At 46.6% G+C, this 143,232-nt stretch overlaps 2 protein-coding genes, 1 long non-coding RNA gene and 1 other non-coding gene across 8 annotated transcripts; 2 read left to right on the top strand and 2 right to left on the bottom strand.

The window, feature by feature from the left end:
* The first annotated feature begins 31,349 nt into the window (after positions 1-31,349).
* Positions 31,350-31,456, top strand: LOC113831679. The gene has a single exon (XR_003485088.1). It is a non-coding gene; the product is annotated as a U6 spliceosomal RNA (small nuclear RNA).
* A 6,361-nt stretch (positions 31,457-37,817) lies between these two features.
* On the bottom strand, positions 37,818-40,924 carry Ran (RAN, member RAS oncogene family). 2 transcript variants are annotated; one of them, XM_027413843.2, is made up of 7 exons: positions 40,806-40,924; positions 40,527-40,572; positions 40,309-40,393; positions 40,102-40,227; positions 38,804-38,991; positions 38,468-38,638; positions 37,818-38,225 (listed from the first exon to the last, which is right to left on the bottom strand). In XM_027413843.2, exons 2-7 carry the CDS (start codon positions 40,560-40,562, stop codon positions 38,181-38,183), a joined length of 651 nt encoding a protein of 216 aa, XP_027269644.1. In that variant the 5' UTR covers positions 40,563-40,572; positions 40,806-40,924; the 3' UTR covers positions 37,818-38,180. The 2 variants fall into 2 exon arrangements, with proteins under 2 accessions (XP_027269644.1, XP_027269643.1); XM_027413842.2 differs by having other exon boundaries at positions 40,527-40,588; positions 40,806-40,890.
* A 4,332-nt stretch (positions 40,925-45,256) lies between these two features.
* On the bottom strand, positions 45,257-52,301 carry LOC107977442. The gene is made up of 4 exons (XR_003485051.2): positions 52,005-52,301; positions 51,219-51,368; positions 46,241-46,371; positions 45,257-45,567 (listed from the first exon to the last, which is right to left on the bottom strand). It is a non-coding gene; the product is annotated as an uncharacterized LOC107977442 (long non-coding RNA).
* A 143-nt stretch (positions 52,302-52,444) lies between these two features.
* On the top strand, positions 52,445-77,934 carry Stx2 (syntaxin 2). Of its 4 annotated transcripts, none has more exons than XM_027413844.2 (11): positions 52,445-52,613; positions 62,037-62,114; positions 66,365-66,464; positions 67,798-67,872; positions 69,622-69,695; positions 70,434-70,542; positions 71,106-71,179; positions 71,273-71,410; positions 73,566-73,676; positions 74,711-74,835; positions 76,096-77,934. In XM_027413844.2, the coding sequence occupies exons 1-10, from the start codon at positions 52,584-52,586 to the stop codon at positions 74,789-74,791; spliced, it is 870 nt and encodes a 289-aa protein (XP_027269645.1). In that variant the 5' UTR covers positions 52,445-52,583; the 3' UTR covers positions 74,792-74,835; positions 76,096-77,934. The 4 variants fall into 4 exon arrangements, with proteins under 4 accessions (XP_027269645.1, XP_027269646.1, XP_027269649.1 ...); XM_027413848.2 differs by having other exon boundaries at positions 52,471-52,613; positions 62,042-62,114; XM_027413846.2 differs by lacking the exon at positions 52,445-52,613 and adding an exon at positions 61,562-61,836.
* The last annotated feature ends 65,298 nt before the right edge of the window (positions 77,935-143,232 follow it).

Raw genomic sequence — 143,232 nt, 5'->3', positions numbered from 1 at the left:
TAAGGCAGTAGACTAAAAACTGTGACTCTTTTGAGAGTTTGAATGGCAAGCCTGTCTTCAGGTGGCTCTGGGATGTTTCATCTGTGGAGTCATGAGTAGCAGATGCTCAGTCACGAACACTGGACAGTCGAGTGGAGTTTCCACAGAGGAGAAAGAAACTGTGTCCCTCCCATGCCATCATGTCATTTGAGACAAAGCATCCTCCTCTTTAATCTCCCTGCCGTCCTAGTCATCACCTTCATCTTCATTGCTAAGACCAAAGATCATGTGGTGGGGTGTGTACTGTTGTAACAAACATATTTACAGGAAGGGAAGAAGGAGATAAGGGCAGCTAGTGAGTACAATAGCAAAATTCAAGCTCAGTCTTGAGGGTTGGTTGTTTGTTTGTTTGTTTTCAGGGCATTGGTAGGTTTGGTTCAGTTGGGGTGTGGCCTTTTTACTTTTTATGTTGAGACAGAGTGTTGTAGAAGGCTGTCTTTGTAGCAAAACACCCACCACGTCCATCAGATCAGTGGTGCCAGCTTCCAAGAGACCATCACAACAGGTCTTGCTAACTGTTATTGTTTCCTCAGAGAAGGTTCCAGGGTCACTGAACCTCCCCCTGAAGCCACTGCTTCTTTTGGCCTTTGCATGTAATTCTTCCCTAATTGCATGTGGCCTGGGGTAGTGGGCTAAAAAGGGCAATAGGAGGGGTCTCAGTCCTTGTGGCTCTCAGGAAGCCATTTTCTATGCTGGTTGAAGATTTTCCAGTGTGGTTGTTTGGGGCCACCATGATCTCACTAGTAAGCACTCACTCCTGTTCTGTGAGTAAGCCCAATAAACCCATTGGCCCCCAGGGGTGAACTTTGGTGGAACCACACTTTGGTTTGTTATCAGGACCTTTGGAGTAAGAAGCAGACATTGTTTCTGCCCCACCCACACCCCAGGAAGAATTCTGAAAGAATAGGGTCTCACTAAGTGGCCCAGACAGGCCTTGAATTTATTATCTTCCTACCTTGGCCACCACCCCCACATAGCTGGGATTATGGGTCAGTGTCCCCAGGCCTAGCCTCCAAGTCAAGTTCTTGACCAAACACACCACATATTCAAACATAACCACACACACAAAAAAAAAAAAACAAAAAACAAATTACAAAAAGAAATATGCAGTTGCAAAGTTTTCTGTTACCCTGATATTGAAGCCTAGCATGCCAAGCACACAAAGCCACATGCAGCCTGGGTTCCCCTTCCACTCTGTTCCCACAGATGTGTCCCAGAGGGACATACTCTGGCTACATTCTCGTGGATTATTTTTTTAAGTTTTTGCAAAGTGTTTTCGTATGCAACAATTTGAAGACATTGGAAACCTTCCCAGGCTCATAGCATCCTCCTCTCAAGGGAAAGATTGGTTATTTAACCCCACATATTCCACCCTGCCAAGTGCTCCTATACAATATCCCTGCACCCAGGCCACAATCACAAGGCATGGAAGTCTGTGACTGATGCACCCAGCAGTATGTTCATTAATCAAGAAAGATCGTGACTCCCATTTGCTTCACTGATAAAATTCTGAGGTGCTTTACAAAGAATTTCAAAATGACAGTCTGGATGGAATGAAGCAACAGAATCAATGCACAGTGGGCGTCCAAAGGGTTTGCAGGATTTTTGGCCTCTTCTCTCTCTGAGGGGAGACTATGATGAGGTAGGGCAGCTAGCTGCAAACTCCTGGCAGGAATTCAAGGGCGATGAGCACAGACAAGGAAACATAGATGCATGGAGGAGGCAGCCAAACATCTCCCATATGTCACTTTTCCAGTACATTTGAGTTAAAATGGCTGTGGCGTACACGGCCAAGTAGGTTATGCTAGGGCTGCACAGAAAAGAGGGAGGTTGTTTTCTTGCACGTGACCAAAGCCAGACGTGGACCAACACATGTGTACAGGTAAGTGAGCACAGTGCAAACACCTAACCATTTAAACCACCGGTGGAGTGTGAGTGGTTTGGATGTTTTGCACAGCTAGAATAAATAGTGACAAGAAGCATAGCTGGGTAACAAGGAAAAAGAGAAGATGCTGAAGCAAGAAAGAAAGGTGGCAGCAACTAACGATGAGGTTCTGTGGCTGTGACCCTCTAGGACAGCAGCTCTCAACCTGTGGGCCATGACCTCTTTGGGAGTAGAACAACCCTTTCATAGGTGTCGTTCAAGACCATCCTGCATATCATATATTTGCATTACAATTCATAACAGTTATGAACTAGCAACGAAAATAATTTTATGGTTGGGAGTCACCACAACATGAGGAGCCGTATTAAAGGGACACAGCAGTAGGCAGGTTAAGAACCTCTGATGTAAAAGCAAAGGGAGATGGATAGGTCCCTGAAAGGAAAGACCATTAATAACCAACTGGAGGTTTGACTGGATCCATGGACTTGGCGGCTCAGTCTTGTGAGGAAAAAGGTGTCTGAAGCCCCAGGTCCCGCCCTCTTCTCTGACTGCCTACAATGATGTCATTAAGACGTCTTCTGATAACTCCAGAGAAATTGAGATCATTTTTCACTTTGCTTATCAAGAAATGGGATAGAGAATAGCAATCGATGAATTCAAGCAAATGAATATGCAGGAGGGCCAGCCATGCACAGCCGAGGCCATCATTTTCCCAGAAGGGAGCCTTGACTTGTCACAGAGAGGCAGGAAGCAGGCTTCAGGACCATGGGGACTTTAGGGGTCCTCAAGGTACTCTAGGTACTAATGGAAAGCTCTCGTAGGTGTGAGACCTGAAAAACAGCCACCATCGTGATGGAGTGCTCTTTAGGCAAAGCACACTCTATTCGCTGTATGCATTTTACCTATGTGGAGGGTCAGAGAAGATACAAGGAGATGAATGCCAAGAAAACATTACTCTAGAGAGCTGAGGGAGTGATGACATCCGTGACCTCTAGCCTCATGTATAAGTTATGACCTACAGGTGTCCACACAATGCTTGGGTTGCAAAGGTCACTCTTGCACAGCTCTGAGGCACAAATGAAGACTTATGGCTTTCAGGATGTTTGCTTGTGTGTTTATTTGTTTTTACTGTATGATCTCCACCCATAAGTTTGTTTTCAAACCTAGTGCTTCAGAATTTGAGCAAAAGCTACCTGTGTGTGTGTGTGTGTGTGTGTGTGTGTGTGTGCGTGTGTATGTGTGTCAGGGAGAGGGGGGATTGCCTATCCTCTCTGTGCCTCCTCAAGAGCTAACATCTCCTCAGTATTGACAGAACCGAAAATAAGGTTCTTTCTGACCAGCTTTGAGTTGGGGAGATAGCAGCTAAGGAGCCCAGAGCTCTACTCTCCTGTGTTTGATATGAGGCTTCTGGATTCTATGACTATCTCCTGTCTGGCAGGCAAGCTGCCCTCCAGAAGCATCTACCATCCTATTGAAGAAGAAATTAGTGGAGCTGGAGAGATGTCTCAATGGTTAAGAATACAGACTGCTAATCCAGAGGACCTGTGTTTGATTCCCAGCACCTACATGGAGATTCACAACCATCTCTAACTCCAGCTGCAGAGGGTCAAATGTCCTCTTCTGGCTTCCATGGGTACTGCATGCATGCATATATACAGTATACAGACATACATGCAGACAAAGTAAATATGCACATAAAAAGAGATGACTTTTTAAAAGTAAAGAAGAAATGAGCCCAGTAGCCCACGTACCATGCATTTTGTTCTGCACAGCTGTCCCTAGTTAGAATCGGCCACTAGCCAGCAAGGAGCACCAGATGATGGAGGTTCTGCATGATACTGCAAGGGACAGAGAGAAGTGTGATGACCTTATGCCCAGAGACTTCACAGACTCTCAAGAAACATGGAGTGGTGGATAGAAGCAGAGGAAAAGACACAGAGAGACATGTGAGCTACACAGCCTAGGACCCCAGCAGAGATCTGAGCTCAGACCAGCTCTGTAAGTCAGTCAGCTATGGAGGGAGAACTGAGCAATGGTTGAGGAGACACTGGACCCTTGTGTGGGGGCACTGGGTATTCACGTGAGGACTCCACATGTATACTCTATTCCTCTCTCTCCTTCCCCCTCCTTTCCTGCCTCCCTCCTCTTCTCCTTCTCCTTCCCTCTCTCCCATGTTCTCTCCCTTCCTCTCTCTGTCTCTGGCCTCCCCTCCCTTCCCTTTTTCTCTTACTCCCTATCTCTCTCGTCCAGCCTTCTGCCCAGGAGAACTGGTGACTATTTCACAAGAATTTTGGGTTTGTGGAGATGCTGTGAGATTCTAATCTTGTGTAAAATGTTTGGTTTTACAACGTTGCAAATTCAAACGTGCAGAAAATATGTAAGCAGAAAAAAAAAAATAAGACCCCAGGGTCCAGTTTTTAATTCCTGTAAATATGCTGGTATCAAATGATTTGAAAACACGATAACAAGTGGGTTTGGTTAAAAATTGCCTTAGTCCTTTGGGGGATGTGAGCACAAAATACCCTGGCCTGGCTAGCTTATGAACTATAGAGAGTCATTGCTCACCGTCCTGGGGCTGGAAGTTCAAGAGCAAAGCTCTGACAAACCTGGCACTTGCTTCTCAACTGGTAAGATTTGCTTGAGGACTACTTCATGAGCTCATGTGTTTGCACACTAATTTCACCTACTTAATGCATTGCTTTAGAAGGCTGTGGAAACTCTGGGACTTGGGGCCTACTTGGCAGATATGGACTACTGAGTGCCCTGGAGGCTAGAACCCAGCCATGCTTCCCAAGATCTAAACAAGTTTGATCACAAGCTCCAGCTGCCATGCTTGCTCCACCATAGAGGACTGAACCCACAAAACTGAGCCAACATAAGCAGTGCCTCCCTGGAGCAGCTTCTGCCAGGGATTTGCCAGGGCAATAGGGGAAGTCACTAACATACCAGTTCAAAGATGGCGAGATCTCATGGGTCCTATTGGGGAGGCAGGCTGCTTGCTCCCTTTGTAATCCCAGTTACCAGGGCTCCACCCTCATGACCTAATCACCTCCTGGTACCATTGTCCTGGGAGCAAGGATTTCAATCTAAATTAAGGGGAAGAACGTTCAGACTGCAGCAAAGATCCCCACTGATATTTAAATACATATAGCAAAGAAGCAGCAACAGGGCAGCATCACCCCTGCCTCTCCTTGGTAGATAATGCTTGTCTACAGTGAATTCGGTTGGGCATCCCTGCCGGCTAACACAAGACCCACCACCCCAAAGGGATCTGGAGACTGTGTTATCCACAACCCATAATCTTGCTAGGAGACACAAAATGGTGTTCTATTAAACCCCCCAAAACACTTGTTTTCAACAAGGAAAACAAAACTTAGCAAAAGAACCTTTCTCCATTTAGCATTCCTGATAATTTTGCATTCCTGGGTGGTGTTAAACGTTGCTTAGATTTATAATAGGAAGCAATTACCAGACAAATTCACCACCTTCAGCTAATACGACTCCCTTCAAAATGTGATGTTTCTGAAGAAACAGATAAAAGCCAGGCTGAAGTGATCACATTTGGGGAGGCAATTCCTTTTATATCTTTGTAAAAGTGATTACAGACAAATTTCCCTTGCCAAAAAAGCCAACGCCTAGTGCATATGTACTTTATTTTTTTGGCATCCCTCAGCCCCTTAATTTTTTTGCAATTAGAGAAAATATTTGATGATAATAACATCTCTCACTTGAGTCAGATAAATTCCCTTCCCCTCCTCTCTCCCTCCCAGCTTCTCCCACCCAGCTCCCCCACCCCAAATCCATTTTCCACAGAAGAAATGTAGTTTACTTCTCTGGGCTCATGGGTCACCTCCACCAAATGGTATAGCTTTCACTCCACCCACCCCCTTGCCCACGCACATCAGTCTGTTTCCACTCTGGGCCAGAACCCAGTGGTCCTTACCCTGGGTGGTAAATGGAATGTGGAATGTACTTGGGGACAGACAAGATTGATGGGCTGGGGCTCGGCTCAGCAGGGAAGCTTTTCTAGGGTGTATGAGGAGGCCCTGTGCTCCAACCTGGCCCTGCATGGAGAGTAGGGGGAAGTGGAGAAAGGTAAAGAAAGGAAGGGGAGGAGAGAGAGAAGTGGGAAGCAAGCAACCTTTGGAAGCCCATTGATTGAGCTTGGTCTTGGAAATGGAAAGAGCACACTTACTAATCAGGGTGCTGTTGCAATTCCATGGGGTGCTTTTGCAAAAGGTCTGACATGGGACAGCTGCCTGCCCTCCTCTCCTCCACACTTAGGAGACGACCATACTTCCAGGTCCCACCCCTCCATGTCAGCCCTCAGAGTAGATAGATGCTGAAGAATTTTTACCAGCCCCTTGAAAGGCCACTCTCACCATATCATCATATGTTGTCCCTCCCTCTCTCCCTCCCTCTGTCCCTCTGCATGAGTCTCCTATAGCAAAAGCACCAGGCACTCACTCACCAGTTCCTCCCACTTCTCACACCTCCCAGCGTCCCTCGTGGTGACATGGTATTTCTGGGAATGTGAGTAAACGTGATGTGGATTGCCCACCCCACCCACCCGATGTAGTTGGGGCCAGCCAGGGATTTTACAGCCCTTGAGATCATTTTATTCCTTCTCCCCTGCCTGAAGGCAAGAGGACTCAGGTTCAATGGTTAAGCTGTCCTGAGTCCCCAAATGACCACACACAGGAGATTCTTCACTCTCTGGGATCACCTTAGTTGAAAGGGGCATAAAATTGTACAGTGAGCATAGTTCCCCATCATCCCTGGCTTCTTTGTCATTGTGTCAGGCGTGGTGAGAGACAATAGATTGTCCTGAGCCAAACGAGGCAGATCCTCACTTCACCACCCGGAGTGTCATGATAAAACCTTGACACAGCCTCTTTAGCTTCTGCCCTCTTCCCTGGGACTGTGACCCAAATGAGCAGTAGACAGTGTCTTTTCATGGAGTCAGAGCAGGACCTCCATGGTCTAGCCTGTCCCTGCTCCTCAGTTGGCTCTATTACCCAAGCCTGACCCTCTAGCCCTCTGGATTCTACAGACCCCCAACATCCTTCTGGAGACTCCCTTTTGGCCTGAGGGAGCCAGGCTCTGTCTTGCACTTGCAGCATAGAACCCTGAGTAATACAGCTGATATCAGGGCAAAAAAATGTTTACACATGCTTGGGTGTTCTCAGCCAAGCCGGCCACCCCCACCTCCCCAGCCAGATCTGATGCAACAGCCAGGCAGCCACACCCTTGGCTCCAGCTCTGTGGACACGTCTCATGAACAATGCTAAAACCACCAGTCTCTGTCCGTCCTCTAAATTCTGAGGGCTGAGCAATACTACAAGAAGTGTCTCTGTTTCCCAAGCTATGTGATAAAACCTGACTCTTCCCAGAATGTGGGCGGGTGACTTTCAGCAAAGACTAAAGGGATGTGACTTTGTTACCACTCCTTGGCCCTGGTGTGATACCACCAACACCAAAATACACAGCATTTTGGATACATTCCAACCTTAGGTTGCTATGTCTGTGGATCACAGGGAATCTAGCTCTGTAAAGTAGGGAGGTCAGGGCCACCTGCTGTGACAAGTGATCCATGCTTATCCATCATATGCAGGGATACAGGGTCCCCAAGTGGCCACAGCACTCCTCACGTGTGACTCAGAACAAGTTCCTCCAGCTATGTCTTATCATGTAGCATTGATACCCTGCACCAAGCCAGAAGAAAGGAGAAAGCATGGCAAAGATGACTCACTTGGTAGAGCGCTAGCTGTGCAAGCCTGAGGATCTGAGTTCAGATCCCCAACACCCCTGTACAAGGCTAAGAATGGCAACACACACCTGTCATTCCAGCTCTGGGGAGGTAGAGGCAGAGGAAATCCCTGCAGCTTCCTGATCAGCAGGTCCAACCAACCAGCAAGCTCCAGGTTCAGCAAGAGAACATATCTTGGGGCTGGAGAGATGGCTCAAGAGCACTGACTTCTCTTCCAGAGGACCTGGGTTCAATTTCCAGCACCCACCTGGTAGCTCACACCTGTCTGTAACCTCATTTTCAGGGGACCTGACACCCTCACAAGGACATATATTAGACAAAACACCAATGCTCATAAAGTAAAAGTTTGAAAAATAAAGAAAAATGTTAAAAGAGAGAGAGAGCCTATCTCAAAAAGTGGGCAGGCTGGAGAGATGGCTCAGTGGTTAAGAGCACTTACTGCTCTTCCAGAGGACCTGAGTTGAGTCTCAGCACCCATGTTAGGAGGCACACAACTCCCTGTGACTCCAGATCCAAGGGAATCTACACCTCTGGTCTCTGCAGGCACCTGCACATATGTAAGTACACAGACCCGCATACAAACCCATAATTAAAAATAATAAAATAAAAAGTTAAACTCCTTAAAAAGTCATAGTATTAGTAATAAATACAATAATAATGATAACAATAATAATAATCTGGAGTTCAATAAGGAAAGAAACCCAACGTTGACCTCTAGACTATACACACACACGCACACACACACAGAGCAAGGCAAAACTGGGTAACCAGTCATGTGGGGGAAGCATTTACAGGTCAGGACATGTCTCCCCAATACCTCTTCTAGTCACCTCCCATTCACCACATAATACCACTGGGACACTAGATCACGGGCCACATGGTTACACGTGTGCTGAAAATGAAAAAGGAAGTCAGAACGAAACTGCTGTCTGTCACCCGCAGAGAGCTTCACACATAGGCCACGGGGCTGAGAGCCACAGACACCCACAAACATCATCAATCATGGGCCTGTTGAAAGGGCTCGGCAACCTGATAGGTTGGCATTTCTGGCGGTTCCGGGGCTGCTCCTGGGAGCTAAAGTCCATGACAGCAGAGGGAAGTGTGGCCTCCTTTGGTCATTGCAGTTGCTGCCCAGGGTCACATAAGATTTGTTTTCAGGTGCCAAGATCCTACTGAGCGAAGACCTCGGTGTGGCAGTGTGCATACTGAGTCACGGGACTTCTGTGGACTTCGGCGGACCCTTGGTGCATATGCAGGTTGCTGGAGTCTCGGCTCCTTTTCCCCACCCTCTTCCCATCTAAACAAACGGAGGGGAAATGAACAAAGGAACGAGCTGCTGCTGTGTCCTCATTCGCCCTTAACGATCACAAACCCGACTGTTGGCGTAGTCTCCCCACACCTGAGAATGCCTCCTACACGCTCTACCGTGAGCCTTCTTCTCTGAATGCCAAGAGGGCGGGAGGTCCACAGAGCCTGCACGCTGATAACGTTCCCTGGGTGGGACCAACCATAGCACACTGAATAAATTTGTCCACCTGTGCTACGGACCACTCCACCACCTCTTCTCAAGCTGATTCAGGGACTAATCACTTCTGCCATCTGGAAAATCTCCAATGCATCTGTCGGACCCTTCAACAGTGCATGAGGGGAATTGCTACCTGGAACTGCTATGCAGAAGTCCCAAGGATGAGGCCGAGTGAGCATGTCTCTCAGGACCGCAGTGTCCTGGGAACTTGCCATCCCAAAGGAGTAACAGAGGACAATTGAGACAAACAGGAGATTGTGGACTGCCTGCTAGGTCTCTGGCCTCTCTGTCTGGCTGTCGAAAGTCCGCAGGCCTCCCTCAGTTCTAGAATTCTGTGGCCGAACCTCTGAGCCCTCTGCTCTGCTGCCTCCTGGTGGAAGTTCTCTGTAGATTCACACTCATTGCCTGGCTCCCCAGGTACAAGCTGTTTCCGGTAGAGAAAGAGCCTTGGTTCCCGCCTCCCCCCCCCCCCTTCTTAACAGCCCGATAAGGGGGGACGCCCGTTAGCGTCAAACCACCCTCATCCTTGTCCCAGATGCACCTCCTTATTCTTTGCTCTCCTCAGTGACCCAGCCCCCCAGCTGCCAAAGATGTCCCTCTTTGAAGTTCCCTCCCCTCCAGTTGACCCATACATTCTGAAAGCCTCCTTCGTGCGCAATTTCAACCCTAACTTCCAGAGCTGACTGTCATCCAGCCCTGTGCTGTGCTTCATATCCACATGGCATTTAGCATCGGACGGGCAGGCTGTGTGTGATTATCTCCCAAACTACGGTGACAGACTGTGACAACACGGGGCCATGCTATTTTCTTCATCCCTCACCCTCAGCCAATAGCAGAGGTCATTTAGTGGGTGACTTAGAGGAATATGCAGGCTACCAGGCTGTGGGCACCTGGTTTCCTGAACCAGTGATGGGGAGAAAAACCCAAGGGGAGAAAAACCCAAAGGGAGAACGGGCTTTACAAGCCCTTGGAGGCCTCCATTTGGGACACACCTTGCACTGAGATTTTGAACAGAAATGTGACCCGAGGACCACAACATTGGTATCATGTGAGTGCTGGCAATACACCCAGGCTCACCCAGATTCACCAAGTCACGTCTTCACTGCTCTGGGACAAGATCTTGGGGACTCGGACGCACATGCATGAGCATTTGGAGGCAGCTACAGTTCCCCTGCATAAACCAAGAAAACAGCAGCCACAGCTGTGCCTTGGTTCTGTACCAGCATCTTGCCCCCCAAAGACCTGCTAAGCATCCCTAAGATCTTAGAACCCCCCACAGCAGCCTCATTTAGCCAGACTCTGACGTTCGAAAGCTACGTTGGTCCCCCAGACAATATCCCAGCTTGCCCGACATATCTGCTGCCTAGCATCAACGGAGATGCTGTAGTGGATGTGGGACTTGGGTACCACTGCAAGGTCTCCCAATTTCGTTTGAGCTTCCTTTTGCACTTCTCCCAACAGAGCCTCTGTAGAATCCATTCACTGAAGCTTAGCATATCATTTCGGGATGTAGCTTTAAACAGAAATACCAGCATAGATGGTGAGTGAGTGGCTTGGTCCACTCCAAGTGGGAAACGTGGCCACCCCTGCCCAGCCCCAATGACGTCATTTTAGTTTCTTCCTCAGGGGTTGATACCTACATATCTGGGGCTTTGGATGCCTATCTTTTGGGTAGAAATCCCTGAAGTTACATGGCAAATGTGTCCCTAGTTTTCCTCCTCTCGCTGGCACTAAGAGATACCTCAGACCCCTTCTCCCAAGGTTAAAATGCTCCAAAGAATGTGAGGGTCTCAAGGACAGTAATTCTGCAAGACCTGGAAGGAAAAGGATGTGTCTACAGCCCTGCATACAGCACTGTCCAAGCCAAGACCTGTGGAGTAGCTTTTCTTCATAACCATTGGCAAACCTGTGTGTTGTAAAGGACTGTCTTGCCTATGACCCTTCCAACCTTGAGGTTCAGGGGTCACTACATTTATATACATATATGTATAAAATATATAAATGTATAATATATATGAAATGAATGTAGGTAACAAATGTGGACCTTTTGAACAAATCCCCTTGTAGGCTTGTGATCACAGTATGGAGCATGGGCTCCCCCAAATGGCTAATAGGGGAAATGTCCAGGGGTGTTGGCCTCTGAAGCCCAGCAGTTCAGAAGCATCTGAGACACTAGGGACTTCCAGGTGAGATGAAAATGACAAATGGGTTCTTTCACTGGGGAGCACGCACTCTAGCAGGATGGATCATGTCTGCAGTTAGCAGAGGGCACAGCTCACTCATGTAGTCTAGGACCAGATCTCTGTCTGTTAGCCAGCCGGTCAGCACCAAGCATAAGGGAAGGAAGGACCTGGCAGGCACCTATTTGATGGATCAGGAGGATAGATGAACAATAGCAAACAGATGATGAGGACTCAGAAACATCTGAAAGATTCCCGAGAGCATGCAGAGGATCAATCTGTCTCTTCCTCCATCCACATCTGTCTCCTTTTCTTCTTCTCTCCATCTCTGTCTCCATCACTCTGTCTGTCTCTATATCTCTCAGATGATGCCTGAATCAAGGGATGGTGAACAATAAAGATGGAAGTAAGGGCTCTTGCCAGACAGAGGTGCTCTGTCATCAGCACTGGCCACACAGAGCAAGTCTGTGGAATGCCAGGCCGTGACAGTTGAGAAACAACCTACTAAGTCACTGCACAGGGTGTGAGGGACTCTGCAGATGGCCTGGCTAAGAAGCCTGAAATGAGAGGTCCTCCCGATTATCAGGGAGGTGTTGCAATTATCAGACATATGACAAGGCATCTAAGGTTTGGGGGGAGGGCGGAGGCAGGCAGGATGAAGGAGGAAAGGAGGGGGGACACACTGATGTGGGAGAGCCTCACATTAGGCAGGATCGTGGTGCCTCCCACAGTTGAAAAAGACATGAAGAATTCTCCCAGAAGCCTCTGGAAGGCAGCCCTGGAAACACCCTGGCTTTTCCCTTCTGGCTTTTAGAAATATAAGAAAATAAATTTAAGTCACAGAAAATAGAGGAGACAAAAGTGACTGGGGAGGAAGGGATGAGATAGGGGAGGAGGTACATGGGCTTGCAGGAGGCTGGCACCTCCCAGAGCAGGGCAAGGCAGCAAGGTCCATGGGATGCCTGGCTGCTTTGGCTGTGGGGAGTGGGTACCATCCTCAGAGGGCTTTAAATGGTGTCCTTTGATGAATAGCGAGGGCTCTTAAATGATCCCCTGCCAAGCCATATTTTCTATGCCTAGGGAGGATTCATTGGTAATGATGAAAAAGGACCAGGAGCCACACTCAGCATGGCACCGGAAGTGAGTCCTCTGGAGATGTTGCAGGCTGCCCTGTTGCCACATTTAGAGAGGAAAAACATATCTGTGGGTTTCACCCCTGGACTCATGGTAAGGCTGCCCCATGAGTGTTCAGAACAGGTGTCCCGACACATCTCCGAAGAACCCCGTAGAGAGGGACCCCTTAGGCTGGACCTGTGAGTCTCCATGTTCTGGTGATTTAGATCAAACAATTGTCCCTGGTAACCAGCTCCACCCTGCTTAGAAAGCCCAAGAACAGGGCCCAAGACTCAGTAACAGTAACTTCAGAATAAAACAGGCATGTGAAGGAAATAGAGACTGTAGCTGACCATGAATAGCACAGCTGCTGTGGAGCCATGCTGATCCAGAGCCACCACTTGACCTATAAACCCACTCCTGGCTGCGTATAGAAAGGAAGTAAAAACAGGTGTTCAAATCTGCCACACACAAAGACTGCTTACAATAGCCAACGAGTAAGCACCGAATGCTCGCTGGCGATAAGTGGCTATGCAAATGTGGTCCATGCACACAGCTCTCAGAGCTCAGCTACAGAGAGAAATGAGGTTCTGCCACATGCTACCACATGGGTCAGTTTTAAAACATGAGCCGAATGAGAAGCTAGGCAGAAGGCCACATTTAAATGAGCTTTCCAGAAGAGGAGAATGCATGAATGCAGATAGAGAACAGATTCATGGTTGCAGAGGCTGGTGTTCTGGTTTGCTTTTTCAATTCCTGGGATAAACGGCATACCCCAAAACAACTTGGGGAGGAAGGAGTTTATTTGGCTTATGCTTCTAGGTCACAGTCCATCATGGAGGGAAGTCAGGGCAGGAACTCAAGCAGGAGCCAAGGCAGAAACTATTGGGGGAAAAAAAAATGCTTACTGCCTTGTTCTCTGGGGCTTATTCAGCTGGTTTTCTTATACAACACAGAATCACCTAGGCCCACAGTGGGCTGGGCATATCAAGAAAATGTCCCATAGACATATCCACAGATCAGTCTGATGGAGGCAACCCTTCAATTGAGATTTATTCTTCCCAGGTGATGAGGTTTATGTCAAGTTGACACAGCTGGGAAGGCAGAGTGGGAGCAGTTGTTAAAGTTAAAACCTTTCTTTTAGCCAAGCGTTGGTGGCGCATGCCTTTAATCCTAGCACTCAGGAGGCTCTAGAGGCAGGCGGATCTCTGTAACTTCAGGGTCAGCCTGGTCAACCAAGCGAGTTCCAGGATAGGCTCCAAAACAACACAGAGAAACCCTGTCTCGAAAACAACAACAAAACATTTTCTTTTTATTTAGATGGAAAAGAGGAGATGATGGGGGCCGGATATTGGTGGCACACGCCTTTAATCCCAGCACTTGGGAAGCAGAGGCAGGTGGATCTCTTGTGAGTTCAAGGCCAGCCTGGTCTATAAAGTGAGTTCCAGGATAGCCAGGGTTACACAGAGAAAGCCTGTCTTGAAAAACTGAAAGGAAGGAAGGGAGAGAGGGGGGAGGGGGAGGGAGAAAGAAAGAAGGAAGGAAGGAAGGAAGGAAGGAAGGAAGGAAGGAAGGAAGGAACTGCTCAAAAACCTGGAGGAGATGGCCCTTCCTCCCATGAAGCTGTTGAGTGTGGCACCTCCAAGCACCAAGCAGAGAGGCAAGACTGGAACAATTCAGGCTCATACTGCATAAGAAGACATGAAAATGTTGCAGTAAGACATTCATATTGGGTCCAGGGAGCCGTTGGCTGCCCAGGGAGTGATCAGTCAGGTGGCTTGGCCTGCTATAACTCTAAGGTTGTCACCTCCTTGGCCAGATATTCACAGTTGCACAGGAACCTGACTCTCTGCTTGCAGTCCCCCACTTACATATGACCTTTCTATTGAGGCTGTCGCCCTATGAGACTTCACTATAGAAGCATGAGTCTACTTCTGCATTGGAGAGCCCTCAGAGATTGAAAAGGGAAAATCACTCTTGTCCGCCTGGCGTCTATTGTCACTTAAAGGTCTGCTGAAGAAAGGTCCAACATGGGGTTTCAAACACTGAAAGCCCAGAGTGCCTTCAGTGTATTTCAAGACTCAGAGCTCCTCCAGGGGAGAAAGTGAAGCCGCATCAAGGAGCAGGGTGAGCCGCACGCTCTTTCTGTCGTGGCTTTCTAGAAGACACAGCTTGAGTGTAGCATCTGAACTTCATAGTCAGGGGGATTTCTGGGCCTATTTGAAAAGGTCACAAGGCAGCCAGCCAGTTTTCTTCTCTAAAAATACTTTCAGTTCAGCTCTTTGCTTCCCACTTTGCTGTCCCCAGTATTTCAGGACCACTCAGAGCAAGTGCTTTGGGTCCAGATTGAAGTCAAGATATAAATTCGTTAATAACTCCAGACAGAAAATAAAGAGTGGGGCTGAGGGGTATGTGCATAGCATTTATGAGGCCTGAGGGTTCAATGATTCCAGGAAGGGGTGAGGCAAAAGGGGGAGGGAAGTACAAGAGAGAAAGAAAAGAAAGTCCCTCCTCTCCTTTTCTTAAGATTTATTTTTTATTTTATGTATATATATATATATATGAGACATATATGTACATGTGTGCGTGTCAATCAGCTAAAAGAACAAAACTAACAGTTACACAAACATACTGAAAAGATAGTTGAAAAACTGTGATGACCATTCTAATCCTATCTCTCTAAATAAATGTGGTTAAAAATCATTTAACAGAAAGTAAGAATAGAGATCCTTGAGGCAACAAATGCTATTGCTTTTTCCATTAAGGCCAGGGAAGGGACACTGGCATCCAGAGTAGCACTATTACTCCATGTGAATTAGCAGTCTCTGTAGATTTAAAAATAAAAGCATCAGTATAAACATCTGGGATGGGAGTGAGCAGCTTCTTTTTTTCTGAATTGACTGCATACCCTCCAAAAATAAAAACTAGTAAAATAAATTAATGATACAAGTAAATACAGCAGTACATAAAGGCAGACAGATTGATGATAAATCTTCTAAGTTATTTTCTGTATATTAGCCCTAGACAACTAATATAAAGTGAAGAAAAATCCCATTTATCAAGTGATAGGAGCCAAATGGTATCTAAATACAAGTATACAATGAAGTTTAATGGTATCTTATTGGAAGCCATAAAAGAAGATGTACACAAATGGGAAAATACACACTGAGTCAGAGAGAGGAGTTCTAAAGCCATCACCATTAAAATCTCGTGTCACTGATACATAAGTGGATTGTGACTACAAAACAACTATAGAATGGGCCCAGATGTCCGGCTACAACAGAGCTGTGATGGTTAACATAATACAGAGTCACCTAGAAGACAGGCTTCCAGCTGCAGCCATGAGGGATTATCTGGATTGGGTTAACTAAAAGGGGAATACACTCTCTGTAGGTAGGCGGCACCATTCCCTAGGCTGAGGTCCTGGACTGAATAAAAAGGAGAAAGTGAGCTGAGCACCAGCATCCATCTCTCTCTGCTTCCTGACTGTGGATGCCACTTGACCAGCTGCCTCACGTTCTACTGCCAGGCCTTCTGCTATGATGGACTGTGCACCCTCAAACCGCGATCCAGAATGAATGCTTAGGTTGTTTTTCAGGGTGTTTACTGCAGAAACAGAAAAAATAATAAAGACAGGAGGCAAGGGGGCATCTCGATATATGGAGCATCTTCAGTGACTGCATGATGACATATGCATGACAAGAATAATTAAATCACACAGAACAATGCCTCTGATTGGGGATCCATCTCAGTGACCAAAAAAAAAAAAAAAAAAAAAATACCATAAGTACTAAAACCTGCAATTGCCAAGTCAGTAAATAAACATTGTTATCACCATGAAAGTTGAAAAATCATCTTACTAATTCTGGCTCAAAATCCAGAAGCCATTTTTTAATTGATAAATTCATAGGCTAAAAAGATGGTTCAGTGGTTAAAAGCTCCACTGCTTTTGTAGAGTTCTGTTTCCAGCACACAAGTGGCCACCCCAGTTCCAAGAAAAACAGTTCCATCTTTTGACCTTTGAGAGCACTGTGCTAATGAGGTACCCACACAAGCATGCAAACACTCATACACGTAAAATAAATAAATCATATCTTAATGTGTTAAAAAAGTAAAAACTGATGAATCTGGCTATATTTTAGAATGCAAAAACCAAGATGGGTGTAGTGGCTCATGCCTTTTATCCCAGCACTTGGGAGGCAGAGGCAGATCTCTGTGAGTTCAGGATTAGCCTGATCTACAGAGCTGGTTCCAGGCCAGCCAGGGCTACAATGTGAGGATGGGAGCAGAGGCAAGAATACTTCCAACCTTCTAGGCTAGCCTGATCTACTTAGAGTTCCAGGCCAGCCAGGAATACATAGTGAGAATGGGAAGACAATATCACCAACGCTCCATCAACAGTATTTTCCACAATAAAGGGATTCTAAAAATTAATGAAATAGAGCTTTGGGGGAATGCAGTAGGGGATAGAATCTGGAAGCCACAAAGAAAGGTCCGGCACCCAGCATGGATGATGAGGCATCGACTCACATCGAAGGGAGATGCGAAATTTCAAGCCACACTGAGTTACCAAGACACCAGTCAGAACGATGAGATTTGGAAACCTCAGCTCTCCCTGAACTTCAGAGAGGGTCCAGGGCATGGAAAGGCGATTAGTTAACAAACAGCTAACAGAGGAGAGTAGGGACCCAGCGATGCTCCTCCTGGGAACTTCTGTGCTGATGAGAAGTCTGCCCACACGTGGTGAATGACAAGCACGCACCGATTATGTTTGCAGCTGTGTCCTTAATAATGAAACATTATCAGCAACCCAGGGAGAAAGCCAGCTCAATATACATAATGTGGAGCATTCTCCCAGAGACTCTGTGTGTGGAAAAAAAGTCAGACACCAATAGTGTCTTTGAGTAGAGAGAAAGTAAGGGCCTACATCCTAATTGTTTGTTTCTGCATATTCAAATCATGGCAGGACACACTGAGAAATAAAAACACACCCAGAGCTTCAGTGGTAAGAGAGCCACTGCCCAGCCAGGTGCCTCCAGCACTCCTGCTTTGGGCCATTTGAATGTCTAAGCATCCCTTGTTCAAATAATTTAGAGTATTAAAACCTCACTAAATTCAGGCACACTCAGCATGACAAAAGACCACACTATGGAAGGATAACCCAGCAGGCTGTTGCCAGTGGTTACATAGATGGGCAGAGGATTGGGATGGGGAATGTACTTTCAAAAAATGCTTGAGAATTACATTACCTATGATGAGAAATGGCTATGTTTGTGATGAGGCTCCTGCCCCAAGGCACATTTGCAAATCGCATCTACAGTTTTTATAATTAACATACTCTTGTCTAACTGAAACCAGTAATTTTTATTTTCTTTTAAGTTGTTCCAATAAAGGGCCAGTAAGGCTGCATGGTGGGTAATGGGACTTAGTACCAAGCCTGACAACTTGTCTTCCATCCCTGGGACCAACATGGTGGATAGAGAAAGCCAACGATACATAAAAAAATAACCATAATTTTAAAAATCCCAGAAAATAAAAGTGTCATTTTTAAAAATCCAAATGAACAGATTTTTACCAAGGAAAACACTTAGCCCTCTTTTAGCAGATGGAAAACAAAAGCCAGAGAAGAGCAGTTATTATCTATAAGAAAGAGATTTTTTTTTCTTATTGAAACATCTTAATGTTTTACGTCATAGTAGAAGCATGGAATTCAGAATTCAACCTCATTTTTTATCTTAACCTGTATTTTCATTTGTTTATTTATTTTGCTTTCTTAAGAACATTATAGCCGGGTGGTGCACACCTTTAATCCCAGCACTTGGAAGGCAGAGGCAGGTGGATCTCTGTGAGTTCACGGCCAACCTAATCTACAGAGTGAGTTCCAGGACAGCCAGGACTGTTTCACAGAGAAACCCTGTCTCAAAACACCAGAAGGAAGGAAGGAAGGAAGGAAGGAAGGAAGGAAGGAAGAAAGGAAGGAAGGAGAGAGGGGGAGGGAGGGAGAAAAGGAAGGGAAGGGAAGAGAAAGGAAGGGAAAGAAAAGGACTAAGCGTGGGTCAGCAAGATAGTCCAAGGGTGAAGGTCCTACTGCCAAGCTTGATGATCTGAATTGGATCTCCAGGACCTGACAGAGAACCAGCTTCCACAAGCTGTCCTCTGACCTCCGTGTATATGCTGTGGCACACATGCCACACACATGCACACAAAATAAAAGTTTAATAAAAATTTGCTAGGAGGTGTTGCACACCTTTAATTCCAGCACTTGGTAGGCAGAGGCAGGAGGATCTCTGTGAGTTTGAGGCCAGCCTGGTCTACAGATAGAGTGCCAGGACAAGTTCCAAAGCTACACATGGAAACCATGTCTTGAAAAAAAAAGGTTGGGCGGCTGGAGAGATGGCTCAGCAGTTAAGAACACTTGCTCCTCTTCTAGAGATCCTGAGTTCAATTCCTAGCAACCACATAGTGGCTCACAACCATCTGTACTGGGGATCTGATGCCCTCTGCTGGCATAAAGTTGTACATGCAGACAGAGCACTCATACATAGATAAATAAATCTTTAAGAAAAGCAATAAAAATGTGTCCTATAAAACAGGGTTATCTGGGCATCGTGGTGGTACAGGCCTTTATTCCCAGCACCCCAGAAGGCAGAAGCAGCTGAATGTCTGTGAGTTTGAGGTTAGCCTGGTCAAACAGCAAGTTCCAGGTCAGCCATAGTTAGACTACTTTTTTTAAAAAAATAGCATCAGTCAACAAAATGACCCAGAAGAGAAGCTTTTTCTGTTTGATTTGGGAATCAGGAACACTGTTCATCATCCTTTTAGCACGGCAGCTGTTTTTCTTAATATGAGTTCTGATATTCCTTCGAGAAATCTATAGAATTGGTGTCACTGTGCCCAGGGCTCTACATTCCCACAGGAGAGGGTGATGAGTTACAGCATTACTCTTCATCTTATCTGGATGTCTGCCTTAAGGTAACCGTAGCAACAGGATGCTTGGCGACTACTAAAGGAACAGATCGATGCTCACAGATGGGAGGACTCAGGCTGAGGAATTTCACTTTGCTTTCAATCTGCCTTGCTGTATGTAAAGTACTAGTGTTGATTCTGAGTCCTCAAATCACCTTTGTACAAAACCATTTAGTATGAACTGGGCAGAGCTCCTGGGGGAAGTCAAGATGATGATTGCGGAGTAAAAGCCAGCAGATACCTCAGTTAATATTTACTGCCCTGGCACTGGCTATGCTGTGTAGATACTGGGCAAAGAGCTCAGAATCTACCGGCTAAAACTCTAAAATTGAGAAAAAGATAATATATATTATAATATGCATAGTAGTTTTATCTGGGGCTAAATGAGATACTGGTAAAGCATTTGACATTGTAGCTGGTACATATACTATAAAAAACTAATTTGTAGCTGGGCTGTGGTGGCACATGCCTTTAATCCCAGCACTCAGGAGGCAGAGGCAGATGGATCTCTGAGTTCAAGGCCAACCTGGTCTACAGAGTGAGTTTCAGGACAGTCAAGGCTACAGAGAAACCCTGTCTTGAAAAACTAACAAAAAATAAATTAAATATGCTAATAAAACAAGGGAGAAGGAATGAAAGCCCTTTGAAATAGATCACACACTGGAGACTATATGTTTGTGTATGCTATATGCACATATGTGTCATATGGCACATCTATGTTAAATATGCATGTGGATGTGTTTGTATGCTGTATGCACATGTGGGTTATACATGCATATGTTTGTATGTATATGTGTGTATGCTATTTGCATATGTGTGTTATATATGGTATATGTATATGTATTGTGTATAAGCTACATACACAAGTATATTATTTATGCATTGTATATATGTATATGTATGTATGCTATATGCACATGTGTGTTATATATGCATGTATATATGTATAGTGTGTCCTATGTGGATGTGTGTGTTATATATGTATGTATATGTCTGTGTTATATATGCATGTGTGTATGTATGAGTGTTATATGTGCATGTGTATGTGTCTTAGGTAGGTAAGTGTGTGTGTGTGTGTGTGTGTGTGTGTGTGTGTGTGTGTGTGTATGCGCATGCCTGTGTGCCAGAGGATCCTGACTGTCCTACTCTTTTACTCTTCACCTTATTCCCTTACAACAGGATCTCTCTCCATGAACTTTGGAGCTAGGCTGTCAGCCAGTAATCCCAGTTATCCCTTGTCTCTGCTCTGCACAATGTTGGGGCCACAGACCCACGGCCACACCCAGCTCTTTGTGTGGGTTCCTGGTATTCAAATTTGAATCCTAATGTCATACAAGTGCTTTGCCATGCCGCCAGCCTCATGATGGAGACTCTTTTTGTTTAATAATTTATTTTTATAAGCCGGGTGGTGGTGGCGCATGCCTTTAATCCCAGCATTCAGGAGGCAGAGGCAGGAGGATCTCTGTGAGTTCGAGACTTGCCTGGTCTACAAGAACTAGTTCCAGGATAGCCTCCAATGCCACAGAGAAACCCTGTCTTGAAAAAAAAAAATTAGTTTTATTTTATGTGCATTGATGTTTTGTCTGCATGTATGTCTGCTTGTCTATCTGTGTGTAGGTGTCAGATCCCCTGAAACAGGAGTTACAGACAGTTGTGAGCTGAAATGTGGGAGCTGAGAATTGAACCCAGGTCCTTTGGAAGAGCAGTCAGTGATCATAACCACTAAACCATTTCTCCAGCCCCATTGGAGACTCTTTAGTGTGTGTGTGTGTGTGTGTGTGTGTGTGTGTGTGTGTGTGTGTGTGTGTGTGTTAGCATTACTGGCAGATCTGAAGCCCAGGCTTTCACAGCACAGTGCTGGATCTCAATGCAAGAGAGACTCAAGGGGATAGACGATGGATGGCCCCGAGTATCCTGGCTGAGAGGCTATGGCTGACTCATATGCTTAGTATGCTCCAACCCTTTTTATCTTTTTTAAGACAGGGTCTCGATGTGTATGTAGCTCTAGCTGTCCTGGAACTTGCTACCAGGCCGACCTGAAACTTGAACTCACAGGGATCCACCTACCTCTGTCTCCTGAGTGCTGGAATTAAAGGTATGTAGCACCATACCAAGTTCCCTGTCTTCCTCCTTTTTCTTTTCTTTCTCCCTGCCCCCTCCTCACCATGGTTCTGAGGATATAAACCTAGGGATCTCACAGGCTTGACATGTGCCCTAGGAGTGACCCAAGTCCCCAAGAACGAAACTCAAGGTCAAAAGGCTGGAAGTGGTAATGTGCTTATTAGCATTCACAAGGCCCTACATTTAATCCCCAACAACAAATGTGTGTGTGTGTGGCCAGGGGTGGGGGGATGGTGGTGGTGAATATTTCTTACTGGGGCTACAACAGGAGGCAAAAATCACCAAGAGTAAGTGAGAAGACTGACATCCCTCCAAATCCCTCTTGCTCCTTATGCCTGTCCCACACAAACCATAGTTGGGAATCTCAGGGCTTACTCCTCCTGGTCTCCCTGACAGACTGTAAAGAGCAGGGACATTGCAAACTGAAAAAAAAAAAAACCAGCAGCAATATTTGATAACTGGGGTGGACAGTCAGGCCAAAGAACTCTCCCAGACCCATAAAGCCATCGAGAAGTTGAGGTCCACAGAACTAGACCAGCGGCAACTGGAGATGGAAACCATCACTATAGTCGGTGAACAGAGACTAATTCGAGCACTTCAGATACTGGAAGGCCCTCTGGGAGATTGATGAGGCTTGCAAATATTTCTACTCTAATCTCTTCTGATGATTGTGCTGTGGAAATCAAGTGTGTGTTGAAGAATAAGCTGTAGTTCTTCCGAATGAGGGACCAGCCTCCCTGATTCATGCAGTTCGCTTTGGGTCATTTCCAAATCTGCACGTCATTTCAGTTAGTAGCTCAATGGCAATCGATGCAAAACTTGTCACATCTGCACTCTGAAATGCCAGTCCTTGTTTAAGTAGATTCCAGTGACTAGCCTAAACCCAATTACCCTCACTTAACGAGGCACTCCTGTAACAGACTGAAGAGCTTCTCACACTGGAATTTTATTAGCTTTGAATATTACCAAATATTGGCTGATTTCCTGTTAAAAGGACCATGAGCAGAAAAAAACCTCTATCTCTGGCAACACAGTAGGGCTGGTATTGACGCTGCACCCTCCTGCTAAGTCTGCCCTCATCAGGCAGAGATCCAGTGTGCATGGGAAAATGAAAACGCACACCCTGACAAGATACCTTCCCTCTCCTGTGCCCCCCCACCAACAATGTTAAGATTAAGGCCTTTCTCAGGCAAAGCTGTCCCATCACTGCACTGCTGACATAAGTGAAAGAAAAGAGAGACGGCTCAGTGGTTGGAAATACTAGCTAGCCTGGAATGGTGGCATTCAGAAGGCACACCAATCTGGCCTCATAGCAAACTCCAGGCTAGCCAGGGTTACATAGCATGACCTTGTCTCAAAAAAAAGAAAAAAGTGCTGGCACTGGCTGCTCTTCCAGAGGACCCAGATTCAGTTCCCAGAACCCCCATGGTAGTTTAAGTCTGTAACTCTAGTCCAGGGGGATCTGACAACCTTTTCTGGACTGTGTGGGTACTGCATACACATGGTAGACGTACAAACACTCAGGTCCATACACATGTACATCCAGTAAATAAACATTTTGAAAATAGTAATAAGAGGCTGGAAAGATGGCTCAGAGGTTAAGAGCACTGACTGCTCTTCCAGAGGACCTGGGCTCAATTCTCCACACCCACATGGCAGCTCACAACTGTCTGTAATTCCAGAATCCACCACCCTCACACAGACATACATGCAGACAAAAGTATCAATAAAAAATAAAAAGAAAACAGTAATAAATACAAAAGTCCTGGAGAATTACACATGAAACAGGAGGTTAGTTTCTATATTATGTAAGAACTTGTAAGCCAAGCTGAGCCCTTGGCACATACACACACACATTTACACACAGGCTGACACTCAGAGGGATTCACACTCATAGTCAAACACACATTCACCCTCCTCCAAACACAAGCACACTCAGAGTAAAGGCCTGTTCTGCCTCAGTCACTAATAGCACATGTCTGAAAGTACAATGTACGACCCCAGGTAGATTCTAGATTCTAGTGCCTGTGATAAGGCAAGGCCTGGCTGGGCACACATGAGCAGCAGCCACCATATCCCAGAGGCAGGAACAAAACAGCCCAGAGAACCATTCCAATAACAGGGAGCAGGGGAGGTATTGTCATAGCTTCACATTCTTTAAGAAAGTATATGTTGTTGTGGGAAATGTTTAAGTGTGTGTGTGTGTGTGTGTGTGTGTGTGTGTGTGTGTGTGTGTGTATTTTGTTTTGTTGAGGCGGATCTCATTCTGTAGCTTGGGCTGACCTGGAGTTTGATATTTAGCCCATGCCTATCACAAACTCACAGCAGTCCTCCTGCCTCAGACTCTTGACCACTGAGATTAAAGCCATGAGTCATTGGGACTAGTTAGAATTGTATGCATTTTTTAAACTTGTTATAGCCCAAACAGAATGCATTGCTAGTGAGAATGGAAGTTGACAGGATCCTAAATGGAGGAATCAGGAAGTAATTACCAAAACTAGGTCTTAGCCTATGGTGAGATTGGACACATTCAGGGTAATATGGCAGTAGACAGGCCTTAGCCCATTGAATTCTTGCCCCCAGCATACACTCACATATTTGGAGTTTTTAATCAAAGAAAAATTAGATCAACAGGTAAGAATGCTACATACCCACTAGACCCTTACCACTGAATCCTGGAAATAGCCCCATTCACGTTGGGCCCTGAGTGTTACATATTGACCCTAGGAGGTTATGCAAATGAGTTTGAAGGTCCTCAGATGACTATGATGTATCAAAGATTGAATATCTCAAGAAGTGTGCAGAGTGATGCCTACCTTATAAGAAATGGGAGATATAGCCAGGTGGTAGTGGCATTCGCCTTTAAATCCAGCACTCGGGAGTCAGAGGCCAGCTTGGTCTACAGAGTGAGTTCCAGGATAGTCAGGGCTACACAGAGAAACTGTCTCAAAAAAAGAAAGAAAGAAAGAAAGAAAGAAAGAAAGAAAGAAAGAAAGAAGGAAGGAAGGAAGGAAGGAAGATATTCGATATACATACATTTTCTACATATCTGTGCACAAATATGTGTGTTTACATTTCCCTTTTTCCCCTTCTCCCTTCTCTTCTTCCTCTGAATGGTGGAAGGAAAAACTGACTCCCACAGTTGTCCTCTTCACATATGCACCCCCCTACACACATCATATACACACAAAGTAACAAATACATGTAAAAAAGTGTAAAGATGTAAACATAGCCTCAGAAACATTAAGTAAAACCCATACATTCTTAGTTTTTAGTTGGAAATTGAGAATTAATTTCCCCTTTCAGAAAATAATACCTACTTCTTATGTCTGTCAATCAAGCAAGCCGGTGGCAATGACAGACCAGGAACAAACAGCCTAGCACCACAGGCTTCCTCCTCCATTTAAGCTGACACCAACTGCAGAAGTCTTTAATGAGATCTGGAGCCAGAGATGAAGATGATGCTCTGTCATGCCTGGAAGCAAAAGAATATATATTAAAGGGAGAAAAGGCCAGAGCAAAACAGCGTAGAAACCAATTTGACCAGTCCCCAGTGACCCAAGAGAGAGCGTTCGGCCATGGAAGAAGAAAATAATGACTTCACCATATTAAAAAAAAAAAATGCAAGAATCTATGCACCTCTAATGATGCCACAATGGAAAATGCTCACTGGCCATCCTGGAAACTGAGTACCAAGTCATTCTTCTCAAAGTTGATTATATTAGTGACCTCTCATTGTGGAGACAAAATACCTAACGAAGGTAACTTAAGAAAGGCAGGGTTTATTTTAGTCATGGTCTGAGTATATAGCCCATCATGGTGGAGAAGGCATGGTGGTAGAAACATGAGGTGCCTGGTCCCATGGCATCCACAGTCAGGAAGCAGAGAGAGATGGCTGCTGGGGCTCAGCTCATTTTCTCCTTTTATTCAGTCGAATCTATGGAATGATGCTAACTACATCCCTGGTGGTCTTCTCTCCTTAGTCAAACCTCTCTGGAGACACCCTCACAGACACACTGTCTCCTAGGTGACTCCAAATCTGGTCAAGCTGACAGTGAAGATTATACATCACTACTGGTAAGGAAGTACAGGTATTAACTATGCCTGTCCTATATGGGTTTGTGTCTGGGTTACCAACTGGTTAATGAAGAATCACAGTTAACAAGCTCAAGAACCATAGAATCAAGAAATTACCACTGTGACATCGGGATTGGAGTACTGCATCTATCAATCATCTATGACCATGAAAGCTGTCAGGAAAGATGGATGAGGGAACAAACACATTTCTTACTTCAATGTTCATACTTAAGAAAAGCAGACTTCAAAAATCTGTCACACGGAAGAGTGTAAATCCTGAGACCCATTAGTCAAATGCCCATTTTTTAAAAACTATGTAGCAAATATTTCCCTTAGTTTGTTAAAACCAGGATGCTCTGCACCGCTTCCAAGTGTGTAAGCTCTAAAGTCTCCTTGTCCTTCCTTGTTTTGCTCCAGGCTGTTCTGTTGTGCTTCCTGGATTCTGGGCTTGGCTGATGCAATTCAGCCAAGTCCTCTGACCCCACATTGTCTGTGAAGTGGGAGTTAAATGTGGGGGTTACTTAGAATCCGATTCCGCTTTCTGGCCAACATCAGACCCCTGAACAATAGCAGGTGTTGCCTAGAAGAGCGTTGACAGAGAAGAGGTCAAGAAAACTGGAAAGGAGCCTGGTGGAGCGCTGAAACCAACAACTGTGGAAGACTGAATGTCTATCTATGCCTGCCACCTCTATATGCCAAAGTTCTAGCACACAGTGAGGCTGTGTTTGGAGCAAGGGGGTCACTAAAGTAAAATAAAGGTGGTCACAAGGACATGACCGAATCAGCAAGTTCACAAAAGAGAAACTTGAATGCTTAGCTTCTCAAACACCAAGGAATAAGCCATGTAAATCAGAGGTGCTGGGGCATCAGTGTCAGGTGATCCGAAGAACATCAACACAGAATCGATGAGTCCCACAGTGACCTTTGTGGATTTTTGTCACTGGATTTTTGTCGAGATGTCAAGGTAATACAGCGCACAAAAGAACTTATTTTCGCTGGGCGGTGGTGGTGCATGCCTTTAGTCCCAGCACTCAGGAGGCAGAGGCAGGTGGATCTCTGTGAGTTCGAGACCAGCCTGGTCTACAAGAGCTAGTTCCAGGACAGCCTCCAAAGCCACAGAGAAACCCTGTCTCGAAAAGACCAAAAAAAAAAAAAAAACTTTATTTTCAACAAGTTGATCGACAGGCTGTCTACACACACACACACAAAAAAGGTTCTTGCACTTGACCCCGTATACATTTAATTCAAATTATATCACAAAGGGGCTGTATGAAGTCCAAAGTCCTCTAGAACAACCAAAAAATAAATAAATAAAATTTTTTTAAAAGCCCACTGGAAGGCTTGAAGGCTGAACCCTAAAAGACAAGAAGTTAGCTGGTCTTTAGATGAAAATAGCTTCTAATAGGTTTTCTCTCCCCCGCCCCATTAAGTTTCTCCCCCAATGCAGTAAGTCAGATCAAGCTGAATTGAAAAAACTTAACAACAGGTATATTGAGCAAAGCAACTTCCTGGCAAGTTCTCTGGTCCCAGAGATCAAGGTCAGAAAAGTCTCATGCCAAGCCAGGGCAGAAAAATTTTATAGACTGTAGGTGAGGGGTGAACATGTGTCTGCCACAATAATTTGTACCAAATTATTGTCAAAAGCTGAGTGCTTAGGTGGGTACTTGGGCAGCTAGCAACTTCAGGGGAGCAAGCTGCAACAGCCACCAAGAATAAGGAACTGGGCTTTTTGGCCACTTTCCTTTGTCCAGAGATTCTCTGAGAGGGTGGGTTTGGAGAGAGACAAGAAAGGGGCTTCCTATACCATGCAGGGGCAAGCCAAAGTCTCCAAATAAATAAATATTTTGAAAATAGTAATGAGGCTGAAAAGATGGCTCAGTGATTAAGAGCACTGACTGCTCTTCCAGAGGACCCAGCTTCAATTCCCAGCACCAACATAGCAGCTCACAACTGTCTGTAACTCCAGGTCCAGAAGAACTGACACCCATGGTAAAATACTAATGCACATAAAACAAAAAATGTTGTCAGTGTTCTGTGCTCACACCACTCCAGTAAGCATGTAGACAGGTCTCTTTAACTTACTTTATGTGTATGTGTGACTGTATGTGGATGCCAATGAATGCAGTACCTATAGTGGCCAGAAGAGGGCGTGGGATCCTTTAGAACTGGAGTTAGAGATGATTGAGAGCCATCATGAGTGCTGGGAACCAAACCCAGGTTCTCTGCAAGAGCAAAAAATGCTCTTACTACCGAGTCATTTCTCCAGGCCCCTAATAGTCCCAGGTGAAGCATGTTAACAGGAGTAGACCATCCTCTGGCCTAACCATGGGCAGAGGGCAAAGATGAATGAACTTGAAATTGTCTCAAACCTGCCCCAAGTAAGCAAGTGGCCCCTGAAGAAAATTTCCAAAAGTTTTTTTTTATTATTATTATTTTATTTATTATATATACATAGTTCTGCCTGCATGTCTGCCTGCAGGCCAGAAGAGGGCACCAGATCTCATTACAAATGGTTGTGAGGCACCATTTGGTTGCTGGGACCTCTGGAAGAGCAGCCAGTGCTCTTAACCACTGAGCCATCTCTCCAGTCCCCCAAAATATAATTACCTGATTCATTTTATTTTTTAATTTAGACAGGGGCTGGAGAGATGCCTCAGCACTTACTAATAATACTTGCTGCCATTGCAAAGGACCTGGTGGTTCACAAGCACTCGTAACTCCAGCTCCAGGAGATCCAATGTCTTCTTCCGGCTTCTGTGGGCATTGCATTCACATGGCACGCGCCCAAGTAAAATAATCTTAAAAACAAACGATGGACTGGAGAGATGGGTCAGCACTTAATAGCATTGGCTGCTCTTCGGAAGTCCTGAGTTCAATTCTCAGCAACCACATGGTGACTCACAAGCATATGTAATGAGATCTGGAGCCCTTTCCTGGTGTACAGGCAGAACACTGTATACATAATAAATAAATAAATAAATAAATAAATAAATAAATAAATAAATAAAACCCAAAAAACAAAAAACAAAAAACAAGGGCTGGAGAGATGGCTCAGTAGTTAAGAGCACTGGGGCTGTTCTTCCAGAGGTCCTGAGTTCAGTTCCTAGCAACCACATGGTGACTCACAACCACTTCTAGTCAGATGTGATGTCCTTTTTGGCATAAAAGCAAATATGCAGATAAAGCATAAAGCACTCATATACATAAAATAAGTAAATAAATCTTTTTTTTTTAAATGAAGACTTTAAAAACAAACAAACAGCCAGGCAGTGATGGCACACGCTTTCAATCCCAGCACTTGGGAGGCAGAGGCAGGCAGTCTGTGAGTTGGAGGCCAGCCTAGTCTACAAAGCTACACAGATAAACCCTGTCTCAAAAAAACCAAATACAAACAAAAAAAAAAAAACCAAATGAACAAAAAACAGACACAACCATGGGGCTGAGAGATAGCTCAGAGGTTAAGAGCATTGGTTGTTCTTCCAGAGGTCCTGAGTTCCATTCCCAGCAACTACATGGTGGCTCACAACAATCTGATCTGGTGCCCTCTTCTGGCATGCAGGCAGAATTTATAATAAATAAATCTAAAAAAACAAAAACAAAAACAAAACAGACACAACCAAGGGTTAGGAGACACAAGTGTTGTCTTTGGGAATACTTTGACACCTTCTTATGAAATTCAAGTGTTCTTCATCTAGCCATTCAGCTCTACAGGTGTGTGTGTGTGTGTGTGTGTGTGTGTGTGTGTGTGTGTGTGTGTGTGTGTGTGTGTGTGTGTGTGTGTGTGTGTGTGTGTGTGTGTTTCTATCCAAAAGAGACCCTAGCTCAGGCACAAGTCACGAAGGACAATGTTGATAGTGAGGCACTTGCAGAGACCTTCTGGTTACTGGCAGGAGATTACTGTGAGCTGACCCATATCACACAAGACATGCTTAGTCTAGCCAATTTAATTTCAGAATGTATGACCCATTTAGAAATGGGGTACCTACAGGTGCATTTGTTGAAGTCATATTGAGACAGTCAGTGTGACACCTGTCCTTGTTGGAAGAGCAGAGGCAGAGACAGACATGAGCAGAGGGAGGTGACCTTATGAGGTGGAGGATAGGTAGGAGGGACATCTCCAAGTCTGGAACCATTGTGGTGGTTTGAATGAAAATGGCCTCCAGAGACTCATATATTTTTATGCTTAGTCCACAGTTAATGAACTATCTGTAAGAATTAGTAAGTGTGGCCTTGTTGGAGTAGGGCATGTTACTGGGGGTGGGCTTTGAGGTTTTGATTTTGGTTTTTTGAGACAGGGAAGGTTTCTAGCTGTCCTAGAAACTCATTCTGTAGATCAGGCTGGCCTTGAACTCAGAGATCCACCTGCCTCTGCTCCCAGGAATGCTGGGATTAAAGGCATGGGCTATCAATACCTAGTGGGGTTTGAGATTTTATTTTTCTTTTTATTTATTTAACTTATTTATTTTATGTGCATTAGTGTGAAGGTGTCAAATCTCCTTCAAAAGTGAAGCTCATGGAACTGGAGTTACAGACAGTTGTGAGCTTCCATTTGGGGACTGGGTATCAAACCCTGGTCCTCTGGAAGAGCAGCCAGTGCTCTTAACCACTGAGCCATCTCTCCAGGCCCGGGTTTGAGATTTTAAAAGTCTGTGCCAGGTCCAGTATCTCTTTGCCTACTGTTGGTGGATCAGGATGTAAAGCTCTTGACTACTGCTCCAGTGCAGTGCCTGTCTGCTTCCCACCATGATGATAAAGGGTTAAACATCTGAAACTGTAAGCAAGCCCCCAGTTGAATGCTTTCTTTGATAAGAGTTGCCTTGGTCATGGTGTCTCTTCACAGCAATAGAACAATAACTAAGACATTCACCAAGGATTGTGGAGAGCCACCAGAAACTGAGATGAGCATGGGACAGAGCCTCCCCAAAGACTAAGAGGGAGCCCCTCCCTACCCAGCCCTGTTTTTCCTTGGATCCCAGCTGTCAGGCTTCTAGACTAGAGAGTATCTGTGTGATGTTTTGGGGTGACTGTTTCTGTAGGAACCTGTCACAGCAGCCAGCAAGCTGCAAGAAACTAACAGAGTAAACACTAGTGCACTTGTGTAATGATGTACCAGAGAGAAAGACAAGGTGGATGACTCCCAGTAGCACACATATCTACCAATAGCCAGAGCACCGTCACCAAGGTAGTCCTGGCTTTTCTTCAGAGTGCTGGCTTCCTGGCTCCAGTCACCCTATTAAACATTAGTGCATTATAACTGGGTCATTCTTATGAAACCAGTCCAGGTTCCAAAAGGATCATTTGACAATGTCTTTTATTTTTATTCTATTTACTGGCTTTTTGAGACAGGTTTTCTCTGTGTAGTCCTGGCTGGCCTGGAACTCACTCTGTAGACCAGGCTGGCCTGGAACTCAGAGATCTGCCTACCTTTGCCTTCAGAGTGCTGGGATTAAAGGCATGTGCCACCACCACCCGTTGACAATGTTTTTTTAAAGCACAGTGGTTTTCCTAAATTCTGGCCAACCAGTCTCACTGCTACTGGTAAAGGTAAACCAAACAGGGCTGGGTGCAGCTGAAGGCAGAGCACATGTTCAGTGTACAAGAGACTCCAGATGCCATTTCTACCAAAAAGGGGGAGAAAACATTCAAATTGTATATACAAAAATGTTCATTGAAGTGCTTACTTTGGCAGCACATATACTAAAATTGGAATGATACAAAGAAGATTAGCATGGCCTCTGAACAAGGATGACATTCAAATTTGTGAAGCGTTCCATATTTGCTGGGCAGTGGTGGCTCATGCCTTTAATCCCAGCACTCAGGAGGCAGAGGAGGCAGATCTCTGTGAGTTCGAGACCAGCCTGGTCTACAGAGTGAGTTCCAGGACAGCCTCCCAAGCCACAGAGAACCCCGTTTCCAAAAAAAAAAAAAAAAAAAAAAAAAAAGTGAAGCTCATGGTCTAAATGGTTAAAAAAAAAAAAAACAGCCAATCAAAGCAGCCATACGGCTCCTTGTGTGAACCCCTCTGCATTTGGAGCTCCTGAGGTCTGCCCTACTATGTGCTTTCTTTGCAATTAAGCCTTCAATTAATTTCTTGCTTTCCTGCTTATATTTTGAGCTACCTTATCTTTTTTGCTTTGTTTTTTTTGTTTTTTCAAGACAGGGTTTCTCTGTGTAGCCTTGGACGTCTGGAACTTGCTCTGTAGACCAGGCTGGACTTCAAATCAGAGATCCCCTGCCTCTGCCTCCTGTGTGCTGGGATTAAAGGAGTGTGCCACCACACCTGGCTAGAGCCACCTATCTTTTCCCTTAAAATCCTTGGTGGTGGCACACACCTTTAAACCCGGCAAATCTCTGTTAGTTCGAAACTAGTTTGGTCTACAAATCAAGTTCTAGGACAACTAGAAGTACACAAAGAAACCCTGTCTCAAAAAACAAAACAAAACAAACTCTGTGCCTACAATCCACTGCCAGTATCACCAGCCACTGTTTTCTGAGCCCTAATGGTAGGGACTAAGAGCACACACCTTGCCTTGTGCAAGTCTGAGAATACAAACAGGAATTGTGAAATGACCAAGGGAGAGTAGAACTCCATGTGTTTGACTCAGCCTGCCTAGGGACCCTGAAAGCTGGTGGTGACATGGTGACATCACACACATAGACTTTTAGTTGGGCATGGCGGTGCACATCTGTAATCACAGCAGGATTCAGGAGGATTGTGAGTTTGAGGCCAGCTTGAAGATACATGGTGAGACTGTCTCAAAGGGAAACAAAAAGGATGGGCCATCGAGATGACTCATCTGAGAAAGGAACTTGGCATGCAAGTTACAACCTGAGTTTGATCCCTGGAGAGAGCCTGATCTTACAAGTCTCCATCTGACCTCTACTCATGCACTATGTTTGCACCCACACACAATAACAACCAGATTCAAACAAACAAACAAACAAAAGAACAAAGAAAATTTCAGCTGAGACTATAGCTCAGTGGTGGGTGGGACACTTGCCTCACATGTTTTAATCCCCATGGCTGAATTTTTTACTTTTTTATTTTTGGATGTAGGGGTGCCCATCTGTAATCCCAGCACTTGGGAGGTAGAGGCAGTAAGTTAGTTCAAGGTAAGCCTTGACTATACAGCAAGCTAGGGGCCAGAGTGGGCTACGGGAAATCTTACCTCAAAATAGTAATTTTAGTGTTTCTATTTCATTAGGCAATGTGTACTTTTAGGAAGTAAGACCACTGACATTTTGAGTGTTCCACAAAAGTAAAACATAGAAACTGTAAAACACTTAAGAGATCATAGCCAGTCCAGTCAGGACTGGATTTGAGTCCTGTGGTAAAGCATTAGCATAGCTCAGTGGTTCTTTTTATTTTTTTTAATTTTTTTAAAATTTATTTTTATTTTGTGTGCATTGGTGGTTTGCCTGCATGCATGTCTGTTTGAGGGTGGTGGATCCTGGAATTACAGACAGTTGTGAGCTGCCATGTGGGTACTGGGAATTGAACCCGGGTCCTCGGGAAGTCAGTACTCTTAGCCACTGAGCCATGTCTCCAGCCCCACTCAGTGGTTCTTCCTTCCAAATGCTGCTAACTTTTAATATAGTTCCTCATGTTGTGACTCTCAACCATAACATTTTCATTACTTCATAACTAACTTTGCTACTGTTAGGAATTGTATTATAAATATCTGTGTTTTCTGTCTTAGGCAACTCCTGTGAAAGGGTGGTTTGAGAAACACTGGCCTAGCCCAACCAAGGCCCTTCTTCATCAGAAGAGGTGAGCTACTGTGAAAGTTGCCCATGACAAAGCAGAGCACAAACTTGGCCAGATCTACAGAACTGGTCAAACTGTTCTATGATCCATCCATACTGTGGATGACTAGTTTAATAGATATGTAAGAGTAAAAATGAATGAAGCAGAATTATAGTAAAATTTCATCTCACCTCTCTCCTTTGTTTTGTTTTGAAGACAGGGTTTCTCTGTGTAGCCTTGGCTGTCCTGGAACTCACTCTATAGACCAGATTGGCCTTGAATACACAGAGATCAGCCTGCCCTGCCTTCCAAATGCTGGGATTATAAGGCATGCACTACCACCGCCTGGTTGGTTTCATCTCTTTTAAAAGCAGTTTTATTATTACATTTATCTGAATATGTGTGTGCTGGGGTACACATGCTAGAACATGCTTGTAGAGGTCTGGGGACAGCTTTCAGGAGTTGGTTCTCTTTCCGTTTGTGGGTTCTGAGGATTGAACTCAGGTCCTCAGACTTGGTGGTAAACACTTCTATCTGCCAAGCCTCTTGCTGGTCCCTTGTCTTTTGAAAAAACATTTGAAGGATAACAACAAAATATCAGCAAGTTATTCTTCACTGGTCAGCAAGCGTGGGGGAGGGGCTTAGACATGTCAGGGGCAGAAAAAAAGCAAATGTTACTCACAAACTGGCTACTGGTTTACTGGTCCAGGCTGACTCGAGGATCCTGCTGCAAGCACCCTTTCCTAGAAGTCTGGAGGCCCATTTTCTGTGCCAGCGGGTCCTGGTCACCTCCACATGACCACCTTACTTGGTGCAGCCTGTTACGTTTCCTGGGAGATATAACACACACATCTATTCACCCCAGATACAGACCCAACAACAGATCAAATTTTACAGATACTACCAAAGTCCAACTTAGCGAACCAATGAGTTGTATCGTGGTTACTTATAGGAATATGGGTGGAATTGCTTCTAAGAGTTCGAATTAGACAGTTCAGCACCAAAGCCCACTCCCAGCATGGAACAGCTCACAGCTGGGAACCTGGAGCTCAGTGAATAGCCACTAAGTGTCCTTTACTGGTGCCTCAGTTGGTCTAAACCTCTTCCAAGCAGCTTGGCTGGTTTCTGCTTCCTCCTGGCAGCTGGTGTGGTCTGAGTCTTTACAGCTAAACTTCCGTCCCTCTAAAGGGCTTTTACTGCTTACTGTGGCCTAGTGAATCTGATCAGTTTCAGGGCCTTCCTGAAGCTATTTCCAGTTGTTCACTTTCCTGCTTAAGGAGCTTCCTGAAAGATGAAATGTTTTAATGTCAGAGGAAACTGTTACATGAGACCCAGTCTGCACCTGCACCAAGTACACCAGGACCCTACCTTTACCCCTAGGGGAAACCCTGCCTTTATTACCTTGGTGTTAGAAACAAACTCCTGGTTTGAGACAGTATAGCATACATTGGAGTCTTTATGTCTCCCCAGGAGGTCAAAGTTTCCTGTCATGGCTTATCCAATATTCCCACCAATGGACTGCATAAAACAGGCTGATTCACAGGCTGCAGACAGCCTACTGGCTGTCATACCTATAGCCAGCCATTCAAGTCTCCAGTGGCTTCTAGGTGCCACATCTATACATCCCTTAAAGTTAGCATTTGGCCTATCTGCCCCAGAACTCCTGCTCCAATCCTCTTCCCAGACCAGTGACACTTTGCGTGGGACTAGATTCCAGGGATGTCTTCAGAGCACCCTGCCTTCTAACCCAAACACACCACAGGTGACACTCAGGCTGCTGGAGCAAAGCCACTGCTCCTCAGGACACCAAGCACTGCTTAGTGCTGAGGACAAACTGTCCATGCCTTACCCAAGGTTCCTGGCCCAGTTCCTAAAGCTTGAGGTCCCTATCTACCTAGACAGCACCATTCCCACTTTGAAGTTTATGTGGCCAGTACCCTGACTGGCCACTCATCTCCCTGCTGCCTAAAGCTGGGCCAAATGAACCAAACCAGATTATGAACCCATAGTGTACCAATGGTGTATCAAAATTATGTTCTCAGGGTGGTGGCGCTTGCCTTTAATCCCAGCACTTGGGAGACAGAGGCAGGCAGATCTGAGTTCAAGGCCAGCCTGGTCTACAAAGCAAATTCCAGGACAACCAGGGCTGTTACATTGAGAACATGTCTCAAAACAAAAATTCTGTTCTCTATCCTGTCTCTGGTTCTGTAGTTCTCTTTTCTCTGGGCCCTCAAAGAGCACTAATAAACAATGGGATATCAGTGATCCAAGACCTTTGCTTTCATGGCACACTGGACTCACAACTATAAATTCACCATAGACTAGGGCTGAGAGGGAAGATCCAGTGACAAGTCTATGTCAGGGACATTAGCACAAACAGGCTGAGATGCTTAACAGGCAGACCTCAGGATGAAGAGAAGAGGGTACATAGCAGCTACAGGTACCTCAGGTATCCTGAGCTCTGCAATGTGGGCCTACTAGCTGTGAATGATGACAGCCACATCTAGAAGGCAAGGAGCTCTCATCACCCAGCTCCAACTCAAGCTTCATGAGTAAAAGGTTCCGAGACAATTCAAGACTGACAGTATTGCTTCCAGCAGAGGGTTTGACACAGTACACTTTTAGCTGGGTAGAGCAACTGCACTCCTGATGGCTGACAGTTATCACACTGCATCACAGCCACAAGCCCAAAGCAGGCTTCTATCCAGTTCTTACCTTCCATCTACCAGAAAAAAAGCAAGCAGTTCTGGGCAGGTACAGGTTGCAGTTTTTTTTTTTCCATGTAGATTTAGGAAAACCTCCCAAACCTGGGTATGACAGAGCACACCTTTAATCCCAGTACTCAGGAGGCAAAGGCAGGTAGATCTGAGTTCGAGACCAGCCTGGTCTACAAAGTGAGTTTAAAAAACAGCAAGGCTATCAGAGAAACCCTGTCAAAAGCCCCAAACAAACAAAAAAAACCTCCCAAAGCCCCCAAATACCTGACTTTCCACCTTCTCCTCAGTGACCTTGCTTCAGCCAGCTCTGCTATACAGTAACTGATTTAGTCAGGAATGTTTTATCATAGGGGAGAACTTTCCCCACATGGAAAGACTGAATAGACAGTGGTGGCACATGTTTTAAAGCCAGCACTTGGAAGGGAGAGGTAGGCAGTTGAGGCCAGCCTGGCCTACGGAGTTCAGGACAGCCAGGGCCACACAGAGAAACTCTATCTGGAAAAGCCAAAAATAAAACAAAAAAGCAACTGGATAAAATCATACCCCTAAAATAAGGTGATCTCTGCTATTTGGCAGATCAAACCTAAAAAATAAAATGAAGCCATTCACTTACTCCTACAGCAAATACCAGAGATGACTCAGAAAACTTATGCAAAGCAGAAGCAATATATATTTTGAAGTTCTTCCAATAAATAATGCAAATCCTCTATACTCTAGTTAAACACACATTAAGTAGTTCCTAAATTTAACTGTTACAAAAATCAAGAGTCATAAGGTATTTGCATTCTACATTAGCTTTACACACATTTTATTAATTCAATAGATCTAAATGAAGTTTCATCCCAGTTGGGGGAGAGAATCTTCACCTGGTTGTAGTATAGCATATACATCTAATTGCATATTGAAATCAGTAAAAGTTCACAGTACACCTTCCTTTCACTCTCCCTGTTTTAAGTAACTCAACCTTTGGAGAGAAACAAAGTAACCATCTAAAGTGTTCCACCCTTTAAGAACTTTGGTAGGCTCAACTAGCAGAACCCACAGAATGGCTTAAATACATCTTTATCACAACATAGCTGACAGGATCACACACTTAATAAAAAGGCTCAACTGACAGTCCTGCATCAGACACCCACCCTACTCTCCAGTTGTGTACTCCTTCCTATTCTAGCATTTCCTTTCCTGTGCTGTCTATAAACGATCTCTGGGAAAATAATCACCAGATGCTATGCCACAGCCTACCAACCATGAACACTTTTACTAAGAGATTCTGTCTCTGCCTTTGAGACTACCACTCAAAAGCAGAGAACATTAGACATGGAAACCAAGAAATGTACATCTCAGAAAACCCTCAAGTTTCCACCAATTGCAGTTCTAACTTCTGAAATCTATCAACTATACTCCTAGATGAAATATCTGATGCATACATGCTTACAACTTACAAACTCTTTTCTTAGGTGAAACTACCTAGCAAAATGCAGGTAGGGCAGATATCCTAGCTGAATCAGTGCTTACACCTATAACATAAAGAGTTAGGTTAGGTTTGTGAAGGTAGGCACAAGGAGAACATAACTGAATTGACCTCAGGTAATAAGCAAAGGCATTGTTAACTATAATATGGCACAAGCTTCCTTATGTTGGTTTTAAAATGCTTATAAACAAGGGATGATTCACTTATTTAGATTATTTGAAATACAACTTTATTCTGATTCTAAACAAAAAGAATGGGAATGACAGTAACAAACAAGATTTCACCACTGACTGAATAGTGTGAGGTGACTGTAGCAGTCTTATTTTTGAAATTCAGGAAGGAAACAACTGTGTTCCAAACAGCTAAATATGCAAGTCCAAAAAAAAAAAAAAAATGAAGGTATGTTTTAACTGCCACATTCACTCCGAAGCCCATTCATCTCCTTCAGCATCCAATGAAGTACACGATCTGCTTAGCTAAATAAGGTGGCACACACGCTGCACCGCTGACATCACAGGACAGTTGCCTATAAAACTAGACTTCTGACGCAGGGCTCCAGCTTCACTGTCTCACAGGTCATCATCCTCATCCGGGAGGGCAGTCGTTTGAGCAACCTGGAGCAAGAAACAAAAGGAAACACTAAACATCAAAATTGCCATGACCAAGTCAAACAGGCACTAACTGTAAGAACAGATAAAGAGCACTGCCAGCTCTTGATGACCATGGTTTGAGTCCAAGCATCTACGGCGCTGGGAAGATCCAACGCCAGGCTTCTGACCTCTGCAGGCACCAGGCAAACGCAGACACATAAATTAAGACACCCATACATATGAGAAAAATTCAAAAGGACAATTACCTCTAAATCATGCTCGTACTGTGCTGCCAAAGCTGGGTCCATGACCACCTCAGGTGGGGCAAGAGCAGGCATGGCAACAAACTCCAAGTTAGGGTCTCCAATGAGCTTTCTGGCAAGCCAGAGGAAAGGCTTTTCAAAGTTGTAGTTACTTTTGGCAGAAATGTCATAGTACTGTTTAAAACAAAAAGAAATTTATGTTTAAAGAGTTCTATTAGTGATTACCATTCCAAGACACTTTAAACTAAATGACTTTTGTATCATACATTGGTCCTACATGACCTAAGTGTACCTTACATCAATATTCTCTAAGAATGACCCGATAAATTATGAACATACCTGAAGATTCTTCTTTCGGTGGAAGACAATAGATTTTGCCTTCACTTTTCTGTCCTTAATATCCACTTTATTGCCACACAATACAATGGGGATGTTTTCACACACCCGTACCAGATCTCTATGCCAGTTAGGTACATTCTTGTAGGTGACTCTTGATGTTACATCAAACATTATAATGGCACATTGGGCTGAAAAACATTCAAGGAATTGAAATGTTTCTCAGTCTATTGAAGAATTTATCATCTTTGGACAGACTCTTATGATCAACGCACTCTATCTGAAGGTCTTCCCCCCACAACACTCAAAAGTTAGATGTAATATCCACAGCACTGATTCCAATTCCTCTTCCCATGAAAATTTAAATGTCAAGACGTACTTATTCTACCAACTACCTTCTCCCTCTGGACAACTAATCACCACCACCACCCCACCCTCCAAGTTTGTCAAATAGTACATCAGCATTCTAAAGGCCCCATCTCCTTTATAGTGAGTACGACCCACACATAGTCTTTAAATGGCCAGTGAGTGTTATGCCTTTAAGAAAATCTGAAGTGAGGGTTCCATAGCCTGACCTACAGGGATAGTGAGGATACAGTTAAAGAGGCAGCAAAAGTACAGTCCAATTTTCTGGTTAAGAAGTTTCAATTAAAAAAAAAAGTTTCAACTCAGGGATAAACCCTTTGTGTCTTTATATTCTAAAAGACAACAGGAAACCAAAGAATTTCCAATGATTTTCTCATTTGGTTAAATAAGACTACAAGAATACTTTTTCATTCATTTGTCCTTAACCACCCAGCAGGCACCTTTCCTTAAAATGTTTGAATCACTTTCAAGGAGAAAAGAAAGTAAAAGTTGGTACAATTTACATGACATATAGCATGTCTCTCAACGAGAGAGGGCCTGGCTCCTGTGGCTGGGTTTCAGCAAGTGGCCCAAGCGCTCACTATCTTTATTTTAAATGATGGGGATATTCACGGATAACCACGGCACACATACCCGAATACAAGTTTTGAAAATCAAAAAGTGATCCTACAGCTTCCCTGCCTCCTACTAATAAGTTGTAAAGACACACAGTCTGCCCTAAACCATGCCTAGCATGACACAGCATGTGATCGAATGACACCACGGACGACTTGGATAAAAATCATCTCCTATTCGCTCAAACGAGGTCGCCTCCCTGGAAGCGATGTGTCTCTGTCTCTCATCTTTCTCCCTTCTTAGTCACCAGGCAACGGTTGGATCCTGGGCTCACCCCAAGCACATGTCCCAGGGCCAGGCCCATTTCCGCAGGCCCTCACCTTGGATGTAGTAGCCATCGCGCAGGCCCCCAAACTTCTCCTGGCCGGCTGTGTCCCACACGTTGAATTTAATGGGTCCTCTGTTGGTATGGAAGACGAGCGGGTGCACCTCCACGCCCAGGGTGGCTGCAGGGACAGGGCGGCAGGGTCAGCCATGCACTGTCGGCCACTTCCCCGCCCGTAGCCGCGCAGCCCCGCCGCACCTACCTACATACTTCTTCTCGAACTCGCCCGTCAAGTGGCGCTTCACGAACGTCGTCTTCCCGGTGCCACCGTCGCCCACCAGGACGAGCTAAGGAGAAGGCAGCGTGAGCGGCCCGGTCCCCTCCCGCCATGCCATCCTCCCGACCTCCCCTCTCCCTCGCTCGTTCGCTCGTTCGCTCGCCCGCCCGCCAGTCGATCCGCCCGTCCGTCCGCGCACGCACCTTGAATTGGACCTGCGGCTCTCCCTGGGCGGCCATCGCGGCGATCCTGCGGGAAAGAGCGGCTGCGGCACGTGCGCCCCACAAAGGCCGCGGCCGGGAAGAGCGCGCGGGAAGGCGGGGACGCGGCGTGAGACGGTGGGGGGAAGGGAAGCTGGCTGAGAAGCCCAGGGCGCAGCCCGTTCGCTCTCTCCGCACCGCCGCCGCCCCGCCCCACCCGAAGGGCACCCCCTCCCCCGCCGCCGCCCGCGCCCGGCCCGATGCTCCCGGCCCCGCCGCTACCTTCCAGAAGACTCTCCGCGCCCGTCCGACTGAAGCTGGAAAGATGGCGGAAGCGGGATTCAAATGCCGGAGACGCAGCGGACGCCGGCGCGCGGAGGGGGGTGGAGCCTAAAGGGGCGGAGCAACGGCGCCGCGCCCAACCACGCGGCGCACGCGCGCGCGCACGCCTGCACGGCCCGTCTGACTCCAGCCGGTCAGTCGGAGCGCAGAAGGGAGCGGGAGAGGCGCGACGGGTCACGTGGTGCGGGCGCGCGGGAACGCGCACGCACGCATAGCAGGAGGTCTTAGTGAGCCGGCTCAGAGCGCGGGCTCCCGCGCGCATGCGCTCACTGCGGGAGGCCGCGCGTCACGTGGGCGGTGGCCTAGCCCGGGCCTCGTGGGCGGGAAAGGCGGGTACGTTCTCCCTGTCGCTTGCCGCTGATCAGCGGGCACCGCCCTACCTTCGTCCCCGCGTCCTGTCTCCACGAACACGCTGGACCCCGCGGGCGGAGGATCGCTGAGTGCTTGTGTCCCCAGAATGAATGAAGGAGTGAATGAATGAGGACGCGCGTGCCCGCGACCCAGCTTGCGTCAGATTGCTGATAGGCCACGCGTGCCAGGGGTGAACGCGTCCTGGCTTTACACGTGTGGGGGCCCTGCGACCCTAAGCTGGTGGCACAGACTCTGAGGATGGGGCAGGATGCAGTCGGGGGCGTCCATGCCCCCGGGACTCCGCCTCTATTTCATGGCCGAGGTGCATAATCCATTTCTCAGAAGATATTCCACCCTGGCTCTCTCCTGAGCACCAAGTGACCAGGGAGGGATCCTCACAGGCCTGGGAAAACAACAATTAGATTGGGCCTGCTGGAAGCCAAGTTACCCAAAGCACCAGTAAATACAGATGCTGCTGGGAAAACGGAAAATACATCCCTGATGACGAGAGCTTGTGGCCCTGCTGTTTTTTTGTACTATGCAGTTTAAAAGGAGACAGCACAGGCCTTAGAGGGATTTCAGGTGCAAGGCTAGCATGGGCAACTTAGTGAGATAACTCATGGCAAACTGTTTGCCTGGCATATGCAAGACTTTGGTTGAATCCGTAGTACCAATAAGAAAACAAATGTCTCGAAAAATCAGAAAAAATAAATAAATGTCATCCATTTCATTATGGCTAGGTAGATCCCGGAAGGATACTGTTTGGGGAAAACAGTGAATGGGAGAAGGGAAAGTGGTTGTGTGTGGCACAAAAGAACAATTTCATAATCTTAACATAGTGTATATGTAATGTGATATAAATACAAAATTACAGCCAAGTGGTGGTGGCGCATGCCTTTGATCCCAGAACTTGGGAGGCTAGAGGTAAGCAGATGTCTGTGAGTTCGAGGCCAGCCTGGTCTGCAGAGAGAGTGCCAGGACAGGCTCCAAAGCTACACAGAGAAACCCTGTCTCAAAAACAAACAAACAAAAAAACTGTATTCTTGGGTATGTGAATCTTAAATTGGCTACAAGGGGCTATGCCATTAGCTGTCTTCAATAGAAGATAGAAAGGGATGTGATCAAATTGAGAGTCGAGGAAACTATCAATCTGCCTAATTTTAGTTCTTGGTTTAGGTTGTTGATAAAAGTAGCCGTGGGTGCTGGGTAGTGAGATCACCGGTGACCCCCTCCCCTGGAAAACTCACCAGGGTATTTCCTGTCCTGGCATCTAGCCTCCTGAATGGCATGCATCATTAAGTGTGTTGTATTTTGTTACTAACTGACCCAAGCTTAGAATTTAAAGAGCCTCCTCCAAGAAAGCAGAAGAAAATACACCCGAGTGGGATGCTTTCCCTGCCAGCACTGTCCAGACTCGTGGCTGCCTACTGCTTCCTAGTTTACAGAGATACTTGTCTCTGTCATCCAACTGCAAACCCAGACTTAGCCTGCACTTTAAATCTTGGCAGCTGTATAACACTTGTGAGAGCTTGGACTTGGAGGTGTGGGGTGTCAGGGGTGGGTGCAGCTATAGACAGTAATTTGTACAGCCCTGGAGAAAAGTTTCAGTTGGAGAAGGGATTTTAGGGTGTGATGGTTGGTCTACAGGATTTAAGGTTGCCAATCGGACAAACCTCTGCGTGTGTCTCATGTGCTTACAGAGAGGTTTAACTGAACATGGACTGTACCCTGGACTGAATAAAAAGGGGAAAGTGAGCTGAGTACCAGCATCCATCTCTCTCTCTCTACTCCCTCTCTGTGGACATAGTGACCAGCTGCCTTACCCTCTTGCCATTATACCTTCTACCTTCCCCAGATATAGTAGATTGTATCATGGTGTTGTAAGCCAAAATGAACTCTTCCTTTCCTAAAGTTGCTTTTTGTAAAGCATTTTTGCTATAACAATGAGCAAAGTAGCTAATTGTATTTTCTTCTGAATCCCCAAATGGTATGTTATATTTTGAATTTGAGATAGCCCCTGAAGGCTTGAGTGTCAGATACCTCACCAATGGTGCTGTTTTAGACTTGTGACCTAGTGGATGACTGGGGTAGGGTCAGGGGACAGGTTAGGGGTGGAGAGCCTTAAAAATCATATCCTGAAGTATCTGGTCAGCTACAGTGTGAAGCTGCAAGCTCCCACTACCATAGAGTGAGATCCAATGCCATGCTGTCTTGCTATGGTGGACTGTATTCCCATGAGCCAAGGTAAGTCCTTCCTCAGCACTATATTCTTTCCAGTATTTTTGGTCATGGTGACAAGAGAAGTTGCTAGCATACTTCGTGTCTATCATCCACTTCCTTCCTCACAAGGCATACATATATGTTTGGGATAGCCAATATCTGTTGTCAGCATGGTTGAATCTGGAATTAACTAAGAGACACACCTCTGCATGGGTCCTCAGGGCACTTCCAGGAAGCATTAACTGAGGTGGGAAGACACTCCCCCATGATAGGCAACATCTTCCCTAAGTGTCCCAGATACAGAGGTCCTAGGAAAAAGCAGCCCAGTCTCCCCCTTCCTCTTGATGTGAGTGTATTTATGTCATTGTTGCTGCTGCTGTTATACTCAGCTGACAGCAAGCCCAGCTTCTTCAGCTTCTAGCAGGGAACACTAGGATGCTTAAGGCATTCAGCCTCATGAACAATGTTATACATACACATGAATAAATGCAAATACATATATAAATAAAACCCTTAAGAATCAAGACCTCTGCTTACGCATGATATTCCCTCTGAAATGTTTGAGAGTGTATAGTACACAATGTTCCTCATATGTATTTCTTAAAACTAAGGACCCTCGACTATATAACTTCTGTATACTGACCAACACCATGTCACCAAATCTGCAGAACTTAATCCCATTTATGACACTAAAGTGTCTAATCTGGGACCCATCCCAGAGTTACCTGTTGCTTTGGTTGTCTTTAAATCTAGAGTCTAGAGAGTCCCTTGATACCAGTCATTTTGCAGGACATCCAGGCTGTTGCTTGAATCTGGAGTGTCCCCCCAAAGGCTTTGGCCCAGTGTGTTGATACTGTGATGTGACCTAAAGAGGGGCTTTAGGTTCTGTTGGGGCTGTACTTGAACTATGGGGCCCTAGTCTCTTTCTCTTTCTCTTTCTGGCCATGATTTGCTAATCGTTCCTACCATGATTTGCTGCCTGCCCATAGGCCCAAAGCAATGGACCAGTCAACCAACCACAGGCTGAATCCTTTAAAACTGTGATAAAGCTGTCTCATGACAGGGCAATAGCTCAAGCATATGTTGGATAGCAGCAGAAAGCTAGCAGTTTCCATCTGAATGGGGTTCTATACTTCCTTGTGATTAATCTTTGGGGATACAGCTTGGATGGTGATACCACAAGAATGATGGTGTGATCTTCCTCAAAACTTAGAGGCACTGAATAATCTAACCCACCCCCACCCCCACCGCCAGCCCTGCAGCCCTCCTCCAGCCCTGCAGTCATTTTGATTATTTCACTCAAGGGTATCTTTGAGTATCAAGGGTATCACTCAAAGGTAGCTTTGCCTCCCTCTCCTCTTCTGTCCTGTTCTTGTAACTCTTTGGAGCCCTCACAACCTTTCTGGATCTTATTTCAGCCTATTTGTAGACTTACTGGTTTCTCTGACTAAAGGTTTTCCCCACACTTTTGCCTTACAGGCTCCTCTCCCTACTCAGGCTGAAGCTCCTTAAAGGGCCCAGCCTAAATACCCTGTCCAGCTACTGCCTCATACCCAGGCTTTCCCCATCAAAGCACCTATTCATTTCCCCAAAGCACTCAACTGGCATCATGACTCATAGGTTTGTCATTTATCTGTCTCCTTAATGGAATAAGTGAAGTCACCTGTCTTTCACATTCACATGGAGCACAGGACCTTGAACATAATGCACACTCACTGAGTGGCCACTGGGCCATCAACTGGACCTTCGGCTCCTTCTGAACATGCAGCAAATAATCAGAACTGTGTTCTAGTGGGAATCATGGAGATTCAAGACCCGCAGGGTGGTTCAGCGACATAGCACTTGCTCAGCACTATGGGGGTCAAAATAAATGATGGAGATCTAAATGCACACACTATTAGAACTTTAATAGTTCATAGAAGGAATCATTAAGCAGATATAATTTACACAATGCAGGACCAGTATTTTCTGTTTGTGCAGTCTCCAGCAGGTTTGTTTTCTTTGGAAAGGAGTAAGAAACTCTTGGGCATTTTCCATCTCATTTGCCAGTAACTTCTCAGATGCTCGGCTTTCTCTAAGTGGAGAGTGTGGCTCATATAACACATGGCTGCTTGGCCTTGACACAGAACTTCTTTTCCCAAAAAGCAAAACAAAGAGATATGTCAGATATCTGTGTGACTAGGCATCCTGACGTCATCTCTTCCTTAACTCAGAGTTGTGCAGAGGGTGTGTTGTGCCCTAGACTGTATGCAACCTGTGTGCTTTATGGCTTCACCTGCACTGGATCCCAGCACACCTCAGACCTGAGCTAGGCCTTGGTGTTGTCTTTGAAAATTCTTGGAGAATCTTTATTGAGTAAACTCCAAGCTGGCCCTCTCTGAGGTCATACAAACACTAAACACTTGCTGACAGAGAGGATACTCTTTAGTGGAGCTGCCTGCAAATTGTGCAGGGAGTTCCAGGGATGGCTGTCTCAAAGCAAGCAAGCAAAAACCAGACTAGAAATGAACTAGATAAGTAAACATAGGTGGCTGTCTTTGTACAAGACAGTTTTGCTTATGTGGGTTCAGCCAACTGCATGTTGAAAGTATTAGGGGACATTGCATCCTTACTGAGTGTGTATGGGGTGCCCCTTGTTTCTATTTCCTAAACAATACAGTTACTATGCAACTACTTACATACTGTATACATTGTGTAAGGTATAAGTAACCAAAGGGTTTAAAGTACTCAGGATATGCATAGGTTACATGCAAATGTGACTTTGTTTTTATATAAGAGACCCAACCATCTGCCTATCTGGTTACCAGCAGGGTTGCAGGTGATTCCAGGACCCAATCTCCATGGATACAGGATGTTCGCTGTCCAGAGGATGATGGCTTCTGAATTGGAAAGGAGGAAGGAAGTGGCTGGGCAGGAGGATGACCCCAGACTATCCCTGAGATAGCAAGGGAGGAACAAGACACAGGAAAGTGAGGGAGGGTACCAAGGAACCTGTGAAGGAAAAGATTCCAGGGAGAGGAAGTGGCTTATGAAGGCCGCTGTGCAGCTGAGCTGAGGAGCTAGAAGGAAGAAGAAATGGGCCAGAGAGGCTAATATACACAAGGCCTTTGGTTTTTGTTGGTTTGTTTGTTTTTCATGACAGTTCAGGGGATTAAACTCAGGACCTCAAGCAGCCAAGTTGACTCATGTTTTGGCTTTCTGTATCTACAGATGACTGTAGTATGTATTGTTTGTTCCCCATGCCATTCCCATTTTAATGCCCCTTACCCCAAAGTGACTATATCAAGATGTAGGGCCTTTGAGAAGTGATGAGGTCCCACATAGAGCCTCACAAATGGGGAAGGGGGACTGGTGTCTTATCAAAGTGTTCCTTGTGGTTGGAGATATCGGTCAGTTGGTAGAGTGCTTGGGTAGCATGCAGGAGGCCCTGGGTTTGATTCCTAGCACTGGATCAGAAGTTCAAAGTCACATTTGGCTACACAGGGAGTTTGAGGCCAGCCTGGGTGAGAGACTGTCTTGAAAAAGAAAAGAAAAATGTGTCCTCAGGAGCCTGGTATAGTGGTATAATCCCAGCACTTTCAGGGCAGAAGCAGGAGGATCAAGGCCAGTCTTGGCTACATAGTGAATCCCTAGCCTTCCCAAGAGTGTCTCAACAACACAAGAGTGCCCCATCCTCTTTTGCTCTTCCCCAAATCCCAGGACCCAGGAGAGGAAAGCAGCTTTCCCAGATCCCAGCTCTGGAGGTCCTTGACCTCAGACTTGGCTGCCTATGAAATGTGAGGGATATCAGTCAGAAGGAATTGGCTTCCCAGGTTAGAAGTGATGGCTATTCCTCTAGCTAGAGAGAGTTTTAAGAGCAGTCTGTTGATCACCCACAATCATCCACATTCTGTGATGTTTTGACTCTATGTCCCATGTCACTTTAGAAGAATATAATCTTAAGAAAGGAGAGAAAAGCCAGGTGGTGGTGCCGCACGCCTTTAATCCCAGCACTCTGGAGGCAGAGGCAGGTGGATCTCTGTGAGTTTGAGACCAGCCTGGTCTACAAGAGGTAGTTCCCAGGACAGCCTCCAAAGCTACAGAGAAACCCTGTTTTGAACAAAAGGGGGAGGGGGCTGATGAGATGGCTCAGCGGTTTAGAGCACTGGCTGCTCTTCCAGATGTCCCAGCAACCACATAGTGGCTCACAAGTTCAAGTCCCAGCAACCACATAGTGGCTCACAACCATCCATAATGAATGAGATCTGGTGCCCTCTTCTGGCCTGCAACCATACATGCAGACAGAACACTGTATGCATAATAAATAAATAAATCTTGAAAAACAAACCCTAAAACTGTTTTAGGACTTCTTGGGCTGGAGAGATGGCTCAGCAGAGGACTGACTGCTCTTCCAGAGGACCCCAGTTCAGTTCCCATCATCCACATGGTGGCTTACAACTAACTATCTGTAACAACGATTCTAGGGGAACTGACACCCTCACAGTCAAAACACCAATAAACATAAAATAAAAAAAAAAAAAACTGTTTAGGACTTCTCACAGGTTGGGACAGGCCTGGAAGCTCATACATAAAGATGTAAGGATGTGGGATATGTGAGTGTGAATATATAACATCCCATTATATGACTTTCTAACATACCATCTGTGCTCAACTGTTTATTTATCTCAAACATTGGCTTTTTTAGTTTCAAAATGTGTAACATATTTTAGATGCTTGGGTTTAAAAGTGACCTCTTATAAGCTGTGTCAACAGCCAATGTGTACAGCCATAACTGCCCTATTTATAAGATAATTACATGGTGACATTGGCTTAACAAAACACCACAAACTGAATCCCTTAATAGAACAGAAATGGATCCCCTTACTGGCCCTGGTATTAAACCCAAGGCCTCAAGATTGCTAGGCAAACACCACTACTGAGCTACATCATTCAGCCATCTTTGTATTTTTTACTTGGAGACAAATGGCTCACTAAATTGCCCAGACTATCCTCGAGTCCACTTTGCATTCCAGGTTGGACTTGAACTCGGGGTCCTGCTGCCTTGTTCTCCTGAGAACCTGGGATGACATGCCTACACCACCAAGCCCTCTCAGAGATGTTTCTGGAAGTCTGAAACCCAGGAGTGGGCAGACCATGCTGTCTCTGAAGGCTGGTGGGGAGTCTGTCCCATGTTGCCTCCTGAGCTTTTGAGTTGCTGGCATTCATGGCCACCCCTTGCTTTGTAGGCATATGGTTGCAGTGACTGGGCTATCTCCTCCTAGTTATATCTTCCCTCTGTATGTCTGTCTCTGAGGTCAAGCCCTGAATCATGACTTCATCTCATGTTAAGCTGAATTGTAAAAGGCCCTTTCTTCTAAGGTCCCATTCATATTGTAAAGGTCTCATTCATAGGGAGAGGGAGTTAGAATTTAACATCTCTGGTTTTTTTGTTTGTTTGTTTGGTTAGTTAGTTCTTAGTTTTGGGCTTTTTGCTTTTTTTGAGACAGGGTTTCTTTGTGTAATAGCTTTGGCTGTCTTGGAACTCACTTTGTGCACCAGATTGGTCTTGAACTCAGAGATCAGCCTGCCCTCTGCCTCCCGAATGCTGAGATTAAAGGTATGAGCCACCTCTGCCTGGCTGAATCTGACAGATTTATCTGTGGATGAAATGCAACCCTTAATACAGATTTTCCAAACTATTCATCCAGATGTGTAATCCCAGGAGGATCACAAATTCAAGGCCAGTGTGGGCTACAGAGAAAATTCAAGGCCATTCTGAGCAACAGATGAGACCCTGTCTAAAAACTAAAAAATATAAAAAGGGCTGGAGGTATATAACTCAGTGGTAAAATGTTTGTCCAGCAGGCACAGGGGCCTAAGTTTAATTCCCAGCACTAGGAAAAAAACAACAATTTGCAGTATTCTCGGGTAGTATGGCTCAGAAGTGGGGCCCAACTTTAAGGTCACTTAGCAGTTATTTCATTTTCTTGGTCCACATGGTGTCTCCATGCTACCACCTGGATACTTGTAGCATATTTCCTACTAAAACAATAAGAAATGGATTTTTATTATAGTTGTTGAAGTCTCACACTGTAGCCCATGCTGGCTCAAACTTGTATCAGTCCTTCTTCAGCTTCCAGAGCCTGTGCATACAGGTGTGAGCACCACTCAGAATAGAACTCTGTCTTTAAACATGTTTCTGTTCCCAGGCATAGTGTCATGTACCTGTGATCCCAGCGTTAGGAGGCCAAGACAGGAAGATCAGAAGTTCATGGTTGAAGCAGGAAGTAGTGGCACACACCTTTGATCCCAGCACTCGGGACAAAGAGAAGAAGGTGGATCTCTGTGAGTTCAAGACCAGCCTGGTCTGCAAAGTGAGTACCAGGACACCCAAGCATATTACACAGAGAAACCCTGTCTCAGAAGAAAAAACAAAACAACTCATGCATGCAGGGAGTTTGAGGGTAGCCTGAGCTCCAGGAGACTTGATCTCAAAAAGAACCAAAAAACCAAAAAAAAAAACAAAAAAACAAAAAAACAAAAAAAAAACAAAGCAAAAGACTGCCCCACAATGCAATTGCTTCTAACTTTAGAGTTTAATTTTTTTTTTTTTTTAGGTTTTATTTATTTATTATGTATACAGTCTATACAGTCTTCTGCCTGCATGCCAGCAGAGGGCACCAGATCTCATTCAAGGTGGTTGAGAGCCACCATGTGGTTGCTGGGAATTGAACTTAGGACCTCTGGAAGAACAATCAGTGCTCTTAACCGCTGAGCCATCTCTCCAGCCCCAAGTTTAAATGTTATAAATAAAAACAATGCTCTTTCCTCATCTTCTCCTTTCCATCCCTCCCTCCCACCTTCCTCCCTTTTTTCTTCTCAGATATGCCTTGCTGCCTGAAACATTAGGCCTATACAGAGGGTGTCCAGCTGGGTTTGTATTTGAGGAGCACAAACTAATATTACAAACTTTTGTTGTTGCCATTGTTGCTTTTTGTGACAGGGTTTCCTCTATATAGCCCTGGCTATCCTAGAACTCACTCTGTAGATCAGGCTGAACTCAAACTCATAGAGATCAACCTGCCTCTGCCTTGAGTGCTGGGATTAAAGGCATGCACCATCCCACCCAGCATAATGCTACACACTTAAGGATAGGCTCCCCCAAATTCGAGGCATATTACTGGTAAGTGCACCCCTGCCTGCAGAGCCTTAGCTCACATGCCAGTATCCTTAAGAATGAAAGCTACTGGCTGGTGAGATGGCTCAGTAGTTAGAGGTGAAGCCTGACCTGAGTGAGTTTAGGAACCCACGTGGTAAAACAGAACCAAATTCTGAAAGTTGTCCTCTGACCTCTCTCTCTCTCTCTCTCTCTCTCTCTCTCTCTCTCTCTCTCTCTCTCTCTCTCTCTCTCTCTCTCTCTCTCTCTCTCTCTCTCTCTCTCTCTCTCTGTGTGTGTGTGTGTGTCTGTGTGTCTGTGTGTGTGTGTGTGTGTGCGCGCGCTAATAAATACATGTTAAAAAAAAAGCCGGACGACGGCGGGCGGCGGCCGCGGCGGCGGGGCGGCGGCGGGCAGGTGGAGGGGCGGCACTGGAGAGATGGCTCCAAGGTTAAGAGCACTGGCTGCTCTTCCAGAGGTCCTGAGTTCGATTCCCAGCAACCACATAGTGGCTCACAACCATCTGTAATGAGATTTGGTGCCCTCTTCTGGCCTGCAGGCATACATGCAGGCAGAACACTATATATAATAAATAAATTAAAAGAAAAAGAATGAAAGCTACTGTGCACAGCCATTATGAGACTCACATAGGGAGATAGGGTTCACTTTGGCTCGCAGTTCAAGGCTACAGTCCATCATGGTGGGGAATCAACAGGTTGAGGCATCCACAGTCAGGAAGCAGAGAGAGATGAGTGTCGGTGCTCAGCTCCTCTTCTCCTTTTTATTGGGTTCAGGACCTTAGAACAAGGGAAGGTGCTGAAACGGTTAAGAAGGGTCTTTCCTTGTTAATTAACCTAGTCTAGATAATCCCTCATACAGGAGCCCAGAGTCTTGTCTCCTGGTGATTCTGATTCCTGTTAGGTTGTCAATCAATACCCTACCATCACAGGGGTGTTGGCTCTACAGGAGGGCCACAGAAAGGTCGGAAGAAGCACCCTCTTGGTTTTCCTCACACTCCACGCTATGCATGCCTCTTTATTGCATTTAATAATTTGCGCTTTGAATGTTTGAATGTGAAATGTCTTCCATAGGCTAGTGTATTTGAAGACTTGTTTTGAACACTCTCAGACAGTTGGCACTCTTTTGGGAAGTTGTGGAACTTTTAAGAGGTGTGGCCTAGCTGTTACCCAGCCTTGAGGGCTATAGTCTGGGCCAGTTCCTGTCATTCCTGTCTTTGTTCCCTATTTCTCCAAAATATGAAGGGTCAGGGTTAATGCCCCCACCAACGTGGGCCATCTGCAGCTATGCCTCTCCTGGAATAATGGACTTTAGCCCTTCAAATCATGAGCCAAAATAAATCCTTCCTCCCTTACTTGGCATTTAATGGCTACACTGCCAGAGTGACCAGAAAAGTAACTGCTTGAATCTCTCACCAGAACTGCATCAAGGGTGGAATCTGCAGGTGTTCTTTGTCTGAGGACCCAGATGTGGCGCTCTCAGGGTCAGCATAGGTGACAGGTGTGCCTGCTTTCTTCTGATTGCTTTGCTGTCAATGTGTGCTGTAATGGTGAATTTAGAATTTTGTTTTTTCTCTGTGGAGTATAAATCTAGGGCATGATAGGCAAGGGCTAGCCACTGATCTGTAGCCCCAGCCTCAGTTTTTTAATTAAACAAAACGTGAGAAAATGAAGAAACCAGCAAGGGCGGACAGCTTGTTAAACAGTCTAACCTCGGAGCTAGAGGACTTAAGCCCAGGCCCCGCCCCCAGAAGGAGCCACGCCCACTCACCCCACCCCTCGCAAGGACCCGCCCAGGCGCCCGGGGTCCCGCGGGAGGGGGTGGGGTAGGCGCAAGCGCAGAGAGCGCGGGCGCGGTTGCCGTGGTAGCGCCTGCCCGAGGGAGGGCGGCGGCGCGGGGCCGGGACCCTGGCAGGCAGAGGCGGCGACGCGGCCACCCGAGAGTGTGCGGCCGGGCAGCTGAGAGGCGGGCCCCCGCCCTGCTGGCTGGTGGGGATGCGGGACCGGCTGCCCGACCTCACGGCGGTGAGCGGCGCGCCGGATAGCGGTCCGGCCGGCGGGCGGGCTGCTGAGGGTCCGGGGCAAAGACCCCGGGAAGAGGGATGATGGGAGAGGGACTCAGGAAGGGGAGTTCAGGAGCAAGACCCTAGGACCTAGGAGGACCCTGAGTAGAGGGGCCGGGAGGGGAGCCCAGGAGGGGGGCCTGGAGAGGGAGACCAGGGAAGAGAGCTCTGAGGAAGAACACCCCGGGGGGGACGTAGTCAGTGTTTCTAGGAGGGATCTAATAAGAGGGTTCCAGGTGTCCTGGGGCCTCTACAGGCACCGGGGTCTCCAGGGTGACAGGGAGTAGTCTTCAGGAAGGACCCAAGCGGCCTTAGGGTTCCAGGGAGTGGGCTCCAGGGTTTCCAAGAGTCACAGGATGCACAGGAGGGACCTGAGCAATGTTTCTGAGCAGGGTCTCAGGGGAAGGGCTCTAGGTTTCCTGGGGTCATCAAGGGTGTTAGGGTGAGGTATCAGGAGGGTTCCTGGGTGAGATCTCCATGAGTCCCTGGGCAGAGCTGCGAGTGGGTTCCTGGGGGTTCCCTGGGTTCCAAGGGACTCAGGTTGTCGGGACTATAGGAGTGGGCAATGGGAGAGGTCCAGAGTCTTTTGCTGGCTGCCTCCAAGAATTGCTCTGTCTTATGGGCACAGGTTCCAGTAGGTGTCTCGGGGGTGGGTTCTTTCTGCCTGCCTTGGCACTATTGGGGTGGGTTCTTTCTGCCTGCCTTGGCACTATTAACCCTGGCTGCTGTGGACCGATGTTTGGGCCAGGAACCTTTTGTCCCCTAACAGGACTGGTTTTAGTGGATGAGAGTGGTTTTAGGCAAGGAGCAAGGGCTGGGCTTGGACCTCCTGGCCGGGGCTGATGTTTGATGTCTGTTTGGGACTCACCATGGTACTGCCTGCCTGGTCTTTTTGCAAGGCTCTTATCACAACCTCTCCAACTGCCTGCCCCACCCTGTAGGGTCCCTTTTCCCCGCTGCTTGTGTCATGGCCTAATACAGAATGCTGTACCACACAAACTTGGAGCTCAGGGAGTAGGTGCCTGGTGCCATCAGCACCATCCACAGCGGCCTTAGGTATTTCACCAGGGCACTGGGGACCAGAAATGTGTTTACATTTTAACACAAGGCTTTAGTCACTAGTGAGCATCGCAGCAAGGGAAAGGCTGAGCTTTTTAAAGGGGAAAGAGGACTTACAGTCTGTATCTACATTTGTAGTGGACACAGTCATTATACCCACATTTGGGGTACAATGTGACATTCAAGACATGTATTCAGTGTGGGCCCAGTCAGGGTGATTGACCATACTGTCTGATGCTTATCATTTCTTTGGGAAGAGAACCTCGAGACCCTCCTCAATAGCTACTTGCAGGCATCGACCATAGTCACCCACTTCCATGCACGGGAAGACATTTTTCCTCTTCAGCTGGTCCCCAGAGCCACCTGTCTCTACTGCTCCCTTGTGCCCTTCCCAGATCCTGTAATATTTGGGTTTCTACTCCCTGGAGAGCAGCTTTTTAACATCTACACATGCAGCGTTTTCATTTCTGTGTTGATTTCCTTTGTGACCCTCACACACCTAGGGGTCTTTTGCAGGATCCAAGTAGAAACCTGGGAAATTGCTCCCAGTGCTGGACTCTGGCAGGTTTTGTTGACAGCATTGAGGAGCAGCAGTGGGTGGTGCCCTCTAGTGTCACAGCTCTAGGTACTGGGGGGGGGGGCTGATTAAGTGTGCTTGGGCATTGGGGATTCCTCAGACCTTGACAGTTGCTAGAACTGTCTCAGCTGAGCTCTGACACCCTTGTCCCTAAAGACATGACAGCCCTTGAAGACTTCTGTGCGCCTCCGGCTCCGGCTCTGTCACTCTCTGCTCCTTCCTGTCACGCCCTAGAACTCAGCTGTTTCCCACTGTGCAGCCACTGCCACCTTTGCTGCTTCTGCTTCTGCTCCTGCTGACCCTGGTCTTGCCCTTCCTCCCTTGTAGCTGCTGTGACTCAGTGTGCTGTCAGGCTGTCTGCTCCACTGTCAGAGCTGCTGCGTCTGCCTTTCTCTAGGCTACCAGTCCCTCCTGCCCCACTGGAAGTGGGTGGGGTAAGACTACTCCAAAGAAGCTTGCATGGACTGTATCCTACTCACCAAATGAGCTCTGAATGAGCTGGACAGCCTGGTTGTATAGACAGGGGAAAAGTGTGTACCAATCACAGACCTCCTTTTTGCAAATGAAGGTTTGTGTTTGCACCAATCCCAGCATTTTGTCTTTAGCGTCCATCCTGCTGATTTAGGGGGAAATGGTTACAGGGTCATTCAGAGTTCACAAAGGCTTGTGATAGCAAAAAGTCAAGTGCAGACTGAAAACCCTGGCAGAAGCTGGGCCTTTAGGAGCTGGAGCAGTCAGCTGCAGGCATTGTGTAGGTTCCTCAAAGCATGCAATGTTTAACATGGCTGGTGCTGGCCTAGGGGTAGTCCAGATGGCTGTTTGACTGACAGTCCCTTTGCTTAAGGCAGCTGAAGCAGCGGAAGAGTCAATTGCCTCAATCTCCCAGTGTCTTTGCTTGCTGACAGGAAGAAGAACATTAGAAAGAATGCTTATGCTAAAACCTTAAGAGCATGTCATTGTCTCTAATGCTAACTTAACAGTGCTTTAGCTATGTGTATCATTTTCCCAGGGCCCAAGAACTGGGCCCCCTTGTTTGTCTCAATGCCATTCTCTGTAACCAGCTTCTAGTTCCATCTATACTGCTGCACATGAAGTGTCAATCTTTTTAGGGTTTAATTGTATTAAAAGTGACTTAGCTTCATGCATTCCACTGTGTAAAGATACCACCACCACTATGAATGTGGTGATCAATGTGAAATTGGAGTTGGTGATGATAGAATGGGCAAGAGTTGAGACTGTCAAGGCCGCCAGAATCAATTGGACTTCTTCCCTCTTGAAAACACAGGAGTGATTTCTGCTGGTTGTGGCTGGGTTTGCTTTTGCAACGGAAACACAGCTTCTGCTCTCTGAATGGTTGCAGCCTTGGAGCAAGGTCTGAGGCCCACTACCCTAAGACCTGTTTTCTTAAATGTTTCCACCAGTGACCCCTTTTCACTTGAGAAGTTTTAACATGGTCCTGCATATGTAAGTCTGTAAAACAGTTGTACAAATGGAATATTAACTGATGATGATAAATCATAGATGTATCTAAACAATTCATTTATCAAGGATGACAGCGAATGAGATGGATATATTTGTTTTAGATAAAGAATTAAATCTTGGGGGCTGGAGAGATGGCTCAGCGTTTAAGAGCACTGGCTGCTCTTAAAGAGGTCCTGAGTTCAATTCCCAGCAACCACATGGTGGCTCACAACCATCTATAATGACATCTGATGCCCTCTTCCGGCCTGCAGGCATGCATGTAGACAGAACACTATACATAATAAATAAATCTAAAATAATTAAATCTTGGCTGAATATTTGATACAACAGGATTCAGAGCACAGTGTTGCTATTTTAATTTTATCATAGTCAATACCCCAAAGCCCCTCTGTATACATAAATGAGTAGAACAAAGTGGTGCAGAAGGGTGCTAAGGGCCAGCTCAGAAGTTGTTGGGAAAACAACTGTCCTGATTCCAAACCTAATTCATTGACCTTTTTTTTGTTCTAAATGGAACTCAAGTCAGAAATTCAAAGAGCAATTAAAAAACAAATACATAAACTTGCTGTATTTGAGTGTGTGCACCACAGTGCACATGTAGAAGTCAGAAGACAACTTAGAGTTGTTTCTGTCTCCACAGTTTGAGTCTTTAGTCACACTGAGGTTGTCAGGTTTGGTGACAGGCACACTGAGCCATCTCACCGGCCCCAGTAAGTGATTCTTTATTCCAGGATTTCCAGAAATATGGAGAATATGTGAATCAGCAGGCTAGGGAGATGGCTTAGTTGGGAAAGTGTTTGCCTTGCAAGCATGAGGACAATGGGGTCAGTCCTCAGAAGCCTCTTTCTGAAAGACATCATGGTACACACTGTAATTCTAACTCTGGGGAGGTGGAAATAGGCAGATTCCTGGGGCTCACTGGAGTTAAGGGTAGTGAGAAAGGCTGTCTCAAAAATTCAGGAGGACAGTGCCTGAGGAATAACAGCTGAGGTTGTTACCTGGCTTTCACATACATACACTAGGGTGTATGCTTCTCCCTACACATTGCTTGTGTGTGTTAGACATGACCAATAGGTGACTTGGTTTTCTTGTAGGATTTTGGACCTGGAAGTGCCTTCATCTGGTCCAGTGCCCTGCCATTTCCATGCAAGGACTGGGCAGTTAGAAAGCACTAGTGGAAGCTTCCACTCTGGAGCTCAGGCAAATGATGTGAACCTCAGTTGTTTTGTCCAGTGCTGTGGGTAGAACCCAGGGCTTTGTGGGAGTGCAGCAAGTGCTCCTCCACTGAGCCCCATCCCCTGTGCAAGTAGTTTATATACAAAACTCTCAATACTTTGATTTTCTTGTCTGCCAGCTGTCTTTCTGCCTCTCAGAGAGAGAGGTGTGTATCTAACACAGGAACCTCTGGGACCAGGAGGCAAGTGCCATGGGCTTACACTGTTGATTCCTACTAGGTTTTTCATTTTCGGAAATTAGAAAAAGCCACTTTGTCTTTAATATCCCTAGTATAAAATTATCTGAATTGAAGTTGACATGTTTAAAGTCACTTGTTTGTTTCATTTTTTGTTGGGGAGTTTTGGGAGATGGTCTCACACTACAGCCCAGGCCAGCTAGGAACTTAACTATGTAGCCTAGGCTGATCTTGACCTCCTAGCAAGCCTTCTGCCTCAGCCTCCCCATGCTGGGATTACAGGCATGAGCATGTAAATCAGGCAGCATGGTGGCCCATGGCTGTAATTGCAGCATTTGGGAGGTGGAAGCAGAAGGGTCAGAAATTTAAGGCATTCTGAGTTCATAACTTCTGGCCTGAGCTACATAAGACCTTGCTTCAAAAGACAAACAAAAATGGCTACTTGCCAGATAAGTTTAGTTTTTGTTTAGTGAAATACATTCTTTTTTCAAGTAGTTTGGAATGGGTTGCCTGCCTCTTCACACCATATATCCAAATGCTGCTTTTTCGTAGATAAGATCTAGTGTTTAATTTTGTGGTTAAAATGGCTGAACCACAATGGTCATAGTGACCCAGAGTTTGAGGTTTTGCAGAAAGCTTCCTCATTGGCTGTGTATGCATCCACCTGAGGAAAAGGTACTCCTGGTGATCACCTGTGAAGGACTTACATACAAATTATCTTGTTTGAATGGCCGTGATTCCAATGCTTGGGAGGTTGAGGCAAGAAGGTCCTGAGTTCCAGGTTAGCTTGAGTGATGTAGTAAGATATTATTGCAAGAGAAGATTAATCGTGGGAAGCTGTTTCCACCCACAGAGTTTGTATGGGCTGAAGGAAGCTTCCTGCTTTGACCCCCTGTTCATTTAATACAAAACCTGGAGCAACTTGCCTGAGATTGCTTCAACTCTATGTCCAGAGTGATTGGGTCTCAGAGAGAGTGCCTGGTCTGAGCTAGATGAAGCTCTAGAGACAGACTTTAAGTGAATTGGCCATGTGCTGTTGATTCCCATGGTTGAGGGAGGAAGAGCAAGGAGGAGGCTCATTGAGCTGCATTTTAGGATGTTAGTAAATCAGAGTGGATCAGGTCATGAATAAGAGATTCTGGGTTTTCCCGTACACAAATGATTTCCTGTTTTTGCTCAAGCTACATCTAAACTCTATGGTCTGAGAGCATCTGCCATGGCCAGACTTCCTCTTGGCCTCTTGGCTGCAGGATGAGTCCACTTCCTGACAGCTTCCCTAGCCTCCATGGCCCTGCATGCCTCCCTCTCAGCCTTGCTCACACTTTCACCACTGGGAATTCCCTGTCTGGCTTTTCTCCCTGTCCCTAGAAGTGGTCACCTTCTGTCCCAGTGGCCTGCACAGAGGTGCAGAATGGTGTCTCTCTATGTGCCCTTGACTTCCTAATCACCCTTTCTTGAATTGCTGCCTTGTGCCTCTGAGACTCTGGGTACATTCTCAGGCCATGGCTCATTCTCAGAGAGGATTGCCAGAAGGTACTCACGGCCCTGGGCAGTGTGTGGTACCCACAGACAGGCAGCTTTTCCCTTCTCCCTCCCTCCCTTCCTCCCTCCCTCCCTCCCTCCCTCCCTCCCTCCCTCCCTCCCTCCCTCCCTCCCTCTTTCCCTCTCTCCTTCCCTTCCTCTCTCACTCTTTCATCTATGTCTTGTTGTATATCCCAGGTTGGCTTAGAATTTACCGTGTCCCAGTCTGGCCCCAAACTCAGGATCCTCCTATCTCTGCTTCCCAAGTGCTAGAATTATAGGCATGCCCCACCAACACTAGTTTTTTTTTCTTTTTTCTTTTTCTTTCTTTCACAAACAGGATCTTACTGGGTTGTACAGGGTGGCTTCAAGTTGTTTTTTTTTGAGAAAGGACCTCAGTGTAGCCCTGGTTGTCTTGGAACTTGCTATGAAGACCAGGCTGGCCTTGAACTCACAGAAATCCACTTTCCTCTGCCTCCCAAGTTCTGGGATTAAAGGCATCACACATTATTGCCAGGCTTTCTGTTGTCACATTTGAGATCGTCCTACCCCAGTTTCCAAAGGCATTTGAGACTTCAGGTGTGAAATCAGGGTTTCAGCACCTCTAAAAGCCATGGCTAAAATTTCTCTTTGCATCTTGTAGATTTTGAGGCACTGGTCTTAGACACTCCATTCCCAAGCATGCAGATCCCCTGTGCCAACCTTTGCTTTGTCTCACAGTTATCTTACTTGCTCTGTGACTGTCTCGTCTGGAGTGAGCCATCCTAACCGGGCATGTCAGTGGCCCTCTCCCAAATGTGATTCCCTTGCTTAGGGCTGTTGGGACAGCCTGCCATGCTTCAACACTCCTTCATTTGAGGCATCTGGGAGAACAGTGTATTGTCCAACAATGTGACTTGGGCCCTGAGGGAAAGTCACACAGAAGGGGCATCCATGTAGGCGTGTGACCCTGAGAAGCCAGAGGGGGGCTGTGCTAGGCTTTATGTATATATAAGGCATCCACTTAGATGGTGTCCCTTTTTTTAATTAAGCAGTCCTGGCTATGTGGTCTCAACTCCCTAGTGACAAAGGTTCCTCTCATATTCCCGTCTAGCCACACTCCAGCTTTAACTAACGAGCCATCTAATCCATGCAAAAGCAATAGAGGAGGGTGCATGAGATGTGGGAAGAGCTGATCAAGCCATAGTGAGGGTCCTGGGGGGACACTGAGAAAGGCAGAATTTGTTGTGCTTTCATACCATCGTTCCTTACTTTTATTTTCTTTCTTTTTTGGGGGGGTTGGGGGTGAGGTGGGACAGGGTCTCTTTATGTAACTCTGACTGCCCTGGAATGCACTCTGTAGACCAGGCTGGCCTGGAACTCAGAGATCCCTGCCTCTGCCTCCCAAGTGCTGGGTTTAAAAGGTGTGAGCTACACTGCTCGGACTCTTAACACATTTCTTAAATTTGCAAATTTTTTCTTAGCCGGGAATTGTAGTAGAATTTTGTTTGCAAGGCTTCCTGGGTGGTAAAGGATACTGCTGGAGATATGTTCCTAAGACGCCTTGCTGGGCTTAAGCCGCTGCTGGAAGGGAGGCTGGGCTAGTGCTGACTCATGGAGCTGCCCTGGGGGAGAGAGCCCAGCAAGTCCCTCCCCTGTGCCTCGTGGCAGGCTGGGCTCAGCAGGGGGATTTAGAGACCAGCTTGGGGGTGGGAGGGTCGGGTCTTAGAGCAGTTGACAAAAGCTTCTTCAGGCTAATTTAGAGTTGTCTGTGCTGCTAGAGGCCTTGACTGCTTGGAAGGGAGTTACTATGAGTGCAGTGCCAGCATCCCTCTAGCATCCTGTGGAGACACAAGGCCCCAGACCTTAAAGGCAGCAACAGCTGGACTATAGTGCATCATGCAGCACTCTCAGGTTTAGGAAGTGCCTGATTCTGTGTGTCTTTGATCCTGTTTTTGGCCCTTGCTAAAACACAGCTCTATCTATTTTAACTGTTTCTGTGATGTCACTATGGTCTTCCCCAGTATTACTTGGTCCTGTCTTCCCCAACTCCTCTTTCTTGTCGGAGAGTGTTTATTTTTATTAAACACAATGTGTGGTGGTCATTACCCTATTAGAAAGTAAGGATGCCAGCTGACATACCTCTGAAGTTACTCTAAAAAGTTAGCTAGTGCTGTCAGCAGTTTTGTTTGTTTTTTGATAAGGTCTCCTGTTTCCCAGGCTGGCCTTGAGCTCACTGTGTAGTGGAGGTTGACCTGGAACTTGGATCGTTCTGCCTCTACCTCTCAAGTGCTGGGATTATAGGGATACACAACCAAACCCAGTAGCATCTTTAAAAGAGTGGGGTTTTTTTTGTTTGTTTTTGTTTGTTTGCTTGTTTTTGGAGATAGGGTTTCTCTGTGTAGCCCTGACTATCCTGGAACTTGCTCTGTAGACTAAGCTGGTCTGTCTGCCTCTGCCTCCTGAGTGTTGAGATTAAAGGCATGTGCCACCACTATCTGTCTTTAAGAAAGATTTATTTGTTTATATATTTTATGTATATGGGTATTTTTGCCTTCATGTTCATCTGTACACTAGAAGAGGGTATCGGATCCCATGAGTGTGAGTCCTGGGAATTAAAGTTATGACCTCTGGAAGAGCAGCCAGGGCTCTTAACCACTGAGCTATCTCTCTAGCTTCCATGTCCAGTAGCATTTTTTTAAAAAAAGATTTTATTTATTTATTATGTATACAACATTCTGCTTCCATGGATATCTGCACACCAGAAGAGGGCACCAGATCTCATAATGTATGGTTGTGAGCCACCATGTGGTTGCTGGGAATTGAACTCAGGACCTCTGGAAGAGCAGTCAGTGCTCTTAACCTCTGAGCCATCTCCCCAGCCCCCTCCAGTAGAATTTTTAATCTTTACAGAAAATGCAAATATTACAGATATAGTGATGTAACCCAGTGTTAAGAGAACTTGCTTAGCATTCTCAGAGCACAGAATCAGTCCCCAGGATCTCTCTCTCTCTCTCTCTCTCTCTCTCTCTCTGTCTGTCTCTGTCTCTGTCTCTGTCTCTCTCTCTCTGTGTATGTGTGTGTACACATTAGTTCTTGGGGACAAACCTATTTTGAGTGGCCCCGACTGAGGTGAAGATGAACGTTCCTGCATAGGTATCTGGCCTTTGTTATCTTCCTGGGCTCACCCTGTCCCCTGTTGGTTTCACCTGTCACATTGAAGAAGCAGAATTAGATGGTTGCAGGCTGTGGAATGTGGCTGCTCTGCTGCACTTGATGTCCAGTGTGCTGAGGTGTTGTGGATCCTGTGTTGCTGTTCAGCCTCTGTGACACTTTGAAAACGTGTTTTATTCTAGTGTAGGAAAAACGAAGATGGAGACACTACTGTCGTCATTGTTGAAAAGGACCAATTCATGGATGATTTCTTCCATCAGGTATGTATTTAATGAAGTGCAGCTTCCAACTTTCTTAGATACCTTACTATAGCAGTGTTTGTTGTCACATGTAAAACAGCACACCCATGCACCCTGGAACTGTGTTTTCGCTAATGGTAGACATTATATTTGGCTGTGGTACCATGAGGTCATGCCACTGGTGCCATTGAAGCCTTCTGTACTCCATGTCATTCCCACAGGGAAATCACCCAGCCACATACGTGGTCCTCAGTGTGTCCTTATCATGACTAACATGTGACTCTACTTTTGCTTGTTTTGAATTTGGAGTTTTGAGTAATGTTTCTCTGTGTAGCCCAGGTTACCTTTGACCCTGTCAGCCTGCTGCTTCAGCCTCCTGAACATAGCTGTTTTTAAAGTTATTTGAAATATATAAGTTCTTTGGGGCTTTCAGAGTCATTGTAGTTAATATCAAGACAGATCCAAGTGACTGTTCATGCAGACAGTCTGGGAGGGCGGGCTGGATATATACAAAGGACGGAGGCACTGTGGGACTAGGACCTGTGCCCCTGGGAGGGTGGGTCAGGGCTCAGTACTTGCTGCTCTTTCTATGACTTGGAGCTGCAATGTCCTAAGGAGTACTTCCTCCCATGGGAAGCCAACCACACCTCTGGAGTGGCTTTTTAAAGGGTCTCACCACAAGACCTGTGGCCTCTCAGGAATCCAGGTCCCTTGGAAGCAGGAATCCTGGCTTTAAGCTCAGTGTCTGGGGCCACTTTTGCTGTCTGTTGGTATCGGCCTTGTGTTCCTAAACCATTGACTTCGAATATATTCATATGGATTCTCCAAGAAGCACAAGCTGTATTTGTTAAAGACTTTATTTTGTAGTTGTTCCTGTGAAGTGACACCTTAGACATAGAAACACCCAGGGTTTGTTAATGTAAGGCCTCTGGTAGAAAAGCCCTCTAGACTGTACTCATCACACAGAACGATGTAGATGACAGAATTTGCTCCTGACCTGGGAGGGTTTGGTTAAAGACCAATAAAACAAGATACTGAGAAGATAGTTATAAGGGATGGAAGAGACCCTGTGTGGGGCAGCTGGCAGTCTCAGGCTGGACCAGCATCACTACCAGCATGCCCCTCCTGTGGAACCTCCTCTCAGGGCACTGGGGCCCACGACTGCCTTTTTCTGGATGAACCAATCTGGTGTCAGCTGCTTCGAAGTCAGGGGAGGGTAGAATGAGTCTCTAAGCTAGGCTGCCCCCTTTACTTTCTGACACATGGGCCATCAATGTTGCTTTGAAAGTGGCATTTTCAAATGCAAATTGAAATATCATCTCTAAACTGGAACCGGCACTAGTCCTTGGTTTCAGACTCCTTAGCAACACAGCCAAGATAGTAAAGTGATCCATTTTTATTAAATAAAAATTATGTTTATGGGTGGTTTGCCTGTATATGTCTGTGCATCACATGTATGCAGTGCCCACAGAGGTCAGAAGGAGGTGCTGGGTCTTCTAGAATTACAGTTGCCAATGGTTGTGAGTTGCTATGTGAGTGCTAGGAATTGAACCCATGTCCTCTGGAGCAGCAGCCAGTGTTCTAACTGCCCAGCCATCTCTCCAGCCCCAAGAACTAGCTTTTATTGTGGTGTTTCCATGGTTACTATAACTGCACTCCCTAGTATGTGTGGTCTGTGCTACTCTAGTAGCAGTGGCAAGTGAAATGGTCTTGGGCCACCCCAGCCTCATGAAACCACTGCTCTGCACTGCAACAGGTACGTATTAGATTCCTCTTTAATACCTTGATTTTCAGAATGTCTCTGGGACTTGGGCCATGATTTCCTGAGTCCCCCCACCACTCTTTAGCAGGGTCACAGTGACACTGAGGTGTGTGCCTCTTCACTCCTGCATCCCAGGAAGGTTCAGGGACAGAGTTGTTCAGCAGTAACTTGGGACACAGGACCTCCATAAACTAGAAAGCTGATCTATAATGGGCCTTGTTGTATATAGTTTCACTGATCTTTTCTGTTGCTGCAATTAATCACCATGACCAAGATAAGTGATAGAGGAGAGAGTTTATTTGGGCTTATGGTTCCTCAGCGATAAGAGTCCATTATGGCAGAGAGGTGTGGCAGGAAGTTGCAGGCATGGCTGTTGGAGCAGCAGGCTGAGAGCTCACATCTTAAACTATAAGCACAAAACACAGAGAGCTGGCTACTGCGAGTGGTATGAGGCTGTGAAACCTAAAGCCCCCCCCCCCCCATACTGCCTCAATCAAGACCACACCTCTGAAGCCTACCCAAACATGCTACCAGCTGGATACCAAGTATTCAAATACAGGAGCCCATGGAGGACATTCCCATCTAAACCACCGCAAGAAGGAAAGTATTTTTTCATAAAAATGTGCAAATGTGTGTTTCCTGTTTTGCTGTGACAGGTGGCAGGAAGTAAGCAGCACACACTGTCTCCTAGCTCCAGAGCTATCTGTCTTCAGGGAGTGTTATAGGCTGAGGTCAAGCTGAGATTTAAACTGCAGAGGAATGAAGGAGCACACTTGGCTCTGGAGACTACTTTCTCGGTTTGCAGCCCCTCCCTTCTGAAGGCACAGTGAGCCTCTCTCACCATCAGGTCACCTCTTCCCTTCCTGACAGTGTTTCTTTAGTCTCAGTTGTGTAGGAACCAGCTAGATCACCCAGGGTCTGAGTTAGGGTTTCATTGCTGTGAAGAGGCACCATGACCACAGCAACTCTTACAAAGGAAAACATTTAACTGGGGCTGGCTCAGAGGTTCAGAGGGTTAGTGCATTGTCATCATGGCAGGAAGCATGGCGGCATGCAGGCACGCATGGTGCTGGAGAGGTAGCTGAGAGTGCTACATCTGGGGAATGGCAGGCAACAGGAAGACAGAGTGAGCTACCAGGCCTAACTTGAGTTTCTGAAACCTCAAAGCCCACCCCTAGTTAAGTACTTTCAAACAATGACACTCCCTGTGAGCCTTTGGGGACCATTTTCATTCAAACCATCACTCCCAGGATAACTTTCCAGCTCAGATCTTAACACCTGTGAAGTCCTTTTTCCAACATGGAAGGCCATGTCAGGGTGTGGTCATGGATCTCCGCATACAATGGCTATAATTATGTAATTATTTTAAAGCGAAGCAAGGAGGAGGAACTGGCAGTGCTCCTCCTGCCTCAGCTGTCATGTGGCTTCCTCTGTAGCCAGGTTCTATATGGGTCCAACCTGGATATCCCCACCAACCTCCTCATCTCAGATTTCTAGTTGAATCTATATAGGCTCCTTTGCTATCTAATGTAACAACCATAGGGGCCAGGACACCTTCAGGGCCCCATTGTTGAGTGACTCTTGTAGTGAGTTGCTTATACCATGTACACATTTAAGAGGCTGAAGGGTTGGTCATGAAGGGCAGGCCACCTGGATGGTGAGGGCTTCCTCATGGGAGGGTATTCCCTTGCTGTTTCCCATGGGGTGGGGTGCTTACTGCTCTGCTTTATGGAGTCATCTGCCTCTACTCAGTGGGTGGTACGTGGATTTTTACAGCGTATAGTTTTGCTGGCAAATGTTGCTTGAATCCTAACAATAGTAATGTAGTGGATTTCTGTTCTTACTACATTTTAAGTGTGTGTGTGTGTGTGTGTGTGTGTGTGTGTGTGTGTGTGTGTATACTCATTTGCATACTATACCAGGCAAGTGTAAGTCAGGGTAACTTTTGGGAGTTGGCTCTCCCTTTCCACCATGGGTCTCAGGGATCAAGCTCAGTTTGTCAGGTTTGGTGGCGAGCACCTTCACCCACTTAGAATTTTTTTTTTTCAAGACAGGGTTTCTCTGTTTAGCTTTGGAGGCTGTCCTGGAACTCTCTCTGTAGACCAGGCTGGCCTCAAACTCTCAGAGCTCCATCTGCCTCTGCCTCCTGAGTGCTGGAATTAAAGGCGTGTACCACCACAGTCCAGCCTTTTTTTTTTTTTTTTTTTTATTTTATTATGTATACAGTCTTCTGCCTGCATGCCAGCAGAGGGCACCAGATCTCAATCAAGGTGGTTGTGAGCCACCATGTGGTTGTTAGGAATTGAACTCAGGACCTCTGGAAGAACAGTCAGTGCTCTTAACCACTGAGCTATCTCTCCAGCCCAAGCTTTTTTTAAAATTGATAATCATGGTGACAGCAGAAGTGATGCTTGTTCTTTACATGGGATTACAAGCGTTCCTCTCCAGCCTCCCTCTTGGGAGATGGACAGCATTGGCGGCTTTGACCTTACCACAGTGTCTCTCCTAGGTGGAGGAGATTCGAAGCAGCATAGCCAGGATTGCCCAGCACGTGGAAGATGTGAAGAAGAACCACAGCATCATCCTTTCTGCCCCAAACCCAGAAGGAAGTAAGTCTGTCTAACTGCCTGTCTGTTCTCCAGCTTCCCCTTAGATGGAGCAGCGTGTGCATGCATATGAGTACACCCAGGCCCCCTTGGCATTCCAGGGCATCTTTATGGTGTTTAAAAGCTCCCAAATAGTCCCATTGTCCAACCAGGGAGGACAAGTGCTAGGCAGGATCCAAGGGATATGTGAGTGTGCCCGGTGGGACTCTAGCCATGATGGTGGCTCAGCCAGAGATCTGCACTGTGCCCACCGTTGAGGGATGGTAGATCTTTTCTTTGGGGATGTTAACAACAGGCAGGCTGATTTGGTAAGCAGTGGCTGCTTGCCAGAGCTGGGTTAGTGATGAAGACTGAGAGGAGACTCTGAGTCTGGAGGTCAGCTGTGTGGCGTGTGGGCTCACAGAGTATGTGTGGTGGGGTGGGGTGGGGCCTGGGCTCAGACTGCATTTCCATCACCCCCTCTGCCTTAGGATGTCTGTGTAATCTTTCTAAATTGAAGCTCTACTTGACATCAAATACCTTTGTTTAGAAACTTTCAGTGTTGGTTACCACCTATAGAAAAAACCAGAAAATGAGGCGTGGCCTATGAGCCTTCCCAAGTGCCTGGTCTCTTCTACACACTGTTACTTTAGACCAGCTTACTCACCTTTGGCCACTCCACTGCCCCAAAGGAGCCAATCTGCTTGTTTTCAGATAGCATATTCTGCTTCCTCCTCGGGGAGCCTCAGAGTGTCCCTGGTTTCTGGTCACACTGGGGATTTGTAGGGCCTTCCTTGAATCTTCCAGGCCCCAGTGTGCAGCTCGTTGGGTATTTTTGTGACTTCACCTCAGATTTCAAGAAAGATTCTGGGTGGGGGTCCCCCAGAGCCCTCTTAGATGCTGTAGGTGTTCAGGCATTGCTATGGGACTGCCATTGTCAGGTAGCTATCTGCTACAGGTGATCTTTTGCCCTGAGAATAGCTGGGGCACCAGAGTTAGCTCTGAAGGTCTAGAGCCAGGCCTGCTGGAGAGTGGCATGTGTGGTGTGTCCGATGGAGCAACGAGGACTGGGAAGATGGTGACAACAGAAGGGACCTCTGGTGTGGTTGTGTGCACTCCCTGTCCTGGTGAAGGTTAGCAGGGTGAGCCTGCAGTTCTGACTCCTCACCAGCTGCATCTGATGGCACAGTTCAGGGTGTACCAGGAGCTGGTCTGGGCATGTAAGTGGTGGCTGGGGGCAGCACACTTGGGAAGGCACTGGGGAAAGAAGGCCCCGTGCGTCTGTGCTTGGCCTGCATGTGTGGTTGTGCAGGGGTCAAGTATCCCAGCTCAGGTGTTTTATTTGAACTTTTTACAGAAATAAAAGAAGATCTGGAAGACCTGAACAAAGAGATCAAGAAAACTGCTAACCGTATCCGAGGCAAGCTGAAGTGTAAGTCTGCCTTCTTGGGTACTGGTGGGTGTGGACCTTGGTACCTTTCCTTGGACTTCTATTACTCTTAAATTTCCTAAAATGAAAGTTGAGACTACTTCCAAGTAGGTTGGATATGTGTATCTGGGCTGCTGGTTCCCATGCTGTATCTCATTGTGGCTCTGTTGGTGACACTGAGAAAGGGGAAATAGCCTTTACAGTGAGTCCCAAAGCTCTCAAATGGGTCTCTTAGCTAGAATATGCTTTCCAGCTGCCAGGAGTCCAGCTGATATCATGGTACTCTGTGTTCAGCCTGACAGCTGGCATGGGTGAGGGTTGTGGCTTTCGGCACAGAGCTTAGATAGAACTTGCTTTCGTTGATCTATGAGGAAAACATGTGTTTAACTCACAGAGACACATCAAAAGATGCAAACCTCATCTCTGCATGCCATACCCTCTTCTCAGGTGCAGCAACTCCATGGTGGCAGACATGTTGTCCAGATCCTAGTGTATTCCCCATTGGTCTCAAGGCAGACCCTGAGAGTGTGCACCTTAAAAACAATGTTGTTCCCAAGAGTACAACCACTTTAAATCTAACTCAAATTCATTACAGTGACTGGATGTTTAAAGACACTTGGCACACCCCAAGTATACACACCAAGTGCTTACAAACACAAGTGCACACACATGCAAACAGAACCAGAGCAACACAGAGACAAACATGTGAGTACACAAACACATACACAGAAACACAAACATACAAATGCATAAATACAAATACAAGGCCCATGCACAATCACATACCTGTATGCGTATTTGTGCATGTTTTTGTTTTTGTTTGTGTGTTTTTCTATACCCATGTGTGTTACTCTTTCCTGACAGCTGCCTGGTCGAGTAGCCGCTTCAGCCCCCAAATAGCACAAGAAACACTATATTAATTATGAAACTGTTGGCCAATGTCTAGGGCTTTTTATTGGTTAGCTCTGACTTAATTTCTAACCCATAACTACTCATGTATGTATTTCCACTTGGTCTTATCTTACCGGAGAAAGGTTTGGAGACATGTTACTTCTCTCACATCCTACATCGTGACTCAGTGTGCCTACACCTCCCAGAATCCTCCTCATCTCCTAGTCCCACCTATCTTGCTTCTTCCCTATTGGCCAACAGTGTTTTATTCATTAACCCATAAGAGAAACATATGTACAGAAGACTTTCCCCATCATATTGTGTTTATGGCTTTGGTATGTATGCGAACATTTATGTATGCAACTGTGTGCATGCTTGTGTGCTGGAATTTGTATATATGCTTACATGTGTGTTAATGTGTGTAGACAACAAGTGTCTGCATGTCTGTCTATATGTCTGTCATTGAATACATTTGTGTGTGCAGTCTTAAAACATTTCTTTTGGTGACTAGTCTTTAGAATAGTGGTTCTCAACCTGTAGGTCTTGACCCCTTTGGGGATTGTCTGACCCTTTCACAGGGGTCACATATCAGATATCCTGCATATCATATATTTACATTACAATTCCTAACAGTAGCAAACTTGCAGTTATGAAGTAGCAAGGAAAATAATGTTATGGTGGGGGTCACAACAGCATGAGGAACTGTATTAAAGGGTAGCAGCACATTAGGAAGGTTGAGAACCACTGCTCTAGAGGATTATTTTAAGAGGCCACCTGTTCTTTAGTTTTACGGGGAAACCTGAGGCCATCCTGAGACTGACTGCTGCCATAGCTGGGTAACACTGCCCTGCTTCCTTCTAGCTATTGAGCAAAGTTGTGATCAGGACGAGAGTGGGAACCGCACTTCAGTGGACCTGCGGATACGGAGGACCCAGGTCAGTCTTCCAGCCTCAGATGGACGGAAGTGATGGAAAGGACAGCGTTTCACATGTCCAGTTCAAGGCAGCTTCACTCTGTCATTGTGCTGGTGCCCTGCATGTGCTCAGCAGGAACTCTGTTGCCAAGCCACACCTGAGCCCACTTGTCTTCACATGGGCTGCATCTCTTTACTGTGAGCAAATGCCCCAGAAACCCACATGGTCTGTGCCACAGAGCAGGGAACCAGCCGAATCATCTGGATGTTGGTGGTTTGGTTTAACTGTTTGGGGTTTATGGTTGAAACCTGGGAAGTTCAATCCTGTGTGACCGAGCCTGCCAGCTGGATTCAGCCTCCCATAATGCCCACTCCAGAGATCAGCTGACTGCCATAGGTCACAGCTTATTTGTTATTGTTGTTGGTAGTGTTTTTTTTTTGTTGTTGTTTGTTTTGTTTTGTTTTGTTTTTTTGAGACAGAGTCTCACTATGTAATCCTAGTTGGCATGGAGCTCACTCTGTAGACCAGGCTGACCTTAAACTCACAGAGATCTGCTTACCTCTACCTTCAGAGTGCTGGGATTATAGCTGTGTGACACCACGGCCCAGTGACCCCAGTGCATGCAGCTTCCATTGCTGCTCTTGCTCTTCTTTTCTGCTGGAATTGAGTAACAGTCTGAGCTTCCCAGTCCTAAGTTTTACCTCTTTCAAAGGAAGGCATGGCTCTCATAACAGTAATGGTGTGTTTTCCATGTTCTAGCATTCGGTGCTCTCCCGGAAGTTTGTGGAAGTCATGACAGAATACAATGAAGCACAGATTCTGTTTCGGGAGCGAAGCAAAGGCCGCATCCAGCGCCAGCTAGAGATCAGTGAGTAGGGAGAGCGTGAGAAACACACTTTCAAGGATCCTTCACACTTCTTAACTGCATCATAGACCAGAAAGCCCTTTCCTAATACCTGGGTCTAGAGTCCGCCAGATGTGTTCAAAGTTGGGAGTTGGGGGCTGGTGCTGAGTCCATTGTAACTGCTGGTGCTTTTATGTCAGTCACATTTGGAAAGCTTGAGGTCCAGATTTCTTAATTTCTGTGTCCTGCAGCCCCTCCTATCTGGCTGGGAGATGACCTCCCAAGTGTTTGCTCATCCAGTTGTCACATGCCATCTTCAGCTTAGCTGCCACAGGCTTGGAAGCCTGTGGCAAACCTGTAGGAGAGCACAGGTGCTCCCTTGTAACAAGCAGCAGGGTGGGTTTGTAACAAATTGAAGTCACATTTCTGGAAATGTGACCACATTTCAGGAAAGGACCTTAGAAAGGGCAGGCAAATACTGTTGGCGATGTTAATGGCTCAGGTAGACCTTAGTGGTCCCCATTAGCTGACCATTCCTGGCTGTTGAGCCATGCTGCATCCTCAGTGCAGTTCCTATTGTCCCTCAGCTGGGAGGACTACCACTGATGATGAGCTGGAGGAGATGCTGGAGAGCGGGAAGCCGTCCATCTTCATCTCGGATGTGAGTGCCACAGCCTTAATCTAGATGGGCATTTTTGCCTTAATTTACCAGCCAGTCTGGAGTTAGTAATACTTTTCCTTTTACCTTCCAAAGATTATATCAGATTCACAAATTACTAGGCAAGCTCTCAACGAGATCGAGTCACGTCACAAAGACATCATGAAGCTGGAGACCAGCATCCGAGAACTGCACGAGATGTTTATGGATATGGCCATGTTCGTGGAGGCCCAGGTAACGAGGCGCTTTCCAGGTGGAGGCTGGTTATGGAGAGGTTGCCTGCTTTGGTCAAAAAAAAGCCATGACTAGGTATCCAGTCTCAAAATTCAGGAGTTGTTTGAAGTGTTAATGTTGAACTGAAACCTGAGTGTACACTTCCTCAGTAGGACACTGCTTAGTTTCAGGAGCCATGGCATGCGCACAGGCCAGCTACTTAGGTAGACAGCCATAAGCAACACCAGGTGCTTGTTCAAATGTCTGTGGTGGGCTTTAGGTTAAAAGTAAAGGATATACAGAAATCTTACTATAGCCATGGATATGTGTAAGTGTAAATATATGCGAACACACATCACATGACCTCAACTACATATAACAGTGCTCCCAGAGGAAGGAGGTGACCAAGCCAATCATCGTGAAAAACGGCAGGCCTGTGGGGGTGTTGGCCTTCTCTCTTGGGGGTGTTGCCCAAAAGAATGACTGAGCAAGGATCAGGACAGTGCCTAAAGACCAACCTCGAGGACAAAAACAGTGAGACTGACTGTCGCCCACACTCACTCTGCAGCTCAGGAAGGGAGGACCAGAGAGTGCCTGCAGGCATAACAACATCACATTGTGTGTGCTCGTGTGATGTGTCCATACTGACTCAGTTGCAGTGGGAACCTGCAGAGACTGTACTGGTCTTCCAGGATTTTCAGACCCCCAGGAAAGTCTAGGGCAGGCTTACAGTGCAGCTGGCCTCTAGTGAGACAAACTTTTTCATTAATTAATTGTTGTTTTGTTCTTTTTGAGACAGGGTTTCTCTGTGTAACAGCCTTAGCTGTCCTGGAACTAAATCTGTTGACTAGGCTGGCTTTAAACTCACTGAGATCCTCCTGCCTCTGCCTCCTGATTGCTGGGATTGAAGGCATGGGCCACCACCGCCCGGCTCGTCCTCTTTCAGAGGCAGCTGTCAGGGTGCCTTTGCTGATAGCTAGTGATGTTTTGTAATTGCCTGGATATGTAAAGGGTTTAGGATATTCATCTCCACATGCCCTGAATGATGTTTATTTTGATAAACCTTATCATAAAAGCATGTGAAAAGCACACCTTTAATCCCAGCAATCAGGAGTTAGAGACAGGTGGATCTCTGTGAGTTCTCAGCCAGCCTAGTCTACATAGTGAGTTCCAGGACATCCTTGGCTACACAGAGAAACTCTTGTCTTGAAAAACAAACAAAACAAAACAAAACAAAACAAAAAACCATGAAAAATCTCAAGTACCATACACCTATGGAGAACAGTTATTTAGAGGCAAGGATAGGCACTGGTGGGTTGGAATGGGTATCTGTGGGTAGGGATGGGCATTGATGGTCAGGGATGGACCAGTTGCCACTTGGTCTGAGAACTGGGGGGTGGGGTATCTGGTGACTTTCCAGGTTTGGAGGGAAGTAGTTGTGTGATAAGAATGGTAGATTGATTTAGAAATCACAGAGCTTTGTAATGGCTCAAGCTTTAGTTATAGTCACTCCATTCCTAGTATGTGGTGTGAAGCATCATTAGGACAAGCCACCATTTGTGGCTTCACTTCCCTGTTACCTTTTAGAAGTCTGTCATTGTGTTAGGTTGATAATCCAGAAACAGTGAGGACTTATTAGGGCATTTTCTTGTGAGTGAATGATAGTTACCTGTCCATCCTTCTCCAATGCTTTGCTATTGGCTGCTACAGACTCTGTCTCCTCCCGGACAGGACCCAGGTAATGCACCCCACCCTACCCTGCCCACCAACATGCTGTGGCGTCTCTTCCATTTTCATATTTGATCATCAGTTCATTGTCACCCAGAGGCTGTACTTAATTTGCCTGTTAGAAAAGACATGCTCATTTGCGTGTGGAATGTTTTATGCAGCAGTAAAACATGAGACTAACCTGAGCTTGCAGCCCTTCCTTCACTGTGACTCTGTGAAGATATGTCAGGTCATAACTCATCTGTGGATAGTCTTCCCCTGTCTCTGTTGCTGCCACCCCTTTCAGCTGCTTCTGACACAAGAATTGGATTGGATTGTGTTCGCTGGCGCATCTGCACCAGCCTTGTCCTCCTTTGTAACCGTGAGGGATCCTGTCTCCATCCCTGTCGTGCTGGGCTTACATGAGGAGACATGGCAGATGTTTGCTGAGTTTGAAACTTGTTTTCAGGGTGAAATGGTCAACAACATCGAGAGAAATGTGATGAATGCTGCAGACTATGTTGAACATGCCAAGGAGGAAACCAAGAAAGCCATCAAATATCAGAGTAAAGCCAGGCGGGTGAGTCGTGCTACCGAGGACTGAGCCCTAGAGTGGTTTCTCTTCTCTTGGTCTCTAGCTGTGGAGGTGCCGAAATGCCTTAGATTTGTGTTTTATTTTAAAACCAAAATAATTCTTTTCACTACAATTTCCTCAGTTGATTGGCTTATTTGTATACCAGCCATTTAGTGTTGTAAGTAATTAAACCCTTTAGGACCTCAAGTGAGGACAAGCCTGCCTCTTTTGAGCTCTGTTCCCTTTGACCATCATCTGGAGGGAGGAACAAGGTGATGGGTTTTGGGTTTCCCCTAAAAATCATTGGAGACACATTGTATGTGAGAGCTGTTAGCTCTGTTAGGTAACAGGCTGAGGCTGTGGGTGGGTCTCATGTCTTTCGTAGGGGGCCTGGGAGGCAGTCTCAAAGGCAGATGTCCCTTTGCTTAGGCTTCTAACTTGTGTCCAGACTGTCCCAAAGGAATTGTGCAGCAGTGGATGTTACTGGTGTAGAATTCTGGATGTACTCTGCTAGCTTGAGTGTCTCCCATAACATTTCTGAAGATTGAGTAGGGTTGGGTTCCATGTTGCTGCCTGCAGAGGATCCAAGGATGATGTCTGCTTAGCAACAAATTGTACCACCTCTGTCTCCATCTTCAGAGTACCACATGTACATGCAGGCTCTTCTAGGACAGCTGAGGGCCTGCCAAGGGCATCACTGCCTGCTACAGGTGGGAGGCAGTAGCGGGCTGGTTCCTCTGTCAGCTCTGACTTTTGGGACTCCTGGGAAAGTGTTCTGTGTTTCAGTTCATCTGAAACTGGTAAGAGACTGTCATGTGTCCAGGAGAAAGCTGGTGTCACAGAGCACACTGATTCTAAGAGGCCTGACCTCGTAGGTCAAGCCACTCTGGGAAGTAAAGACTGCCGTAGGCCTCAGGGGAGGGCCTGTAAGTTAGAGTTCAAAATGAGTTCTGGCAATTGCTTCACTCCCAGTGAAAGATGCCCTTGACCGTGGCAGCATGCAATCAGCGTGGTGTAATCAGCCTGCTTTTCTTTGACAGAAAAAGTGGATAATTGCTGCTGTGGTGGTGACTGTCATTGCTGTCCTGGCTCTAATCATTGGCTTGTCGGTTGGCAAATGATTGCGTAGATGGCGCTGGGTGCTTGCCTCTCCCTCAGGGTGGCAGTAAGTGACTAATCAACTAATTTACTTATTAACCTTTTCAATCAGCCTGTAGTGTGTTTGCCCAGTGTTAATATACTTAAAAGTCACAGGGGCTTGTCCACTGAGTGCTTGGTTCAGGCCTTAGTGGCCTCTCTTTACTGAGGTGACACAGACTGGGAAGCCACTCAACTCTGCACAAGGTGGCCACTGCCCCACAGAGCCTATCCCAGTGAAAACTAATGCAAGCGCTACAGTTTAGTTCTTCTATTGTAACTTTCGGAATAATGGTAACTGAAAATGACTGTAAAATACTCGTAACTGCTCAGTTCACCGTGGAACTGAGGGAATGTAGTGTAAGCTGTGGACAACAGCAACAGACCAAACTCTTCTCAGGTCCCTGCTTGGCAGCCGACCCCTACACTAAAATGAAAACCCTGATACTTAATTACCTGCCTGCTAATCCCAGCAGGACCACAAGTGTCACATGGTCAGCATGGAAAGTCATTTTGTCACATTCATGGGCCTTATTCCCAGCGTTCTGGGGATTCCCTGCTGCACTGAGTCACCTATGTAAACACTGACCATGCGACCCTGTGGCACTTCTCAATGCTTTTTCACTGTGACGGAAAGGAGGCTCTCCCAAGTTGAGTTCCTCATTGCCTCCCCTTCCATGAGGCTTTTCTCATGATTTGAGCATCTATCAGGTATGGCTGCTATCAGCTCTTGTGGTCAGTGCAGGCCGTTGGGGTTGCACAGAGAGCATCCATCCTGGGACAAGAAGCCCCTGTCTGTTGGAAAGGTCTTTCCTGATGCCATCCTCCTAGTCTATTGAAAAAGATGACACTGATTTTTCTCTGCTAAAAATAATAGTATTTTTCAGGATTTTCACAAGTCTCTGTAGAACCATGCAATCAATGAGGTCAATTGAATATGGTTCCAAAGGTCTAATTGTAGCTCTCAGCATGGTCAGGGAAGTGCTTGCTTTCTATGGGTTCCCAAGGGCTCTTCTTGCTAAGACCCAGAAATCAGGTGTGATCCTCCGCCTGGGCCAGCTGGACATTTGCTGCAGATAAAACATACACATGCACACTCATTCATTCATTGAACTAGACCAGACAGCTGGGCCCTGTCTAGAAAGGTGGTTTCCTGTTCCCTCCACTCTCACCTGGAGCATGTTTCCTAATGATGGACAATTTTAGATTGCCAAGTTCCATCAGGGCAACCTGTGGATGGTGCTTGCCTTCTCTCTGCATTGCAGAATCCTGTCTCTTTTCTTTGCAGAAGGTGATGTTCGTCCTCATTTGTGTAGCCACTTTGCTTGTGATCCTTGGAATTATCCTAGCAACAGCATTGTCATAGCAACCACACCTCAAGAGCTCTTTGTCCTCAGAGAATCCGACCACACCTGCAACAGAGTCAGTGTCCTGTCCTTCCACTTGTAATCTCAGACCCCGGGGCTAGTGCCGAGTGCCAAGTGCCGAGTGCCGAGGTTTGTATTGGTGATGAAGAATAAAGCGCCACAGAGGTTTCATACCGTGAAGACACCAGGAGCCGAGTGGATGCAGCATGCCAGCCCAGATGACCTTGGTCTCTGAAGGATGCCAGAGATTTCACAATGGTGGCCTTGTCTCAGTAGCCTTGACATAGAAATGATTGAAAAATCCAACCTTTTTTTTTTTTTTTAAAAAAAAAAAAAAAGATGTCAGTGTTAAAAATGTGTGTGCAGTTTAATTAGGTGTGCTCTGTGCTCTCTCGGCTGACAGTGATAATGAAGAGACTTTGCACCGGGCCTGATTTCTGTCCATGTCTTGCTTGCAGAATCACCACAGAACTGTTTTGTAAGGTATCTGTAATTTTAAATAGCTATAAATTAAATTCCTTAATATATTAACACCGAACCCCCCTTTTCTAAGCTAGACACTGCCTTGAGAAGGACAATGGACAGGCCCTAGGCAGCCATGTACAGGTTGCTGTTGTCACTGAAAACCTGGTCTCGAAGCCCTCAGGGCCTTTCTTGAGGGCTTTCTGGTGACCCTGCCCTAGGAAGTGTAAGGGTCTGAAGAAGTCTGGATTGTCACTAGCTCACTTCTACCTGCTTCATTATGGAGGTGACACACAGTCGTGTGCCACACTTACGTCGACCTCTTCTCCATTCACTGGTGCTGCTGGAGTCTTCAGGAAAGACAATGATGGAACCAAGACTGTGCTCACTGAACTCATATGAACGACTAGTTCAGTCACGAAGCCATGTTGGACAGCATCTGAAGGACCAGAGTCTCAGCTGAACCCCCACTAATGCCCAGGGTTCCTGAGAAACTGTGATAGGTGGTATGAAGATGTGGGCTGTTTTACACTGGTGAGTAGGTGGCCCAGTGATGGCCTATCTGTATGCTGACATGCTGACTGAGTATGTGCAGGACACCAAGCCTAGTGGACTCCACTGACTGCTGACTGTGTCTGTGGGTGCTCACTCTGTCACAACCTCATTTGGTTGGATTTGATGTAGCTGTGCTGATTCAGAACACCAAGTGTGAGAGATCCTGAACTATTTAGAAACCACCAACCCCTACAGTGGTGAGTATCACTCATTCACCTCCTCACACCTCCCAGCCTGACACCCCATGTGCTGAGAGCTACTGCAGGAGGCTGGGCTGTGTGTCCTGGTCTAGAGCTAGCCTGTAGTGGGGACACTCCTGCCTAGAAACTCCTACATCCTGCCTGGAAGCTCCCACTTCCTGCCTGAAAGCTTCCAGAAAGCTCTGAAGATGGAGCTGTGTTTGTGCAGCTCCCACCCTCTGCGTCAGTGCCACCAAATTTAGCTGCAGAGGACCTGCATGTCACTGAGGTTCCTGAACTCATGGCCAGGTTTCCTTCAAGTTCAGCCTGAGTCCTTGGCCTGTGATATGCTCCTCACTTTGTGCTCAGGTGGCCTCTTCACCAAGCGGGTGCCTGAATGTGGCTTTCTGGTGAAGCAGGGGTGTGTGGGTGAGTCAGCCCTCAGGATATATTTCTATGCTGACGTCATAGCCTCTTTCAAAATTTACAGATTGTGTTGTTACTTTTCCCAACGATTTCTTCAGAAATTTTGTGTTTACATTAAAAAGTTCTCCAAGAAGCAAATATTTTCTGCCTCATCATTACAGAAGGAGATCTCCACTACATAAGGCCCCATTGTGTGATACTTTCTGAGGAGACATGAACAGATGTCTACTTACTCCAAATGAACCAACCACAGACCAAAGTCTAAACACACCTTCCATGTAGCTGTGTGTTCCAGGCAGGACATGGCAGTTATCTGGAGCAGAGCAGTTGAGATGATCATAGGGGACCTCTTCTGGTCAGGCTTGTTACCTTGGAGGGCCAGACACTGGCTGACCGGAGTTTGGGGCTCTGTGGTAGTGTAGCTGCCCATAAGCTACCCAGGGACTGTCCCATGGTGCAGCTTTTCCTGAGTCTTCATGCAACAGGCTGCCCAAGAGTGACACACAGGCTTGTAAGAGACCACAGTAAATTCACTAGTTCACCAAGCTGGACTTGGATGGAATCCCTTCTTGGGTCTCTTGATGTCCCCTCTACAGGGCACACTGTTATGCCTTCCCAGGATTCACCCTGACTGGAGGGAGTGTGGGGACATGGGAGAGGGGCAGGAACCCTTAGTCCACTCTCTGGAGAAGACCCACCTGGGACTAGGGCCCAGATATGGACACAGTAAAGCCCAGGGCCCCTACGTGTGTTGGGGGTCTGTGCAGTACTAGTAGCTGGAGTTTAGTTAGGCTACAGTGACCTTACCCTCTTACCTTGTCTTTCTGATGTTTATAAAAACAGTCCAACAGGGCTTATTGTTACCTGGAGCTCCATAGCTTGTTGGCCCCAGGTCCTCTGCAGGGGCGTGGCCTCTCAGTCTAGGTGCAGAAAGAAGGGAGCAGCCCCATCTCATTGCTCCATTTCATAGACCAGAGTTTTCCATCCCTTTCCACCTGAACAGGTGTTGTAGTCTTAGCCTCAACAAGGCTTTAGTGTGCTTCAGTGTGCAGCTTAACACACACACACACACACACACACACACACACACACACACACACACACACACACCCACCCTACCCTTCCACAAAGAAGGATGCATCTCCCTTCTTTCCAGGACACAAGCAGCTCTCACTCTATAAATGCCTGTACATACCATCTGCAAGCCCAGCAACACCCTGCCTGGGAGGAGCAGAAAAGCACCCAGGTAAGGTCTGGGACCGTGGGGTCTGTGGTTCAGAGAAGCAGAGCAGGAAGCCATATATCTCAGGGGTTGGTATGCTGGGTTTGGACTATTCAGGGAAAATCTCGTGAAAAACATGTGTAAAGAAAGGAAATGGGTGAGAGCATGGTGCTACAGGCTAAGTCACCGTGTGGAAAGGTTCTGGGTGGGTGGGGTCATTACCTAATGGGCTAAATCAGGAAGACTGTGTGAGTGCTGGGCAGCAGAGGTCAGGAGAGAGACACAGTGAATGTGTGTGGTGGAGGGTGAGGAGTCAGGCCCTACAGGGCCTGGGAGCCATGGACTCACCTGACAGTTGGTTCACTTACAAGATGTTGTCCTGACTTCTATGTTGGGCTGTGCCATACATAGGTGAGAAAAGTAGAGAGGTTACCGAGTGTGCCGGTGACAGGCCTGAGGACAGTTGTGGACAGGACAACGGCAACCAGACACTTAGTCTCACTCTGCTTCCTGCCCCACTTTGCTTCCTGATCTTGCCTTACTTCTTGGCCTGCTTTGCTTCCTGTTCCTGCCTCACTTCCTGGCCTGCTTTGCTTTCCCTCTTGCCTTGTGTCCTGTCCCATTTCCCATTCCTGTAGGTGGAAGTTTCTCTCCTGCCCCGTCCTGCAGCTCTTTAGTCCCAAATAAACACACAGAGGCTTATATTAATTGTAAACGCTTTGGCTGATGGCTTAGGCTTCTTATTGTTTAACTCTCTTTTAATTATTAACCCATTTCTATTAATCTTAATCTATGTATCTCCACATGGTCTTGGCTTACTGGAGAATGCTCGGACCTCTTCTTTCTGGGCAGCTACATGGTGTCTTCCTGGTGACTCACTCTCTGAGTTCCTCTTCCCACAATTCTCCTAGTCTATACTTCCTGCCTGTCCATTGGCCAGAACAGCTTTATTTATGAGCCAATAAGAGAAACATATATTCACAGCATACAGAAGGACATTCCTACTTTGCTTCCTGTTCCTTCTGCACTTCCTGTCTCAATTCCTTCCCTGCTTCGCTTTCCATCCTGCACTGTTTCCTGTCTTGCCTAACTTTACTTCCCACTCTTCCCCCTTCACCTCCCTTCCTGCCCTGGTGCACTCGGCCCCAGTGACTCTGGCTTTAGAATCATGCAGGCCTAGCAACCTCCTAGTCACCAGCCTTGTGGCCTGTGGGATACACCAGTAGAGCAGCCTCTGAGACTGAGGCCCAGTGCCAGGAGAACCATTTCTGACTCTCTTGGACCTTACCTTTCTGGTCCTCCCACCCAGATGTGCCCATTTTGCCCTGAAGTGCAGTTCCTCAGTAACTGCTCACAACTGGCTGTATTGATGTCTCTTCAAGTAACAGATTTCTGTCTCAAGACTGGAATATCCCTACAACTAAAACCATAAGCAGAGCCACATAAAAGCAGAGAATGCCAGGAGGTGGGGCCTTTAATCCCAGCAGAGGCAGGCAGATCTCTGAGTTTGAGGCCAGCCTGATCTACAGAGCAAGGTCAAGGACATCCAGGGCTACACAGAGAAACCCTGTCTTAAAAACAGCAACAACAAAAACCAAAAACAAAAGCAGAGAGCAAGGTTGCCTCTAAAGGTCAAGATGGACAGGTGCTAAGCCAGACAGAAGCGCCTGTCATGAGATCAGATCTCCTGGTGTCTCCCAGGCCACCAGTGCTGTCCTTTCCCACTGGAAAGTTGCTTGAGCCCCAGATTCTGTGGGTATCTTTTAGGACATACTTAAAAAGGGTTTTGTTTGTTTTTACTTTATTTGGTATGTATGAAGGTTTTCCCCGCAGGCATGTCTGTGCCCACATGCATGCAATGTTTGGAGAGGTCAGGAGAGCGTCATATCCAGTGGAATTGTTACCAAAGCCACCATGTGGGTGCTGGAAATGGAACCTGAGTCCTCTGGAAGAGCAGCCAGTGTGCTTACTGCTGAGGGACAGCTCTCTCCAGTTCCAGGACAGACATTCTGTTTTTTGGTATTTATTTATTTATTTACTTATTTATTTATTTTCAAGTCAGAGTTTCTCTGTGTAACAGCCTGGAACTTGCTTTGTAGATTAGGCAGGCAGGCCTTGAACACACAGAGATCTGTTTTCCTCTGGTTTTTGTTTGCCGGGATTAAAGGCATGTGCCACCATGCCCAGCCATACGTTATTTTTGAAGGCTGTATGTGATATGGGTGAAGCCTTGGTCACATCTATCAGGCTTAATAGCTATCACACCCTGGGTTTCTGGAGGCTGTGATCCATGCTGGTTGGATGGTTTGCTTTGGATATCTTTTAGTAGATTTAAGCTCTGAAAAGGGACATTCTCCCCAAGATGCCCATATGGCCCACTCCCCCACTGTACTGGGGCTTTGGCTTTTAAGGCCACCTGTTCAGAGAGTGCTAGCATGGCCTGTCCCCTCAAAGACCCCCATTCTCCATTTCCTCACAGGACTGTCTCAGCTATTCTTGTCTGACTCATGCATGTACTGTCTGCTCTGACCAGCAGGTGGCAGCATTGCTCATTGTGCTCTCTGTTCTAGGACACAGTTACCTGATACATAGAAATAAAAATATTATACATTCATATGTGTATGTACATGTAAAATAATACATACAGATAAAAATAATTAAGGCTCGGAATATGAGTCATCATCTCCGGTTCATGTCCTTGCATTTAAATGCTACAGCTGATTGAATGTAGTGACTGGATTCCCTTGTTCAAGTGTGGGGACTCTGGCATCCAGAACAGGGATGCAGGAAGAGGTGTATATTAAAAGTATTTTTTCCCCTTCACTGTGATAAAATATGTGTGAAAACAGCTAAGAAAGGGCCTGTTTTGGCCCCCAGTTTCTGAGGTTTTGACCACCATGGCAGGACTCCATTGTTTCGGCACAAAGGTAAGGGCAGAGAATGTGGCAGAAGCTATTTACCTTATGACAGGAAGCAGAGAAACACAGAAATGGAGCAGGGACAAAATAAACCCCCTAGAGACATGCCCCTCTGGGACCTTGTGCTAGCTGGTTTTTGTTTTTCAACTTGACATAAGCTAGAATCATCTGAGAGAAAGGAACCTTAATTGAGAAAATGCCTCCATAAGATTAACCTGTGTGTAAGTCTGAGGGACATTTTCTTGATTGATGGTTGATGTGGGAGGGTCCAGCTCACTGTGGGTGGTGCCACCTCTGGACTGGTGGTCCTCGGTGCTATAAGAAAGCAGGCTGAGTGAGTCATTGGGAACAAGCCAGTAAACAGCAGAGTTGTGCTTCTGTCCATGCCTGCAGGTTCCTTCCCTGGCTTCACTCAGCAATGGACAGTGAGCTGTAAGCTGAAGTAAACCCATTCCTCCCCAGATTGTTTGTGGTCATGGTGTTTCTCACAGCACTAGGAAAGTAACGGAGACAGACCTGCTTCTTCCCAATAGCCCACTGATAAAGCTAGCACTCTGTGATCACCTCTCGGGTGAGACCAAACCTTCCACACATGAGCCTTTTGGGGGATGCTTCATATCAGACCCACAGCAAGGTAAAAGGCAAGAATTCCCTGGCCATGCAGGTAAGTGGGGGAGATGCAGGAAACCTGCACCTCACCGATGGAACATTTTGCAGAGCAGGAGCTGCAGAAAATAGCTTGGTGACTCCTTAAAAACCGTTGGGGAGAGATGGCTGAGTGGTTAAGAGCACTGGCTGCTCTTTCAGAGGACCCAGGTTCAGGTCCCAGCACCTGCACTGTAGGTCGTAACAATCTGTAACTCCAAGGGAATCCGATTCTTTTGCTCTTTGTGGGCATCAGGCATGTAAACTCATAGGTGCAGGTAAACTCAGACACATTAAATTAAAAAAGGAAAAAAAAACTCTTAAAAAGAAGTCAAATTGTCTTCTGACCCAGAAATTTTACACTGCCTGAGATGGGTCCATTCTGCAGCAGGTGTGCTGTAACTTTACAGTCACACTTAAAAATTTGAAATGATTATGATGTTTGCTGAACATATTTTCTTGTGCCCAAACTCTGAACCCCCAAATCACCAAGAGACCCAATCCATTGCAAAATCACAGAGTCTTTAATTTTATGAGTTAACTCGGGTTCCCCTGTCCATCCAACATAGAGGGAGGAGCAAGAGGGACTAGGAGGGACCCTGAGCAGCAGTGGGGCAGGGAATATATTGGGGTAGAGCAAGGGGAGTGTCTGGGAGGTCCGTTAGTTACATAGCAACAGTCTCAGGATTGGTGCACCTCAGGGCTTGGGCAACCTGTCCTGTGTTGATTGGTCAGCTGCAGCTGCAGCAAAGTTGCTATGCCTAGAGGCCATTCCAGGGTGATTGCTGTGCTCTACATTCCACTGTTATAGGTAAAGCACATCCAGAGCCTGCCAGCTAACTTCTGATTGATTCCTCACCACAGGGAGGGCAAGGTCGGGCAAGGTCAGGGGCTCAGCACATGTTGCTGAGTCAGGGGCTTATGTCTTGCTGGGTCTTTTCTGCAGCCTGTCATGACTGCCAGAGCAGGGGGCTGGCTGAGGGTCTGGGCCCTTCAATTTTTAGTTCATTTTTATTTTATTTATTTATTTATTTATTTATTTTTGGTTTTTCGAGACAGGGTTTCTCTGTGGCTTTGGAGGCTGTCCTGGAACTAGCTCTTGTAGACCAGGCTAGTCTCGAACTCACAGAGATCTACCTGCCTCTGCCTCCCGAGTGCTGAGATTAAAGGCATGCGCCACCACTGCCCGGCTAGTTCATTTTTATTAGTATGAATGTTTTGCCTACATGTATGTTTGTGCACCATGTGTGTGCATGATACCCATGGAAACCAAAAGGTGTTGACTCCTCTGGACAGGAGATTGTGACCACTGTGTGGGTACTGGGAATCAAAGCTCGGTCCTCTGGAATAGCAGCCGGTACTCTTAACTATTAAGTCAGCTCTCCAGCCCTTTTCTGTACATATTTAAGAGGGTAAAAACTATAGTAATATATGTATACAGTATGATGTGATCAAATAAGGGCCATTAGCATCTTCTGTTAAATATTTTTTAAAGTGTTTGACCAGCGTGTATTAACTATGTGTTTATGGGTTACCTTGAGATATTTACTACATGCAATACAGCAAGCAATGGGGGGCCTGCTGTTCCACAGGTCCTGAGTTCAATTCCCAGCAACCACATGGTGGCTCACAGCCATCTGTAATGACATCTGGTGCCCTCTTCTGGTGTGCAAATATACATGGAAGCAGAATGTTGTATACATAATAAATAAATTTAAAAAAAGATTTAAAAAATATAGCAAGCAATGATTGGATCAGGATGTTTGGCACTTCTATCTTTTAAAAAAAATCCTTGTTTTATTTTTGTTTGTGTGTATTTCTTACCCCCTCCCTCCCTACCCCCCCACGCACTGGTACTTTGGTTTTAAAAATGCCCCCCCTCCCTCCCTCTGTCCCCCCTGCCTCCTCTCATGCATGTGTAGTGCACACAGAGGCCAGAAGAGGGCAACAGATCTCCTGGAGGTGGAGTTACAGGAGATGGTGCTGGTAACTAAACTTGGGTCCTCTGCAAGAACAGTACTTGCTCTCAACCACTGAGCTATGTTTCTAGCCTCTCATGTTTCTTAACATTTTAATTTAATTATACATTTGTACACAGACCATTTTCATGCAAGTATATAATGAGCTTGAGTGTATCCTCCTTGCCACACCTCCACCCTCCCGTTCCTCTCCCCTCCTGTAAGCCCCTTTCTTCCTGACAGTTTCACTTTGACTTTCACTTCATCTGTACACAATAATATTTTATGCATTTATGTAAAACCAAGAACCCATCAATGAAAGAGAATATGTGATATTTGTCTTTCTCTAGAAATTTATTTTATATGCATATTTGTTCATGACATGTATACAGTACCCAGGGAGACTAGGAGAGGGTGTTATATCCCCTGGGACTGGAGTTGCCGATGGTGGTGATCGATCATGTGGGTGCTGGGAGTCAAACCTGCGTCCTCTGCAGAAGCAGCCGGTTCTTTTAACCACTGAGCCACCTCCCTAGTTCCTGTATTTGTCTTTCTGTGTCTGGCTCAATTTACTTAAAATGACTATCACAAATTGCATCCATTTTCTTACAAATGACATAACATAAGAACACAGCTAGAAGTTATGGCTGAAAAATTTCCTCTCTCTCTCTGTGTGTGTGTGTGTGTGTGTGTGTGTGTGTGTGTATACTCATCATGGTATTAGAAGCCTTTGAGCTCTTCCTCATTATGTATAAAATATGTAATGAATGGTGAATGTCCTTGTTTGCTTTCTGTTGCTGTGTTCAAACACTGACCAAAAGCAACTTGGGGGAAGAGAGGGTTTATTTCACCTTTCAGGTTACAGTCCATCCTCAAGGGAAGCCAAGGCAGGCACTCAAGGCAGGAGCTTGAAGTAGAAACAGTCTCTGCTTTCTGCCTTGCTTGAAGGCTGTCAGCTACCTTTCTTACATGATCCAGACTCACCTGCCTAGGGTTGATACCGCCCACGGTGGACTGCACCCTCCCACATCAGAGAATGTAATCAAGAAAATGTTCCACAGGCACAACCACAGGCCAATCTGATGGAAGCAATTCCTCAACTGAGGTCCCCTCTTCCAAGGTGTGTCAGGCTGACAAAACCAAGACTAGCCATTGCAGTTATGGATCCTGTCTCTGCCATGGAAGCTTGTTTCCAGCATTGCGTTTTGTCTTTCTCAGTGCAAGAGGTGGGATAGTGGGTCCAGAGGCAAATTGCACTTGGCTTCTGTGTGGTATCCCTGTTTCCTGTCATTTGTCCTCACAGCCTGCTGGGCGTCCCATGGTCAGTAGAGGGCGCTCACAAACCTTGGCCCAACTGTGGAATGTGGTTTCTTTTACTCCTTCCTTAGCAATAGGGTCTGTGTCAATCAAATCCCATTTTCTCCCTGACCCCTACAGCCCATTAAGAGCTGTCTATTGTTGATTCTGAAGATGGGACCCCTTCCAACTGGAGGTCTCAGAGCCGGCAGAACATGAATGATCCACATACAATGACTAGCTGGGGGGCATGGCTTCCTCAAGACCCCCTGCTCTGAATGCTTTTGTCCAGCAGGGACCACAGGCGCCTGTGAAGAACCTCAGGGTAGCAGGGTCAGACTGTGGGGGCACACAAGGAACCTTTGGGAGGAAGGGGTTCTGTCTGATCAATAGTTGGAATGAAGCACTGACCTGACCTCTAATAATAGAGCAGGGGAGTCTCCCACAATGCTTAGTAGCTCCAAGTGAACCTGAGGAGCTGGCACAACAGCACTGTGAGCTCTGAGCCACCTTGGCTTTGGTTGGAGAGTTTAGTTAAGTCCTGTTTTTGTTTTTTTTTTTGTTTTGTTTTGTTTTTTGTGTGTGTGTGTGTGTGTGTTTTTGTTTTTGTAGAGGCACACTATTACAAAGGTGTTGCGGTCAGAGGACAACTTGCAGGAATCAGTTTTCTCCTTCCACTCAGGTCATCAGGCTTGGCAGCAAGCATCTTTACCTACCGAGCCATCTCACCAGCCCAAGACTGGAATGATTTTAATTTCAGTGCTTCTTTTTATTCTGTTTTGCATTTTGATAGTCTGGGTCTTGTGATGCAGCCTACACTGGCCACCAGTTTGCAATCTAGCCTCAGACTCTGAGTGCTGGGAATTTCAGGCCTGAGCCACCAGCCCCGTCTCCCTGAAATGTTTGAGTTCCTAAATTGGTGAAACCACCCAGATAGTTGCATGTGCTAGCAGTGTGGGCTTGGTTGAACTCAACAGGATCAGTTACTGCATTGATGAAATTCAGACAGACTGGGGTCTTCAGGAAGTGGGTTCAGGCTGAGTCGTGGTGGTGTGACTAGAGACAAGAGGAGCCATTTCACTTCCTGCCATGCAGGGAAGGTGAGCCAGGAGGCTGTGGCATTTGGTTTGTGTGTTGAGGGAAGGTTGATGCTGGCCTTGGGTGGCTTGGGAGGACTTAGGTTTTAAAATTTTTAAAAGTAAATGTGTGTGTGTGTGTGTGTGTGTGTGTGTGTGTGTGTGTGTGTGTGTGTGTGCGCTTGCGCGCGCGCGCACTGGTGCTGTGGGACGCTAGAGAGGGCATCAGATCCCCCAGAGCTGGAGTGGCATGATTGTGAACCATCTGACATGGGTGCTGGAAACCAAACTCTGATCCTATGAAATGCTCTTAACCTCTGAACCATCCCTCCAGTCCCTGGAACATGTGTTCCATGAGGTGAGCAATGGCATTGGCTTTGAAGCTGCTAACCCTGAGGTGCTGACAGGCTGTGGGGAACACTCTGTTCCATGTATGCATGGTACCATCTGGCCAGGACAGAAGTGGGATGAAGCCCCAAGAGCAGTTGTGGTCTCCTGGAAAATGCCAAGCTGTAAAGGGTCACTGTGCTGTAACAATTGAAAGTCTGTCAAGGATGACAAATCTCAAGGGAAAACAAATATGGATGTGGCCATGTAGGAAATGAAACTGTGATTGAAAGCAGTTTACTCAACAACTACTTTGTTTTCATCTTGAGAAAAGATCTTACTACATATGTAGCCCAGGATGGCCTCAAATTCTCTGAAATTCTGCCTCAGCCTCCCAAGTTCTGGGTTAATAGCAGTGTGCCACCACATCTGAACAATGGTGTTTTTTTAATTTAAAAATTATTTGTTTACAATGCCTTAAATGGATACACCATAATTGTATTTTGGGGTACAGTATGTCTGTCTCCTTAAACATCTGTCACTGCTTTGTGTTGGGGATTCTGAGCCCCTCTCTTCCAGATCATTCCTGAATAGCTATCTAGCTGCTATGAGGTGTCCTCTGTGTCTTGTCACCTTTCTGATCATGTGGGACACCATGTCCATCTCTCTCCCCAACTTCTCCTTACCACAGTTCCATTGGCATATTTCATCTCCTGTATGCAAATATGTGACACTTATCTTTTTGTATAGGGCTGGGTCACATAATATAATTCCCCCAGCCACGATACCATGCTGGTGATTTTCATGGTAGTGTCAACTGAAAAGAAAGAAAAGTCGCACAGTGTGAATGTGCACTCTGGAACCCTGCATTCACCCATCCCTCCTCCTTTTCTTCCTCCCTCTCTCCCTCCCTTCCTCTCTTCCCCTCTCTTTCTTTTGTTGTAATTCTAAAAAGCTGTGCAGTGAATGTTGCCAGCTCATGCCATCCTCCTGACATCTTTCCCACCAAATTTTCATCATGATTCTGCCACGGGAACCAATAAAGCTCATGGATAAACATTGTCAATTCAGGAGCGCCAGTATGCCCTGTCTATAGGGTAAAAGGGCCAGCCAAAGAAATACACCCTGACCTGAAACCAGAGCCAGTAAAAGAAATACACTTTGTCCTTGAAACCAGAGCCAAAGAAACACACACTGCTCCTGACCAACTGAGCATAACACCAACCAATCCCTGAGCAGGAAAACCAGCCAATCCCTGAGCACAAAATCCAGCCAATCTCTGAGCTTTTCCAAGCTTAGGAATTGAAATCTGACCAATTTCTACCCTTAAAATTTTCTCCCTGAAAAAACTCCACCCTCAAGAATCCTTATATAAACCCATGCCTGTTCAGTTGGGAGCTGCCCTTTTCCACCCTGGCAGAGGCAGCCACTCTCCTGGATTCCCCGCTCCCAATACATCTCTTGAATGAGTTTTGGGTAAAGACCTCCTTTGGCTGGAGTGGATCAGAGAAACAGCAGACATCTGCTGGGGAACTCCCTTAGTGTAGCAGAGCAGAGAAGCAACAGCATTTACTGGGAAAACTCTCTTAGCCAAGTGGAGCAGAGCTCAGCTGTAATATCTCTCAGAGGGGAGCAGGATTGCTACACCCTGCAGAGAAACCATCCCCACAAAGAACACAGCTATAGGTATAGCCTGATTTCCCGACAGTCAGGATACCTTTCTCTTCACAGCTGTAGGTATCCAGGATACCTTCCCTTCACAGCTGTAGGTATAGTCTGACTTTCAGTCAGGATACCTTTCCCCCCAGAGCTGTAACACTTGCACTGTCCACTAGAGAACATGGCAGAAGAACATGTTCAGTGGGTTACCCAGGGACACAGAAACAGTAGGGTTGGTGCCATGCTTCCTGTGTCTATAGCCCACCTTAGCCCTTTCTGTACTCTTAACTCACTCCAGGCATCAGCACTGTTGTCACACTCTGTATACTGAGAAAGAAACAGACACTGTAGGCTGAGGTGATTTTCCTCATGCCCTGCTAGCATGTAGCCATGTAAGGGTGTGTGCAGGTGGCAGGCCCTACCCCTGGCACATGTATCAGAAGTACCATCTCTTTTCTTTAAGAAATAGTTTGTATCTGATTCATGGTCTCATGTAGTCCAGGGTGGGCCTTCAACTTGCTATGTCGCCAAGGATGACCTTGAACTTTGGATCCTTCTGCCTCTACCTCCCCAGTGCTGGGATGATAGGTGAGCAGTGTCATGCCTGGTTTATTCAGTGCTAGGGATTAAAGCTAACTCAGTCCTAGCAATACCAGTTTTAACATGCCAAGCAGCCAGGGTTTCCCACACATCTGGAGCTGGTGGGGGCAGCCCCTTCTTATGGCTGGACAGACACACCTGGAAGGTAGTTTGCAAGGTGGGTTGCGGGCTCTAGACCTCTGCCCCTGGGATAAACAACATCCAGGGTTAACTATGGAAGACCCATGTAAGGTGCCACACTGCAGAAGATGAAAATCACATAGGTTCTAGAATGTTCTGAGTGTTTAAATGTCACTACTTACAAGAACAACTGATTTTACAGGAGAGTGGATTATTCAGCAGAACAAATCAGTTATAAGAGTTTAGGAAAACAAGATAAAATAACGACTTTCCCCTGGCTGCAGAAAACACACAATGAATGTGATCTTATACAGAGGGGCCCAAACCCCAGCTGTAGTCACTCAGGAAGGGGGTGCAATGATGGGGCATTCTTTGTGCTTCAGGAGTCGAAGTGGCTTCTGTCCATGGCCGCGGTGAATGCAGAAGAGATCACCAAGGGCCAGTGAGATGGTTCAATGGGCAAAGCCTTTTTTTTTTTCTTTAGACAGGTTCTCACTAAGTAGCCCCAGCTGACCCAGAACTCACAATGTAGACCAGGCTGGCCTCAGACTTCAACTTGAACTCTTGCCTCTCTCTGCCTACCTAGTGCTGGGATTAAAGATATGCACCATACATGGCCTTAATAGCTCTTCTTGTTGGCAATCCTGATAACCTGAGTTTGATCCCCAGAATCCATATGGTGGGTGGAGAGAACTAACTCCTGCAAGTTGTCCTCTGGTCTCCATGACAAACGTGGTGCATGTGTGTGCATGCACATACATATAAACAACAACAACAACAAAATAAATGCAATTAAAAAGAAAAAAGAAGACATCTTCCAGTCAAGTATTCACTTTTTGTCTTATTTTGGGTTTAGAGAAGGAACCTCTAGGTGGCACCAGAGAGCAATGGATCTTTCTAGGTGAGCCTGCCTGGCCCAAGACCAGTTCCTGGACTACTCACAGTTGATGGGTGGAGCCACTATGGAACAAGGGATATGCCATGTGAGGTTCTGACAAATCTCTGCACACGGTTGTAGCTGCACCTTCAGTGTGCAAGAGCAAGCAGAGCCAAGACACCAACTCCCTAAAGAGTCATTATCAGGTCACACATGGCTGCTCCTTCTCTGGGTGCCATGCTGAGCCCCAGGAGGCAGGCTTTGAGCCTTTCTTCCCTCTTAGTGGGCTGGCAAAAACTGGTTTGGATCTGGCCTTCCCTTGGGGAATCTGTGTGGACAAAGGACTTCCAGGCAAGTTTTTTTTTTTTTTTTTTTTTTTTTTTTTTGTCCATGTCAATGTTTTTAGCTCCCAAGAGCCCTACTTTGTGACTCTGAGTGTGCTCCTTGCTGTGCTCCTTCAGGCCTACTACATAGACGACAGGATAGAAAGAGCCACTAGCAAGTAAGTTGGTGGGAGCTGCTGAGCACACCAGGGACAGGCAATGGATGTAATGCAGTCTTCTCTAATCAATGTAGTGGGGACACTCTACATATATGCAGCATATCACTAATGGAAAGAAGAAGCAATTGTCCAGTTTGGGAAGGAACACATGGTCTGTGCACAGCAGAGAGCACTCCCTGGACCTAGTTCTGCCTGGATCAGGGTTTGGGTTCAGTTTGTTTTGTTGTTAGAGCTATTGGGGCCAGTGCATGTGCCCTGGCAGCCCAAACAAGACAGACTTGGTCCTGGGACATTTATTGAAGGATCCAGGCTTGTGTGTCCCAAAATAAAGAATTGAAACAGATATTCAGGCTGCAAAATAGAAATAAAGACACCATCTTAGTTAGGGTTTTTTGTTTTGTTTTGTTTTTTGTTTTTTTGTTTTTCGAGGCAGGGTTTCTCTGTGGCTTTGGAGACTGTCCTGGAACTAGCTCTTGTAGACCAGGCTGGTCTCCAACTCACAGAGATCTGCCTGCCTCTGCCTCCTGAGTGCTGGGATTAAAGGCATGTGGCACCACTGCCCGGCCCCACGGTAACTCTTAGAAAGGAAACATTTAACTGGGGTGGCTCACTTACAGTTTCAGAGGTTCAGTCCATTATCATCATGATGGGGAGCATGGTGGTGTGCAGGCAGACATGGTGCTGGAGTAGTTGAGAATCCTACATCTTGCAAGCAACAGGAAGTCAACTGATAGAGTGAGTGGTATTCTGAGCATGGAGAACCTCAAATCCCACCCCCACAGTGACACACTTCCTTCAATAAGGCCATACTCACTCCGACAAAGCCATACCTCCTAAGAGTGCCACTCCCTATGATATTATGGAGGGGCAAATACATTCAAACTACCACAGACACTTTACTTTTTTTAAGGATTTTTTTTTTATTATGTATACAACATTCTGCTTCCATGGATATCTGCACACCAGAAGAGGGCACCAGATCTCATGACAGATGGTTGTGAGCCACCATGTGGTTGCTGGGAATTGAACTCAGGACCTCTGGAAGAGTAGTCGGTGCTCTTAACCTCTGAGCCATCTCTCCAGCCCCCACAGACACTTTATTAACAAAGAGAAAACCTTCTGGAGAATAATATGGGCTAATGATGGAGGGAAAAGACCACGAAGTGCCAGTCCTCAGGCTGTGCAGTGTTTTAAAAGACATTTACATGGTACTGATCCTTTCATATTTGTGTCTCAAGGTTTGGTTTTGTTTCTGCTTAGATTAAGCGAAGGTAGAGAAGGGTTTCCACCATTTCTCTGCCAACTGCTTTACTTGTTAATCTCTAAAAAAAAAAATAGATTTATCTTGTTTTTTTTTTTTTTTTTTTTTTTTTTTTTTTTTTTTTTGAGACAGGGCTTCTCTGTGGCTTTGGAGGCTGTGCTGGAACTCGATCTAGGCTGGCCTTGAACTCACAGAGATTCACCTGCTTCTGCCTCCCGAGTGCTCGGATTAAAGGCATGCACCATCAACACTCGGCGGTTTTTTTGTTTTTGTTTTTGCTTTTGTTTTTGTTTTTGTTTTTGTTTGTGACAGGGTTTCTCTGTGTAGCCCTGGCTGTCCTGGAACTTGCTCTATAGACCAGGTTGGCCTTGAACTCAAGAGATTCACCTGCCTCTGCCTCCTGAGTGCTGGGATTAAAGGTGTGTGCTACCACTGTCTGCTAGATTTATTTTATTTTATGTGTATGAGTGTTTTCCTTGCACATAGATGGTCTGCACCATGTGCATACCTTGTGCTTGAGGTGGCCAGAAGAGGGCATCAGATCCTCTGGAACTGGAGTTACAGATGGTTGTTAGCCACCATGTGGTGCTGGGGAATTAACTCTGGTCTTTTGCAAGAGCAACAATTGTTCCTAACTGCGAAACCATCTCTCTAGCCCATACATTAATCTTTATTTATTTATTTTATATTGTGTATGTATGTGTGTCCAAGTATATGTGCACACACTCTGTGCATGCAGTGCTTGAGGAGGCCAGAAGAGGGCATCAGATCTGGAACTGGAGTTACAGATGGTTGTGAGCCACCATGTGGGTTCTGGGAACCAAACCTGGTCCTCCACAAGAGCAGCAGTGCAACACAGAGCCACCTCTCCAGCTCCCCGGTACTTTAATCTTAATGCTGCTATCTGGGGTCTGTACTCTCTTGCCATCACCAGGGTTCCACCATGCGATTTCTGGGGGAATTCTAATTCCTGGGGTCGTGTGTTTCAATATCCAAGGCAAAGGGAGGGGCACAGCAAATCTGTATCTTCATTCCTACCCATTTTACCTCAACATCAGAGCAGGAAGAATGACAGGAAGAAGTCCTAAGCCCATATGTTGCTGTCTATTTAATGCTGCTGTTCTCTGCAGCTTAAGATAGAAAAGTGACCCCCACACACACAAAAACTGTTGTGTGTGTTTAAAATGAGCCTCACCTAGGACAACATACAGCCCATAGCTACTCAAATAGAGCCTTATTTCTTTCCCATTAGAAGATGCTTCAATGCAGGCCACTGCTGCCTATGGGTAAGTGGCTTGACTACATTGGGGCTGACACACTCACAACTTTTAAGCTTCTTAGTCACAGTTGCACTGTGGCTGCCACAGCTCTGGCTCCCACATCTGTATTTTGGGTGGGAGCTAGAAGGGAGAAAGAAGGGTAGAGTTCACTTTACCTGTTCCTCTTTGTAAGGAAAAGCAAGCAAAACCTAGCTTCCAGTTCCTCTGCTTATGGACCAATGATGGTGACTGTCACTTGGCTTACTGGTGGCTTGTATTGGGGATCAGCTTGTCAGCTTCCCTTAGTGTTTGGGAGCAATGCCTCCTCCTCTGAGAAGAAGACGACCTCCTCCATGGGAGTGGAGAAGAGGTCAGGGGCCTCACAGAAAAGTCCTGCCCTCTTTGGAAATCAGTATGGCGATTCCTTAAAAAAATGGGACTCAGTCTGCCACAAGATCCAGCAATTCCACTCTTAGGCATATACACAAAAGAAGCACATTCATACAACAAGGACATATGTTCAATGATGTTCATAGCAGCACTATTTGTAATAGCCAGAAACTGGAAGCAGCCTAGATGCCCCTCAACCGAAGAATGGATAGAGAAAATGTGGTACATTTACACAATGGAGTACTACTCAGTGGAAAAAAACAATGGAATCTTGAAATTTGCAGGAAAATGGATGGATCTAGAAGAAACTATTCTGAGCGAGGTAACCCAATCGCAAAAAGACAAACATGGTATGTACTCACTCATATGCAGATTTTAGACATAGAGTAAGGATTACCAGCCTACAATCCACACTGCCAAAGAAGCTAATAAACAAGGAGGTCCCTAAGAGAGACATACATGGTCCCCTGGAGAAGAGGAGAGGTTCAAGAGCTGCTGAGCAAATTGGGAGCACGGGATGTGGGGGAAGGGAGCTTGGAGAATGAGAAGGGGAGAAGAAGAGGGATGCCGAGGACATGAGGGAGCAGAAAGTAAGAGTCAGGGGAAGAATAGATGATAACAAGAATGGAGATATCATAATAGAGGGAGACATTTTTGGTTTACAGAGAAATCAGGCACTAGGGAAATGTCTGGAGATCTACAAAGATGACACCAGCTAACTATCTCAGCAACGGAGGAGAGGCTACCTTAAATGCCCTCCCCTGATAATGAGATTGATGACTGATTTATATGCCATCCTATAGCCCTCATCCAGCAGCTGGTGGAAGTAGAAGCAGACACCCACAACTAATCACCAAACGGAACTGGAACCCAGATGCAGAGAAGGACCAGTGAAGAGCACAGAGGTCCAGAGCAGGCTGGTGAAACCCACAGAAACAGCTGACCTGAACATCCAGGAACTCTTGCTCCCCAGTCTGATAGCTGGAATACCAGCATGGGACTGATCCAGACCCCAGGAACATGGGTTTCTGTGAGGAAACCTCAGAAATCTATGGGACCTCCTGTAGAAGCCCAGTATTTATCCCTAGCATAGGTGTGGACTTTGGGTGCCCATTCCATATAGAGGAATACTCCTTGAGCCAAGACACATGGGGATGGGCCTAGGCCCTATCCCAAAGGATACGAAAGACTCTGATGACACCCTATGGAAGGCCTCACCATCCAAGGGGAGCAGAAAAGATATGTGACAGATAAGGTTTTAGTTGGGGGGGTAAAGGAGGACAGGTGGGAGAAAGGAACTGGGATTGTCATATAAAACAATCCTGTTTCTAATTCAAATAAAAAAAGTTGAAAAAAAGTCCTGCCCTGACCCCAGTGGGCACCCTGAATACCAGGCTGTCTGAAATTGGGGCTATTGGGGAGAGAGGGGTCTAGTGTTCAGCCTGTGGTCTTAGGGTGAGTGTTCTGAGACAGAAGAGTGTGTGCACTTCCAGTGATGACAGACATCTTTAAGGTGAAGAAGTCTTTAAGGTGCCTTGTGGATTTTACACAGTATTGAAAGGTCTTTCAGTTTTGATATAATTATCAAACCTACAATTTTGATAATGGAATCAGTAAATGCTTCCTTAAGTCCTATATCAGATGCATCTGCTCACATCTCATCCCAAATTCTTTGTACTTATTTTTTGCTTTATATAAAAATGTTTACCTCCCATAGCCAGGCAGTGATGGCTTTAATCCCTAACCCTAACCCTAACCCTAAATCTTTAATCCCAGCATTTAGGAGGTAGAGGCAGGTGGATCTCTGAGTTCAAGGCCAGCCTGAACTACGAAGTGGGTTCCAGGACAGCCAGGACTACACAGAGAAACCTTGTCTCAAACAAACAAACAAACAAACAACAAACAAAAATGTCCACCTCCCACTTAACAAATATCTGCCACCTGCCTATTTATACACCTGTCATCTACTTATCAATCATCTGTCCCTACCTATCTGTCTGTCTGTGTTTGTCTTTCATCTCTCTGTATCATCTATCAATTTAATCTCTCCATCATCTATGTATCTATATACCATCTGTGTACCTAGCTTTATCATTTGTCATCTACACATCTATCATCTATTGCTTATGTATCTTTGATCTATCATCTTCATATTTCACCCATCAACTGTATATTATCTATCTAATGATCTATCAATCATTTATCATCTGCTTCTCTCAATCATCTATCACCTGCTTCTCATCATCTATGTATGAGTTTATCATCTATCTACCTATCAATTATCTGTCATATAGCTCTCTGTGTGTGTCTCTCTGAATCTGCTAGCTGTCCAGATGTCTCTTAACTGTCCTATTTGCATCTGTCTGTCCACAGAGAGAAAGGGAGGTAGCAGAGCTGTTGAGGGAGGAAAATGCAGGACTTTACACTTAGTGTTCAGACTATCTTGTCCCCAAAACAAACCCCTCTGTGGCTGTGGGACCACAACTTGTAGACATCATGGCTACAACTCGGCTCTTTAGCTCTGTGGATCTGCACAGCAGACACTATGACTTGGGTCTTGGAGCCAATCTGGAGTAGACATGGCATCCAGAGCCCATCCTTGGATAGCACAGGGTCCCAGGTGTCTAGTCCCATGCTTCTGAGGATAAGCCCCTGACAGTCAGTAGAGTAGGGGAGTGCAAGCTGGCTCTATCTGGGGAAGGTGGGCACGGCATTGGCTGGGACAGTCTATTGTTTTATTGGCTCAGAGAGACAGTTGTAGAAGACTCTGCTGCAGGACTTCATGGAGACAGCTGTCAGTCAGGGGGACAGCTTCAGGTGGTGTTGGTCAAGAGTGACCCTGACTTCCACATGTGGTGGTTGGGTGCCTTTCTTAGAAGGTGATAGGGAACCTGGGAATGGGAAGGGACAGCTCAGTGGATAGAGATCAACCTCCAGATGACTCCCCATGTGTGACCTTTCTTCCTTTCCAAGGAAGGTTGAGACCTATACACATTTAGGCAAACTCTACACATATAAAATAAGAAAACAAATAAAAAAAGAGTTGAAGCAGATATCTCTTTTGTCTTGTTTCTCTTTGGGTGTTTGAATCTGGCTCTTAGTCTTTAGACTAGGCTGGGCTTCAGCTAATGGAAGTCCTTCTGTGTTAGCCTCCTGAGTGCTGGGATTGCAGCCATGAGGCCCCTGTGCCTAGATATTTAATTGCTTTTAAAATATTGGGATATTAGTCTTTGAGCATGCCAGGTCAGGCTCAGGACCTCACACATAATGTTTAGGGACACCAACTTTCTCCAGTGATGCCTTCTGTTTCTGTTTATCTGTTGTCCATAGGGTTTATGGCAGTGGTTCTCAACCTTCCTAATGCTGCAACCCTTTAATACAGTTCGTCATGTTGTGGTGACCCCAACCATAAAATTATTTTGTTGCTACTTCATAACTGTAAATTTGCTACTGTTATAACCACAATGTAAATACCTGATATAAAAGATATCTGATATATGACCCCAAGGGGTCACGGCCCACAGGTTGAGAACCACTGATTTATGCAGCCGAGGTTCTATGTTCTTGGTCTGACTAATCCTCTGTTGTTCACCTCTATCTCTTTAACCCACAGAGGTACACTGGGACCCACCTACAGGATGGTTGAAAAGAGCCCATCACTCATGGACAGTTCCAAGCTCATCCCCTGCCTTCTTCTCCTGCTGTACCCACCTTCCTCTGGATCTCAGGTTTGCAACAGTGGCTTCCTAACATGGCCACTGTGGGAGTGCCTCACAGTATGGGCTGAGGTGTGTCCTTCAAATCTGCAAACAGATGCTCAAGCTGGCAGTGCCCGAGAATGCCAAGGTTATGTGGCTGCTGGAGCTTCAAAGAAATGCTTATGTTGAATCAGAGCCCCACACTGTGCTACATCTTTGTTGCAGGTGGTGATTAGGACATGCATGTGGGTAAAAGACCTTCAGGTTCTCATCGACTAGGTGACACCAGCCCCAGTCATGGAATCAACACATTTCCATGCTTTAAACCACATGTGCTATGACTTTTTTCTCCTGGGTTGAGCTGTTGAACAGACCATGTTATGAGTGCATCCAGTTTCCAAGGGCTGTAGATGGTTTATGTCTTAGTTTCAATTTTGTCCAGTATAATTAGGTAAAAAGGGGAAGTAAGTGTGTGTGTGTGTGTGTGTGTGTGTGTGTGTGTGTGTGTGTGTGTGTGTATAGGTTAAAAGAAAATATTGGATATCTTGGAGTTGGAGTTACAGGCAGTGTGTGCCATCAGAGATAGGTGCTGGGAACTGAACTTGGGACCTTTGGAAGAGCACCAAGTACTCTTAACTGCTGACCCATTTTGCTAGCTCTCAACTGTTTTTAATTGTGTGTGTGTGTGGTGGGGGGTTGTGCATGTGAGTGTGGTGCCTGAAGATGCCAGAAGAGGCTGTTGGATTCTCTAGAGTTGGAGTTAGAGGCAGTTGTGAACTGCCCATTGTGGGTGTTGGGATCTGAACTCAGGTCTTTTGCAAGAACGATACATACTCAATAACCACTGAGTTATTGTCCCATACTTCTGATAACGTTTCAGAAAGTCAAGAACTGATGACAGCAATTCAAAGAACTCAAACATCTGATGATGTCACCCTAAAACACTGGGTTCTGCCATCTATTTCCACCAAACCATTGGTGTTATAGTGACAGAAACCTCAGTGGCACAAATTTCTCCAAAATGAGTACGCAACACATATATTGTACATATATAATATATGCACATATATTGAAGATTTATTTATTTTATTTTTTGGTGTGTATAAGTGTTTTTCCTGCTTGTATACCTGTGTACCATGTGCATGCCTGGTGCTCTGGAGGCCAGAAGAGAGAATCTGATCCCCTGGAGATAGAGTTATGGATAGCTGTGGGCTGCCATGTGGCTGCTGGGAATCGAACCTAGGTTCTCTGTAAAAGCAGCCGTCCTCTTAATTGCAGAGTCATCTCTTCAGCCTCAGAACTCATGATTTTTGTGTGTGTGTGAATTTTCCATCCCCAGCATCTAAATCAAGATGCCTATGGGCTCTCTAGCCAGGATTAATTTTGAGCAATCTCTGGAATTCAATAAATATTGAACCTTCTTCCCACAACCCATTGATAGATTTTTTCTAGATCCAAACAGGCTAAAAATGAATACAATAAAATAATGATATAGTTCAAAAATACCCAGTTGGGTTGTTATTTCACTTTATGTGTAAGCTCTTGGTTTACCTGGGCCAGATTTTATGTGTAAGATTTTTGTTCCTATCCCCCTCCCCCTCTTTTGAGACATGGTCTCTCTGTGTTTCCCTGAAGCTTGCTATGTAGGTCTTGATCTCACAGAGATCTACCTACCTCTGGCTCTCCAGTGCTAGGATTAAATGTCTGCACCACCATGTCCAGCAATTTTTTTCCTTTCCTTTTCTTTCCTTTCTTTTCTTTTCTCTTCCTTTCTTCCTTCCTTTCTTTCCCCCTCTCACTTTCTCTTCTTCCCTCCCTCCCTCCCTCCTTCTCTCTCTCTCTCTCTCTTTTCTTTCTTTGATTATTTTGATTTTCTAGACAGTGTTTCTCTGTGTAACCCTGGCTGTCCTAGAACTTGCTCTGTAGACCAGGCTAGCCTTGAACTCATAGAGATCTGCCTGCCTCTGCCTCCTAAGTGCTGGGATTCAAGGTGTGGGCCACCACAGCCTGGCTAGGTTGTGTTTCTTAATTATCCAGTTTCCTGAATATTTGTTGAGTTAACCATCTTTGTTTTGAGTTGGAGCCCAGGATCTCATCTATGTTAGCCAAATGCTGTCCACTGTTAGAAGTGTCTCTTTGTCTTAATTAATCTTTAATTAATTTGGCAAGTCTACTGTTTGTCTATGCACCGGGACCAAACTGCTTATCTCTTGTGTGTATGGGGTGGTGGTATATGTGTGTGAAGGTGTGTGTGTGTGGCTGTGCACACATGTGGAGTCCAGAGGAGAGCACTGCATATCTTGTTCTGTCACTCACCATGTTATTCTCTTTTACTGAAGGTTCAGGGTCTGTCATTGAAGCTGGAGCTAGATTGGTGGCCAGGGAACCCTAGTAAGACACACATCTTAAATACCAAACGAAGTCTTTGTAAATGAAGTGCTTACACATAATGTGAAGTAACAACTCAATCTGGGCATTTTTAAAGATTTACTTATTTATGTATATGAGAGCTCTATTTGTGTGTATGCTTGCATGACAGAACAGGGATCAGATCCCACTATAGATGGATGTGAACCACAAGAGCAACAAGTGCTCTTAACCTCTGAGTTATCTCTTCAGCACTCCCTGCCCAATCTGGGTATTTGTTGAACTTGTCTCTACCTCCTCTTCCCAGCACTGGGGTTACAGGTGACCATGCCTGAATCTTTATATGGATTCTTAGGATTTGAACTCTGGCTCTCATGCTTGCACATAAGTGCTTTTTACCTCCTCCTACTCATCTCTTCATGCTGTATTTCAGTGTCTGCTTAGCTGCTGCCTTCTTCTGGCTCTTGTTGCCAGGAGACATTTCAGGTTGAACTTTGAGCCTAATTTTCATAGAAAGTTCAGGCTCAGAATTCAGAGGTCTGAAACCTCCCAACTTTGCTTTATTGTACTGATTTTGTGGTGGTTTGAATGAGAATATCCCGCACAGGCTCAGGTAGTTGAACGCTTGTTTCCCAATAGGTGGCGCTATTTGGAAATATTTTGGAACCTTTGGGAAGTGGAAGAAGTACATCACACTTGAGGAGGGATTTAAGGGTTTATAGCTTCACCCCACATCCTGTTCTCTCTTTCTCCCCACTTTGTATTTGCATTTGAAGATGTGAACTCTCAGCTTTCCATGCCTATTGGTTGCTGCCACACTTCCCTGCCACGATGGATCCTTATCCCTCTGGAACCCTAAGCCCAAATAAACTCCTTCTTCTATAAGGTTCCTTTGTCATGGTGTTTTTATCATAGCAAGAGAAAAAAGTAACTAAGTCATAATAAGTGAGACAGTTGATTTAGGGAGAATTTTATATAATCTAAGCATCTCCCTGTTCTATCTCACCTCTATGCTTCTGTGATAAAACACTGACCGAAAGCAACTTGGAGGGAAGGGTTTATTTGGCTTACAAGTTATAGTTCACCATGGAGGGAAGCCTTTGCAGAAACTTATGCTCTAACCTGGAGGTAGGAGCTAAAGCAGAGGCCATGGAGGAACATTGCTTATTGGCTTGCTTCTCCTGGTTCTCAGCCTGCTTTCTTATACAACACAGGATGACCTTCCCAAGGCTGGTACTACCCACAGTGGGATGGACCCTCCTACATCAATCATTCATCAAGAAAATGACCCCAGACTTGCCCACAGGTCAATCTAATGGAGGCAGTTCCTTAGCTGAGGCATCTTCTTCTCAGAGGTGTAAGGTGACAACAAGATTAGCCATCACATTGCCAAACCTGCCACCTTTTCAAATCACCATCCCCTATTCATTCCTCAATCTTTCTGTGTGAGTCATGCATACTCAAGTTTTTTTTTGTGGGGGTGCAGAGTGCAGTGGGGAATGCTACTCTGAGTGGGATCATCCCTCCCCTTGCTTTCCTTGTGGGTTATTACTCCCAATAGAAATGTTACCGAGTTTTGCATATTTTCTTGAATTAATGAGCAGATATTTAATATATGCATGGATTTTGTTACCCAAATTAATTATTCTGTTCTAATAGTGTATATGTAGAGTCTTCCATTAATTCTTCCCATCCCATTCCACCATACGTTCCCTTCCCCATCTCATCATCTCATCTTCTAACACTATCCATCCTATCCCATACATTTAATCACATCCTGTATCCTGTTCTTTCATCAATCCCACACCATCCCCATTCCATCCATCCTATTCTACCTCATCCAAATCATTCTACCCCATGATCCCATTTCACCACATTAACCCTAAACCCCTCCCATTCCACTCATTCATCTCATCTCATCCCACCCCCATCCAAATGCATGTCCATTCTAACCCCATCCCCACCCCATCCCAGCCTAGGCCCATTCCATCCCCAGCATATCCCATCCCTATCCTATCCTATCCCAACCCATGTCCATTCCACTCCCATCCTATCCCACCCCCCATCTCATTCCAACCTATGCTCATTCTATACCCATCTCTATCCTTACTCCATCCATCCTTCTGGTCCAATTCTTAATAGCACCCATTTGTTTCCGTGCTTTCCCTGGGTTTTTGGGAGATCACTGTCTCAGCACATCTTCCAGCCCTCCCGGCTTTCTAGACTTTCCTTCTTGGTCCACAGGGAATTTCGTAGGTTTTTCTGTGAAGAAACTCCTAGCACAGTGCTTGACTTATGTCAACACCTGACTTCATAATCCTGCATCAAGGACTTAGCTTCACTTTCTGCCCACTTTGGAGCTGGTTGGATGCGAAGCTGGATGTGCTCTGTGATGGCCTGCTGGGGTGCTGACACTCAGCATTAGCAGAGAGACCTATTATTAGACACATTTCAAACAACAGATCCTGTTTAAAAGCCCTCAGAACTCTGCTGTCACCAACGCCTGGTGCTTCTGCTGGCAACAGAGCCCCATGGAGGCAGCTGTGTGCCGCCACCAGGCAAGGGCTGGGGCATGGAAGGGACACTCATTATACAGCTCAGTTTCTGACCTTTTTGTAACATCTCTGCATGTGCTTTATCCAGCATGGGATAAACTCTTGGTGATGTGTTACTGGTCATAGTCTGTGACAGCTTGGTGACCCGGGGAGCCCCACAGTCTGTCCTCTGCTCAAGAGTGAATGGGACCAGCAAGGACTGGTGACTGCTTTTGTTTTACCTTTCAGACTTGGCAGTTCCTCCTGCTGGGCTAGACCTGCCTTCATCCATCCTGGAGCAGAGTGGCCTCACCTTGTCTCAAGAGGTGTGCCCATGAAGCCGAGAGTCTAACACCGTTTGCAGTATCTTAAGCACAAACCCACCTTTTTCCCTCTCTTTTTTTGTGGAATTAGGAAATAACACTAAGAAACAATGTGCTCTGAGCTGTGCACTGCACTGTGTAAGAATTCTCACTGGCTTGCAGAACTTAGGATAGTGGCAAGGGCCACAGCTCCACCTCCATTTCTGTCTTGCTTTTTGACAGCTCTTGAGAGACACCAGCAGGGAGGGACAGAGCCAGGGAGCCTTGAACTTGGGGCCTTTTGGATGTGTAGGAATTTGAAGATGACTTCCTCTCTGCTAAGGAAGTAGGGTTCAAAAGTCATATAATTTTATTATTTTTGTTTAGAAGGGCTTATTACTTAATTTTATTTGTATTATGTGTGTTCTGCCTTCATGTGAGTCTGTGTACCATGGGTGAACAGTGCCCACCAGAAGAGGGCATTGGATCCCTTGGAAGTGGAGTTACAGATGGTTGTAAGCCCCATGTGGGTGCTGAGAATTGAACTTGGGTCCTCTGGAAAAGCAGCCAGTGCTCTTAACCACCAAACAATCTCTCCAGCCCCAAATTTTGTTTAATGTGGTGGGGGGATTAAGCCCAGGGTGCCCTACTACTTAGCTACGACCCAGCCCATACAACCATTGTATCAGTGACTGACCTTTAGAGGCAGGGTTTCTGTAACTCAGGCTGGCCTTGGGCTTACAGAAATCCTCCTGCTTTCCAGAGTGCTGGGATTTCAGGTATGTAATTCTTCTGGCCTAGAATGAGTCTTTTAGACCTGTCGTGGGTTTACTTTCTTCTGTCAGATATTTTCTCTCTCACAAAAGCCCCATGAAGTTGTCGTGATATTTCAAACAGATGGTGATTCTGCAGGTGAGGGGCAGACTGACCTGTTTAAGGCCATGTGGAAAGTCAGGATCTGTGCTGGGCCAGTGTGACCCCAGATTAAATGACACATTTCAGCTGTTGTAAAGTGGGTAGTTCAATGGCCTGTGGACTATCCATGGTGTGTGCAGCCACTACCCCTCTGGTTCCTTGCTATGTCTATTGCCCCAGAATAAACCCCATGCCCATTAAACAGTGGTTTCCAATCTTTATCATCACCAATATACTTTTTAGTTCTATGGAGTCATTCATCTATCCTGGGTATTTCATAGAAAATGCTCAGCAAAAATATTTTTAAGTGTTTTATTGCATAGTGGAAATCAGTCCTTCTTGCTTTTTTATGGCTGAATATTATTCTGTTGTATGAACATACTGCATTCTGTGGGCCAATCTTTGGTCTTTGGACATTAAGCTGTTTCCCCAGTGGCTGCTATGACATCTCTGCTGTGAGGAGTAGAGTCTTTGAGTAGGTTCTGGTTCCTTCCATGGTCTCAGGATGTTGGCAGTTGCCAGAACCTAATGACTCTGGAGTGTAGAGTATGGCAGGCATGTCACTCCCTGCCTCCAGACTTCAATGTGGACCTATGTTTGGGGCACAGGTGCCTGAGTGAAGCCTCCCTTCCCAAGGGAGTCATATTTAGGATGCAAAATGAGTTCTGATAGGAAAACTTTTAAAAATTTATTTAGTGTGTGTGTGTGTGGGGGGGGGCAGGTTCCCATTGAATCCCCTGGAGTTGGTGTTACCGGCAGTTGTGAGCCCCGATGTGGGTTCTGAAAATTTTGCTGAACACATTTTTGTTGTAGGGAGCATCATTTTGGGGGTGTGGGGGGCATCAGCCCCTTGGCCTCTTAGTTTTAGTTGCTGTGGTTCATTCAGGATCCACAAGTGAACCCACAGGGAGTGGGTCCCTTAGTCAGAGAGGCCACAGACAGCTCACAGATGCCCTTTGGTAGGCACGACTTGCAGGTGATATGTGCCAGTTTTGTTTGTAGTTTTCATCAGTCTTTTCCTTACACAGGCCACAGGGCCCCACATAGCCTCAATCAGGATGCTGCCAGGCTAAGGTAGCTCTTGAGAGGAGCAGAGCTATTTAACATCTTTATAGAGTTAACAGTGAGATTATGACCCCAGTGGGGAGACAGAGAGAGAGAGAGAGAGAGAGAGAGAGAGAGAGAGAGAGAGAGAGAGAGATAATTTCCTGTTATTCTCTCTTGCCCCTCTGTTGCTAGGTAGCTAGTACATCTGGCAATTGCCAAGTTGAGGATAGGAAGGGCACATGGGAGTGATGGGCAGCTGGATGGGGAGGGAGACTGGACAGGGATGAAGGACCCAGGCAGCTGGGAGCTCTGCATAGCTGCCACATTCTGCATCCGGAGCACTGCTTTTGGGCACATGGATGTCTGCCTCCACCTGGCTGCAGGGCTCTGGACCACCTGCAGGGGCAGCCCCAGCCCTGGGCCGCCAGGGGAGCTCTTTAGCCCTGAGCCCTGCATCAAGGTCCCCAGCTCCGCCTCCATTTCTGCCCTGCTTTTGACCACGGCTTCATGAGAGACGCCGGCAGGGAAGGGACAGAGCCATCTTGGGATGCAAGTGTGCATGCGCGTTTGTGTGTGTACACGTGTGCGTGTGTGTGTGTGTGTGTGTGTGTGTGTGTGTGCGCGCACGTGTGTGTTTTAAAACATTGCCTTTTCCAAGCTCTGGCTACTGCTCTCTGGATGGTGGCTCTTGCGCTTGCTCCCTCTCTCTCTCTCCTCTCTCTCTCTCTCTCTCTCTCTCTCTCTCTCTCTCTCTCTCTCTCTCCCCTCCCTGTAAAAATTAAATGAATAATTTCTGTCTGATTCCGAGCAGTGCCCACACACCCGTGCCCTTCAGTGTTGATTGGATCTCTCTCTCTCTCTCTCTCTCTCTCTCTCTCTCTCTCTCTCTCTCTCTCTCTCTCTCTCTCTCTCTCCTCTCCTCTCCTCTCCTCTCCTCTCCTCTCCTCTCTCCTCCCTCCCTCTGGCCCCAGATTGTAATCTGACACAGTGTACTGCGGAGGCTCTGTCTCTCTCTTTCTGGGAGCCCGGGAGGCTGGACACCGAGAACATCCAAGGTAGGCTGCGATTTGAGATTTAATTTTTTTTCTCCTAAAAATAGCTTCTGTTCCATCCGCCTTTCTTCTTAGAACCGCAGTGGCCCGGTGACAGAGGCTTAGCAGGGAACTCTTTGCCCTGGTGAAGTTTATTTTCCAGCGTTGGGAGGATGCCCTTCGGCATTGGGTGGGCAGTGCTGAGGACAGAGGCTGCAGCGGGTGATGCTTGGTGTGGGATGCCACTGTGCTCCTGTCATCCTGTGGCTTGCTACCAATGGATCCTTGTCAGAGTGAAGGGAAGGGCTGGCTGGCTTCTCTCATCCGTACTGTGTATGTGTGTACTGTGTCAGCAATGGCGGTGACAGTGGCGCTGTGGCTCTCCCGGTCTTCTTGGGCCCCCAGCCTTTCAGAAAAGCCCCTCTGGGCAAAGTTTGACACCACGGTGCTGGGGCAGAGCCTTTTCAGAGGGCAGAAACTTGGTCTTGGTTTCAGAGTGCTGGGGCCCTGGGGCCGACTTCCTGGGGGATGGTGCAGGAGGGAGGGGGCGGGCTCAAAGCATCCCAGTCGTTCCACCATCCACTGGCCACGCGGATTGAAATGTGCAATGTGAATTTGTCAAACAGTGTCCCAGAGAGTGGCTGCAATGGTTTGTTTGTGGAGACAGATATTCTTCTCTCTCTCTCTCTCTCTCTCTCTCTCTCTCTCTCTCTCTCTGTGTGTGTGTGTGTGTGTGTGTGTGTGTGTGTGTACAGAGGCCTTTGGCTAGTTCAGACTTTCCCCTCCACCTGAAAAGGCAGCATTTGCAGGTTTCCAGGATGACCTGGCAGGATGCCTGTGTGGATAGAGCCCTAGGGAGGCGATGGCACCTCTCCGGGAGCAGTTTGGCTCTGTCCCTAGGGAGAGTATACTGGCTGTCCCTTGAGCTGATGTCTGGTGACCAGATCAGGAAGAGAGAGGAGAGATGGAGAGGAGAGAGAAAGGGATAAGGAAGGGAAGAAACAAGAGAGACTGAAGAAAGGGAGAGAGGAACAGAGGAAAAGAAGGAGGGAAAGAGAAAAGAGGGAGAAAGAATGAAAGAGGAAAGTACTAGAAAAGGAAAGGAAGTGTGGAGGAAGAAAAGAAGGAGGGGCTGTGTGGACTGAACTTGGGGCTCCCTGGACCCCTCTGGAAGTCTCTCTGTGTTATATACCCTCAGGGTGTTGGTGACTGAGGGAGGCAGAAGGTCCTGCCTCAGTACAGACCCTTCTGAAGGACCCTGTAGGAGATGTGGGTGGGAGACAACATATGTCAGGGACGGGGTACTGTCACAGATGGAGCAGCCTAGTAGGAAGAGGGAGGTGATTCTGGGTGTGGGGGAGTGTGGCAGAGGAGCGGTACCCAGGGCCCTGGGCCTCTGTGGCAGATAATGGATGGATTTCTTCTCTACCCAGTTCTGGGCTAGGAGCTGGAGGCATCTCAAAGGAGCCCCAGTGTGGAATGCAAACCAGCATGGGACCTCTGAAAACTGCCCCACCTCCATTTCTCCCAGCCTCACTAGAGTCCCCCAACTCCAAACTGGCTTCTTTCTCATCTTGGCAGTTACTGGTTCCCAGCATTCATAGTTCTGTTGTATGGGTTCTGAGCTCCAGACAGGGTGGTTCTTTAGAGGCGTGTGTGACAGAGGCATGGGCTAAGGTACAAATGGTTACCAAATGGCTCAGTACCCAGGACACAGAGCTCTCAGCTTTTCCAGTAGTTCCGGGTAGAGGGAGCCTCTGGCCCTTTACCCTCTTCTCTTGCTGTCAGCATGAGGGAAGATGGGGAGATGTGGGAGCTCCAGGTGCTTCCCTAGAGTGCAGAGGCCATGCTGTCTCCCATTTTTTTCTTCACTATAGATTTACACATACCAACTTGGTCTCAAACTCACCACACAGCCCGTGTGGCTGTATCTGGAGGACTGGACTTTGACTGCCAGCTCTAGACTCAGAAAGAGAGGTAGAAGGGCCATGCTCCTTAGTGGGTGGCTGCTGTTACTGGGGGGCAGGGGGAACAGAGTCAATGGCTTCTAGGGCATGATGGGTGATTGTCACTGTGGATGCCGAGAGAGGCGCTGCTTGATGCTGGCCATGTCAATGAGTCTTACTTGTATGTGTGGCTCACAGGTACTGGTTCCTTACTTTATTGGAGGAAATGAAGTGACTTGTCCCAGATCATGTGACTATGGGGAAACGGCCCATGTTCCACATCTTGTCCCCTGACTCCAAACCCTGTTGTACTGCAGCCCTACCCTGCCCTTTACATCTGGGTGGGCATGACAGTGGCACACAGTGGGACTAACCTTGGGCCCAGTGCATGCGCTACTCCATTCCTGGAGCTTTTGAAAAACCACTCATGTTCAGTGGCCTCTGGCTCCTAGAGTAGGTGCTGAGGGACAGCATTAAGAAAAAAAAATTCATTCATTCATTTATTCATTTGTGTGTGTGTGGGGGGGCATATGCCTGTGTGTGCAGACCAGAGACCAGCTTGGGGCTCAGTTCTTTCTGGGAATTGAATTGAGGTTGTCTGGCTTGGCAGCAAATGCCTTTGCACACTGAGCTATCTTGCTGGCCTTTTATTTATTTATTTATTTATTTATTTTGACACAAGTTCTCCTATAGCCCAAACTATCCTTAAAATCTCGATCCTTCTGCCTCCAACTACCAAATGCTGGGATCATAGGCATTGTCACCACATCCAGCTTGGCACCAACATTTGTAACACAGCTCTCTCAAGGTATAATTCACTAACCATGCAATTCTTCTATGTCATATATGCACAGAGGGGCTTGTGACATGGGGTCTGTGTTATGTGGCTTTTGCATCCATCTCAGGATTTCCCCATGCTGTGGAATACAGCAAATTGTGACTTTTTTTTTTTTTTTTAATGGTGGGTGAGTACTTACATCATGATATACAGAGGGGCATTTTTAAAACCAAAGTACCAGTGTGTGTGTGTGTGTGTGTGTGTGACAGAGAGAGAGAGAGAGAGAGAGAGAGAGAGAGAGAGAGAGAGAGAGAGAGAGAGAGAGTTTAGATATTAGGGATGGAACCCAGGGCCTTGCAGATAGTAGGCAGTTGCTCTACCTAGTCTCTCACTGGGGGATTCTAGGCAATTGCTCTGGCCACACCCAAATTCCTCAATGGGGGCTTCTAGGCAAGCATTCTACTCCTGAGATGCAACCTCTGCCTGGTCAGAACTACTGCTAAAGGCAGAGGCGTGTATAAGGTACACTCTCCCACCCGCACTTCCTCTCTCCTGTCTTGACTGGGCATTCTTTCTGTCTAGACATTTATTTAGATCCCTCCAGCTCCACCCAGGTTTATCCACCACTGCTCCCTTTCCCTTTGCATTCAAGTTTGACTTCCCTCACCATGGCCTTGGCCTGAGATCTCCTCATGGGCTGTGATGCATGTCCCTGACATCCTGTATCCATTTCTGATCTTCAGGACACTCAGCATGACAGAGTCCTATAAAAGCAGGTCCAGCCTGCTGTGTCATGGGAACCCTGTCGTATGTAGTGTCTGTCAGAGCCATTGTGAGGTCCCTAGAAGCCCCCGGGCATTTGTGATGTGGTTGTATTCGCTCTTTCTCCCTCACATCTTAGCCCAGAAACCTCTGCCCAAAGCTGCCCACTTGTCCAGGGCTCTGCTCAGAGGTCATTTCCTCTGCAAGAGGGCTCTGTTCAGAGGTCATTTCCTCTGAGAGTCCCTACCTGCCTGAGCTGCAGGATACCCTCTTCCTCCTGCACTGCCTCCTCTCTCGCACTCTTCACCGGCTGGGATGCTCCCTTTGCTCTCTGCTGCCTCCTGGTGGCCTCCTTCTGTATGAGGCCTGAGCACAGGGCACAAATGTCCGGTGTAGGGCCTCCTCCTGCCCTGGTGCCCCACAGCATTCCTGCAGGGAACTAGACTTGTGGCCAAGGTGACTTCCAGACTGCCGGCCCATTGCGGTACACTTCCTGGTCAGCGGCACCCTGAGGCCACTAACTGTCCACAGCTCTGTGTGTATCAGACCGATCTCTGCTCCTAGGTGTAGACTCACTTCTTCTGCATTTTCAGTTTACACAGTCCTCGTGGATTTCCAGGATATTAGTAGACACTCGCATCCCTAGGGGCAGGAGAGATGAGAGAAGTCCCGACTGGCCTTCGTTACCACTGAGGTTATCCTGTGAATTCCATTGTCATCCTTGATAGGCAGCTTGGAGTCCAGTGACAGTCACAACAGGGCACCCTCTGGGAGCCAGACCTGTCCTAGAGGCTTCATTCCAGTTGATACAGGACCCCAAATGCAATAGCTGCTATTTATTGAGTGCTTGCTTATACTGAACATCTTTCTAGAACGATCTCATTCCTTGAGAAAGCTATGAGGAAGATACACTCTTCCCCTTCTGCTTTATAGTAGAGAAACCAAGACAGAGAGTTCTGAAAGAGGTGCCTGTGGTCATGCCCAAAGTCTCTGTTTTATCACCAGATTCACCTGTGATAGGTCATCCCATTGGTCACAAGCATGGAGCTGCTTCCGTTATCACTGTGGTGTCCTCACAGGCCTGCCCTGCCTGATGCTGTGGTTAGTGATGTTCACTGTGGCCACAGTACCCATTTGAACTTGAATGAGGGCTTAGGCAAGGGAATTTTAGCACCCCAGAGAGGAAAATTAAGACAATTGACTGTGCAAAGCTGTGAGGACAGGCCACTGTTGTTATTCAGAGACCCAGAAGGGGAGGGGCCATCGAGATAGTAATGGGGTTATTGGGAAATACCTGTGGTTTCACATATCTGTGGTTTCACAGCTGCTGCAAGAGCCTGGTCATGGAGACTTGATCCCTGTCTTCGTTAGGGTTTCTATGGCTGTGAAGAGACACCATGACCTTGGCAATTCTGATAAAGGAAAACATTTAACTGGGGCTGGCTCACAGGTTCAGAGGGAAGCATGAAGGTGCATAGACAGACATGGTTCTAGAGAAGGAGCCGAGAGTTCTACGTCTGGATTGGCAGACAGCCACAAGACAGAGTAACACTGGGCTTGGCTCGAGCTTCTGAAACTCCATCCCCCACCCCTCCCTCAGTGACACACTTCCTCTGACAAGGCCACACCTCCCAATAATGCCACTCTCTATGAGCCTATGGGGGCCATTTTTATTCAAACCACCACAATTCCCACTTGTGCCCAGCAGATGGGCACATATGTTAAATTCCCCTTATGTTGAACTTTGCTCTCTGATGGTAGGGGCAGCCCAGCCCTTCTCACCCTGGCTCGGATGGTGTATGAGTTGTCCCCTCTCCTCCTCTTCCTTGATCTCGGTGACTGGAGCAGTTGGGTAGACATGCTGTGTCACTGGGACATGTGTCACAGAAGTGGCCCAATGATGGCCAATTAACTCCCCTGTGCTACACCATTCCTGGTGAACCTAGGATGCTCCAGGCTTAGCCAGGCTGGGAGCTCTGGTAGAGGGAGTCATGCTAACAGCTCACAGTCTTGAGCAGCAGAGCTCACCACCTGACCCTGAAGAGTGAGTGTGTGGGCCTTTGTCCCCGGTGAGGCACAGTTCAGAATTTCTACAGCTCCTTCTGAAATATGTGTGGCTTTTTCCTTTCTTACAAGATGCACTGTCAAGAGTGAATGCAAAGCCAGTGGCCAGGGTGGGATGGAGAGACCTTCACACTTGTGGCTGTCTGTGTTCCTGTGTCCCCATAATGGGTGGGTTGGAGAGAGGTAGCCTGAACCTTTGTTCAGCCTTCAGCCTGAGACACTTCATTGGCATCATCAGCCAGGACCCTGACCATGCCTGGCTATGCCGTAGGTGGTTTTTGCAGTCTGAGGGCTACTTTTCTGCTTTGGAAAGTGGGTGTGAGGAACAGCATTTGGCAGCCAGAGAATGGAGCAGCACCAGTATGCTGCGGGCCTCATCGTTACTCTCTCTACCTTCAGGTCTCCCACTCCAAGGTTTCCCAGGGGCATTTTTAACATGTGATCTTGGGGTTGACAGGAGGCAGAGACCAGTGTGGTAGGTAGCCTGGCTCTTCTGGCTGGTCGTTCCAGGGATAGCCTTGTCCCCACTTCAGCATGGCTTACTGTCATAGAGGGAGGCATGGGAACTATTTTCTTCCAGAAGTGAGCCCAAAGTCAGCACAAACCACTGTCCCAAAAACCTGTCTCTCGTTAAGGGCCATGAGAGACTCTCATTTATTCCCACTGGGGTCTGCTTCCTTCAGGTTTCACCCTGGAGACATGGGTATCCTAGAAGTTTCCCCAACCTCCAGTGTTGCTAGCTGGCAGTGCAAACCCCAATAATACCACTCTCTCTCCAGCTCCCCTCCCATGCTCATATGAAATCCTGCCTGTATTTTACTGCCTTTATCTGTTTCCCGTAAGTGTGCTTTTTAAAGACATGCATAGTTTAATATCATTGTAGATGGGGACTATACTTGAAAACTGCATGTCACCCCTAAATAAAGTTAATGTATATATGGCACAGCTGTGATGGGTGAGGGGGTGCCCAGCTTTCCAAGTCTGCATCCAGATGCTCACTGTGACATTTACTGCAAGGTCAGCCTGGGAGCAGCTGGCCCGCTCCCCAGACCGTCAGAGCATCCTTATACAGCAAATGCTTGGGTTGAATACTGGCTCTGGGGAGGTCTCCCACTAACCCCCCAAGGGTGACAAAGGCTGCCAAGAAGGTCAGGTCTTGTTGTGTGTGTGTGGGGGGCTTCATCCTACCTCTTAGGGAGCAGGATGCATTCATATAAGTAAAAGGTTGGGGCTGGGGTCTAAGACAGAGGAAAACACCCCCAGAGCTGTGAGCCACGGAGGCAGAGGTGAGGAGCTATGGCTTCCTGAAGACACCAGAGACAGGCAGCCACAAGAGGTGGTCCCCAAAGCCTGCAGGCACTGCAAGCCTCGTCATATCTTGAGTGTTGGCGTCTATGGTACCAACAGTGAGAAGCCATGACCCAGTGTTGATCTAACTTGTTTTGGAAGCCCAGGCTTTACTATCATCCACACTGTGTGGATGGAGAAACTGAGACATGGAGAAGTGAATCCCTAGCAGAGAGTACACAGTCAGAAAGCAGTAAAGTAGGGATTTGAACCCAGGCTCCTCACCATGGTGAACACAATCGCCAGAGCTGTGGTTTGAGGGAAGCAGGTAACTCTACAGGATGTCCCATGACACAGGATGACTTCTAGACTTAAAAACTCCTTTTTAGGGGACATTTGATTTTATTTACTTAAAAAGTTAATTTTTTAAGATTTTTTTTTTTGTGTGTATGAGTGTCTGCCTGCATGTATGTCTGCATTGTGTGTGTGTGTGTGTGTGTGTGTGTGTGTGTGTGTGTGTGTGTGTGTGTGTGTGTGTGTATTTGCTGGTGCCAGAGGAGGCTAGAAAGAGGGAGTCAGATTGCCTGGAACTGGAGTTGTGAGTCAACTGGTGGTTGTGAGTCACCATGCAGATGCTGGGAATCGAACTTGGGTTCTCTGGAAGAGTAACAAACAGTGCTCTTCACTGCTGAGCCATCTCCCCAGTCCCTGTAATTACTTATTTTGAGAGATGATCCCATGTATTCCAGGCTGGGGATGCTTCTGCCTTTAATGCTGGGATTGGGTCACCATGCCATTTTATGTAGTGCTAGGGATGGAACACAAAGCTTTGAGCATGGTAAGCAAGCATTCTACCAACTAAACTACATTCCCATACTTTTTTTTTTTTAATTTTTCTTTTAACTAAGAAGTTGGGAGTCAACAAACGGGCTCAACAGGTAAAGGTGCTTGCCACCAAGACTGATGGTCTGAGTTCAGTCCCCAGGACTCACACATCAGAAGCAGAGAACTGACTTCACAAAATTGTCCTCTGATCTCCAGATGAATTCTGTGGCATGTGTGCTCACACACATAATAAATAAAGTATATGATGTAGTTAAAAATTAAAAACAAAACAAGCAAACAAACCAAGTTGGGATCTGGCTTTGGGAAAGCACACTGGAAGGGACTGGTGGTTCCTAGTCTCAGGCAGGGCATGGCAGCTCGGTGACTTTTCTGTGACCTCTTGGATAATACAGCCGCTTGATTATCTTACTCAGAGGAAGGCTTCTCCAGTCAGGTCCTGGGCACAGAAAGGGGGATGCCTTACGGGACTTTGCACAAGGCCCTATGTGAGTTGTGGGGTTCACTTTACACACCTGCAGTGGGCCCTCTGTGAGTTGTGGGGTTCACTTTACACACCTGCAGTGGGGACCCATCCCCCACTTCTGCCACATTCAGACCCCAGGCCTCTGCATTGCTGAGGATGTAAACTCTGCTTCTAGATTTCCCCTTGTTTCTAGAAGTCTCTCTTCTCTCTGTAGCCCTTAAGCTCTGTCCACAACTATAATCCTATTTTACTTTCTTCTTCCCCAACAAACTCCACTTAAAAGCAAGCCTTGTGTACACTGTACATTAAAGCTATTGATCTGACTCAGAAATGTAGAAAGCCACCAGACCCCAGAGGAGGCCTTGACAGCGTGTGTGGAACACTAATCAGGGCTCGTGGTGGCATGTCATATGGGAGGATGGGGGGGAGACGTATCAGACGTCTGTGGATCTGATTAGAGGCCCAGCCAGGCCTGCCAGGACTGAGCAGGGACAGCAGCCAGCCAGCCAGGCCACCTTCCAGCCCATGGAGGCAGTCGGGTGGGGGATGGGCAGAACCCACTCATCAGTAAACCTGTGAGTGACATATCCTTTGAAAGCTTGAGAACATCGATGGTCATTTTTTTTTCTTTTTCAAGACAGGATTTCTGCCTGAAACTCGCTCTGTAGTCCAGGCTGGCTAGGAACTCAGAGATCCACCTGTCTCTGTCTCCTGAGTGCTGGGATTAAGGGCATGCGCTACCACCGCCTCTCATGGATGTTTTAAAAACATTCTTTCCACTCAATTTCTAAAACAAGGTGCTTTTAAAACACCAATAGCAGGTGACAATTTTCTTATTAGTGAGTTAGGGATTCTTGGGAAGACTGAGGTGACCTAGGACTGGCTAGGCAGAGTGGACTCACCTGGATGGGTGAGTGGCCAGTGAAAGAAGACACAAGCCTCTCTCTGTTAATTAGCTAATTGCTGCTCAGGGTTCTGATGGGACCACTGGCAGCCAGGGTTTCTTCTGGCTTCTGGGTATTGGTGGGAAACCTCCTTCTGACCATGGCTTGGAAGAGCAGCATTTCATGACAAAGAATACAGTGCTGGCAGTTGTTGTCTCCTCTGGGCCCTTGATGGAGAAGATGGGCCACACTGGCATGCTTGGCCTAGGCTGCTCAAGCATTTATTTCATGAGGTTTCTACAAGGTTGCTACCAACTCTAGCTTTATGCATGCACCAAGAAGCACAGAGAAAGCCAGGCAGTGGTGACACACGCCTTTAATCCCAGCACTCAGGAGGCAGAGGCAGGCAGATCTCTGTGAGTTTGAGGTCAGCCTGGTCTACAGAGGGGTTCCAGGACAGCCAGGACTGTTATACAGAGAAACCCTGTGTGTGGGGGGTGGGGGTGGGGGAGGAAGCACAGAGAACTGAGACCACTCATCCAAAGTCACAGGTTTTGTATCTGGGGTTGGGGAGGGGACCAAGACTCCAGTCTCCATGCTGATTCTAGAGCCTTCTGTCTCCACCATGGAGGACCTTGACAGGTAGGAACAAATGAAGAACTCACCTTTCCCCCAGATACCCACACTCCACCCACCATGCACACACACAGACAACCTAGTCCTCTGACTCCCAGCTCCTTGATGGAATGTGTGGTTCTTTCTTTCTTAACTGTGGTGTGGACAGTTTGGGAATTTTCCTAGAAGCACTGCAGTTTAAGCTGTTGAATACTCTAGCTTTCTCTGCTCCTTAGAGTATAACCTGGCAACTGTGTGTGTGGGGTCCCCAGGATTCATCCATATTCATGCCCTGTTGGGGTGGTGGTGGGGTCTTCAGCCTGCAAGCTCTATTTTCTGGTGTTCCAACCCCCTCTAAGAACAGCATGGGGGTGGCATGTTCACCTCACACGGTGAAGGGTCTATCCTTAGCCAACAGAGATATGGAGAAGGGTAGCTATTTATGGGGGGCATTGCCATCTCCAACTTTTTACTGAAAACGTGAGGTGATCTGCTGTGGAGGGGAGACACAGGCCTGCCAGCACTGCAGTGGGGAGCCTCAGGAATTTCCTCCCTGCCTCTTCCCCAGCACTCTGGTAAAGTCGGAGCCTTGATGTTGCAAAGAATCACAGGAGAAGCCCAGATTTAGAGGTGGGTGAGCACTGATTAAGTTAAAGTCAAGGTCATGAACCTTCCTCCCTGAGCACTGTTTGTTTCTTATTTTTAGCCTCTTTGTTTGAGATGTCTTTGGGAACACATGGATAATCTCTGTGGGTGGTTTTGATTTTTATCAGTTATGTTGACTTTTCTGACTCTCCTGGGATATCACACTATAAATATCAGACCCCAGGGGGAGAGGCTTCTTTCCCTTCTCCCTAGCCTTAACTTTTCCTGTTTGGCGAGTCTCAGGGCTGTGTCACTCACTGGTCGCTGCTCTTGGAGCCTCCTGTGCTGGTTATATCTATAGATGACATGGTGATGTATGCTAGCTGGGAGTGTGTGAGGGTCCCTCCACTCCCACTCACCAGATTAGCTATGCTCAGGATCCTTCATAGGACCTATGCCTCAATCCAGGGTTGTGACTTGCTGTTGGCCACGATGGGACTGGGGTCGGGATGGGGGTAGAGGTGAGAGCAGAGAGAAAATGAAGATGCTGAGCTGGAGAAAGGCCTGGGGTGTCAGGAGATTTATGTCTGTGAACCAGCCGGCACCTTTATTAATTAAAATGTAATAAATTAAAAGAGAGTAATGGACCCATCAGGCCACCGTTTGTCATCTGCTACTCAGAATTGGGCAGTTACAGGGCTTATGATAATTAGAGGGAAGAAAGAGATTGGTGAGGGAAACACAGATGGGGCACGGGGGCGGGGATTGGAGGGGAGTGGATTCTGGCAGATCCAGGTGAAAGACCCCCCAAGAGGTACTTTCGTAGAAGGAGACCCGCACCCAGGAATCAGCGAGACCACGAGCTTGGATGCAAAACCGCAAGAGGCTTTATTGGAGATACGGGTACCCGGGCGACTTAGCTTCTGTGAGGCCAAGCGCCCCGAGCCAAGGGAAAGGGGTCCTTATATAGGGAAAAAGGCGCAAGCTAGGAGCAGGGATTCTATTGGATAATTCTAATGAGGCATTGTACAGAGCTATTCCCATTGGTCAATGTAAATGAGGCGCTATACAGGGTTATTCAAATGAGGCAAAGTACAGAGTTATTCAAATGAGGTGAAACATAGAGTCTTTCAAATGAGGCGAAATACAGAATCATTTCTATTGGATGGTTCAAATGAGACACAGAGCCATTCCAGATCAGCATATTCTCAAGGTCTGGTGTCTGGTACAACAGACTCAATTCCCCCTCCCTCCACGTCCAGATGGCTGACCTTGGGGGCGGAGACCTTGGGACGGAGTGTTTCTCATCGGGCGGGGGCTCAGGGGCAGGGCTCCAGGCTGGCTCACTTGGTGTTTGTTCTCGTGCCGGCCCACCTGGTGCTCGTTCTCGGGCTGGGCGTGCGGCGGGTGGCGGGGGAAGTGGAAGCCGCCGGGGGTGGGGATCGGGGAAGCCGCCGACAGGAGGAAGAGGAGACAAACTTGAGAAAGAAAGGGCTAAGGGGCAGGGGTCTTTCACAGGCTGGGCCCGTGGCAGTCTAGGTCTAGGTCCACATTCAGCCCCATCACAGAGAAATCAGGCTTTGTGTCCCTGGGCTGAGGTTGGAAGCTTCCCTTTGTGAAAAGGACAAATCTATCCTCTCATCCTGAGGACATATGGAAGCTTCCAGGACAGGAGTCCAGACAGCCCCTCCTCCCCTGGGCTCCTCACCCACTTTGTAAGAGCCCAGAATTCACCAGCTTTGTTCTGCTTTGAGGCTCTTTCACACCCATAGACTCTGCCTGGAGCAGGCTTCGAGTTTAGAAAACATTCAAACTCACGACTCGAAACAAGCACTTATTATACTTAGGAAAAGTCTTTCCTGGTAGAGAAACATGTGGATGTCTTGTATACCCCCAGGTTAATGGAGATTCTTAATTTTTTAAGTGTTTCCCTGCTGACTCCTCCCTGTTGTCCAAAGAGTTTTCCATCTCTAAAGTTTAACATTTGTTTCAAGACAGGGTCTCATTATGTAGACCAAACCAGCCTTGAACTTAGAGATCCACCTGCCTCTGCCTCCCCAAGGGCTGGGATTGATGTCCAATGCCCCTATGCTGGCCCTACAAAATGTAACTTTTATCTATCAGTGTACTTCGTTTAGTTTCTAGTCACCTGGTATGCTTCTTGTAGGTTTTTTTTTTTGTTGTTGTTGTTCTTGTTTTTGTTTTTGTCACCTTGACACACCTGGAAAGAGAGGAGCCTCAGCTGAGGAATTGACTCCATTGGTTGGCTTGAGAGCCAACCTATGGTGTGTGTGTATGTGGGGCGGGGTGTCACCCCTAAGCAGGTGGTCCTGAATTGTATAAGAAAGCAAACTGAGCACACCAGGAGGAACAGGCTCCTCCATGGCCTCTGCTTCAGTTCCTGCCTTGAGTTCCTACCTTGGCTTTCCTTGATGATGGACATTTAACACATAAGCCAGATAAACCCTTTCTCCCCCACGTTGCTTTTGGTCAGTGCCTCATCACAGTGACAGAGAGCAAATGAGGACATTTGGGAACTTAGGAAAAGGAATGAATGTTTAGTGAACACACCTGGGCAGAGGTGTGCTCTGTCTCCTCTCATGTCTGCTTTGTTTCTTCCGTTTTCCTTTGGCTTAGGAAAAGAACCACATGCAGACATGTGTAGGGACTACAACCCCTGAGGGCAGCTGGGAAAAAGCTATCATGCTATTTTTATTCTGAAAAGGTAAAGTAGAGCTGGGGAGATGGTGTAGGGGGCAAAGCTCCCATTGTGTGAGCAAGACAACCTGAGTTCATTACTCAGAACTCATGTGAAAAAGCGGGGTGGCTTGTGACATGCTTATGATTTCAGAGCTGAGAAGGTGGAGACGGGTGGATTCCTGGGGCTCTCTGGCAAAGCAGCCTAGCCTACTTGGCAAACCACAGACCCTATCTCAAAACATAGGAGGGGAGGGGCTGATAAGATGACTTACCCACTAAGTTTTAGTGGGTAAGGATGATTACACCAAGCCAGGGACCTACATGGTGGAAAGAGAATAGACTCCTACAAGTTGTCCTCTGACTTCTTCATGTGCACACATACATACACACACACACACACACACACACACACACACACACACACACATATATACACAAACACACATGCACACACACAGAGAGAGGGAGAGAGAGAGAGAGAGAGAGAGAGAGAGAGAGAGAGAGAGAGAGAGAAAGTAAATGAAATAATCTGTTAGAAAGTAGACAATTCTCTTTATGGGAACTTCTTTTGGAGGGTGCTCTTTAATCATATTAGTGATGTAAACATTAGCAGCTCACAGGGAAGCTGGGCTACCCAACCCCTTGTGTTCTGAGCTGCTCTGGGTCCCCCCTCACTGCTTCTTTTCCTGGTACCTTTTCCCTTTCACCCCTTCTTCCTCACCATCCTTCTGGCTCCCAGCTGGACTGTGGAACCCCTTCAGTGACATGCATCTAGCCAGCTGGCGGGAGATACCCACTTGTTGGTGTTGGAACACATGGCCTCGCCCTTGTGGACCCAGCCAAGTGATAACTGTCCTAGCTGTGTGTGCTGGGCCTTCAGCCAGCACTGGGCCATTGTCTGCCTTGTGTCGAGTTATGATCTTGGCAGACTCTCGTCCTCCTACACATTGATGACCTCTAATCTCAGCAGATTCTTGGATTTATGCTTGGCACCGGACCATGAGGCCCTGCTGTCGGGACCAGCAGAGTGACATGAATCCAGCATCAGATCCCTTGTCTGAGTTTGTTTCACACAGGGTGCTGGAAAGGTAACAGTGGCCTCATGGTTTCTGTGTGCACATCACAATTCAGTGTCTTGGTACTTCCTGTTTGTGGTACCCTATGACTCAAGCAGTCCCTGGGGGCAGAGGATATCTGTCACAGTTCTTTTTTTTTCTGTGCAATCATTTTTTATTTATTTATTTATTTTTATTTAGAGAATACTTTATTAGTTTTTGTAATCAAACCCACCTAGATAAGACCTTACATATTTAATACAGTGCGTTACCCCTGTACAAATGGAAAAAAATTAAGTTCAACATTTCTAGACCAATATGGCTGTTAATTTCTGTACAATGCCAACTCAACACAGTAAACTGGGATACTTTTTCCAAAGTTGACAACACAGCTAAAGTTTCCAAAAATTCAAATTATATATATATATATATATATATATATATATATATATATACCAATAATAGCAGTATGTTATGCATCAACAGCAGCAACAGCTTTTCCAGGTTCTCCAGTCATTTGAACAAAATTGTAGAGACATCTGTCACAGTTCTTAGTATGAAGATGAGAAAGATCTATAATGGGTGTCACATGACAGTCAAATGAGTCTTCATTCAGAAGGATCCTAGAGGAGGTGGGTGATTGTGGTCTGGCACTGTAGCCAGGACAACTGCAGGGACCTCCAGTACCAGGCCTGATGGATGGGTTTCTCTCTTGAGGGGAGGGAAGTGAGACTGAAAGAATGGTATGCGAAGCAGTTGGGATGTGTAGCCAGGTGAGTCACAGACTGAAAGCTACTTCCTTGAGATTTCTGTCTCAGGTATCTGTAAGTTCTGTCTATGGCTCCATCCTGGGAACAACCACCAGGAGTAGAGTATGGCTCTTTCAAGAGGCTCCCCTGTCTCTTGAGCATCACATAGAAGGATCCTCCTGGCAGAGAGGCTAGCTTTTCTGATGCAAAAGGAAGCCAGGCCATGGTACTTGCATCAGGCTTGCAGGGTCCATGGAAGACAGTGAAAAGAACATAGAGAGATAGAAAAGTCCTATCACTGTGCTGCTGCCTCAAGCTTCCAGAGAAGAAATTTACTTCTCTTGATTAGATTCAAGGTCAGGGGATTGACAAGTCATTGTTCTAGGTGTGTGGGTAGGGAAGATAGGAAGTCCTGCCCTCTATTCCAGCTTCCAGTGGGTCCTCTGCACTCCATTGCTTGTGACCACATCTCTGTGTTGTCATCATTTTCCCCATGCATCTAGTCTCTTCTAAGGTCATATTGACTAGCTTGAGTGGTAACCTGATTTTCATATCTACTTGAACTAATGATGCAAGGGACCTGTTGTCAACTAAGGTCATAGGACTCTTGAATGATGAAGGCACAATTCAACCCACCAGAGCCAAAGCAGCTTCCTGTATATATAGCCCAAGGTGGTCAAGAAAAGCTGTGATCCCAAGCCTCCAGGTATGGGATTACAATTGTGTCAACAACAACTGGCCAATAGTTCCACCTTAAACATGAATTACTTAACCCTCTCATGGCCCTAGAGTAATCAGCAAATCAAATAGGACTGCCCATTTCTTTAAAATATCATTTTAAGTATGATACTATTTACTTACAAGTCTTTCAGGGACAAATACTTTGTTATACCAGGGCAGTTTGTATCTGAAAGGTGCACAGTCACATCTGTAATGCCAGAATCCTGTGAAGGCTGGTCTTTCCTCTTTTATTCTTTTTTTTAAAAGATTTTATTTATTTATTATGTATACAACATTCTGCTTCCATGTATATCTGCATACCAGAAGAGAGCAGCTGGGTTGCTGGGAACTGAACTCAGGACCTCTGGAAGAGCAATCAATGCTCCTAACCTCTGAGACATCTCTCCAGCCCTTCTCTTTTATTCTTAAGATTTTTTTTAGGTTTTTCTTATGTGTGTATTTTGTGTGTCTATGTGAGCAAATGGTCACACTTTGTGTGGGTGCCTGATGAATCCAGAAGAGGGTGTTGGTTCCCCTGCAACTGGAGTTGCCTGCAGGTGTGAGTTGCCCGACATGAGTGCTGAGGACTGAACTCAGGTCTTCTGTAAGAGCAGAGTACGTTCTAAACCACTGAGCCATCTCTCCAGCCCCACAGCCCTGCCCTGCTGAGCAGAGCCACAGGAAGTGGGTCTCTAGTTAGTGTGTGATCCCCCACAGCATGGTAAGATCTAAGCAGGGATTGGACAGTGTTTTCCATGGCAGGTGGGGTGGGGTGGTGAGAGATCCAGCCAGGCCTTTCTGTCTCTATGCTTCTGCTGGCTCCATCATAAAATGCCAAGCAGACACTGCCGACTATCATTTTCATTTTCGATGCCATCTGAACTTCTCGGGAGACCACAGTGTTTTTAGCATATTGCAACGATTTTAGATGTCAAAAACAGTAGCTTCTATTAGCTTCCCCCAGTGAGCAGTGCACCGTGGAGATTTTAGTTGCTCACATATGTGTCTTGCTGAGGGTTAGGCTAATGCTAGCAGCAGGGAATGGTCAGAACTTGGATGGCTCAGTCCAGAAGGGTTACTGCATCTTGTGTAGATGCAGGAGCTGTAGGCATGAATTCCTTGTAGCCTTTCAGGCTTTGCCTATGTTTCTACTGTTATAGAGCCTCACATCTCCACACAGAGCTGGGATGGGAAGGAGGCTTTTCTGGTCCTCTGTAGATGTAGCCTCTTTCCTGCTGGAGCAGGGATACTGGGTGCTCCCAAGGCTCCAAGGACAGATGTGGGATCCACATTTTGTAGGGACACTGAGTCCTGTCCTGGCCACATGTGAATCTATAAGGAATATTGGCTTGGGGCTGTCACATGGGGGAAGGAATGGGGAAAAAAATCTTAATTACAAGTGCTTGTAATTAACACCCATGACCTTCAATTCATCTGAAAGGATTGCTTAAACTCGGCTGGTTATCATGAGATGTGAGATGACTTAAGGGAACTTCAGCAGTGCATTGACAGAGCCTGAGGGTGAAATGGAGGTTCCCTTTGGGGAGCATAGGGACCAGGGAGCTGATGTTTAATAGGCTCAGAACACAGTTGAGGGATGAGAACTTTCTGGAACCAATGGAGGTAATGGCTGGACAACACTGAGAGTCCTTAGTGTTACTGAATGATTAATATACAAGGCTGACATGTGTTCTATTGAAAAGCAACTTTGTGGAAGGACAGATGTTTTATTTACTCATCCTTGTTGGGAAGAAGTTGGGTGAGCAGTTAGGTAATGCCTATTCACAGGTCATTTCTTTCTTTTTAAAATTAGTTCTTTGAGAGTTCAGATCTCCTCTTCCACTTCTCTCCCCATCCACCTTTGTGGGTTTTGTTTTTATGTTTTTTAAGACCAATTTGTATTGCCCAAATATTCTTGGCTGCGTGGTCTTCCATTGGAGAATGGGCAACTTAGCGGGTACTATATTCTTAGAGAAAACTCTCTCTCCCAGGGGCTAACAATTGCCATTTGCTCCATGGATAGGTGTGGAATTGTGTGCCCAACTCTCTTCTCCATGTTGGGATTTGTTCTGGTTGAGGCATGCACAGATTTTGTGTGTGCTTTTGCAACTGCTGTGAGTTCATGTGCGTAGCTTCATTGCTGTTTCCAGAAGACATTTCCTTGTAGTTATCTACCTCCTCATGCTATCTCGGCACCCTCTTCTGCCTTGATCCCTGAGTCTTGGGAGCAGGAGAGTGGTATATATGTTCCCTTTAGGGCTGAGCATTCTGCAGTCTCTTATTTTCTGCACTTTGACCACTTGTGTTGTTCTTCAGTTCCTGCAAATAGAAGCCTCTATAAGATGAGGTTTGTGTCTTAGCCACTGTTTTATCACTTTGAAGAGACACCACGACCAAGGCAACTCTTATAAAAGAAAGCATTTAACTGGGGGGATTGCTTACAGTTTTAGGAGGTTAGTCCATGATTATCATAGTAGAGAGTGTGGTGTCAGGCAGGTGTGGTGCTGGAGCTGGAGCTGAGAGCTTTACATCCTGATCAGAAGGCAGTAGGGGAGGGAGAAAGAGGAAGAGAGAGGGAGTGAGGGAGAGAAGGAGAGAGAGAGGCGGGAGAGAGAGGAGAGAGACAGAGACAGAGAGACAGAGACAGAGAGAGAGAGAGAGAGAGAGAGAGAGAGAGAGAGAGAAAGAGAGAGAGAGAGAGACTGGGTGGGCCTGGTGTGGGCTTTTGAAATCTCAAAGCCCACATCCCCAGTGACACTCCTCTTGCAACGAGGCCACACCTCCCGATCCTTCCCAAACAGTTCCACAGGGGAGACTATGGAGCTGTTCTCATTCAAACCATCTGTTGAGAATTGCATGAATTTCACTCTGAATGGTTGTTCCTTCTGAAGTTTCTCTCGATTGTTCTCCAGTGTCCTGACATCACCTGAGGGATAGCTTCCACATTCCACAGCAATAACCATTGAGACATTTTATCAGACACACTGCATGTCTCCCCTGCAAGGGGGTGGCAGCTCTGGACCAAACTCATAGTCATGAGTGTGTATTGGCTGAGTGAGAATCCTGCGTGGCCAGCAAGAGTCTATCACCTGGCTCTCTCTGTCCGCTTTTCTACACCTTGCTTATCTTGATATGCATCTCAGACATCATGCAGGTATGTGGATTGTCCTCCCTCATGGCTGAAGGGGCACAGTGGTGAAGTGGTCTATGAAGAGACATGCAGGCTCCTTCCAAACTTTGCTCTTCTCTCTTCTCTGTGAAGTCACTGTAGGTAAGACTTCAATACCCATGAGGATCCTAGCAGGATGGATCCTGGGAGAGGAAACATTTACTCTTCAAAGAGATGGAACCAAGACAGGAGGATTTCCACCAGTTTGAAGTTAGCCTGGACTGTATTCTGAGTTCTAGGCCAGCCTTGGCTAGTATGTGAGACCATGTCTCAAACAGAACAAAATAAGCTGGGTGGTGGCTCATGCCTATAATCTCAGCACTTGGGAGGCCAAATGTTGGAGGATTCCTGCAAGGTCAAGGCTAGCCTGGGCTATATAGTGAGTCTGAAGTCAGCAAGGGAGTATACAGTGAGACTGTCCCAAAAAGTTGGAGGGGGAAAAAGGCCAGGGAGGTCTCCTTCCCTCCCTGGTTTTGGATGCTTTCCATTCTCGATTTTCCACAGGTTGTTCAGGGTGTGGCTGATGGCCAAGGAAATTCGTTCTCACACTTGTGCTTCTTTTGTCCATTCTCACACTTGTGCTTCTTTTGTCCATAGAGAAATCTGACTAATCTTTCTCATGTTTAAATGCCATTTATAAATCTGGGTAGAAAGTGAAGTATTTCTCTGCACAGAATTTTGAGGTAGAGCATCTCTCTCTCTCTCTCTCTCTCTCTCTCTCTCTCTCTCTCTCTCTCTCTCTCTCTCTCCCTCCCTCCCTCCCTCCCTCCCTCCTTCCCTCCCCCTTGGGGGTTGCTCACAACATTTCTGTGTGAGGAAGTTGTGTGAGGAAGGGTGACCTTGCCCTCAGCACTGTCCAATCAGAACACTTAAAGTCCTTCCCTGACAAGGCATCACCATCCCCACCTCTAACATCACCACTGGTTCTCCAAAGATAATGCAGATTTTAAAAGAGGCTTTGAGATGAGAGTCCTCCTTGAGGCCCTTTCTCAGGGATTGATGAGCTTGGGTCCATCCTGTCCTCTGGACAAATGGTTTATTAGACACAAACTCCCAGGGCAGCAACCCCCAGTCACCTCTGGGTTCTGCCCTGAGTTCAGCAGGCATCAGTCATGCTGGCCACAGCCTGCCTGGAGACAAAAGGGCTGGCTGCCCATTGTGTGTGAGGTACCAGTCAGCCAGATTCCCTTCTCACCCCTGGTTGATTCATCATTTCATATCCTGTATCCTATCGGCTTCTCTTGTTGGGAATCAGGCAGATTATGTTTTCTTTATATTGGGCCATTTCAAGGCCTCTGAGTCAGTAGGTTTAACACATTAACAATGTATAAACACTCATGCAGTCTTCTTCTAAGGCTTTGTACTCTCTCAAAAGAAGCTGTGTACACACCAGACTCATGTGAACTTTAGCTGGGAGTTGAGATTTGGAGCACTGGCCAATTTATTAAATACTTCATTTAATATTTATTTGTGTGTATAATGTTTGAATCCAGCCCATCCCCCACTCCTAGCCATCCAATCCTTCCCCTATTCCTCCCGACTTTTTTTTTTTTTTTTAATTTTCTGAGTCTGCTTAGTGTAGCCTGTATGTACATGGGAATAGGGGCCATCTACTGGAGTGTGAAGTGATACTCCCTCTCAGTAGCCATCAATTGCCAATGGCTCATTGGGAATGGGACTTTGTGAGTCTGTCTCCCATTTTTTTCTTCACTATAGATTTACACATACCAACTTGGTCTCAAACTCACCATACAGCCAGTGTGGCTGTATCTGGAGGACTGGACTTTGACTGCCAGCTCTAGACTCAGAAAGAGAGGTAGAAGGGCCATGCTCCTTAGTGGGTGGCCAGGTGGGGACCCACTCACTTTCCTCTGGCAACACCTCTGTTCTGTTGGGAGGCTGGACAAGAAACTGCTTTGGGGATGTTCAGGAGTTGAGCCCCAGTCAGATTCCTTTATCAGTGTAGAGGCAGGTGAGATTCGGGGATGGGGGGAGGGGAAAGGGGGTGATGAGTGGGCTGAGAGCAGCACAGATCCCTAACTACTTAGAGAGGGGGCTATAGAAACAAGCAGCCTCTTAATGAGGGAGTGTGGGCAGTGGAAGATAAACTTACAGAGACTGACCTTTAAAATGCCCCTGTAAGACCTGCAGACATGCCATGTTTCCTAGTTTCTCCGTGTTAAAATAGAAGGACAGAGATGCTCACTAATACCCCAGGTTTATGACTGCTTTCTTGAGAAGACATTAGAGGCTCTGACAATATCTGTTTTTTTCCCTCCTTCCTCCCCCTCCCTCCCTCAACCCCCCCTCCCCCCACTCCACATTGAGCACAGGGCTTCATACATGCTAGGCAAGTGCTTTGCCACTGAGCCATGGTCCCAGACTTCTCTTTTTGTTTCGAGACAGAGTCTTATTAATTGCCCAGGCTGGAACTTATTCTGTAGCCCAGGGTTTCCATCCTCCTGCTTGAACCTTCCAAGGAGCTGGGATGACAGGCTTGTGCCACCAGGGTTCTCACCTTACTTCCGAGTGGCTTCCATCTTTATTCTTCCATAGTCCCTGCCCACCTCATCATCCTTGCTCCCCCACCTCAGGGGTTCCCATTCTTCTGTTACAACACCTGAGGTTTGCCCCGGTAGTGGCAGTCTGGGTAGTCAGTGAGCCCCACTCACCATTTCAGGGTACAGTGATCTCATTTGATTTGAAAGAAAGGGGTCTGGAGAACCAGGAAGCCTCAGGAAATTGGGGGTTGGGTCCTGTAACATTGTACATGAGCTCCAGTCTCCACAGCTGTCTGAAGATGGTATTTAGCCATCCTCCCTGCTGGTGGGAACCAATTGCTATTTCCATAAATAATCTGCCAGATAAGTGATTTAGTTGACTTCATGAGTCAGATTGGGTGAATCAGACCTGGCTGAGAGTATGCACATATTTCCCACTCATTCCCATCTCTGACTGTGGACATTTACTTGGAACCAGGGATCTAAGGGCTAATGGCATGATCAGTCCTGGAACTTAGAGTTGACTGATATAAGAAAGTCCCCTCAAGGTCGCCAACCAACTCAGATCTTTTGTCCTGGGCATTGAATTTGTGGTCTCACACATGCTAAGCAAGCTCTTTGTTGCTGAGTCACACCCTGAGTCCTCTTTTTATTAGTTTCAGACAAGATCTTACTAAGATGCACAGACTAGCCTTGGATGCACTCTGTAGCACAGGCTGGCCTTGAACTAGCAATCTTCCTGTCTCAGTCTCCTAAGCAGCTGTAATGACAAGCATGTGTCACCAGGCCTATGTGGTTTATAAGTGTTTGCTGCTGCAAAGAATCGTGCCACCCTGAACTTACAAGGGGTGTCTCCAGTGAACTCTAGAGCCAATCGGGGAAGACATGAGCACATCAACTAGGTTGTCATGTGACTCGTTCCACCATGGCAATCTGATATCAGATATCCTGGCAGTCTTTGATGAGCACTTGTCAGAGCCATTCAGGCATACACTGTGCCTTCTTGGGGGTTTCTATTGCCATGATAATCACCTGACCAGAGGCAACTTGGGGAGGAAAAAGTTTATTTCAGCTCACAGGTTCCACAGCTCATTGTGAAGGGAAGTCAGGGTAGGGACTCAAGACAGGAGCTGAAGCAGAGACCATGGAGGAGTGCTGCTTGTTGGCTTGCTCCCTATGGATTGATCAGTTTGGTTTCTAGTACAAGCCAGGACTACCTGCCCACAGTAGACTGGGCCCTACCACATCAACTATTAATCAAGAAAATGCCCTATGGATTTGAATAAAGGCAATCTGATGGAGGCATTTTCTCAATTCAAGTTCCTCTTCCCAGATAACTCTAGGGTTTCTGTGGAGTTGACAAAAAACAGATCTACATCCAAGGATACTGGAAATGTCGGCAAAAGGTTTTTATTGTCATAGCTGAGTAGATCTCATGGGCCAGGAACAGTTTCTCTTTTTTTTCTTTCTGTAGACACCAGCTCATGCCCAAGGTCCCCAGGTCACCCATACTAATTGTCTGCAGATCGGGAGGCTCTCCTACCTGCTCAGTCCCAAGGATTCACTAGTCACTGGGACTAATGGCTCAGCCCAGGAAGATGCTGTGTTTACAGAAGGCTTATGAAAGACACACATCAGGACAAGTGAAAAGCCTCGTATGGTGAGGCTAGGGTCTCAAACTTGAAGCGTCTGTGACAGCAGGACAGCCACCCTACCAGTTTGTCACGGGTGGGGATGTTCTTACCTGTCCAGGGTTCTATTGGAAGTCCCCCTTCATCTGTGATTGTCTGAGCTAGAGTCCCAACTCCAGCCTAGGAGAGATGTGGGGTGTTCATTCCTTCTTGCTGGGGCTCCCCCTTTCCTCAGGCCCTCCACATCTATCTGTCCATCCTTGGAACTGCTGACCTGCTGTTGGGGCTATGGGGCAGCTCACTGTTAACATGAGGATTTATCTGTTAATGGCCCATGGGAGCTTCATTTCTTTTAAATTATTTTATTATATTTTATTCATGTGTGTGTGTGTGTGTGTGCACATGTCTGCATGGGCATGCTGGAATACACACATGCCATGACATGGGTGTGGAGGTCAGAGGACTTGCAGAAATCAGGTCTCTCCTTCTACCATGTGGAACCTAGGCGAGGAACTCAGGTTGTCAGGCTAGGCAGTGAGCGCCTTTAGCCACTGAGCCATCTCACCAGTCCTTCTTTTTTCTTTTAAAAGATTTCTTTTGTTTTATGTATATGGCTGTTTTACTTGCATGTATATCTGTGTACAGAATGCATGAAGTGCTGGTGGAGGTCAGAAGAGGGTGTCATAGCCTCTGAGACTAGAGTTGTAGAAGGTTGTTAACCATGTGGGTGTTTGGATTTGAACTGGGTCCTCTGGGAGAGCAGATGGTGTGCATAACTGCTGAGCCATCACCTCTTTAGCCCCAGTTTCATGTCTCTTTGTTTTTAAGTCTCACTATATAGCCCTAGCTGGACTGGAACTAACAATGTAGACCAGGCTGGCCTCGAACTCAGATACCTCCACCTTGTTTCCATGCCCTTTGATGCTGTAGCCTGCTCACAGCCCTGCGAGTGATGTCTCTGCTTTCCTCTCTTAGAACCACCCAGTTTTGGGGAGCTGTCCATTTCCAGATGCCTGGAATACAGTCTGCCAGTCTCCTTCCCTCCCTCCCTCCCTGCCTCCCTCTCTCTCTCTCTCTCTCTCTCTCTCTCTCTCTCTCTCTCTCTCTCTCTCTCTGGTGCACATTGCTGAGTCAGCATAGTGAGCTAAGGTTAGATGTTGAGATTCCTGGGCTCTTTGTGCAGATGCCATGGAAAGACTGGGTGTCAGCAAGTGGCAGGGAGAGTTTGGGGTGCATGGGTGTGATGGAAATTAGGGCATGTTGGATCAAAACTTAAAAAAAGGTTTCATTGCCTTGAGAGACGTGTCTGTTTGGGTTTGGATGTTAAGATACAGGGCTTGTGCACACACCAATATGTGGCTTACCCATAACATCTGGCTGGTGGGTGCATGCCTTTGAGGGCTTCACGCTTGCACCAAGCCAAGAAAACTCTCTTCTTGCAAACATTGCTGATTTTCCCACCCTGCAGGAGTTCTGATTAAATGACAATATGATTGTTGTGCACCTGTGCCCATGCGTTTGCAGCCAGTGAGAGCCGGTCTCACAAACACAGCAGCTTTTCATTAGAATGGAATTTCAAGCTTGCCATGAAGTTGGAAGGATAGATCCTGTGGGTTTCTCAACCACCCCCCCATCAAATGGGATCGTGTTTCCTTTCTGCTTCCCCCTCTCTTTTCTGCAACCTGCTCTCAGATGCTGTTGGTTGCTTTTACTCTTCACTCTTAATCTTTGCGGAGCCCACTACCTAGTTCCCAAAGATACCACACATGGAGGCTTGTTCTTTCTTATAAATGCCTGGTGTTAGCTTGGGTTATTTCTAGCTAGCTTTCCTTAACTTAAATTATCCCATCTACCTTTTGCCTCTGGGCTTTTTCCTTTTCTTCTGTTTATCTTACTTTGACTCTTATTCTTGGCTGGCTATGTGTCTGGCTACCCTGCTTTTCTTGCTCCTTGATCTTTTCTTCCCAGCATTCTCCTATTTACTCTGCCTGCCAGCCCTGCCTATCCTTTCTCCTGCTTTGCTATTGGCCATTCCGCTCTTGATTAGACCATCAGGTGTTTTAGACAGGCAAAGAATCCCAGCTTCATAGTGTAGTGAGAGATCTATCAGAAGCTCCTGCGGTGCTGACCACGCATTTGGGATTTGGTCTGGAGTGAGGGGGACAGACAGCCTTGTTCTTGGTTCCGGTCGGGTGACAGAGGGCAGCCGAGCTTGGATCCTCGGAGTATTGATCCTGGGTTATCAGTTTCTCATGTAAGTGATTTCTCCCCAATAAAATTAACCTACCTCATCCCAGCCCTGGGTATCTTAATTTGTACAACCACATCAGAGTTAAACAAATGCAGCATAAACACATCTTTGCATCATTAAGACAAATGTTCCACAGCATGAACAAATGTAACACACCTTAAAATAATATTCCACAACAGATAGTTCATGAAGAAGGGAGGGGGGAAGCAAGTTGGATTTGAGACCTAGTGATAGATCCCAGAACAAGGCCAGGCTCCCGAAAAACACCAACCAAACCATCAGAGTAGGGAAGTTGGATGTTGGTATTGGTGATCGCCTGATGGTGCTAGGCAGTGGATTTGGAGCTAGTGTGGGAACACGAGAGACATGATGTTGCCCTGTCTGGTACGTCTTATCAAGAACCTGGTGGCTTCAGTGTTCACATGGTGGGGGTGGGTCCACAGTGCCTCTTTGGTATGATAGGTAAGTAAGGCTGTGGGTGTCCATTCCCTCTCTAACTTGTCTAAGTGCTATGTAAGGTTGATATTCCAATCAGTTTCAGTAGTTACAGCTTCCCAGGCTCCCCCAAAGCTTTTCCTATGCAAGGGAAAAACCTTCTCTTCCCCACCCTACTTATATATATAATTTTATTTGTTGGGTAAATTCATTGACATTTTTTATTTTAATGCTTAAATTAAAAGGGGGTGTCTTGGGGCTCTCCAAGCTGGTTCTTGTAGGTTTTGGGGCCTAATTTTGTACCTTGGTCTGGCCTGAAGCTCACAATCTTCCTGCCTCAGCTTCACGAGTGCCAGGGCATGTGCAGCCATATTTGGTTCTCCTTTTACTTCTTGACACATGGCCTCCTCTTTGAGTCTCTTTGTCTCCAGTCAGTAAGGGGTTCAGGGGTTCCTGATACTTGTTGGCCACCTTTCTAGAGATTGGGAGAACCCCTGCCTCCTCTACCCAAGGCAGGTATTGGATATGGTTATAGTTGTGTTCACTACTATGGCGGGGTGGCGGCGGGGGCGGGCGGGCGGATCTCTGCTTCTGGAAGCTCATGAAGACAGAGTCACAGGAGGGCTGTGCACCTGGAATTCCAGCCTTCTTTTGGGGCAGGGGAGGGAAGACATTGTTTCTTTTCTTTTCTTTTCTTTTCTTTTTTTTTTTTTTACATACTAATCCCAGTTTCCCCTCTCTCCCCTCCTCCCACTCCCCCCACACCTTTCTCTCCCTTTTACTTCTCCCATGGGGAGTCAAAGAAGTCATCACCACAGTTGAGGCAGGACCATGGCCCTTCTCCCCTGTGTCCAGGCTAATCAAGGTATCTTTCCACAGGAAATGGGCTCCAAAAAGCCAGTTTATGTATTAGGGATAGGTCTTGGTCCAATTGCCAGTGGCCCCACAAACTGCCCAAACCACCCACTGTCACCTGCATTCGGGGGGTCAAGTTTGGTCCTCTGTAGGTTCCCTGTCAGTCTCGAGTCAGTGACCCCCCCCCCCCACTAGCCCGGGTCAGCTGTTTCTGTGGGTTTCTGCATCCTGGTCTTTACCTCTCTGCTCAAATTATCTAACACTGCTCCCTCTCTTTGACTGGACTCTGGGAGCTCAGCCCGGTGGATAGTTGTGGATCTCTGCATCTGCTTCCATCAGTTACTGGATGAATGTTCTATGATGACAATTACAACAGTCCTCAATCTGATTACAGGGGAAGGCCAGTTCAGGCACCCTCTCCGCTATTGTTTAGTTTTATCTGGGGTCATCCTGTGTATTCCTGGAAATTTCCCTCGTGTCAGGTTTCTTGCTAATCCCCCAGTGACTTCCCCATCGAGATAATTCTTTCCTTGCTCTCCCTCTTTGTTGTACAGCATTTCTTACAGTTCAGACTGACCCCCAACTTTATAGTAGTTAAGGACAGCCTTGAACTTCTGATCCTTCTGCTTCTACCTCTCACATGCTGGGATTACTGGCTGTACCACCATGTTGGTTTTTATGTGATGCTAGGTAGTAAACACTAGTCCTCATGCATGCTAGCTAAGCCCTCTCCCAGTCTCTATTTCCAGCCTGTTTGCAGACCAGCTGATCTCCACTAGAGATCAGTCCACTGTCTCACCTGGTCTCTCCTCTGTCCACAGTTTTAGCTCCTTTACTGACAGTGAGAAGCCTATATTTATCCCACACAATCTGTACACTTAGAAGCTTATTCCTAGAAAAATACTACCGTCCCATTCAGTATGTTTGCAGTTGCCTTTTGCCTCAGGGTCCATAATCCTCATACCACCCAGGTAAGCTTCTGGGAAACCCCGCTGTCTCAATCCAGTCCTTCCATGGGGTTAGAGCTCAGGGGAAGCTCAACTCAGTTCAGCTGCTCCTGTTTTTGTTCTGTTCAGTTCCTGCCTCACCTGTCATTTCTTTTTGTTGAGCCCCCTCCCCCAGCATTTAGGAAAGGGATAGTCTTGTTTCCTGGGGCATGTCAGAATTGAGTGGCTTCCTCTTTGGTGTGTGCATACTGAGATCCCTCACCTGGGAAAGTGGTGTCCTGAGCAGATACATAGAGAGCCCCGCACAGTAGAGCTGAGGGAGCCCAGGTTTTCACAAGAGCTTCATTCCCCATAGGCACCGAAGGACCACCTGCCAAGCCAGCCTCCAGCCCTATCCCACCCCCATCCCATTCCCAGCCCCCACCCATCCCCACTCCATCCCCACCCCCCCACCCCATCCCCACCATCCCCACCCCATCCCACCCCCCACCCATCCCCATCCCCACTCCATCCCCACCCCATCCCCACCCCATCCCCACCCCATCCCCACCCCATCCCCACCCCATCCCCACCCAGCTTCTCTTCTCTCCTTGTCTCTACCCAATCCAACAGACCTGCTCCTCCAGCTCCACTTCTTTCTACTTATACCATGGACCCATTCATTTCTGATTTACCCCCTTGTGCTTCTTTTGGCACAGATGAGCACATGCTTGCAATTCTTTCCTTTAAACATTATATTTTACTTATTTATTCTGTGTTTTGTGCCTGTGCATCAAAGTGTGGGTATGGAGGTCAAAGGACAACTTACAGGAGTCAGGAGGTTTCTCTTTCTGGTCCTGGGAACTGAACTCAGTTCATCAGGATTGGCAGCAAGCACTTTTACCCGCTAAGCCATTTTGCTGCCCTCTCTCTTTTCCTTAGTCCCTTACACTGTGCCCTCATTTAACAGTATATCTAATTTATTAGTGCAGAAGGGGTGAGTTCAGGGGACTTACTGTGTAACCCTGTGACCATGCTAGCAGCATTGCTATACTCCTGATAACTAGTAGCGGAGATATCCAGTGTTCTCCCCATAAAAGTGATACATAATGATATGTTAATGAGCTCATTAGCCCCTCCACAGTGCTCAAAAATTTCAGGACAACATCTTTTCCACAATAAATGCATCTGGTTTTGTCAATTAATAATCACAACCCCTCCTCATATTAATTACTTTTCTCATCGATGTAACAGGTACTTGGAAAAAAGCTTAAGGGAAAAGAGCGTCATGGTCAAAGGAAATAGAGTTCATCATGTCAGGGAAGACATGGTGGCAGGAGAGGGAGGTAGCCAATCACATAGCTTCTGCAGTCAGGATGCAGAGAGCAATGAAAGCTGGGGCTCAGCTCACAAATATGTTTCTCATGGTGTTAGTGAGTGGCTCATCTGGGCCATCCCATTGAGGAAAAAGTAGGCTTTACACAGAAAATCCAGTTTTCCAGCCAGAGGCATTGACTCCCTTCATCAGCATTAAGCCAAAGCATATCAGGTGTCTCTAGTTCTTGAGGATGGTGTCACCCACATCAGGGTGGCTCTTCCATCCTCAGTTAAATCTCTCTGGAAACTCCCTCATAGACACACCACCCAGAGGTGTGTCTCCTAGGTGATTCAAAATCCTGTGACATTGGCAATCAAGTGAGTTCAAGGCCAGCCTGGTCTATATAGTGAGTTCTAAATCAGCCAGTCTACATAAAGAGATCCTGTCTCAACCTCCCCCTGCAAAATATTAATTACCACCCCTCTCTCAATTCGTACCATGTCCTGGAGAGTGGTGCACACCACTCCATGAGGCCTTTCTTTCTTCATGCTTGTGTCATATAGCACTTGCCTGTGGGAAGCCTCCATACTTTTCTTCAACCACTTTGCTAGATATGAGTCTTATGACTATTTCTGTTTGCCATTATTTAAAAATACTTTATTTTTAAATGTGTGTGTGTGTGTGTGTGTGTGTGTGTGTGTGTGTACCCTGAGGTAATGGATCCCCAGGAGCTAGAGTTACAGGTGGCTGTAAATTGCCTTATGTCAGTGCTGGGAATTGAACTTGAGCAGTAAGTGCTTTTACCTTCTGAGCCACCTCTCCAACACCATCCTTCACAGTTATTAACAAGGCTGGTTAGATCACCCAATGCATGCATATTTTATATCATTACAGATAATATAAATTACCAGCATAAAGGTTGCTGCGTCAAGGAGCAGACACATAAGCAATTTTTTGGAAGACCCCTACAGAATGTCATTCTTAGGGGTACCTGGGGTACCTTCCTCACACAGCTCACTTCTGCACTTGGTAATTTTGGCTAATTTGAAAGAATCTAAATGTAGCTTTAATATGCACCTGTCTAACCACAGGTGAAGTTGAATATATTTTGTGTGTGTGTGTGTGTGTGTGTGTGTGTGTGTGTGTGTGTGTGTGCGCGCACACCTGTGTGTGTGTAGAGGTATGCATGCATATATGTGCATGTATCTGTGGAGGTCTGTTCTGTACTGGAGAATGATCTGATAGCCACAGTTTTGGTTCTGAATGACTGAGTTTATTAAGCATATAGCAAGCAAAAATGAAAGAAAAAATAGGAAACAGCAGAGAGAGAGAGAGAAACAGTAAAGCATCACCCACTCAGGAGTTTAAAACATCCAGCAGAGAAGATTGGAGTAGCCTGATTGACAGAGCAAACAAAGCAACATCATCTAATCAGGGGCTTACAACACCCAGCAGAGACTAACTGGGGAAGCAGCAACCGTGCTGGGTTGCTCTCCTATTGAGACTCTTTTTCCATTGATGAGCTTTGGGCTTCCAGTCCCATTTCAGGCATTTTTGCGCCATGGGGTAAGCATCAGTGGTCTCTGCTGGGAAAGGTTCTTCTTTTAGCCCATCTCAAGGGGCAATGTGCTCTTGGGCTGTTTTGCTCTCCTTTTCTCCCTGTCACAGGGTTAGGGTCCAGCCCACACAGGAAAAGGAATTTTAGAGGACACATGAAATAAAAATGTTTGAGTCCAGATAAGGGAGGACCCACTGGCTCCCAGAGCCTGTTTGCAACAAGTCTAATTACACGACATCACACGACAATTTACCAATATAATGTATGTTGCAAAGCCAGATATTAACTTCAGGAGCTGATCCCCAGGGCACCATTTACTTTATCCATTTTAAAATTTAAAACAATATTTTATGGATATGGGTGTATTGCCTGCATGTATATCTGTGCACCACACAAAGTCCAGAAGAGACACAGAATCCCTTGGAGCAACCAGTTGTGTGTTGCCATGTGAGTGCTGAGAAGTGAACCCAGGTCCTCGGCAAGAGTAGTCAGTGCTTTTAACTTCCGAGCCATCTCTCTAGCACAAGTTCACTTTATCCTTTTGATGCAGGGTCTCTCAGTGATGTGGAGCACATCCATTTGTCCTAGGCTGGCTGGCCAGCATGCTCCAGAGATCCATCTTTTTTACTTTGCTTCTCCAGCACTGGGAGTATAGCATGCAGTTATGCTGCTCTTTTTTTTTTTTTTTTTTTTTTTATGTGGGTTTGGAGGGTTGAACTCGGGTCTTCATGCTTATGTAAGCATGAAGCCCTTTACCAACCGAGTCATCTCCCCAGGCCATATCTTTTCATGTTTTGAGGGTGCAATCGTGTGTGTGTGTGTGTGTGTGTGTGTGTGTGTGTGTGTGTGTGTGTGGTCCCTTAACGAACCCAATTTCCTCCCCATGTATCTCCACTTATTCTTCTCCTTATTCTAGAACCTTCCTCTCTTAGTGGCTGTCCTGCCTCTTTCAATGGGAAAGGTGATACTAGGAATGAAGCTAGAGACCTTGTCCCCACTTACTATTCAGTGTTGCCAGGGTGATGGATTTGGATCCATTGAAGGCCAGAAAGTCCTTCCAGCAGATTCCTTGCTGCTGCCTAGGCTGGCTTGTCCATTTGGTAAGGTGTCTCTTTTCTTCATCCTCAGCATGGCTGCTGTGTTTTCTGAGAGGGGTAGAGCAGATGACAGGACATGATGACTTCGGATCCATCAGTCACTTCAGCCTGTCCTCCATCCTCTCTGTCATCATCTTGACAACTGCTAAAAATACTCCACCAGTTCCCTCTTGCTCCCAGCACCTGCTGTTTAAGCTGATTGTTCCCAACTTGGCTACACATTGGGGCCACTGGGGATGGTTTTAAGGAGCTAGGTGTAGTTTTTCCCCACCATGAGACTTTGGTTAATTAGTCTAGACAAGAGTTGGCCTGTTCAGAGTTCTGAGTGCCTTCAGGTAGCTCTCATTATTAATCCCATGTTGAAACTTGCTGGTCCAAGGAACCCATGAGTGGAATCAGGTCAGGCCTTGTGTCAGGAAGACACTGAATGCTGGAAGGGAAGGGTGTCACCTATATGGTGTTTACTCTCAGTATGGAGCAGAGAGGACACAAGCTCAGACTTTAGGAGTTCTAGAACTTTACACGTTAGTGACAAGAGACTGAGATGAAAGTCTATGAAGAATTTTCTCTGTGCCAGGTGTAGGGCTGTGGTCTTAAAAAAATCATTTAAAAATTTTATCTACTTACATATTTTATATATGAGTGCTCTGTCTCCATGTGTGCCTGCACGCCAGAAGATGGCATCAGATTCCATTATAGATGGTTGTGAGCTGCAATGTGGTTGCTGGGAATTGAACTCAGGACCTCTGGAAGAGCAGCCAGTGCTCTTAACTACTGAGCCATCTCTTCAGGGGCTGTGATCTTTATCTAGTTGCCTTTACTCAGTCACACACATGGAAGCAATCCTATCAAGAATGACTCATCCAGCTACCATTGGCCAAGAACCCCAACCCTACTATGCATGTGTGTCAAGGAAATTAGTCATTGGTCATGGGATGGACCCACCTAGAGCCTCCACCATTACAGGGTCTCTCTGTAGGATTGTGTGACCTTGTCCTCAGTCTGACCCTGTAATGTGATACTCTTAGGTGTCAAGTTGACAAAGGGTGAATGTTTGTAATGGGCATGCATTGATTGTCCACAGGATCTAGAATCATCTAGGACACATTTCTAGGCATGTTTGAGAGCATTTTTAGATGGGGTTAATTAAAGAGCAAAGACCCACCCTGGATATAGACAGCACCAGCCCATGGGCTGGGGGTCTGGACTGTAAAGAGAGACAGGAAACTGAGTACCAGCATCCATTAATCTACTTTCTGAATATGGATGCTGTATGACTGGGTACCACAGATTTCTGCTGCCATGCCTAACCAACCATTGTGGACGGACACACACACACACACACACACACACACACACACACACACACACTTTACCAAAAAAGTTATAGTAACAGTTGAAAATTGGTTTTATAATAACATTTGACTTAACTCAATGTATCTAAAATATCAACACCTTCAGTGACAAATGTTATTGAACTTTCTTTCCCTCATAGTCCTTCAAAACTCAGTGGTCATCTTGCAATTATGCATTTCTGTTTGTATTAGCCTTGTTTTGGTGCTTGATGGCCACTCAAGGCAGCACAATAGGCAGGCAGGGTTAAGAGCCAGAAGATGAGTGACACCCACTGTGCATTTAGCAAATGTGTTAATCCGGGTGTGGTAACTCAGACTGTATTACTGGCACTTGGAAACCAGAAGCCAGAGAACTGCAAATTCAAGGCCAGCCTGGACTACAGAGTCAGATCCTGTCTAACCTACCCTCCTCCTCACAAAAATAAGAGACAGAGAAAGGAGAAGAAGACAGAGAAAGGCTCACCACTGAGCTTCATCCCTAGCCTTGACAAAGGGAGGGAGCAGTCATGACTTTGGGGCCTTGCTATAGCAGGGATTTCAAGGCCTATGCTAGTGAGGATGGCAGGGATGGACCACAGAACCGGAGAGAAACTCCTGTCTCACTCCTGCATTTGCCACCTCTGTGAACTCCAGAGGCAGGGCCAGCTTTCTTGCCCTTTCAGGGTTCAGGCTCAGTAGTGAACAACACTGGCCATCAGATGTTCCCAGGAGCTGAACCCCCTTATTATTCAACACCCCCTCTCAGCCCTCAGCCTGCTGGTAAGGGAGCATGAATCTATTTTACAATGGCCCCTGCCTCTAGCCACCAAGGACCCAGAGCAAGAGACCACAGACTGCAGCTCCACCTTGGCCTATAAATATTTAAATGGCAGTTTGGCTTTCAGAGCAAGTGCGTCAGAGGCCAAGGTCAAGCTTTTTGACCCTTTGTCAATTTACCCAGTGAAATATGATTCCGCTGGCTCCTGTTTTCAAAAGTCCTCCGTAGCTCCCTCTCCCATAGTCCAAAGGACAGCTTCGCCTCTAGACGCAGAATTCAGAGCAGTCAGGCACACCTGCACTGATTGCAAGTATATAAATGCAGATATTAAAATTTGTTTCCTTGCCCACAATCTGCTGGTTTACGATTCCTCCTGACTGTGCTGTTTCAGCACTGGGGAGGATGGACAGCTCCTAGTCCAGCCTGGCACAGGCCTAAGCTATTTACTGAAAAGGCTGTCAGACAACTCTGGGGCTGGGACAGTTAAAAGCCTCATCCTAGGCTCTCACTGCTTCTCCCCAGGCTGCCAAGCCTGACCTCAGAAGGCCCCCAGGCTCCAGCCTGCCCCAGCTCCTTCCTGTGTGTGACGAAGCTGCTCTCTGGTATTCGAGTTACCTGCTGTCAACTCCTGTGGTCCTTTCAAAGCCTTTGGAAGGTCATCCGGTAGACTAGTGGAGAGTGGATGTGGGGAAAAGGCTGGCACCTGGGGGTTTGCCATCCTACTGTTGAAAACACTCCAGTGAGCTGTGGCCTGGTGCATGCCCGGATGTTCTTTCATGTCTGTTGCTGTGATAAAAATACCCGAATGAAAGTCACTTAATAGAGAAAAGGGCTTGTTTCGGCTTACAATTCCAGGTTACATCCCATCACTGTGGGGAAGTCAAGGCCGGAGCTTCAAGTAGCTAGTCACAGCATATGTGCCATCAAGGGCAGAGAGAAGTGAATGCACGCTTATCTGCTTGCTTGTGCTCAGCTTGGCTTCTTCACTCATAGAATTCAGGAACCCTTGCCTAGGGAATGGTGCTGCCCATAGAGGGCTGAGTTTCCCCATACCATTAAGAAAATCAAGATAATTCCCCACAGGCCAACGTGATCTATATAAAACTCCATTGAGACTCAGGAGGGTGAGATAGGAGGTATCCAGCTCTGGGCCACATCCCTGCCACTCCCCAATTACACAGCTTTCATATCGCAAAGATCCCAGATAGGCCAGAAGGACCACTCAATCCCTCATCGAGATTCTCTACCTAGATAATTCTAGGTCGTGTCAAGATGACAACAAAAGCTAGCCAGCCGATCAGCATAGAAATACCTAAGGTCAGACAAGCTTCCACCCAAGGAAGGATTAAAGAACAGCCCATGGGAGGTGTTTCTAAGTAACACCAAGGTTTAAAAAATTCAGGTTCTGAGAAGCTCAGTTGGAGCTATTAGGATGAACACACAGATATTTATAGAAGTTTATGAATGGCTCTCCCTGCCCCTAAAATACCATCTTGGTCAGCCAGATTGTCTCTGCTGCCTTGGGTCAATATTGCAGGTAGATGCTGTCTCTGTTCAGATGGTGAATGTTTAACTTTTAACTTTTAAAACAGTTCTGGTGGTTTGAATGAGAAATGTCCCTTTATAGGTCCAGGTGTTTGAACACTTGGTCTCCAGCAGGTGGCGCTGTTTGAGGGTAGGTTATGGAACCTTTAGGAGGTGGAGCCTTGCTGGAGGAAGTACTCACTGGTGGCCGACTTGAGGGTTTATAGCCTCAATCTATTTCTTGAGTATGTGAGCTCTCTCTCTCTCTCGTCTCTCTCCATATCCCTCTCTCTCCCCTTCCCACCTCCCACTCGCCCTCCTTTCCCTCTCCCTCTTCTTTCCCCGTTCCTCTCCCTCCCCCCTCATAAACTCTTTCTTAAGTTGCTTCTGGTTATGGTATTTCATCACAGCAACAGAAAAGTATCTAAGACACTTTCACGTGTGTGTGTGTGTGTGTGTGTGTGTGTGTGTGTGTGTGTGTGTGTGTGCGCGCTGCAGTAAACATGTAGAGGTCAGAGAACAACTTGTGGGAGTTGGTTTTTTTCTTTCTACCATGTTGGTTCTGGGGATTGAACTCAGGTTGTCTAGTTTGGTGACAAGCACCCACTGAGCCAGCTTGCCAGCCCCAGATGATGAATACTCTGTCATTTATCTCTAAAAACTGTCAGTTTAGTTCTTGGAATATCTGCTCACTACCAGACTTGTCTGCACTTAAAGCTTTCTGTCTCCCAGCCAGGGCCTGTTTGGGCCATGTGTCTTCAGTGTGTCATGGACACTCCCCTCTTTTTTAGTTTCTGACTGCGATGGGTTAAATGAGTCTCTCCAGAGCTGATGAAGTTCTCTCCCTCAGTGAACATGACCTTGTTTGGAAATAGGATCTTTTTACACAGATGCAAAGTTAGTTAAGGTTATTCAGCGGCCCAAACTCTCAATGTGTCTTATAGAGTGGGATTTGTCACATACCTAGAGGAGAGTGGTACAAAGGCACCAGAGAATTGTCCTCAAGTTGAGGAATGCCACAGGCTGATAGAGGCCTGGGGACAAGCTTAAAGCAGGTTCTCCATTTGGTACTCAAAAGGAACCAGCCACAGCATCCACTTGAGCTTGGGCCTCCAGCTTTTCAAACGGAGAGACAGAACACCTTTGCTATTGAGTGCTCAGCCTGTAGCACTTTAAGATCCAACCCCAGGACACAAGCTACTTGGCTCTGCCATGAGAGAGGACATAAAGGCAACAGTCCCATTTGCCTCACACTTTCTAGAGCTGGCCCTGTCAGGGATAGGTAGAATTCTAACTTCTGCCTTCCATGGTCTCCTGTGGCTCCTACATGCTGTATCTCCTCACACGACCCTTCATTATTCTTGTAGGATCTGCTCTTGTCATAAATGATGCAATCTCCACCTACAAGGAGGTCTTAGGGGGGCAGGTTTGTCTTGTAGGCTGTAGTTTCCCAACTTCACTATGCACTACCAGTTAAGACTAGGACACGGCCACATTCAAGAGAACATACAGTTTTATAATCTCTTTCTTTTAAAAAGAATATTAAAGACTAGCCTAAATATTCAACACTGCAAACCAGGTGAAGAAAATAAGGTAGAAGCAGAAAAAAAGAACAAAGGGAAGACCAGAAAATAATGCGTTAGCAACAAGCAATAGAAGCAGAAATTATATTTCTAAATTCTGAGATTTTAATTTTTTTTTTTACTTATGTGGGTGTGTAAATGAGTGCAGTGCCATCAGAAGCCAGAAGGGGGAGTCAGATCCCCTGGACCTGGTGCTGGAGGGTTGTGAATCCCCAATATGGGTGCTTGGAACTCAATTCAGGTCCTCTATAATAGAATACATCCATCTTAACCAGACATCCATCTTTCCAGCCCCCAGGGAAAATGTTTTGAAGTTCCAGATATACAGTTTCCATTACACTTTCTAAAAGTTGCAGTAGTTTATTCTCCCAGCGAAGGGTAAGGCTGTTGCTTCCGCTGCAGTTCCTTAAAAGCTCCATGAGTGTGTATCTCCAGATTCAGACCTCAACTAATCCACCCAAGCCCTTAGGAATCCTTTACCCAAGGCAATGACAGGAGACAGGGCTTTGGAAAAACTAACAAAAACCAGTTCAAAGGCTATTGGTTTCTAGATTTCCATCCAAGTGCAGCTGCCAAGTTGTGTGAGTCTGCCTCTGTGCCTGGAGACTTCACCAGTGCTGGGATGGGTCAGTACCACCAGCAGCTGCAGGTGGAGCCTTGGTTGTGTATGTACTTGCTTTTCTACTTCCTACCCATGTGTATTAGTTACTTGTGCCACTGCTATGACAAAACACCTGGAGCAAAGGCAACTTAAGGAAGGAAAGGTGTTTGTTGTCTCATGGCTGGAGGGCACAATCCATAGCGGTGGGGCAGGCATGAGGTCGAGATACTTCTCCGTTTCCCAATTGTGTATGTATCATTGCCTTCTCCATTTTACTCACACTGGGATCCCAGCTCACTGAATGGTGCTTGCAGCTGGGCGTGTCTTCCCTCTTCAACTAACACAATCTAGAAACTCCCTCACAGACAAGCCCAGAGTGCGTCTCCTAGGTGATTCCAGATCTTGTTGGATTGACAG

The sequence above is a fragment of the Cricetulus griseus genome, chromosome 4 (genome assembly GCF_003668045.3).
Source record: "Cricetulus griseus strain 17A/GY chromosome 4, alternate assembly CriGri-PICRH-1.0, whole genome shotgun sequence".
In the NCBI taxonomy this organism is placed as follows: Eukaryota; Metazoa; Chordata; class Mammalia; order Rodentia; family Cricetidae; genus Cricetulus; species Cricetulus griseus.
This window is presented reverse-complemented; position numbering and strand designations above follow the sequence as displayed.

Bases quoted from the DNA above. Each gene is read 5' to 3' on its own strand.
- Stx2 (XM_027413844.2), top strand. From the start codon at position 52,584: ATGCGGGACCGGCTGCCCGACCTCACGGCG. The intron at 71,180-71,272 runs GTGAGTGCCACA...TACCTTCCAAAG, and splicing joins CGTCCATCTTCATCTCGGAT to ATTATATCAGATTCACAAAT. The intron at 71,411-73,565 runs GTAACGAGGCGC...ACTTGTTTTCAG, and splicing joins CCATGTTCGTGGAGGCCCAG to GGTGAAATGGTCAACAACAT.
- Ran (XM_027413843.2), bottom strand. From the start codon at position 40,562: ATGGCCGCCCAGGGAGAGCCGCAGGTCCAATTCAAG. The intron at 38,992-40,101 runs GTGAGGGCCTGC...AATGTTTTTCAG, and splicing joins CGATGGCTACTACATCCAAG to CCCAATGTGCCATTATAATG. The intron at 38,639-38,803 runs GTATGTTCATAA...TGTTTTAAACAG, and splicing joins ACCGAAAGAAGAATCTTCAG to TACTATGACATTTCTGCCAA.